We start from the raw sequence: 143,879 nt of genomic DNA, 5'->3' as shown, positions 1-143,879 counted from the left end.
TCCTGCAGTTTGCCAGGCTTCTGGCAACAGGCAGTAATTTCTGTCAGGGTAGTTAGCACCCCAAGACTTGATGCCGTTCACAGGGATCTTTGATATTTGGCCAATTAGTCTAATATGACATAAAATACCATTTATTAGACACAGAAAATAACAAACATACAAACACAGAACACATTGGCATACACACACACACAATGAATGCATAATTGCAAAACTGTAATAGCTAAAATGCAATTGTAGGGTAAGTGCTTGCTTGAACTATAAAATAGTTAAAATGCAAGTTAAGAAAGGTACCTATAAGCTAGCCAGAAGAATACAATTTAGGAAACCAATGGTCTTACCAAAGTCCAATTTTGATGCTGGGATACATCAGAATCCTCCCTCAGTCTTGCAAGAAGTTGCCACAGAGCTGTATCCAGACTCTGGGGAGAAGCTTTTCCTCATGCTCCAGTATCCATATAGAAAAGCTTCTACCTTTTCTGAGATTTCCTGGTGTTTTATGGGATAAGAGTATGCTGAATAGGGTCACTAAAAAATCTCACATTCTCCCTTCATTCCACAATATGAGTTAGGGTAGTGTTTTTAGACTTTCAGGCTCCATCAGGTAACCCTGGTTGGGCTGTCAACCCAACAGAGCCATCCATCTTCTGTGACTGAGCAGGGAGAGAGAGAGAAGGGAGGGGGAATGTCCTGCCACACTTGGGAAGCACACACCACCTCCAGCAAGCTGCATTTGCTCTTGTTTCAATTGTTTTCTCCCTGCAAATTGCTTTTCTGATGTTCTGTTCGATGATAACATCAGTTTTTGTAAGACACAACCTGAGGTAACCTGGCAGAGAGCAGTTGGACAGAACCATATTCAGGATCTGGAGGGTTTGGGGCAGATTTACACCTTGCTCCTCCCTTTGAAATGCAGTTATTAGTTTGGAGTTGCCTGGAATTTGCTGGGGGAAAAGGTCTGAGGTGCAATTCCCTGCAGAATGTGTCTCCAGTAAAATCAGCCCAGTCTGACTCCCACTGAGGAAAATGCATTATTTTGTCTACATGCAATAACTGCACACTCTTCTCAGAGAGAATAATATTTGATGGACTTGCAGCTCATTTAGAACTCTCCTTTCATGCCAGGGCCTTTTCTCTTCCTTGAAAAATCTGCTCAAATATACAAGTTTCAGGGTTAAATTATCCTTAAACTCCACTGGGGCTGAACATGATCCACTGTTAATGTGTCCTCTTCCCTTTGCCTCTCCAGCTGCTGCTGGACACACGGAGCAGGGAACTGGAAGAAAAACAAGGAAAAGTGTTAAAATTTTGATTTGCCACCAGCTATGACACTGTGGAAAAATCTGTGTTTGAAATCAGAGGTGTTGGGAGCACCAGAAGGATAGAAAAAGCTGGTGTAGCATGAAGGGTGATTACACTGCATTGGTGTTTTGGGTTTTATTCAAATTATTGACAGATCCTACACTTAGGAACTTTCTCCCATTAATCCACATCCATCTGCACCTGGAATGCACCTGGTAAAACACCAGGGGTTTATGGGGCTCTCCTTGTTTCTTGGGTGGGTGATCAGCTCCCTTTGTATTCCCATTTCGAGTTCCCTCGGATTCACACTGCAAACAGAAACCTCTGAGGGTGTTCCAAGAGGATACTAAAGATTCCTGTAATTATGGAGTGAGGAAGAGAAGATCACTGCACTTCTAAATAGTTTCTAATGGAGATAAGAGGAATGTTTTCCCTTTGGGTTTGCTCTAATGTGCTGCTTTTTGTGCTTTTCCAGATCAAAGTGCTCGCAGGACTTTATTCTGTTCAGAGGCTGCTCCAGGGCTGTGAAGTGCCATTTCTAAGGTCATTAAAGTGTCATTTTTAGGGTCATTAAAGCGCCATTTTTAAGGTCATTAAAGTGCCATTTTTAAGGTCAGGTTGCCCCAGCCTGCTTGGGTCCTCTCCTTGAGGTACAGGTAGCACAAATACACCTTTTTTCCCCATTCTTGGCCCTGTGTCCAAGCTGTAACTTCAACTGTGAAGCTGTAACTTCATTTTGGATTTGGGAAGCATGAGATGTGGGAAACAGAGCATTAGCAAGTGTATTTGATATATGTTTGATATGGAGAAATAGAAGAAGCAGGATCAGGCAGATTTTGCCATGCTGAACTGCTGCTGATAATTCTGCTTATCAGTTAATATCTATTTATTCTGTGATAATTTTTAGAAGCTTTTCTGCCAGCTGCATGTTTTCCCAGAGGATTTGGGAACATTTGCCTTCCTGGCTTGAGCTTTGCAGCATCCTAACCTGGGGAGAAGGCTCCAGGTCTCATTTTCAGCCAGAAAAGGAAGTTTTGAGTGGTTCTTCACACCCTCAGCAGTGCTGCTTTCCCTGCTCCACAGCAACAGAGCAATTGGAGATCTCTTTGCCAAACTGAGCAACTTTCTTCAGGCTATTCATCATTAAAAACACTAAAAACATGCAAGTGTGCCATGGATTCTGTCAAAACTTCCAATTCCCACCTTGGATCAGTTTCAAAGTCTTGGTGATTAGGGGAAAAGTGATTTCCCTTTGGTTGTGGGGTTTGGTGGCTTTTTTTTGGTTGGTTGGGTGGTTGAGGGTTTTTTTTGCTAAAGGATAGAATTTACTAGTTCTGAACTCTGTTTCCAAAGCGAAAAAAAAATCATGACTTTTTAAAGAAGCCTCCCTAAGAAAAAGCACAATTTGCTTAATTTTGGTCAAGAAAAATAGAACAAACAACTCCCTAAGCAGCAAAGTGAATCCTTAGAATGCCAACGTTTAATTGGGACATTTCTGTAGGTGTTATTACCTGCCATTCCCACAGGACTGACATCACAGCTGCATCCTGAGGATTTACTAAAGCTCAAAACCATCTGAAACCAGTGATGTGTAAATGCCAACCATGGGCTCTGTGACTGTGCTCCTGGAAAAACCTGAAGGGAGCATTCTGAGGGAATCTGAACTTTCCCTGACCTCTACCTGTTGATCAGCAGCCTGGCTGGAGTGAGGATCTGTTCCTGATCTCACTTGGTGCTGCCGGAGCAGAATTTCATTGATTTTCTATGTAAAATAAGAAATCTTTACTATTATTTGGAATCCTGGTGTGAAGGTAAGAATCTATTACAAATATGTTAGAATCTATTACAAATACATCAGAATCTATTACAAATCTATCAGAATCTATTACAAACCCCAAAATACTCAGTGTTAAGTGTGCTGCAAACATAATAAAAGCCTTTTAAAAGTGAAGCTACAGCCATGTAAAAAAGGGTGTCTCATGGAATGTTTTGCCACCTCAAAATAGATTATTTGCCCCTAAAACTGGCTGTAACTTATCCAGTTTTGGTTATTCATTATCAAATATATTTGGCTGTGTTATTCATGCCACACCAAGGTTTTGTTTCTGATAGAGAATTTATCAAATATTACTGACTCTGCTGTTCACACCACCCCAGAGGTTTGTTTCTGATACAGGCATTATCAAATATATTTGGCTTATTTGGCTGTGTTGTTCATTCCACATCAAGGTTTTCTTTCGGATACAGACATTATCAGATATATTTAGCTGTGTTTTTCACTCCATCCAAGGGTTTGTTTCTGATATAGACATTATCAAATATATTTGGCTGTGTTGTTCACACCACACCAAGGGTTTGTTTCTGATATAGATATTATCAAATATTTTTAGCTATGTTGTTCACACCACATCAAGGGTTTGTTTCTGATATAGATATGATCAAATATTTTTGGTTGTGTTGTTCATTTCACATCAAGGTTTTCTTTCTGATACAGACATTATCAAATATTTTTGGCTGTGTTTTTCACTCCACACCAGGGGTTTATTTCTGATATCGATTATCCTTATCTGCTTATTCTACTCATCCCATGGAGATGTGGGAACTCATTTTGGGAAGAGCTCCATGGACCAAACCCCAGGAGCCACCAAGGCCACCGAGGCTACCCCAGAGAATTTCGGGCTAATTTCCCCATCCATCCATCCATCCATCCATCCATCCATCCATCCATCCATCCCTCCTTCCATCCATCCATCCATCCATCTATCCATCCATCCATCCATCCATCCATCCATCCATCCATCCCTGCAGCACATGGGGTGAGTGGCAGCTGCAGGAACAGCTGTCACCCAGGTCCTTTGTCCCTGTGACCATCCCGTGCATTTCTGCAGCTATTAACTGCATGGTGGGGATGGAAATCTGAATATTCTAAATGCCCCTGGCTCATTAGGCAGCGCTTCCCACAATGAGATCTAATTTTTGAGAGTTCCCTTGGCAGAAGACAAGCCATTTGCAGTGGTAGGAGTGTTTTAGAGCTTTACAGCTGCCAGCAGCGCTCTCCCAGCGAGCACAAAGGGGAGGCAAACACTCCACAGATGGAGCTAATTGCTCCTTCTCCTCCCTGCTCTGGAGTTCTTCCCAATGCCAAGGGAAGGCTTGGCCTTTATGGCAAATATTGCCTGGCATGGAGAGCCAGCCCTGGGCAGCTCCAGGGAACCAGGAATTCCACAGCAAGGGGAGGAAGGTGGAGAATTTTCTGTCAGCATGATGTGACCAACGAGATCTCTGTTGTATTTGTTATCCTGAGCTCCTGGAATTTTGGGATTTAAGCTCCACCTTCCCCCTGGATGAATTTTGCTGTTTGCTGATTCCTGAACAGTTTTGTCCCTTATCCATGTTGAGGTTTTCAGAACCAGAGCAGGACTTTCCCAAGGCACATGGAAACCAGGCTAGTGGCTCTGTTGCACATGGGATTTTTATTTATTAAAAGAGGGAAAAACTAGTGTTGGAGACCTGTGAAAATGAACTTCTGAAGGGGAAGAAAGAAGGATTTTAGCTCCTGGGTTGGGAGCTGTTCCAATATAAATTTACTACTCTCAGGAGGATGAGCCCTGGTTTGTCTCCTTGCTCTTGCTTCATTGAACTGAAGATATTTAATAAATTTTAGCATTTTTTTCTTCACATATAAGCATCTGCTAAACTTTCTGTAAGGTTTTTTTCATCCTGCATATCAAACCAAACTCCGTAGGCATCTTCATTTCCCAAAGTTCAGCTCTTCACTGCAGTATTTTGGCTGAGAGCTCCTGGTGGGTTTGATGACTGTGTTTTGCTTGGCAGTTGTGGGAGCCATATGGAGCCCTGCTGAAAGCTGAGACAGGCTCGAGACTCGTGGAGATATTGGAAAAAAGAAATTCAAATCTGACACAGCTGCTATTTCTGCTTGGGAACTGGAGGGAGTTTCTTACATGGCTCTGAACCTCAGATCTGCATGGCAGCAGTAGAGGAGAATTATATTTAATATATGATGGAGTACTGCACTCCCAGCTCCTCTGGTCAAAGGCTGCCCCAGCCTTTCTGGTGCTCTCACAGAATTTATTATAACTTCAGGAAAACCTTCATTATTTAACTTCAAGCAATGACAGGATTAATATTTGCTTTGGATAATTATACAATGTGGAGAGTGTTGGTTAACAGCATTGTTAAATTAAAGCATTGGTGCTTTTTATTAATTTATAGTAAATTTATTTCCTCTTCCTTTTTTTTTTCCCCTAAGTTTTTCTGGCTCAGAAAAAAAAATGGAGAAGCTGCTGAATCTCAAAGGCTCTTTACTAACACAATTCTCCTTTTATGTCTATGTTCCACCCCTCTCTTCTCTGGAAACAAAATGCTCTGTTCCACAACAAGGTTCAGTCTGGGCTGAGAGCAGAACTCTGCTGGTGTTGAAAGCATTAAAAGAGTTTGAAAAGGAAGAGTGTGGATCTGAGGGGGAGAAGAAGAAAGTGGTGTTGCTTTGGGATTTCCTGTCGTTGCTCGTTGGCATCTCCTGCCCCTCATTTCCCTGGAATCTTGCTGAAAACGGAGCAGATGGGAATGGTGGATGTGTCTGATGTAAATCATCCCAATAAAGTGAGAGCATTGTGGCTGTAGAGTGTTTGCAGCTACTGAAAGACACACAAACCCAGTTGTATTTGGGGAAATCACCCAGATTTGTAGGATTTCACACCTCCCACCAGCGGGGTTGCCTCTGTTGCATGTTTGAGCTGTTATTTTGTACATATATCAAAACAGCAATTGCCACGTGTCCTCTGATGCTATGGATACTAAAATGCAGCAGAATATTTTTGGTTTTCTGCAATGATCCAGTCTGTGAAATAATTAGTGAGGATTCAGAGTTACAGGTAGGACTTAATCTTCCCAATTTAACCTTTCATTTTGAGCAGATAAATTAATTTCAAGCTTCCAAAATGAGATCTTGGACTTGTGACAGCAAGGCAGTAACTCCAGCAAAGCCCTAATAACATCTGAAAATAAATCTATATGTGGTTCTGTCTAATGGGAGTGGAGTAGCTGTGATCCAGCTTAGCCAAAGGCAATCCCAAGGATGGCTGATTTTGGCACTTCAGAGGGTTTTTATTCCATGAGGAAGGGGATGTGGGACATTTATATATCAGATTTTGGGGAAAATTGCTGCAGGAACTCACAGAGAGGAGCTGCTTTTACCAGCTGTGTGTGTTTTTCATGTTTGGGCATTTTGGGCCTTGAGCAAGAGGGAGCTGGAAATGTCACCTGTGGAACACTGTGGGAGGGAGGGAGGGAATAAATGGGAATATTCACAGGTGTTTGCCAGGGAATAATCCTGCTGATGATGGAATGGCTGTGATGTTTGCATGAAGGAGTTTTGATTTTCAGTATCAAGGACAGTGCCTGGGCTGTGGGGAGCTGCTCCTGCTTTTCTCTCCGTTGCAATCCTTCTTTTCCCATTTGTAAACCAAAGGAATGATGTTTGGCTCTCTGGTGGACAGCTTGAACATGACATCTGCAGAGCAGAGCAGATAAGAGCTTCCCCTCACTGATTTTGTGCCATTTATGGATTTCTCCTGCTACCTGGAGTTCTCTTTCTCCCTTCCTCTTCCTCATCACTAAAAGGTCTCATTATTTTTTTTTTTCTCTCTTTGCTTCTTTTTTTTTTGTTTTTTTGTTTCTTTTCTTTTCTTTTCTTTTCTTTTCTTTTCTTTTCTTTTCTTTTCGTTTGGGGTTTTTTTCATTTTTTTTTTAAATGGGAAATTAAAAAAATTTGGAGCAAATTCCAAATGCTCTGCAGCATATAGCAGCATTAAATTTTCTCTTCTTATCCTATTTCACTGTAATTTAGTAATTATTTTCCTTCCCACTCCATATTTTAAAGGGGAGCACTTTGAGAGGCACCTGACTGCCCTTGCCAGCCCTCCCTATTGACCAGAAGATTTCCATGATTTATTCTGGCACATTCCAGAGGCTCTCTAGAGCCCTGACCCTGGAATTGGTGTGTTTCCAGAAGCCAGGATGGCTGAGGAAAGAGTCAATATGTCCTCCTTCAGCTCCACAGTAAGGAGCTGTTGTTGCAAACAGGAAAAGTTCACCTTAGCTTGTTCTGCTGAAACCTCTGCTCTGAGTGTGCAGCAGAAAATTATCTTTATTAACTAAACAACAGTGTCAAATGTTGGTTTTTCCCTTAAAACAGACTTTTCCCACCCCAAGGTGCTGAACCACATCCGTGGTGCTTCTGGAAGTGCTGCTCAGTCCAGTGCATTCCCTCATCTGCCTTTCAGTTTGATTTCACCCTCATCTTGAGGATAATAAAGATGATACATATTAATCAGACACATTAAAAAGCAATGTGTCTTGCTTTAATTAGTTAAGTGATCAGAAGCAGAAATATAAAAATACACAGTCTATATTTACCAAGCTGCTTTACTTAGAAAAAAGCCTAAAAAACCCCCACAAGCTGATGCTGAGAGACACCCAACACAAATTAATTTATTTTCATGAAATAATTTTACTTGTAAATCCACCGCTATTGCTTAATTTTCAGATTTATTTCCTGGCTACTTCTTTCCCCTTGATTAAAATATATCCTGATTAACGCGGAGCTGAGAGGCTTTGACTGTTCAAGAACTGACATTGCAGTGAGTTTTCCAACTTGCAGAATGGCCTGGGGGAGATCTGCTCCTTCCCATTTGTGTTTTCCCCCCCATGGCAGCCTGATTATAATATCCAAACTCCCACATCTCTCCTCATGCATGAGCTCTCCTGCTCGCTTAAAAAAGAAATAAATCAAATTAGGATGGTTATTCAGCAAGGTGCACAAAATAGAAATGTTTACATGTCGTGCCAGAGCGTGGAAAATGTGAGTTCTGCTTCTCCCACTGAAGAATCCCGTGGCTCTGGCTCTGCCAAAATCCATGTTTCTCATCTGCCAAGCTCGGCTTTGCCTGTTGAGGCAGCCAGGATCACCTGGAGTGCATCAGCTTGGAGCAAGGAGATTAAAAACTCCAAAGCCTCTGGATTTCAGGGAGGGAATTTATTGGCATATCAAATACTGTTCAGCAGGGGATTTATTTGCAGTGGTGTCAGGGAGACAATATTCTTTACTGGAGAGGTGTGCAAGTAAATAAATAGAAACTCAATCCAGAACATGAACTGGGTATCAGTTATACAATTTATTGGGTGCTACATGGATTTAACTTGATATATTTAGTCCCTGCTGCACTGGAGGTCAGGCAGATCCTAACCAGTGTGTGTCTTTCAGAGAAAAAATTAATAAATGCTGTCTATGGAGCAGAAGATGTTTGGGAATGTTTCTCTTGGCAATCCTGCTGGGTTGTAACCCAAGATGCTCCAATATCTGCAGCTCCTTCCCATTTCAGGCCAAGGTTTTTAATTCCCCTTTGCTCTCTTGAGGAAGAGTCATCATGCCAGATCACAATAACAGCACTGAGACAGAGGAGATGTAGAGCATTTCTAATTATTGAACTTTAGAGCATTTCTAATTATTGAACTTTAGAGCACTCCTAATTATTGAACTCTACTAGGGAATAAAGCAGCAGGAAATAATGCTCTAATAGTTGGCTTTCATCAGTTCTGCATCAAGGCTTGATGAGCTGCTCCTTTACCTGAAAGCACTCTGTTCTCTGCACATCACAATAAGGCTGCATTGAAAATGGATTTCACCAGCAGCTCCCTGATCGTTTTCAGGAGGCATCAATTTGGGGATTATTTGGGATAAAAGGACATAAGTGTATGGAATTAATGGAGCTCTGATAGAAAACATTACCTGAGGATCTTTGCCTTTATGTTCAATTATCACAGTGATGGTTAAAGCAGTTTGTCTGAGCAAAGCTCTTGTTCTTGAGGAAAATGCACTTTGCTCTGCTTTTGCTGTCACTCGAGGTGCAAGCAGTGACATTTCCACTGGGGAGGGAATTTTGGGAAGCTCTGTGGGCAGAGCTGTGTGGCTGAGAATGGCTCTGGTTGTCAAATAATGACCCTTCAATTCCCAGAGTTGTTGTGCAAATTACTGAGTTACATGAGCTTTTTGGGGTTTTGTTTTGTTTTGGGGTTTCTTTGTGTTTGTTTTTTTTTTCTGGTTGTTTTCTGTGAGGTTTTTTTTGGTTTGGTTTGTTTTTTTTTTCATTTTTTGAGGTTTTTTTAATGTTGCTTATTTAATTCTGATTTTTTTTTTTTTTTTTGTTCAAAAGAGGCATCCGAGGTAACAAAACTCCAGATCCCATCATTTATAACAATAAAAATTCCTGCTTCTTCCTCCTTTTCACATCTGCCCCTCACACACTTTGCAGCCAAACAGACTTTCTCCCATTTCTGGAAGGAACGATGACAGATTTGCTTCTCCAGGCTGAGACACCCAGATTTCCCTCCCATCAGCAGAGCAGCCTCAGCCTCAAGGTTAATACACTTACTGCTCCTTTGTGCAGGGAAACACCTCTGACATTCTGAAAAAGCACCTAATTCCCTCTTATTCGTTATTTTATTGAGGAAATCTGGGAAAATTTGCTTTTCTTGGACCTGGACCTGGACCCTAAGAGCATCTCTTCCTCTGCTGGAGGGGCTCAGTGTCTGTTGAATGAAAATGGAATTCCAAATGAACTTTCCCTCAAAGGGAATTCTGAAATGAACACTTCCATTCAAATCCAAGGAGGAACATAGAAGGATGTGAGCAAGGTGGGTTCCAGTATAATTTACAAAACTGAGTAGTAGCTCTCTAATATTTTTTGCTGTTTTTTTATTTTATTGTAGGACTAATCTAACTTGTATTTTCCATAAGGTGGGAGACATTGATTCAGCACCTCCTTCTGTCTCAGAGCATCTCAGGATCTCCTCACCTTCCCAAGGTGTTTAATTCATCCCCCTCAATGAAATTCTGAAATGAACTCTTCCATTTCAATCCAAGCAGGAACACAGAAGGATCTGAGCAAGGTGGATTTCAGTAGAATTTGAAAAACTGAGTAGCAGCTCTCTATCTCTAATAATTTTCCTATTTTTTGTTTTATTTTAGGGCTAATCTAACTCTTGGCTTATCCATAAGGTGGGAGAGATGGATTCAGCTCCTCCTTCTGTCTCAGGGTACCTCAGGATCTCCTCACCTTCCAAAGAGGTGGACAAAGAGTGGGCACTTTCCCACCTGCTATAAACCCCACAGATCCCAATCCCAGAGAACCTCGGGGCCAGGATACTCCTTTGGCAGCCTCTGGCTCCATCAGGGATTGGATTTTTTGTCCTCTTGGTGTTGGGAAGCTCCTGGGCAGGGCTGTGGGTAGGAAGGTGTTGATGTTCCATTTTCCTCTCCCTTCCCCATGCTCAGCTCCATGGATTTGTGGCACTGAAGTGTCCCTGCAGTCCTTTCCTCCGAGGCAGAGGTGACCCAGCAGCAGCCAATAACCAGAGTGAATTTTGCCTGAATTCCAGCAGCTTTTGGGATGAATGCTTCCCAAGGAGCAGCTGATGATCTCTTGACAATCAAGTCCATTGCTGAGCAGAGCTTGGCTGGAGAAGTTGCTGCTGCCTGGCTGGATCAGCACTGCTTTCACAGGCTGGAGGGCACTGCAGCTAAAGGAGCAATTCAATAATAATTATGAAACATTACCTTTTGGGATGATATCTGCCTGGCTTGCTTCCAGAAAAACACATCTCCTGGAGGTGCATTTGCTGTGCACAGAGCCTCCTTGGGGGCTGCTCATGCAGAGAAAACTGGGCCATGCAAACAGGAAACCTGAGAGGCAAAAGGGGAATGGTAGTCCAGTCATAATTTCCAGCACATTCTGAGTCCCTGTAGAACAGAGGGTAAGTATTTAGGAGCTGATTTGTGTGTAGCACCTGTAATTCGTGGATATTCTGTGTTTGCCCTGGAGCAGCTGCCAGATGAATGAGAAATCTGTGCTTCATGGGAGCTGGACCCCAAAAGGACCTTATTTCAAATAAAAAGGACCTTATTTTCCAGAGGCCTCAGCTCCCTGTGGCTGAAGGAGCAGAATTCCTGCAGTGCTCAGTCCCAATGTCTGCCCAGTTTGGTTTGGCACAGCAGGAGCTCTGCTCTGCCCTCTCTCCATCCCCCCCATCCCCACCATCCCCACCATCCCCCCCATCCCCACCATCCCCACCATCCCCACCATCCCCACCTCCATAGTCCTTCACTGCTGCTTCCCTCTGCACTCCCCAAATGCCCAGAATGAGTGCCAGCAGCATCCTCTGGGCTCCAGCAGCTTCCTCAGTGCCCCTGCTGTTCCCCTCCCTGCTCTTGCAGGGTGACTCTCTTCTCCCAAACCTCCAAAACAGCCAAACACCTTTGCAAATCAACACCCAGGATTCAGCACTAACCATCTCAGGGATCTCTGCTGTGCTTTCCCCTTTGCTCTTTTCCTTCAGGAAGAATTGCTGCTAAATTCCCACCCAGATTTCTCCCACAAAAGCTGTTTTTCCTTATCCAAGGGTGGTGTTTTCTCAGCCCATTCATTTCCCTGAGTGCACCCAGTGGGGACATAACTGCTGGCAGGTAAATGCACAGAGGGATGGAGCAGCTCTGCCAGCCTGGCAGGGAAAGGATTCCCCACAGAGCCATTGTGTCCAACAAATCTGAGCTTCTCCCTGGGAACAACTTGTTTCTGGAGACTGATTTTAACAGAGCACATTTTTCAATGGGTTGAAATCATGATTTATTTTCACAAAAGTTCACTACTTGGCCTTTTACAGCCCCTCTGGGCTGAGACAGAGGTTGCTGTTGTGAGCTAAGCCTGAAAACAAACTCCCTGTATCTGAATGTGTCACACTTTGGAGGCTGCATAGCTAGTTTTGATCTTCTTTAAGTCAAATAGAGCTTTTGAAAGTCTTATATCCTCCCAAAAAATCGTGCTTTTGGGGAAGAGCTGCTGTAGAGGAAAGCAAAATACAAGCCAGAAAATGACCAGGAAAAGAGCTTCAGGAAGGATTAGTCTCACGACTAATTTTGTCCTTCAGATAATTCTTCATTTTCATTTCCAATTAACACTTGTGAATAAAGAGTTTTTCTTCTTACATACTATCCTAAACCCTCATCTAGACAATATATTTTTAATCTGCTGCTTTGTCTTTTTTTTTCTGCTGGACATCCATGCTTCTGTTGCTTGGAAGAATCGTGCTCTCCTATATATATTCATTTTATGTTTCATCTCTTCAGTCTGAGGTTCCCTTTGATCATCCCAAACCTGTTTGACCCCATCTGAGCAGAGATCATTGGGTTCAGAGGTGAATCTGCTCCAGCAGACTGCACTGGGGCCACAATGTCACACAGGACTCTTGGTTTATTCTGTGGTAATTACAATTATCAGGCATTACCCAGGCAGACATTCAGCACATCTAGGCCATATATCGTAGTTGTTTAAGTGCCTTGAAGGAGGGAATCACAAACCAGGCAGTGATTTGCCTTTCTCAAGCCTCAAACTTGTCTTCTCAGCCTCTCCCAAACAGTGTTATCACTTTGACACAGTGCTGAGAGGCTCCTGCCCTCTGTAGGGTTAATGGGCATGGAAAACAGGAATAACTAGCAAGGATATTCACACAGATGTAAGCACCACACAAAGGATGGCTTGAATTTTTAAATACTCAAAGGTGGAGTGAGGAAAAAGCCAAGAAAATGACAAATATCACAGTCTTGATGCTCACTGGAGCAATGTGCTCATTAGGGGAAGAAATAAGTTCCTCACTATTCCTGTCTTGCTCACAGGGCAGAGCTAATGAGGATCACATCTCCTCACCAGCACTCCCAGAAGGAGAGTTCCTGAAGATGTAATTTCTAGGAGTTCATGTCAGAGTCTGAAGTTCTTGGAAGCTTGTTTTTCCTGGCAGCAAGGCTTTTGGGAATGATTCATCAGATCAAGGTATCTGTTGGATGCAGGCAGGCAGGTGAGCCGAAGGCAAAGTCATATTTATGTGTATTTACAGCTCTCCTGTCACCAAATTGCTCTGGGCTTGTGCTGATCCAGCCTCACCTCTGCAGCAGAGCCATCCCAGCCTGACAGAGTGCAATTTGCACATGCTGGAGATGCTAATCACTGCCAGGGCTCCAAATCTTGATGGGATCAGCTCTGATGGAGCTCTGACACAGCAGCCCTGTGACAGATGGCTTCAGGAGCTGCTGGAGAGCACCCTGTCCTGTGCTGTTAACATGAGCCATGGCCTCAGTGTTCCTCCCTCCCTGACACAGTGGTGGGGCTGAAACACATCCCTGCTGGCCCTGCAGCACTGTCCTGCTTGGTGCTGCTTGGTGCTTTGCTGTGCCACATCCTGAGCACAGAGCCAGGCTGTGCTGTGGGACACACCCCGTCAGCCTGAGCCCTGCAGGGGCAGAGCAGAGCTGCTGGGAGGGGAATAAACCGGGGAGGTGAGGGACAGCGATGGGAGGGCACTGCAGGGAGATGTCCTGACCTGGGTGTGCTACAGATCTGCTGTGCTGGGCTTCAGAGGAAATGCAGAGCTGATGGCTTTGCTGCTGCCTTGGCAGGAAGGAGTAGAAGTTGTTGCAGAATTGCCCAAGCCTGCAAAAGCATTTATCCTAAAGGGTTGACTTTAAGGTCTGGAGGGGAGGGATGAGTATTTTAGCTGTGATTTGAACCAGCTTTGTTTCAGCTGTGACTTAAACCAGCTTCATTTTAGCTGTGATTTAATCCAGTTTCATTTTAGCTGTGACTTCAACCAGCTTCATTTTAGCTGTGATTTAAACCAACTTCATTTTTGCTGTGACTCGAACCAGCTTCACTTTAGCTGTGAATAAACCAGCTCCTTTCCTGACCCCAGAATAAGGAGGTGATATCTCAGTGCAGCTGCTTTGGAGATCTGCAGAGCCCTGAGGGGAGTCCCCAGCACAGCAGGGATCAGTCCATGGCTGCTCAGGTGCTTGGCAGCCTCTGCAGTCACTCTCTCCTTCATTCTGGCTGTGAAAATCCCACAGAGTGCTCTGTGTCCCACCAGGAAGTGTGAAATGGGATCGTCTGTCCTCAGTGGCAACTTCAGCAAAGTCTGGAAACCAAACTGAGGTCTCTGCTTGACCTCCATGGACACAGGAGCTCTGTTTGGTCACTCTGGCCAGGATGAGACCTGACCTCCCAGGGTGGGTGAGTCCATGGAGCTGCACACAGCAGAGTCACAGTTAAACACCACCTATCCCAGCGTGTGATGTATGGAAGGAATAGTGGAATATTTAAAGTTGGAAGTGATGCCTGATGATTTTTGCCTTTTCTTTTTTATATACCCTGTTATACACATTTAATACCTTTTATTTATCCACTTATATATATATTATATATATTATCCACTTATATATATTTATACCCTTAACCTGCTTGCTTATAATTTTTGCAGTCTGATATTCTAGCTCAGTTTTGAAGTTCTGCAAGGCAGAAAGACCAAACATCCACAGTAGGAGGCCAGAGAGCTCCATACTGTCTCAAAACTCAAAAATACATTCTTCTCTCCAGAACATATGTTGTAAACTGGGCTCTGACCTCATTTGGAGATAAATTCTTTAGAGTAAGAAGACATTACTTCATTTATTAAGCTTCTTATTGGAAAATCCTAGCCAAATAGCAAGGTCCTTCTCTCTTAAAAAGCAAGCCGAAGACAAAATGATTTAGAAATTGTAGAACTTCTGTAGAAGAGGTGAGATTTATTTTTCTCAACAGGATTAGCGGAGGTGGTTTAGTGTCTGAGGGACACAGGCTGTGAATTGATGATATTCCTTTTAATCATGTGCATGTTTAAGGTTTGTTCACTGCTAACCAAGTCCTGTGGTTTGGTAATGCAGATGTGGTTTAGGACTCAGAAAAGTCAACAAAACAAGGCAGGATTTTTGTAGTTTTAAACACCTGAAACTCTCCTTTTATTGGTCCTTTAGCTAAGGGACAGATGGGAGTGTCTTTTCCTTGTGGTATAAAATATCACAAGAGCTACAACAGTGGGCAAAGCAGGAAATCAAACATGCGACCTGGAAACAATTGGGACCCTCCATTATTTCAGCCACAAATTGAAACCGAGCTGCTGCAAGCTGCAGTTGGTTATTAGATTGCTTTGATGGTTTGCTGATTTAAAGTGCCATCACTGCCTCCAGTATTTATCCCAGCAATCTATTTGAAACTTGATCAGAGACTCTACAATCCTTCAGAGTTTGTTCCTCTGTTCCTTAGGAGGTGGCTGGCGAGGCAAGAGGCTGCCCATGTTCCAGTGTTCAGCAGCAGTGTGTGCAATGCCAATGGGAATTTTGGGATCAATCCCTCCCTGATTCCTCACTTGTATCTCCTCCAATATGCAGGGGATGCTTGGGAGAGCAGGAAATCTGTCACACCTCCAGGTTTCCTTTCTGTAATGCTCCCAGGAGGACAGCAGTGAAATATAAACCTTTAGATTCAGGTGAATGGTATATAAAAAATAGCTGAACAGTTTCCACCTCTCGGTGTTAATTACTGGAGAATCAACCCTTGGATTCTTCCTAAAATTATAATTTACTGAGTTAAAGCAGTGGATCTTTGTACAGTCCTTGCTTGGCTCTCCTGAAGGGAAAAGGCACATGGAATTCTCTCTCCTGAGTGGATGAGTTACTGCAGGTCCAGGCAGGCATTCACTGCAGCTCACTGTGAATAAATCCAGAATCACTTGCTTTGTTTGTCTCAAGTTCTCTGTTTCTTAATTCATGCAGTATAATTAATATAAAACCATTGTGCGGAGTGACTGAGTTTTAGGGCTGGCTCTGATTTGATAAACTAAATTTTATAAAAGAGGAAACAGGGAAATCTTGCTGTTGGTGGGAGCTTTGGATTTGACCCTCCAAGGACTCAGGCCAGGCTGCTGTGAATGATGTTTATTATTGCTGAGCAATCCCTGCACAGAACTTGTTTTTACACAAGCCAATGCCAAATAGTTTTTAAATTTAAAATTTCAAATTAATTATTACATTTTTCTTTATGTGTATAAACCCAACAGGGCTGTAATAATTGTAAAGTCCACCAACAGGTTTTCTTTGTTTTGTTTTGTTGTTGGTTTATTTTTGGGGGTTTGGATGATCTTTAAGATCCATTCCAAGCCATTCTGTGATTCCATGAAAATCCCATAAAATCACTATATTCCCACAGTTGTTCCACCAGAAATAACCACCAATTCATGACATTTTTCCTGTTGCAAGACCAGCACAGACATCTCCTTTTTCCCAAAGCTTCCATCCCAAGGGCAGCTTCTCCAGCCTGGCAGAGTCCAGCTAAAACTCTTCCAAAATTGCCATTTTTGTCACTAATACCTGCTGGATCCATTTTCCAGCTAGGGAGCAGCTGCTCCAGTTTTTTTCCTTTATATATTCCATGACCACTAAATAGTTGACTTCTGCCCTGTGCTTGACTGGAGACAGATTTCTGTTTGACTGCTTTGGAAGAGCTGGAAAATGGATGAGGGAAGATTTGCTCTGGGTCAGTGAGAAAATCCAGAAAATAAATATTTAAGGAAGCATTTATCAGATGAGTTTATCACTGGTTTTTACACAGGCTGGAAAACTAGGAAAATATCCAAGACCAGAAGGGATTGTTTAGGTTCCAAGTATAAGTTCAGGTATGCTAATGTCTGTGTGAGCAGTGGGATTTGTTAAAAAAAGGATTGAAGTCTTTTTTTATTTGGCTTTAAGCCTTTTGGCTGCAGATGGCTATGCTGAAGTTTAGGATTAAAGATGGTCAGCAGCTCTGGCTTAATTTTTACTGTTCAGGGAACCAGAAATTGGGCTTTTGTTAATCAGGAGTGGGAGCAGGTTGGTGGGAAGAGGATAGATTTTCAGGTTTTAATACACTGAAGGATATGGAGGAGCAAGCTGGGGGTTTGATTGAGAAAACCCAGAGGTGGAAAACATTTTCTCTTCGTGAATCTTCCGTTGTTTGTTGTGTTCAATCTGCTCAGCAGCACCCTGGAATTTCTGTAGCCTCATGACAAGAACACTCTTCTTGGGTGGGTGCCTTCAGCACAGTTTGTTTCCAACTTCATGAAGCACTTTGCACACTCAAAGGTCTGCAATAAAGGATGAAATGGGGCTTCTGTTTCCTTTTTCACACTACACAAGAGGTTGACATTAAATTGAACAAGTTCTTTCCAGTAAAAGGGAGAAAAAATGACATTTTATGTAATTTATTTTTTAAAATTTAAACACATATATATAGAAAAATTGAGATGAAATATTTAAACCTTTTTGTCTTGTTAAGAAATGTAGTTTGGGCTTTATATGCGAAAGGTTTTTGAGTTTTGCTGTTTAATGAAGGAAACAGACTGTGACATTCTCCTGAAAGAAAAGGAAAAATGTTTGCACTCTGCAGCTTAATAGATTGATAAATAGAAAGGGTGAAAATATAGAATATGAGAGCTGAGTATAGGGAAATAGCAAAGAATGGCAGTGAAGCCAAGGGAAGTGAACAGCTCAGTGCCCACCTTGCCCAAATGCCCTCCCAATATCTGCTATCTGCCATGCACACCTGATTGAGCCATGGCCTCATTTTTTCCCTCCTGACACCCTTTCTGTCTGTGAGGTCAGAATTGAATAATTTCAGCAGATTATTCCTTAATTCCCAGGCCATGCTCAGAGTTTATCAGGAGCCAGGTGTGCTCCTTGCCCAGGGTGCCAGCATGGGCTGTGGGCTTTGCTCTGCTGCCATCTCAGCTGCTCCCTGCAGATCTCTGCTGCCAAGGTCACCATTTGGGTGACACCAGTGGAGTTGCTAAGCAACTGTCAGCATCCTGCATCCCACATTAGCTCCTCTGGTTCCAGATTGGATTTGGCCTGATGTGGCTGTGCTCCAGACCTAACATGGGTCAGCTCTGGTGGAGGTTTCTCACTCTCAAGAATTGTCCAGCCTGTCTGATCCAGCCCTCTGGAATGGGGTGGGTTTGAGCCAAAGGTTCTTGAGATACCAGAACAGAGTGTGGGAAAAAGGAACAGAACATAAACCTCTGTGGAAAGAGAAGATGGAAGAATAAAGTGGTACAAAGGAACAGAGACTCACTGCCTGCTCTCTTGGAGAACATCCCAGCTGGTCCCACAGACAGCTCTTTTAAAAACACATATTTATTCAAAGCTGCATAGTATTTGTCCTCCTCCACACAGAGCAGGCTAAAAATGGACTTCAAATTGTGCCACGCAGAAGCAGAAAATGAGATTCATGACTATATGCCCTACATTTTGCATTCAGCTTTGTTTTGGGTTGAGCATTCTCTCCATTATTAGCTCTTTCTGTTTAATTCCACAAGAACACGAGGCAGCAGCTCAGAAATGTTAATTAAACTTTACTATTCACTGGTGAGGAATTATTCCTGTTTGGTAGAAAGGAGCATGAAGTGGAGATGGATTGTGTAACCTGTGTAGGTGAGGGACCAATAAACAGAACTCACATTTCCTGGTATTTTCTGGGGTTTGAACCAGCACTGCCAGCCCAGGAGCATGGCAGGGATGTGATCCCCACAGAGTCTGAGCTCTGTGTCCCCAGGGTCACACAGTGGTGACTTCTGCAGAGCAACAGAGGCCAACCTGCCTTGCCCAGCTGAAACCCAAATTGCTAATTAATCTCCCCTGCCCTGATGAGCTAATTTCAAGCAGTGCTGGTTGTCTAGCACTGCTAAAGGTGCCAGGCAGCAATTTCTTGTCCCCAGATGTCACTGTGAGCAGGCAGCAGTGAGCCCTTGGCTCTGGAGGTGCCCTGGGAGGAGCAGCCCCAGGGATCAGGTGTTTGTCACACCCCACAGCCCCCAGGGGTGGGGAGCAATCACCCCTAACCCCAATCCCCCCTGCTAGGCCAGCTGAGCCCCTGAGCCCTGCAGAGCCTCCTGTGACAGCCCAGCAGCAATGCCAGCTGGAGTTTCCAGTGCAAACCCTGCAGCTGTGTGGGAGAAGTGTTCATGCTGAGAGGCTGCTGGTTTGGATTTTCTCTCGCCCTGCTGCCCTGCCTTGAGGCTTCCCCTCCATAAAGGTGAATCTTGTTGGCACAGCAGCACTCTGCACACAGTTCTGGGGACAACAAATGCTCCTCTCGGATGGGAATGTGCTTTTTGCTCCCACGTGGAGCCAGCAAAATGTGCTTCACACTCACAGTGGTTTCGTCCTCCTTACCCCTCTGGGGGCACTGAAGCAGTGCTGCTGCATCACTCCAGAGCTCCTTTAGCCACAGAAAATTAAAACTGCCTCTTTTGGTAACTATCCATTGCATTTTTTCCCCCAAGCAACGTGCTGCAGTCACACATCCCCCTTATCAAAGCAAACCAGGGCTCAGCAGTCAGCCAGAATGTCATATTTGCTTCTTAGGTTACAACAAATTCTTCTGGGGTGGTGTGAAAATCTAGCAGGGCAATATAATCCTCATTTTTAGCCCTCTGATTATCCTCTTTCTCAGAAGGTTTCTCATTATTCTCTCCCATCTTTGTTTCAAGCAGATGGTTTGCTCTTTTCTCATATTCTGGTTCTTAGTTAAAGTCTAATTATTGTCTCTCTCCCCAGATGCCTCCATACTTTGTGTGCTGACAGAAACACATTTGTGTTGTACCAGGAGGGAGTTTATTTCTGTGTCTTGATAGCCGCTGTTGAGTTCAGTCTGTGCAATTAATGGCATAAACGAGGTTGTATGCAGAACAAAACTGTGTCTGGGCTTCTTAAAGTTCCTGCTGTTCACAAAAATATCTGGAAAATTACAGAATGTCTGCTGTCCAGTGGTATCAGTATTTTGCTACTAAAATGAGGGAAAAATAAATAATATCTATATATATATAGATGACATAGATATAAATGTAGATTATAGAGATATAGATAGATATATAGATATAGATAGATATAGATAGATATAGACATAGATAGATATAGATATAGATATAGATATAGATATAGATATAGATATAGATATAGATATATGATATAGATAGATATAGATTTAGACATAGATATAAATAAGTATAAATATAAATATAAATATAAATATAAATATAAATATAAATAATATAAATATAAATAAAAATATATATAAATCCTAAGGTGCCAGTGTGAAGCTGATTTTCAGAAGGTCAGTGCTCAAGTGCTGACAGCTTCTGTGCAATTCTGACTCCTCACCTCGTGCACCTAATGAGGAGATTGGGGGCTTTTTGAAAAGGGAAGCCACGAAGTTCAGCCTCCTCCAGAAGCAGCAGAAAGACCCGAATTGGGCTGCTAAGGACAGACCTGTAGGCTTCAGTTAAATCCATCTGAAAAGCTCTGTGTGCCTTGAAGGGCTGCATGGAGGGACCCAGGTCAGGTTGGATCACAGAGGGAGAAAAAAGTCTGCATTCCGCTGGGAGGGATGCAGGAAATGTTCTCCAAACAGGATCTGAAAATGGCACAGCACTGCAAGGAGGTGGCCAGAGAAAAGGAGGGAATCTCAGAGGCTGATTTACAGCCAGCCTGGATGGGAACAGACCAACCCTGATAGCTGGAGTTGCTCACAGTGCTGTCCTGAGATACAGCTGGCTGGATTTCCCAACGGGAAAGGCAGCCAAGGGGCTAACAGGAAAAGCCAGTTTTCAGAGAGTAAATCAAATCGAAATTTTCTTCAGTATTCTCCCCCATTTTCCAAGCAAGAGGTGAAACAGTGAAGAAAGTAAGTTCTTTTCTCAGGCTGGAGTGTTGAATGTACAATCCTCAGTGGAACTGAGCACCAGAGAAAAGGATAACTCGAGGAAACCAATAGCTCTGGGAGCCCAAATCTGTGTGTGGTGGTTATTTGTGCATTTGGACACCATCTCACTGGAGACCTGAGATCACTGCAATGTGTGCATTGATTTCTGGGGTGAGAACACAGAGAAATGTGACTTTACAGTGTTGTCAGCCATCCCCTGCTGCTGCCTGCTGACACCAATCCTCAGACTGGCTCTGTGTCCTTTAGAGGAGCTGAATGCCAACCCCATTGCTGAGATTCCCTGGGAGTGGGGGAACCTCAAGGGTTTGTCTGCACACTCTGCTTTTCATTGTTTATCTGTTTGTTTTCGTTTTATCTGCGGTTTAGAAGCTCTTCTTGAATTAATGTTAATTTACAAATCAAACAGGTGATAAGGCAGCAGGGCTACCTCTGGAATTCATATCCAGGGGAGAATGGAAAGGGATTCATTCCCTTCCAGATGAAGATAAATGGTACATTTTCCTGGTTTGGGGAGGGGGAATTTAATGCACTGAGGCAGCTGTAAAATAAGCATTGCATGGCGATCATTTGGTTTCACAAATCACATTTAATTCTTTGGATATTTTTGGAAAGGAATAGAAAATATCTACGATAACATATCCTATAAAAATTCTACTGCTTTTCTGCTTAATGGGCAATTATGACCAGATGAAATTTCGTGGTCTCGTGCCATTTTCATTTGTGAAAACCCAGGGATTTGTGCCATGAGAAATGGCACAGTCTGGGAGCTGCTGGCAGATGACGTGGAAACCTCTGCTTGGGAAGAAAAGGGTCAGTGAGGTGAAACGAGGGAACCAAACAGCCTGGAGGAGTCCAGAATGTTTGTAGGGCATTTTTTCCCCTTTTTCTCCATTTTGCCTTTTTGAGAAGAGCAGCCAAAGCCCTTTGGAATGGCAGAAGGAGCCTCGCTGTGAACTCTGCAGACACTGAGGAGCTCTGACAGTATCTGCTGCTGTTAATCCTGGTGTGTTTTGGTGAGCCTGGGCCTGACAAGGAGTTGTTTTCCATCGGGGATGGATGGAAATTCTCTCAGGTAACCCAAATTTCAGGCTGGGTTTGTTCCCACAGGCTCTGGGATCAAACACCAGGAGCATTCCCTCACCTTGGGCACTGGTGTTGGCTTCACAGGAGGCAGAAAAGGGAGGCAGAAAAACTCCATATTTGCTGATAAATTCCATATATTCCATATTGAGGATTGATAAGCAGAGTTTAGGACAAGCTGAAACAATATACAATGAGCAGCAACATGATTTAATGCTTGAAAAATTATCATTATAACCATTTTTTTGGGGGAAAAAAATCATTCCAGAGCTCTAAAGACTCACCTGCAGCATACTTTACAAGGTAAAGCAAGACAGGAAGACAACCAATTAACAGAATCAATTAACTCAGGAATAAAGCAGGGAATTAGCAACATTCAGCAGCTAAATGGACACTGGTGGTTGGAAATCTGCAATGGAAAGTCAGACTGAGCTTTGCTGTTCCCTGACAGCAACTCCCATGGATTTCTACCTCAATAAACCCAGGATTCAGCACAGATCCAGGCAGACATGGAAATGCCTTGGAAGGTAATTGCTTCAGGAGAAATTCTGATATTACAGGAAATAAATGTATTGTGTGTGCCAGGAGCTGACAGAGTCCAAAGCTATCCAGAAAAGAGATGGAAATAGCCTCAGACATGTCTGGGATGATGAGGAAGTTGGGAGATCATGTCAGAGGAGCTGATTGAAAGAATCTGTCCATGAAATAGCATTGATAGAAGGAAAACTCATTGGATTTTCAGAGCATGGCTGGGACTGGACAGCAGAACCTTCAGCCCTGGAGGAGTTCCTGAAGGAATTAACTTAAATGAGGGGATTTTTTATCTTTTTTCTGTCTTTATGAGCATTTTTAGAGGCAAAATTATCTTTGCTGGTTCCTGGGGAATTATATGGGGTTTAGGATTTTTTTTCAGACCTGAGAGACCCCAGTGAAGAACCCCAAACCTCCCTGAGCACCATCACCCCTTCCCCTCTGCCTCGTGGCAGGACAATAATGGAGTTGTTTCCTCAGAAGGGAGTGAATCATTTTGGCTGTTATGAGGTCCAGCAAGCACCCTTTAACTTAAAAAAAATCATTTTATTCCAGTCTTAAAGAAAGCTTTACATGTAGAAAAAATCCTTTTTTCTTCATCCTGACTCTGTTGGGCTAAACCTGAACAAAACCATGTTTACTTCTCCCTAAAATCCCTTCTTCCCTTCAATCATCACCGTTGGAACAACTTTATTGTGTCAGCTTTATGAGCTCTCTACAGAAGGGGATCACACATCAACAGGCTGTGATTATGATTTTGAGCTGTGTATAAACCAAACCAAATTGTTATTTATTTTACTGCAGGTGAGCTTTGCACTTTGGGTTTCCAGCAACAAGGAAATCTTATTGACTGAGTATCCTCTGAGAATGTATTTGAGTTCTTTAAATTTACCTGAACTGCCAGCTCTGGCAGCAGCTAATAATTCAAAGCTGCTGTAAATCAGTTATTTTAGACTTTATTGATTTGTACCAGTAAGCAAGCATTCAGTTATTGCTGTTATTTCCCCAAACTGATTTCCTGGCTACTCAATGTCTTTTGCTTGTTTGTTGTGTTGTTCAGTCCCTAAAAACTTTGGAACGTGTCTGTAACTGCCTGGGAGCATACTTTAGTTTTCTGTATGCAGAGAGGAAAAGAGAGATGTACTCATTCAGATATAATTAGGGAATTATCTTTGACTAGGAACCAGAAAAAAAATGGATCCAATTTTTGTCTTATTTTGACTCTTCAACTCACAAGGGTTTTTGACCACCTCATTATAACATTTTTTGGTTGTGATTCAGCAGTGGTTTCCCACTTTCCCTTCCCAGTGCTCACACCACGAGGTGCTAACATGGTGATGAGTGAGAAGTTGTGTGTGTGTGACAGAAAGAGAGGTCACCCTGCCTGATTTCCCATAGTCCTGCTGCCAGGAAAAACCCTGTTCCAAACAGCTGCTTCTGCCAGATCCCAAACATTTATATATCATGGAAGATGAATCCACCAAAGTTATTCAGAGCAGTCTGATCTGTGAGAGCAAAATTCCCTGTGGCACCAGAGGAAAACTGCAGGATCCTGAGAGATCAGTGCTGCTAGTGACCAAATTCTTGTACATACATGGAATGGATTTAATTATTAAATGATGAGAGTGTCTCCCCTGAGATAAGGAGATCCAGTCTGTTCCAGAGCTGATTCCTGCACTCGAGGCTCCCCAGCTGGGAAATACTTCTGGCTGCAAAGGAGCTGCTGGGATCCTGAGAGGAGATTCAAAATCCACCTCTGGTGAGTCCTGCAAAGGGAATTGAGCAGAGTGCCCTGGAGAAATAAACTTTCTGGAGATTCCTGTTTGAAGCTCCTCTTCTAGCACGAGGAAAATTGCTTTTTCAGACTCTGACCTGGAGGATGTTCCTGTATGAAATATCTAAAATTCTGAATTGTCTGAAGGGAGTTTCTTGGTCCATTCTGCATGGCAGTGACAGTTATCCCATCCTCCCTTCCCCAGTTCAGCAAAAGCAGAAAAGCTGGTGCCCAGCTGATTATTTCCATGCCATGAGTGCAGCCTGGGCTCACTCAGCACATGTCTGGGGACTTGCTGGAGTGGAGGAGAAGTTGGCTGATAGAAATCTGTCAGCAGGGCTTTCCCTGCTGCCCACAGCTTTGGGATCAGGGTGGGAAAGAGCTGAATGTCCTCTCTGGGCTCTGCCATGCAGTCCTCTCTCCTGCCAGCCCCACCAGCTCTGGGAAACAACACCTCAAAAAAGAATGAATTCCCAAACATCTGACCTGGCACAATCCTGCAGTGATGGAAATTTATCACCAGCATGGCTTTTATTCACTGGCTCAGAAACAAATCCAGCAGTGAAATCACTTTTTATTTTTTGATTTTTTTTTTTTTTTTTTGACAGGAATTGCCCAGTTAGCAGCAATCACCAGCACTGCTCTCCTCCCAGCTGCAGCAAGACACGCACAGCAGAGCCATGTAGCTCCAGGTTGTTTGCTGGGGTCAGGGAAGAAGGACATGGATCTGTTTGAAGAGAAGAACTTAACACTTTCCCAGCTCCTCGGGAAGAGTGAAAGCAGCCCTTGGAAGAGGCAGGTTGGAGTTCTATTTGGGGATGTGTTAACCATCAGTGGATGTCATGCTCTGACATGCAAACGCTGCTCTCCCGTGGAGGAAGTTTGGGAGAGTGATTTATGAGGAATAACGTTTGCATTAGCAGTTTGATGTTATAACTCAAGCAATCCATCAGATTTTACTTTGGTCCATTTATTTGGTACTTGCCTTGCCCAAGGCCTTGTTTCTCATTGCAATAAAAGGTCAACTCTCAGCACTGAGCTCAGCAAGAGCAGCACAGCAGAGAGTTCAAACACAAGGTAACACACACAGAGCAGAAGGATCCAGACAGGAGCTGATATTTAAAATACATTTGTTCGAAATATAAACACGAATAAAATCAATATTTAGGAGTAAATCCATCCTGGCTTCTAAAATCATCTGCACACAGCTTGCATCTGTCATGTCAGTTTGGGGACAGCAGCTGGTTTGAAAGCCAACATCAGTGTCAGACTGTCACAGATTCTCCTGGAACCTGAGAGGCTGCAAGGATCCTCTGTGAGCCCAAAAATCCTTCCTTAAACCCAGGAATAGCACGAGCAGCTTTTCCCAATGTTCTGCACCCACACACAATTGTCTTCAGGTGGGTTAAAATGAATCCATGAGATTGTGGGGAACACAGAGTTTGTGATGTCCAGGAAGAACAGGCAGCAAAATCCCAGTTGTTGTAGTGAAGATGCTGATCAGGATTATTGCTATTGCCAGGTAAGGCTGAGCCTGAATGGGGGAAAAATTCCAATAAATCTTGAGAGGAAGCAGTGGAGAAGGTGTTTGATTTTTCCCTGGTGCTGCACTGGAGCAGTGTGTGGCACCCCAAACAGCTGTGGCTGGAGTTTCTGGACAAAGCCAACCACAAGGGACACTGGCTGTGGCACATCTGCTTGATCTGCAAGGGATTTTGTGCCAATTAAATCAGGGTTTAATGAAGCAGAGAGCTCATTCTCACCCCTTGGTGCAGCTGCCATCTTCCCAAGAAATGTCTTTGCAGAGCAGCACAGGCACTTCTTGTTGGCTTTTGGGTTTTTTCCCCCTTCCAGTGGCTGGCAAAGTGTGAGTGCCAGAGCAGGGCAGAGCAAACAGGGCAGGAGGAGTGAAGGAAGGGCTGTCAGTGTCCCTGAGCTGCAGCTCCCAGCCCTGTCCCCAATGTCCCTGCACGGTGGCACATGCCACTTTCTTCACGTCTGGCTGAGCTGGTGTGAAACTGCAGAGCTCTTCTCTTGCAGCCTTGAAGGGTTCAAACCAGGCCATAGTTAGACATGGAAAAAAAAAAGAAAATAAAAAGCTGCCTCTGGGTTTTAGCTCCCCTGAGAATGGCTCTCCTCAGCACAGCCTCACTTCCATAGTGCCGTGAGAACCAATCCTCTAGATCTGATTTTTCAGCTCTAAATTCGTCACTGACTTGAACCTGACAATGTATGGTGCACATTTAACAGGAGGGTGTGAATTAAATTGCAAATTAAGGAATGTCTGCATTTGAGTCCTTTATTTTGCTGTAGCCAACTCGTGGTTTCAAAGTTGCTCTCTACATATGAAATATATCTTTATCTAAATATAAACCCCTCAACTTCTTGGTTTTATCATTTAATCCACTAAACACACAAAATCATCATCCAAGAGAATCAGAGTGAGAAACTGAATTAATTGATTGGGGATAAGTTGAGAGAAAAACTATTGAGAGCTCACAGAACATGGAAAATGTCAGAAGAAGTATTCATGATATTTACTGACAAATGAAATAATTAACAGTAAAAAACTTGGTGGATATTTATGTGCATGAAAAGGGTTGGGTTGAATTTCCATTCTACAGTTCTCTGACTTGCATGTTAAAATATAATTCCTGCTCGTGATCAGTGATATTTTGTTAAATTTAGGATGGATACTGGTGCTAAAAAGGACTCATTTCAACCCCTTTTGAGCATTTCAAGTTACTGTTTGAAAAGCAACATGCCACCAAGAGAGCAAGACTTATACACAGAGGGTTTGAATTGCCCAGTGAACAACTCACAGCCAGTGAGGAGATGAAAATACACAATATTTAGGCTGCGAATTAGTTCTCTAAATATTTTTCAGATCAACACCAAACAAAACCAGAGGCATGCAGTACTTAAGATAAGAGGAGACTTTTATAATTAGCTGTTCTAGGGAACAGTTTGGCTCACCTTGGCTCCATAGGCTCTGGGAAGTGGGGATGTGTTGTTGTTGCAAATGTTTATTTACAGAAAAAGCCACTTGAGGAGGAAGAGAATGCTGGAAGGTGAGAGTGAGCTGAGAGCTGAAAAAGGGTTAGAAACCACCAGGGCAGAGGCCAGGGGGTGTTTGGGCTGCTAATTGTCTAGGAAAACATTCCAAGCCTTAATGATTTTTAGCACATTTTCACCTCCCCTGCTGTTTCTGGGCACTCACCTGGAGGCAGGATTTGTTGAGAGATTTTTCCTGTGTCTGCATTCATTGCTTGGCAGTCCTAGGAGATGAATCTTCATCTTATTTTAATATTAAATATATAAAAATGTATCAATTATATAAATATATTAACCACATTAATATAATCAATTATAATAATTATATAAAACATGAACCACATAATAGTAATTAATAATTATAACAATATATTAATTATATTTATATATTAACTCTATTAGTATAATTAATTATATGCAAGTCAAGGTGCCTTTGCAAAATTTTTTTTGGAATGGAATCCAAGATAAAAGACACTTTCTGGCTTGACTTCTTTCCTATTAAATACATGTCTAGAGATGGGGATGGTGTCAGCAGCCCTGGATCATTTATTTATTTGGGATCATTTATTCATTTGGGATCATTTATTTCTGTGTCCCATATTTCTGTGTCCTTTAGGATGATGTATTTCTGCTGTGGTTCTTGGAGAGGAAAAGCCTGGTGGAGCTCAGGAGCTGTGGCTTTGCCTCTGGAATTTAGCAGCTCTTTTGCCATCTGATATTTTTCATTGCTGGTGAGAGGTCTGTGTGAGGAACAGGTCTCTCCAAGAACTGAGAGCATAGTTCAGACAGATATTAATTCCTCATTATGCTGATATAGGTGATAGGTTTAAGAAAATACTTTCACTCCTCAAAATCTGCTTTTTGCGTTTCTCAGTCCTCCCAACCTAAAGCCACTAATCCTCTAATCGCCTTAAATTACCTCGGAAGGTCTTGTTTGTCCATCGAGTTCTTTGGAGCTCTTAAAGAGCCTTCTAACCAGGCTGCACAATGCATTGCATCCCTATTTGGCTGGGAAAACACAGCCTTTTCCCCCTGAAAATATCAATTTTACCCAGGAGACTCTCAGAACTGAGTGCTATTTCCACTCTCCTGGGTGAGATTGATGTTACCCTCTCTCTGAACGAGCAGGAGAGACACTGCAGTGTTGTACTGAAGAGGAAATACTGCAGAATTAAATGTTTCTCTGGGCCTGAAGGCTGAGCCCACTGTCTACAGCTGAGAACAAAATATATTGGTTTTATGACCGTGGGCAAAACACCCGAAATCTTCCCCTGCTTGTTCCTGCATTGTTTGTTGCACAGAGATTTCAGTGATGATCCAGCTCTGTGCACAGCATGGTTTGCTGCTGCTGGGATTTCTGTTTTCAGTGCTGGGAATCCATACGAGGTGACATTTGCTCTCTGATGTGACAATGCCACCTTGTCCAAGGCACACAGCTGTCCAGTCACAGGGATGGGGATGGATGGATGGATGGATGGATGGATGGATGGATGGACGGATGGACCAACAGGAGCAGGGGATGGATGGGGTGGGAATCCAGGGAAGGATTGGAGGGCACACACCTGGATTTGGGGCTGGGTTTGAGGAATTTGGGACTGCAAAGGACTCTGTGAGGCAAACTGGAGCTGGGAGAGGTGAACCCCTGGTATCTTCAGCCCAGGGTGGCTCACACCTGATGGATTTTTGGAGGAGAAAGATGAACTGGGGAGCACAGCAGGGCCATCCCACCCCTGAATAGCTTTGGGAGGGTCTCAGTGTAGGATTGGAGAGATCCCATAATTGTGGGAAGGGTCAGGGACACAGAAATGTGCCATGGAAAGGCTCAGGGTGGGACAAGCCTTTGGTTCTGGAATCCACATCAGGATTGTGTCTGATCCTCGTGGTGTCACACACAGCCAGCCAGCGGAACTTCTGTGACTTTGGCACACCCTCCTCTGATCTCTCTCAGGAAGCAATTCAGAGCCAAAAAACAATGTTTCATTCAGCCACGAGTGCCTCAGCCTTGACATCTCAGAAGATTTGAAAATAATATCTCATTGGAAAATGACAGACTGAATTAGGCAAATTTTTCTTTGGGTTTTTGTTTCAGGAGTATGCTGAGCTGGTTTCATCCTGAAATGAAATCTTTGGGTTTTTTTTAATTTTTTTTGTTTTTGATTTGGCAAAAGCCTGTTACCAAGTCTGACTGTTTTACAGAACAATTTGAATAAGGGAGGGAGGGAGGGAAGCAGAGGACTCTATGTGTTTTACTGATGGTAAACTGAGTCTCCAGAGGCAGATCCATGCCCCAGCCCATTTCCAAACTGGGGTCTGAAAATAAGGAAATATGTTCTGCTGAATGGATCAGCACTGTAAACCCAGGTGTGACACAAAGCACAGAAATACATTGCATTTTATGGGTTAATTTAATGAAAGCTTGGCACTGTGGTGTTTTCCAGGAAATGCTGAGGGTTGGGAGTAAGCTGTGGACCAAAAAATTGGGAATCAGATTTGCTAAAGGAAAACAGAGCAGTGCAGTTGATCTGCTGGAGGTTAAGTTTTCTTTTTCTAAACAAACATGTCTCAGTGTATAAAGTTGTAAACTTAATTTTTTTCCACATGTATTTCTGTGAGATTCCTCTGGAATAATTGGATTACACAGGAATAGAGTAGCACATAAAGAGGTTACCTCAGAATTTGCTGAATAGCTTAAGTAAATTGTATTTTTATTATTTCTTTAAGATGTTCATAGTCTGTGTGGGTGGAGAGCAGGAGAGAAAGAGAGTTCAGGCAGCACTACAACCTTGCATTAGCATTAAATTGCAGCCTGGAGGAGTTCTGCTTTATGGCCAAATTTTAAAGCCTCTGATAACAAGCAAAGCACAGAAAATGGATTTCCCATTGCTGCAGAACTCACAGAGCTCTGTGTCTCTAACCTGTCCTAGTTTAGCATGTGCAGCACTGAAACCTTTGCAGCAGCAGCTGTGTGCTCAGGGGAATTGCAGCACTTCCAGAGGGAAGGAATCTGCTCTGGGAGCTGCTCTGCTGGGCTGGGGCTGTCCCAGCGCCCATCCTGGGGCTGTTCTCCAGCTCCCCGAGCTCTGTGAGCTCTGCAGAGAGCAGGGCTGAGATGTAAGGGGCTGGGAAAGGCACTGAGCACGGCAGGAAGGGGAGGGAGTGCAGCACAAAGTTTACACTCCTGACTTGTCAGCATCATTTACCCTTGCAGGAGCTTTTTTTCCTTTTTCTTGTTTGCTCACAGGCTGGGATGCAGAGCATCAGACAGGAGTGTTGCCTGGCAACTGGAGGTGAGCAGCCTGAGCAGGGGGAGAAGGCAGAGGGAAGGATTTGCTCCTCATTGCATTGCTCCTTTTGCAGCCCAGATGGCAAACCTTGTGCTGAAACTCTTCTGCTTTTCTTCCCCCAAATACGTCTTCTCTCTCTCTAAGCAGGATGAAGGCAGCTGATGCATTACTGTGATAAAGGAGGTTGGTCATCTGGAAATCATAAAAACTTAGGGTCCCCAGAGTGGATAAATTGCAAGAATGCACAGGAGGAAATTCTGGCTGCTGGAATGGAAAAGGTGAAGCTGCTTGGGCTGAACTCTGTGAAGTTTGGGATGAATTGGGGTGAGAAGGGAAGGAGATCCTCCCTCCAAGAAGTGGGATGGATGATGTATTCTGGGATAACTGCTGATGGCTCATGAGAGAGAGGACCTCTCCTGGGGGAGATGGATCTGCTGAACAAATCCCATATTCGGAGTCAGGACTGGGGGTTTGGATATCATGGAATTCTCTTGCTCTGGTTTGTGTTAAGTCCCCAAAAGAGGGATCACCCTGCCAGATTCTGTGGGCAGAGCAGAAATTTGGCTCACCCCTTGGGAATTTTAGGAGAAAAGCCAGGGAGAGTGTCTGTTCCAGGTTTTTTTTTTGTTATCAGATAATTTTAACTGTAGAATCACAGCTGAGACCATCCAAACCACACTCGAAGCCACAAATTTCACCTACTTCAACTTTTATTCTACAAGTGTAAGCAGAAATAGGTGTAAGTTGGCCTCTGATTGCACAGAATGTCCCTGAATGCATGAAACACTCAGCAGAAATTGCTGGAAAAAGGATTTTTATGAACAGACTCTGAGGGCAGTGAGTCCATGAAGCACAGCCTGGTCAGTGCTGTTTGAAATTCACCTTTTTGAGCTGCAGGGGCTGAAATTCAGGAGCTCTGCTGCAAGAGGCAGGAGTGGGAGGTGGCAGAGGAGGCTGCCCAGGATGTTGGCATGCAGGACACTCGGTGCTGACAGAGCTGGGGAGAGAGAACTGAGCAGATTAACAATGAGCTCTGGCTGGCCAGGAGGCAGGATGACCTAATGCTGAGATCAAACCCTTCCCCAGCCCTGTTTCTTCTTTGCCTGCTAGGAAATGTCGGGAGAAATGTTTTCTTTTTTTTCCAGTGAGTCTGGAGAATGGAACAGGCTTGAGCAGTGTGAGGTGCCAGGGGTGCTGCAGCCTTGGCTCCCCAAAATCCTTGCTGAGCCCCAGTGTTCAGGTGGGACTGGGCAGGGAATGGCTCCTAAAACAGATTCTCATGGTGGCTGAATAAACCAAATCTGAAGAGAACTGACACCAAAAAGTTGCATCAAATACAGGGCAAAGTTGTGACATGCCAGTGTCAGGGGTTTTATCCAGGGATTGCTGCCAAGCTAGCAGCCAGGGGACCTTTTCCTCCCACTGGATTTGGATTTAGATCCACAGAAATAGGCAGATTCCTACTTCTTGATAGGGACAACTCCCACTGTCTCAGGTTGCTCCAAGCCCTGTCCAGCCTGGCCTTGGACACTGCCAGGGATCCAGGGGCACCACAGCTTCTGTGGGAATTCAATCCCAGCCCCTCCCCACCCTCCCAGGGAGGAATTCCTTCCCAAATCCCATCTCTCCCTGCTCTCAGTCAGTCTGAATCCATTCCCCTTGTCCTGTCCCTCCAGCCCTTGTAGTCTCTCTCCATCTTTCCTGCAGCTCCTTCAGGCACTGAAGGTCACAATTCAGTCACCCCAAAGCTTCTCCTCTCCAGGCTGAGCAATCCCAGCTCTCCCAGCCTTTCCTCCCAGCAGAGCTGCTCCATCCTCTCTCATCCTGGTGTCTCTCTGGACTCTCTGCAGCAGCTCCAGCTCCTCCCTGTGCTGATCCAGGGCTGGAATTTGTCTTCACCTGTGGAAAGCCTTGTGCTGCCTTTTCTGAGAAGCTTGGAAAGGCTCTTAGCAGAGTGCCTGTGCTTGGGTTGGTCACCCCAAAATGAGGGAAAATCCACCCCAAAATACTTCAAAGGATATCATTTGTACAAAGCTCCACATCCTGAGAAGATAACTGCTGGAGCTTCCTGCATTGGATGTTTTTTGTGTGGAGGAGGGAGGGCAGTGGAATTCCAACCCTGCAGAAAATGCAGGGAAAGGGAGATTAGGGGGATGTTCTGCTGAACTCTAAATTTGGGTTGTTTTGAGGAAGTCTGATCTCTGCTTTGGTGCTGAAAACTGGAGAGGAGAATGGTGGGACATATGGATATTTCCACTCTCAAACCTTCCCTTTCCAGCAGAGCAGCAGAGCAGCAGCTCCCCAGGAGCCAAGGCATTTCCCTCTCTCCCTCCCACAGCTTTCCCCTACAGACTGATTTTTGACACCAGTGGATTCTCCCTGATGGGAAATTCAAATCCCGTTTGATTTGGGAATTGCCAAGGGGAAAACACAGTGGTATTTAGCTCTCTGCTGGAATTTTGGCACAATTTAAGGACTTAGAAGGAGACCAGAGCTGTTTCTGTGCTGCAGGAGGGCAGAGCAGAGGTGCACAGGGACATGGGGTGCCTGGATTTGGGGTTGCACTTTGGGCTCACTGCCTGCCTTTGGGAAGCTGCAAGGAGTGAACTAAGGAAAGGAAAAGTCATTCCTGGAGGGCTTCACCTGAGAGATTTCCTTTGCCATTTGGGATCTTCCTGTCTCAATCCCTCAGCCCAGGCAGCAGCACATGCAGGAGGCACAGAGCCATCAACTCCAGGCCATCAAAGAGCTGTGACATCCAAAGTCATCAACATCTCACAGTGCAAATCCTGCTTGTTAAGGTTTTGTCTTGGCCAGATTTACATACAGACAATTTCAGTTTAAACCCAACCAGTGTATTTTCAGAAAGAACTTCAGTGAATCACCCTAATCCCCAATATGCTCTGTTAAGTATCATTGTTAATAAAGTTGAAGTTGATATCCATAAAAGATTTAGCTGAGTGATGTCATACTCTGCTTTATCCAAACTGCCTTTTGCAGTTATAATAATTAAGCACTGAAAATTTTTCTCAGAGGGCATCCTGCATCCGAGAATATCCAGATATATCTGATTTTTCTCCAGGTTTGGGGATTTTTTTTGTCTGCAGTTAAATACTTTAACAGAGCGAGCCTGCCTGGGACTATTTTATTTCTATTTTATTTGTTTTTTTCCTTTCCTTTGACCTTGGTGTGTCCTCAGTCTTTGCTGGCGACGCTGTTGGATTGCTTGGAGGCTTGTCTGAGAGAAGAACCTCGTGTGTGTGATGTCAGCTCCATGCCAGAAGGCTTGGAAGGTGAAGAACACTTAGATTTTCCTCCGAGAGCCTTTCTGAAAAATATTCAGTTGTGACAACAAAAATTTCTCATGCTGGGTTTTGGATTTTGCCGAGACACGAAGGAGGAAATGGGTGGCAAAATAGGAATGGGGAGAGAAAAATTGTAAGGAAGTATTAGAAATTAATCTTCAATGTATTTATGATTTACTTAGCAGAAGAGGTTATAAAACACAAAAGGCTTGAGATTAAAAATAATTTAAAGGAAAAAGATGAAAGGAGATGCAGTAAGAAGCTGCCAGTGTTGTTGTTTGAGATTAAGCTGACTGATCAAACAATAAGAGATAAAAAGTGTGATCTGCTCTGTCCATAAAGCCATCTTGGATTAAATAAATCTGGCATTTATTTAAGTACACATCACATTGCCTCGTTAAAAGTTCTACCTAAAACAAAAGGCTTGCCAGGAAAAATAGAACAATTTGGTTTAAAATCACAGACATGGACATGAGCCATGAATCAGTAGGTTTTATAAATTGCACGTGTGGCTGCCTGATCCCAGGCGTGCTGGAATTCATCATCCCTCAGGCAGCAGGTAGATGGGCAGTACCTTCTTTCTGCTTAAATTTTCGAGGAATATTTGAAGAAATTTCATTTATTTTAGAGGAAGATTGTTCTAACTAATGTTTGTCTCCATGGTCTCAGTTCTGCTGCGCTTCTATTAAATACCCAAATGATTTTTCTTTCTTCACCCAGACAAATTCTGGTGCAGGTGGGAACTTGAATTTGTGCAGAACTCTGTGGAGTTGCCTCTGTAAGGTTATTTTCCATGGAATTCCTTCCCCAGCCTGGTTTCCACTGGCTGCAATGGAAATGCACTTTGTCATCAGCAAACCTGACCTCAGCCTTATGTTCTGAAACTACTGAGTTGTTATGTTCCAAACACAGGGAAAGATTTGGGAAATAAATGAATGTTAAGGATAAAAACAGTGGAATTTGGACAATCTGAAGAGTCACATGGCTGCAGTGGCTTCCTTCCTGCACCCCTGCATCAGTTCACCAGAAACTGAGATTTTCCATGGAAAATTACTGCAAGTTATGGGGAATGAGTGAACATTTCTGTTTTCTTCCTTCACTGAACTGCACTCCACATTTCACCTGAATTTCCTATATGTGGTGCATTTCACTTATTCTAAATATTTTTTTCTGTTCTCTGTTTCCTTTGAAACCAGTTTTGTCCATCTCTAGGTCTGGATTTCTTGAACTCAATTTTGATGAGCTGTTTATTGCCTTGGAGGTCTCTCCTGCTCTGATTTTACCATCCCAAGTGTGTGTTCCTCACCCTGTGGCTCCAGCTCTCCCTGGTGCACCAGGCTTGTGCTTCTCTCTGCATTTTATCTTCGCATTGCACTCATTAAAAATCTTCTTTCACATGCAGTTACTGTTGTGTCTATAAAACTATGTTTGCAGCACACCAGGATAACAAAAATGAACCAGATTTTCCATAGATAAGTTGTAATTTAGAGAAATTGCTGTCCCAGCTGAAGGGAATCAAACAAAGCTGTTTGCAGGTCAGCAGTTCAGCCTGAGCAGCCCTGAGGTTCTGCAAACCCTGCACAAAATGGATGGCCTGGCACTAGCACAGGAAATGCCAAAAAATTCCAGTTCCTAAGGCCACTTCCTGCTGGTGAAGATGACCAAAATTTACACTGGAAGAGCTGCCAGTGTGTTTTCCCAATTTCCTTTAAAATCAGGTTTTTGGACACACAAGGTCTGCCTGCACACATCACTCACACTCTCATTTGTACACATATTTCAGGGGTGTTCCCACTTGAACAACATCCAGCAGTGGAGGTTTTTATTATGAGGAATTCCAAAGATATCCTAAAGATGACAGAAGTCAGTTAAATCAGTTAAATCATTAACAGTCAGCATTGAATTTTCACTTACAGCAACAAAAAACAACTAAACTCAACAGACAGAAGGAGTGACAGAAGTAGATTTCAAAACTGAAATCATCAGAGGCAAGCCTGAAAAAGCTGCACGAGGGAAGATGGATCAAGAAAAACAACATCCAAGGCAATCCTGAATTATTCCCAAATCAACTCAAAGGAACCCAAAGCACCCTGCTTGCTCTCAGGGTCCAGGATTGTTTAGGAATGAGGAACATTTGCTCAGTGCTGAGCCATTCAGGAGGATCCTGGAGCAGATTTCCCTTTTCTTCTCCTCTTTGCAAGTGGATTTTGCAGAGCTGCTGCTCCTCTGTGTTTGTGTTTGGCTGTCATCACCTCCCCACACAGCATCCTCTGCCTTTGGCAGGGAAAACACTTCCCTGAGAGGGGAATTTCTGCATGGAATCCCACTGGAATTCCTGCTCCCTGCTCGGCACAGGTGAAGTTTTCCAGGCTGCAGGAGAAAAGCTTTTCCAAGCTCCTGAACTCAGCCCTGCCTCCCTCTCTGTATCTGCATTTTTCCTGTGGCTTCTGACCATCACTGGGATGTTTTGTATCCCAGAAGGATGTGGTGCTTGATGAGATAGAGCTGGAAATTAAAAAGATATTTTTAAATTAAGGATTTCATAATGCTCCTCATTGCCGGGCAGAGAGGAAAACCAGAAAATCATTAAGGCTGAAAAAGACTCCCAAGATCACCATGATGAACCTTCAACCCAACACCAGCATAGTGCAAAGTGCCACATATAGTTAATTTTTCACATTTCCAGGGATGATGACTCCGCCACTTCCCTGGGAAGCCAATCTTAATAATAAATATCTGAACAGTTTGGTTTTATTGAAGGAATTTTTAACTTTGAAATGAGTTCATGTGTATCAAAAGCATGTTTATCTGTGATTCTTCAGGAATCACAGTTAAAAGGAAATACAGTTTCTTTTTAGCCATGAATAAATCTTTAAAAAAGTATGTCATCTGCAATAATTTATTCAAAATATTTTTGTGCTAATTAATTTCTCAAGTGCTAGGAAACATTTGCATACGAAAATCTTTGTAGTTTTGACTCCTTTAAAAAATAAACCCCAGCCATTCATGATGTAATAATTAGTGAGAAGTACAAAGTGATCTAATACCCATTCTTCTGCATCAAACTGGCTTTCATTTTTAATCATAAACGCTGCCATTCTTAGCTCTGGCATAATTACAATTTCCATCGAGCTGCCTAGGGGATGTGCTCAGCCCTGGGAGAGGAAAACAGGTCACTTCTTTGTTGTTTTTCTCAAAGGCCAGACCCAAACTTTTACACCCATGGCAGGAGAGATGCTGAGAACTCATCACAAGCACAGCCACACTTCTTTGCATGGTTTTGGCTTTGCTGCTTTGCCTTCTGGGCTAATGTGGGTCTGGAGAGCCTCGGGGGATAGAATCCTAATGATGTCTCATTAGTGTGTCGTCAGGAAATGCTTATTACTCTTACAGACACACGAGATCATTCCATCCCTGAGGTCCAGCAGGTGCCTGCAGGTTAAAAACCAGCCCAGCCCGGCCCAGCAGAAGGAATTTTTGGGATATTTGATAGCTGAATTTCCTCCCCATGAGACCCAAAGCCACCCCAGCCTGTTTGGGTTGTGAGCTCTGAGGGAAACAAGTGTTCAGTGTTCAGGTGAATTCTCCTCAGCTGGGATTAAGCCCAGCAGGTTCTTGCTGCAGGAACTTCTCCTGGGAAGGACAGCTGGCTTTTCATACAGTTTGTTCTTATTTTGACTTTTATCATGGAATGGTTTGGGATGGAGGGACATCAAAGCCCATCCAGTGCCATGGCAGGGACAGCTTCCACTGTCCCAGGTTGCTCCAAGCCCTGTCCAGCCTGGCCTTGGACACTGCCAGGGATCCAGGGGCAGCACAGCTTCTCTGGGCACCCTGTGCCAGGGCATCACCACCCTCACAGGGAGGAATTTCTCCCTAATATCTCATCTAGCCCTGCTCTATTCCCACCTGAAGCCATTCCCTGTGTCCTGTCCCTCCATCCCTTGTCCCCAGCCCCTCTCCAGCCCCCCTGGAGCCCCTCTAGGCCCTGCAGGAGCTCTGAGGTCTCTCCAGAGCTCTCTCTGGGCTGAACAAACCCTTCAACCTTTTACCATCCTAGAGAGCTGCAGTTCTGCCCGTGGGCACTGCCAGGGCTGCTGTGTGAAGGGTGAATAGTCCCTGGAGAAGTTCCATCTTTTCCAGCTTTACTATTTCCACTGAACCAAATTCCATACCTGAAATGAGCTCAGTGTCTCTAATGGGCAGACAAATCAGAAAATTTTCACCTTACAAATTTTAACCTTTTGAGGTTTTGAGCCCTACAGGAAGTTTTTCCATAAAAACCTCCCTTCCATACCCTCTCCAAACTTCAGGGAGCTGCTGTTTAAAAATTATTACATATTATCAATCCCATGTTGTTTTCAAAGGCTGCTAAGTGCTCTGCAAGGGTTGTGTCCTCTTTGGAAATTGTCCATCCAGTTGTGCAGACTCAGTTATGGAGGGATGGAAAAGGGCAGAAGGAGAAGCCTCAGCCAGTAAAATAAAACTATGTCTTTATTCTGTTTAATTACCTTTCTAAATTTAGCCAGATTTTCCATTTGGAAATCTCTCCATGGAGACATTTCACATTTAAACCTCAGACCTGTTGAGGGGGTTCCAAATGTTAGGAAGTACAACTGGTGTTTGGGGATGGATTTTGGTGTATATTCACTGCCAGTTCTTCCAAGAACTTCTTGGACCTCTGTGCCTTAGCTGATACAAACCTGAAGTCCTGTATTTCATGTTTATTCCTGTGGAAGTTTATTCCAGCTGAATTTTGCTCCCCACACTTGTTGATTCAAATTATGGCCAAACAAACCTGCTGCTCTCAGACTGAGCAAAGAAATGGAGGAGTTCCTTAGCAACTTTCATTATCCAAAATATTTTTGTTCTAATTAATTTCTGAAGTGCTAGGAAATATTTGCATAAGAAAATCTTTGTAGTTTTACTCCTTTAAAAATATTCTGAAACAAAGCTGGTAAAGTTATTTCTAATGTACTCTTTCTCTTAAGCAGAGCTCTGCTCCAAATCCAGCTAACCTTGGGCTCTAAAAAACGACCCTAACTTGATGTCTTTCATCTCTAGAAAAGCTTTCTTTATCCTGCTGGGTTACTTTAGGGATATTATATGGGTTTTTTAATGACCATGGAATGTTTCTGTCACCATAATCTCTCTTTGTGTCCCAAGGCAATCGAGCTCAGCCTTCAGCAGCAAAGCAAATTTCACATGTTTGAATCAGGGTTTAATTAAGGTGCTCAAATCAGGGTGTAATTTCCCATGTCCAAACCAGGACCTAACCAGGAATACCTGGCATGGGGCAGAGGGAAGGCAGCTGAAAACATGCCAAATGTCACAGCAATGTTTTTAGCATGTGCTCATGTTGAATTGCTTGGTTTCTGCAAGGACAGCATGCTCCCAATTTATTTATCAGGACTTGGTTGACAGTTTCTGATGGGATTCTTTCCTTCCCTTTCTCAGCTTCCCATGAGCAAAGCATCATCTGTCTTAAAAACTGAGATATCTTCAGGTGCCAGCAAAATCCTTCAGGTTGTATTTTACAGAGAGGGAACGGATAGAGTGATAGCACAAAGCTGAGAGAAGTATTTTACCTTTTATTTAATCAATAAGACAACTTCTTTGCTGGAGGAGGCTGTCATTATTCAAGCAGACACCCTAGCCTGCTGTTTCCTTTCACAGAACACCTCCTGCAGCTCCTAAAGCAGTTTTATTTTGCATGTGGTGTGTGAAATAATCAGGCTGTAGAGTCACCATTAATTACTGAGTTTAGGGTTAGGTGTTGTGGCCTTGTTGATCAAGTCTGCTAGGCAGTGTTAGTGGGGAAATAGCTGCTTTTGCAGAAAAACCTGAGGCTCCTTTTGGAGGGATGGAAGGAAAAAGGAACTGATTTGAGTCACCACAGCCATCAGGGATGTCCCTGGAGAAGACACATTCCCTAGAGTGTGGGAGGTGTGCAGTGACATGGAGTATCTGCCACACACATGTGGCACAAATCCCGTGGATTCAACAGGATTTCTGGGAGGGATGTGTGTGAAGATGACTTGTCTAGAATTGCAAAATTCAAAGATCTGGGGAAGGTCCCTGTGAAGAACAGAGCTGGACGCTGGACCTGGTGGGGTTTGTTTTAGAAAGATGCTGAGCACCTTCTGTGTCAAGGCTGTTCTTTCCCCTCCCATTAGGATGCAACTGATGGAAATGCCACATAAAGCTGTCCTCACACAGCCTGGGATGTCCCCTGCTGAGTGCTGCACTGGCACTGCAGAGCTCTGGGTTTGTCATTCCCAGCAGCCACAAACAGAAAAATAGATATTGCTGAATGAAGGTTTTCCTTCACCTCGAAAGCCAAGGTAAAACACCAAGCCCTGCTCATGGCTCTGTTTGTGCAGTGCTGAAGGAACAAGGGCTAGGCTTAGCCAAGACCCCTGGGCTGCTCCAGGGACAGTGGGAAATCAGGATAAAGTCCTTGAGCAGATAAAAAGAACAACCTTAGGAACCACAAGTGGCGGCAAGCGGCAGCAAAGTTAAAATACAACTGATTGAGCTCTGGTGCAATCACACAACACGCAATTTTTCATCTTTAAAATGAACCAGGATGTTCCCAGGATGTTCCCAGGATGTTCCCAGGGCCCTTGCTGGCAGTGTGTGGCCTGGATGAGGTCAGTTTGGATGGGGAATGCTGTCCGTGGTGTCCAAGCTGAGGCTGCTCAGCGCTGGGATGCAGAGAGGAGCCGCAGGCTGCCGGCCACCCTGCTCCCCAGCATATGGACTCAGCAGGCACTTCAAGGCAGATGAATTTGCTGCTCTGCTGTCTCCCCTCGCTCCCATCAGTCACTAAAGCAATGTCCCCGGCTGCTTTGAAGGCTTAGGCAGTTGTGGCATTTGTTCTTGCCCTGACAAAAAGGCGGGCGGCGCGGAGCGGCGCGGGAACATCGTTCTGACAGCCCGCTGAGTTTCACATCCCAAACTTCCCTGGCTAATGGACCATGGCGCTGCTCCCTGCTCCCCGTGCTGCCTGCAGGGCCTGGAGAGGCTGCACGTGGGCCTGGGATGGATCCTGGCAGCTGGGAGCACCCAGCGGGAACGGGATGGGAATGGGAACGGGAACGGGAACGGGAATGGGAACGGGAATGGGGATGGGGATGGGGATGGGAATGGGAATGGGAATGGGAATGGGATGGGAATGGGGATGGGAATGGGAATGGGGATGGGAATGGGATGGAAATGGGGATGAGGATGGGGATGGAATGGGAATGGGAATGGGAATGGGGATGGGAATGGGATTGGAATGGGGATGGGAATGGGAATGGGGATGGGGATGGGAACTGGAATGGGGATGGGAATTGGAATGGGAATGGGGATGGGAATGGGAATGGGAATGGGGATGGGAATGGGAACTGGAATGGGGATGGGAATAGGGATGGGGATGGGGATGGGGATGGGGATGGGGAATGGGGATGGGAATGGGAACAGGAATGGGAATTGGAATTGGAACAGGACAGTTCTGACCCTGCTTTGCCAGGGGAAATCTGCACAGGGATGGAGAGGGGAAAGCAGCCTTTGCAGGAGTGGTGAAATGCTAAAAAAGAGGCAATGAAAAGGTTTCTGGAGCAGGGAGAGCTCCTGGAGAAAATGGGAATTTGCGAGGGGACAACGTTTTGTCAGCAGTGCTATTCTCTTATTAGCATCTTTGTGCTAATGAAAGCTGCTAATGAGGCTACTCCTACAGCAGTGGCTTGTCCTGGAGAACTGGAAATTAAATGTTTCCTGAAAAGCCAGCAGTGAATAAAAATAACCCCATCTGTTAGTCCTGGTTTCATAATCTTGGAGAATCGAGGTTCATGGGATAAAGAAAAATCAAAGCAGAATGTGGAAGTACAGAACAAGCATGCCAGAAACCCCTGGAGAGGACTGTGACTTACAAAGGAAGAAGATGAGCCAAACTCACAACAGATCATTAAATATTGAATTTTAAGTAACACAGAGCATGTAAAGAAAGAAGAAAAAAACTTTTCTGAGCATATTTGGGGAGGTTTTTTGTGAAAGCGAGAGGCTTAGAAGTGCCATACACAAGGTTTCATGCTGCCACTTGGATGGCTGAGTGATGGAGCTGAGCACAAGTCCCCAGCAAAAGGCAGTGGATTGGTTCATTGATGTTCTCTAGGCTTGTTTTATTGTGCCATTGGCTTATAAGCTGCATTTTATTATTTAATTGCAGACACTTGAATCTGTGGTTTCTTTCCTCCTCCAAACCCCAACAAACAGTCCTGTTGAATAGAGTATGAAGGTAATAAAGAGAGTAAGTAATGAGATCAAGTCCCGTGAGGAATGGCTGAAGGAAGTGGGGAGGTTTAGAGTGGAGCAAAGGGGATCAGGGAGACCTTGTGGCTCTGCACAGCTCCTGACAGGAGGGGACAGCCAGGGGGTCAGGCTGAGCCAGGGAACAGCCTCAGGCTGGGCCAGGGGAGGCTCAGCTTGGACAGCAGCAGGAATTTCTCTATGCCAGGTTAGAACAGTGATGATTGAGTTGGGCAAGAACAAATCTTCCTGCTCTGTCTCAGCTTGCATTTCCTTATTCCAGGCAGGCTGGAGGAGCTGGTGGATCGCTGGGAGCAGCTGCTGGAAGCTCAGTGTCTGCAGTGGGAAGTGGACTGGAACTCATTTCCCCTCAGCACTGCAGGAGGAGTGAGGCAGAGAAGTTTCTAACCCACACACAAGCCCAGCTTTGTAGGTTTGAAGCAGGTCCTGCCAGGCAAGTCCTGTCACGATATTGGGTGCTGGAAACAGGAAGAGCCAGGCTGGGAAAGGTCACCCTCAGCCCCTCGGAGTGAGGCTGGATCTGGGAAAATCAGCAGGAAAGGTCATGTGCAGCTGCTGTGTGACAGCTGGGAAAGAGCAGGTTAAAAAGCGCTGAGCTCTGTCACTTTTAGAGAAAGTTTTTTGCCTGCAGTGTGAGTTGGTGCTTCTCCCCAGTGTTTTGATTAATTATTTTGGTCATTCATTCAGCGAAGTGTTTGCAGTGCAGTGCGGTGAACTGAAATGACCTAGAAATAATTCCCTAACACAACCTGACGCTCTGGCTTATGTACAGAGATAGATTTATTGTTTTACTCACAGGGGATCTTCATCAAAGCATTCCTCAGTCCTTCCAGGGAAGCTGGTGCCATTCCTGCAGGACCAAACAGCTCTAGATCCACGAGGTGATATTCAGGAGATTCCTGCTTCAGCACTGCACTGCTTGGGGACAGAAATTTTGCCCGTGGAGCTCTGGAGGAGCCCTGTGGGACCTGCCCAGGGAACTTTTTTGGGAATCAGCCCTGGGGTTTGGGAATCAGCAGCTTCTCAGGGACAGCCAAGGATGGGGGAGCTGCAGTCTGGGGGCTTGATTTGGGATTTGCCCAATGTCACTGCCCTGCAGGAGCTGGAGCTAATTTTCAGTGGCTTTCCATCCCCTGGGAGCTCTGGGATGCAAAGGCAGCTCTGGGTCGGCATGTGGTGTGGCCAGAAAATGAGAGTGCCAGTGGGGCCTGCAAAACCTTTTCCTAGACTGAAACCAGCCTCCTAGGCTTTTTTTATTTTATGTTAAACATTTCTAGACATTCCCAGGTTGCTTTAGAATAATTATAAAGAACAGGAATTGCATGAACTAAGGGAACAAGGCAGTGACTTGATTTATTATTTTATTCCCTTTCCAGCACCAAGTGGGTATCCAGTTTGGCAAAGTGTGGAGGAAACTCTAGCCTGCTAGTTGAACATGAGCATTTGGGCTGCTTTCTATCCACTGTGCCTTTGTTTGTAGCCACCTCTCAGCTGCTGATCCCCACAGGCACGGCAGGCAGCTCTTCCAGTCTGACTAAAGCACCAGTGCTGGCAAAACACATTAGTTTTTGTCCTTGTGACAATGCCTGATCCGTCCTGTCCTTCTCTTAGGCACTGTTGGACACATTTAGCACCAGCATGTACTTATGACTCACAAATAACTCACAGGATTACTTCAGCCTGCTTGGTATTCCAAAATAATAACTCAGGGTTTGCTGCTGAGTTGAATGTGAGAGCGTTTGCAAACCTGGGGGGAAAAGGGATGAGATGTGAAGTTGCAAAATCATGGAATCATGGAATCACAGGATGGTTTGGGTTGGAAGAGGTCTCAAAGCCCATCCAGTGCCACCTCTGCCATGGCAGGGACACCTTCCACTATCCCAGGTTGCTCCAAGCTCCAATATCCAGCCTGGCCTTGGACACTGCCAGGGATCCAGGGGCACCACAGCTTCTCTGGGCACCCTGTGCCAGGGCTGGAATTCCTTCCCAGTATCTCATCTATCCCTGCCCTGTCAGTGTGAAGCCATTCCCTGTATCCCATCACTCCAGGCTCTTTTAAATAGCCTAAATAAGTTCTCTCCCACCAATCCATCCATTTTAAAAAGAAGGACAAATCCAGAGTGAAAGCACCACTATAGTGTGTGGTCAGAAGGGCAGAACAAACCCCAACAATACAACTCTAAGAATTAACAGGATTTCTGTGAAAACAGAGGAAATTTGCCCAGTCTCCATCAATTGTCAGCAGGAGAGGGTGATGTCATCTCTGACTGGCCTCAGACTGTAAAGGCAGGAATGAGAATTGGCAATGCTTAGATTAGCTTCCTAAGAAGACCAGGCTCTGTGGAGGGACTAATATTTTGTTTCACTTTACCCCATTTGTGCTCTCCTATTTTTTAAAAATATTTTAAATTTTTTTTTAACTTTGGAGGAAGAGGAGAGGAAGTGAGGCAAATTTAGATTGCAGAAAAAATTGTATGTGGGTAAACCCTTTCCTCCCACCTCATTTTTCTTGAGCTTATTTTAAACATCCCAAGCAGTGTGAGAAGCTGGGGGAGAAGAGTGAGGGAGGAGCAAAAACACCCTTTAGGATGTAAAGGTTGGTGCCTCCCTTCCTGAGCAGTGCAAGTGGGCAGTTGTGGTGCTTTGGCAGAGTCACAAACACAGGCTGGCAGCTGCTGCAGCTCTGAGTGGATCCATCTGGGTTCCTGGGCAGGAGGATTTGGAGTTGTCCATCCCTCTGTCCATCGGTGTTTGGCACTGCTGGGCAGCATCTCACAGGCTGCTCTTCGTGGGAATGGGGTGAATCCATCCTGGAGGGAAGGGATCAACCAGTGGATGTCCAAATGCTCCAGTGCAGCCCTTTTGCTGCTCCCTGCTGGGTCCAGATGAGGCTGTGCCCATGGAGAGCTGTTGGAGCAGGAGTGCAGTGATCCCTGTGCCATGGCGTCACCCTGCCTTTGGGTTCCAGACCCCAAAACCAGCCAGCAATTGCAATAGTTAATTGTAATGCTATTGTGGCCTGAGCAGAACAAAACAGAAATAATCAGGCTTAAAACAAACAAAAAACCCCCAAAAGCAACGCAGTGTTATTTTAGAATAAAAGCACATGTAGCTGAACTAATACTCCTGACGAGCAAGGACATGGATTTCTCCCGGGGCATCCTGCAGTCCTGGAGGGGAGAAGTGACCTTATTTGCATTTTTCTTGTTGAATTGCTGTTGGGATCTCTGCAGAACGGCAAGAGCAAATTCCTCCAGGAGAACATGGAAATATCACAGCACTAACGCAATATCCTCCAAGGAGCTTCCTGCTCCTCAGCCCCTGCTGCCCCCCTGCCCTCCCAGCACCCCCAGCTCTCAGCTCCTCCTCAGAGCAGCCACAGCACCTAATGCCCATGAGCACAGCTCTCTGTATTCCCAAAGTTGCTGTTTCCCCCTTTCCAGAGCAATCTGGGCTCTCCCCTCCCCGCCGTGGCCTCGCCAAGCGCAGCCGAGCGCTCCTCGCCAAGGTCAGCACTTTGCAGTTGAAGCCTATGGTTCCAGACGCCTCTCTCAGGAGCGTTTTCAATTCTAATCAGCTCCTCTGAACTGCTCAGCCTCTTCCCCAGCATGAAGCCCTGCTCCAATTTTGCAGGCAGATAATTAAATCCCGAGCCCAGCAGCGGCGTCGCACGGGCACAGCTGTGCCACCACTTCTTCCCCGCGTCTTCTCCGTGTCTTCTCCGCATCTTCCCACCCTGAGACAGCAGCACGGAGCTTTTGGAGCAATGGATCATCTGCCCGTGGAGTATCCAGCCTGGGGTGGCTCCAAAATCAGGGAGGTGCTGCAGGTCACAGCCAAAAGCATCGGCAGAAATGCCCCTGAGGCACGGTCATTCCAAAATCCAGGTTTTTCCTTCTCCCAGAGCTCGCTCTGCCATCTTCCTACAGGAGAATTAGAGCAGCAGGATGCCAGGAAGGGCTATTAACTGTCACCTCTCGAGCTCCCTGTATAATGTATGCACATACTAATTACATCGTAGGAATAGCACGGATTAATTATACACATCACAAGTGGGATACAGCATTTTGATATTTAAAGGGTATTTTTATATAGACGACACCTTCGGAACTTGAAAATAGCACAGATTGGGTTTGTCCAATGAAAGACTGCAAAGTTCTGAATTTAATGTATAATATAACCTTTATTCTTTTTCCTCTAAACTCTTGGAAACTTACATAACAATCGTGCTTTAATTATGACACCGTTTATAGACATTTAAAATGCATCTTAATTTATAAATATTTTACATTTGGTCCATAGAACAGGTTGCAATTTACTAAATAATACTGTACTCTTTTAAACAGGCTCTGTATATATTTTTGAATATGTATATATTACATATATATTTTTATATAGAGATAGATTTGCTTGGTGTTGGATATTTCCTTATTGCAAAAAGCATATATGATCATACAATAATCTTTTTTTCTTCTTTTCAGGGCAAGTACTACAAAAAAGATACAGCTATTCACAGTTTACACACAGTAGTTCTACAACACTAGTTTGTGCTATGTGATAAACGTTTGTACAGCTTTTTGCTAAAGAGCAGGTCTGTCAAACATCTGTCATAATTGTTTACAATCAAACATTAAATACTGCATTTTTCTTAGAACAACATGGGACTTGGTTACATTAAACAATAAAGAGAAAGTTGGAGTTTTTATCCTTAGTCTAATGAAATCCACAAGTATGATGTATATCATGTGTGATGTCTGTGTAGGATGTAGGGGTTCCTCTAAATCCCAAAGACTTACAGGACGTTTGCATCTCAGCTATGGCCGTTTAGGATGGAGCTTAGATCTCGTAGTATTTTACAGTTGACCTAGGTATGAAACAGTTTAGAACCTACCCAACATACTCTGAGAGTTTAGGATGTAGCTTGAAATACATGTGTATTATATATATATATTATTTCTACATAATGTGCTTGACATTCTGAGAATAATACCTTATTGCAAGAACATGTTTGTCACCTTCAGACGAGAACAACGAAAAACCCAACATTCACAGGTAACATGTTTTTTCACGTAGTAGTTCTACATAAATTGTGCTATCTAACATTGTACGGTGCACGAGAAGTTGCTGAAAAGCATGTTTTCATTGCACAGTTCTGTCACAGTCACTTACAATCAAACATCAGCCACTGCACCCTCCCCAAAGCCTGTCGTATAGCTGCCAAACGAGAAATGCCAAACGGGGCTACGGCTGCGCTCCCCGCGCTCCCGGGGAACCTTCCAGGGGCAGGACGAGCCCAGAGGGGATTGCATCGGGGTGGAACAGCTCTCCCTGCGCCCTCAGCACCACCCAGCCCGTGGAAATGGGAATATCACTGCTCCCACAGCGCTGCAGTGCGGGGTTTGGGATTGGGAACTGCTAAAGTCCTCCAACGGGTTCAAAAGGACCGGTGGGGGTTGAGCCCTAAATTGGAACTTACGAGGAGAAGCTTCGATCTTTAAGCCATTGTTTTGGTTTCTATTTTGGTGGCAATGTGATAATAGTCGAGTGATAACAGCAGAATAAAAGCTCAGGTGCTCTGAGCTCGAATGGCAAATGCTTTGTATTTTACTCCTGGGAATCTTTAAGAGCTCTCGGCTATTACTTTGCTAAAAAAGTTAAAAGATATATTTATGCCCCTAACGTTGATTCACAAAGATATCCTCTTTTTATAAGAAACAATAGATGTATTTTTAAAGAAATTTATGACCTTGTTTGAAAGTCACCCTGAAAGGCTGAGCACAGCCAGTGAGTATGGCCTGGGCTGCTCTGCCACAAACAACTCAATTTTTGCGCTAGGAATGTTTATAAAGGCTGTGCCTGCTGTTAATTGAAGGAAGAGTCTCTTCCCCCCTCAAATGGCCTCAGCTGGAACAAATTTTAAGGGCAGACTTTTTCACTGGAAATCACTTGTTTACAAAATACTTCGTTCCTTTGTACAAAACAACTCCAAACTTAATTTTACTCCTGCAAAGTCAGAAATAACAGTCTTGGGATTCAGTGGTAAGAAATAGTGATCAACTACTAAAAATCAGCAGCACAAAACTTCAAATAGTCGTGCTAAAAGGTAGATTAAAAAGGTCTTGGCACATCAATTTACAAATTCCAAGGTATGCAACTATTATTGTGAAAGGATAAAAACATTAACAGTCTGTGGATTGCCGGAGAACACAAAACACTGTCAAACATCTGAGCTCGCGACGGCTGGATCGAACCCATGGCGATTCCCTCGGAGTGGAGATGACCTTGTTGCTTTTTCTCTTTTTTTTTCTCTTTTTTTTTTCTTTTTTTTAATTTTTTTTTTTTTTTTTTTGCCACTAGAGGTAGGTAATTATATTCTCAGACGTGAATTTGTGGTCATATTCAACCGTATTTTTTTGTTTTTCTGGAGCAGGAGCGGTACTTGGACGGCGGGGAAGTTTAGATGTAGGCTTCCTTGTTAGCGGAGTTGCTCTGCTGGGCCTGGTCAGGGCCATTCTCAGGGTGGGTGATGTCTTCACTGGGCTGAATCATCACCTGGATGCGCTGTTCAAAGGATGACAAGACATGTGAGGCAGCCAAAAAATTCTTCCTAACCTGCCTTTTTTGTTGGTTTGTTTTGATGCGTTAGGATTTTAGTCTCTATATTTGCCACGTATCTGTAATCCTGCAGTGTGTAACTCTGGGGTGCTAAGCTGCTGTTCTCTTATTTTTAGACAGAACAATTCCTCTCTAAGCTCCAAACCCAAGGACACCTCACTGTCTCAGAGCCCCAAGATATGTAAACAGCAGTGAATTAATTGGGAAGCCAACTTGGAGTAATTGACTTCATCTCCTGAAGCTGTAATTGGAGGATTAACCCCTGATAAGCAAATGGACAAAACTTATAAAGTATGGAAAACTCATGACCTTATAAAGAGCTTATAAAGTCTAAAAAACTCCTGATCTGCTGTCCATTTTGGGTGTAGCCCTGGCTGGGCTGTGAGTGCTCTGAATGCACCTAAGGCCTTCAATAACTATAATTGCTTTTATTCTCCTAATCTTGCCCAGCCTCTGTTCTAGGTAAGCCCCTCAAGGCACCAGTTTTTATTAAAGACAATCTTATACACCTTCCTGTCTCCCCAGGGCCCAAACCAGCAGTGAGCCAATTCCCCTGAGCAGATTCCAGCTCTGTCCTGAACGGGACAATGGGAGCTGCAAGACTCTGTGCCAGTGCTGGATGCCTAAAAGGAGCTTTCCTGGGGAAAAGGAATGAGGGGAGACTCTGCTGTGAGCCCTCAGTCCAGCACAGGGCTGCAGTGGGCAGCAGGGACTCTGCTGGACACCAGGAGTGCTGGGCACCTCCCCAGGGAACAGCAGGAATCCCTCCAAAGATACAACAGGTGAAGCAGATTTGGATTTTAGTGTTTTATTCCTATCCTGGCTTTCCTTGTCCTTCTCTGCTTTCTGCTTCTGGAGCTTCTCTGCCCAGCTCATGTTTGTATCTCAAAAAGAAACAAAAAGATCCCAGTTTGGCTCCTCAGAGCCTGTCACTGCTACGGGCTCCTCCACTGCCTAATAATCATTTGTCAGAAATAATCATTTGCTCTCAAAAACAAGACCTTGATCCACAGCATGGTGGAGAGGAGAAACTCTCACCATGATCTCACACAACTCTGCCCCAGCAGCAGCTGTGTTTTAGGGCAACAGTTCTCCTTTCGCATGTCAGAACAAGGGAAATAAATTCAAAATGCAGGACTTAGGAACAGGCAGGGGGAAAAAGAAAAAAAATGAAAACACAGAATTTTTTGCAGACTTCTTTGAAGCCTCACTGAGTCCTTCAAAATTTGCTGAAGACAAATATTTGGATCAAGATCTGAGCATTTCATGAGGCATTACTCGTCAATTCTGCTTAAGATCATCCAGCCCTTTGCAAAGATGGCTCTGTCAGCTGATTTTAGAATATTCCAGAAATTCTGACAAATTCCTTTTGACAGTCCTTGGTTCCCACAATGATAGAGACAGAGCATTTCAGTGCTTGGGCTGGAGAGCTGGCTGTGATGTACAGGATGAGCTGGAGAGGGAAAGCTGAGGATCCACACAGATTTTAAAAAATGAGGTTTGGTCACTGCAGGTATTGCTGAACAGTGTGTGGGGCAACAACCTGGTCAATATTTCCCACTCCTTTAGCAGCACAGCTCTGAGGACTGCAGAACTGACTGAAATAAAAACTTACTGAAATAAAAACTTACTGAAATAAAAACTTACTGAAATAAAAACTTACTGAAATAAAAACTCTCTTCCACGAGAAGTGTCATCTCCTTTTAAAAAATAAAATGAGGAATCAGGGAGAGGCTAAGAGCAATGAGAAAAAGGCCCCTAATGTTCCTCCTGAAGTGACTGCTGACAGAAATCCCTTAAATAAAGACTACAGGATGTGTTCCCGAGATTTTCCATGTCCTTCCTGGCAGCTGCAGCAGAGCAGGGCAGGTGTGGCTCTGAGCAGGTGAAATGCAGCAGCTCAAGCCTTGGATTCCAGCAGGGAGATGCAGAGCAGGCTCATGCAAAGCCAGGGTTGTGGGATTAGCCCCAGAGTTGTGGGATTAGTCCCAGAGTTTGATCCCAGCTCCCCAGAGCATCCCCTGCCTCGATGCACAGAGCCTGTCTGGCATTAATCAGGACAAATTTCCATCTTTTGTCAGCTGCTCCTCTGTTTTCTAGGTGTGAGGAGCTGGAATGCCAAGTGCCTGCAGCTGCCAGAGCAGAGATAAGGAGCCCACGGAATTTAGGGAATTGTGTTCTACAACAGATGGCTCAGACACTCTCTTGTCTTTCAGCTGGAGCTTGCTTTATGTTTTTTAGCTCAAAGCAAAAACTTTTATGCTTTTTAGCTCAAAGCGAAAATTTTATGTTTTTTTAGCTCAAAGCAAAATAACCAGGGGGGAATCAGACGACAGGAAAGAAGTGCCCAGCAATGTTTGATTGCCTCAGGGGGGTCAGGAGAGGCAGACTTACCTGTTTTAGGGAGCCTTTCAGGGTTAGGAACATGTAAGCCATGTAGCCTGGGATCAGCACCATAGAGGACAGAGCCATGAACCAGCCAACCCCCTGGCCCCATTTGGGGAACACGTAGCTCCCCATGGTCAGCGGGGTCATCTGCACAGCACTGAAGAGGAACACCCCCTGAAAAAGGGAAGATTTGGGATCAGATTCAGCTCTGGATTCAAGGGTATTTCTGGAGCTTCCCGAGACACCTCTTAGTGAAATGAATGTTTCATGTTAATGATGTATTTGCACATACAAACCTGAGCCTCAGATTATCCAGCTGTGCTACTGAACCAGTAAATTCCTTGGATAACCTGTGCAGAGCCAGAGGGACAGAGGCCCCTGGGAAAGGATCCTGGGAGTCCCTGGGCCACTGAGCAGCAGCAGCCACACATTGCTTTTGGGATGCTCCAAAAGAGGACCTGCACACATGGTGTTCCACAGGCTATTCCCAGGAACAGCTTCTACCCTGGCATGTTTCAAATGTCTGAACCAGCCAGGAAAACCTGCTAAAGTGAAGCAGGGGTGAGGGAAGCTTGTTCTGATGCCAGGCTTGTGCAGAACAGATTCCCAGAGGAGGATGCAGAGGAAGATTTTATCCCAGCTCTGAGCTGGGCTGGACAACACTTTCTGCTGAGGTTTTCACCAACCTGACCAGTTTTACAATATTGGGCATCTTCCTACTGTGCCACTAAAATAAATGTATTTCTCATGCCTTCCTGAATGCTTGTTTTTACAAAAATGAAAGCTGCTTTCATGTGGGAAGGGATGACTTGAGGAACCCTCAGCATGAACACATTTTTGTGCCTCATTAGTGCTCCTTGTTTGCTTTTCTCTGGTTAAATACTGTGTCATGTGGAAGTGGCTGCTTGATTAGTTTTTATATTGCATCTGGGTTTACTATATGTGCATTAAATTTACATTTGTTTTCTCATCATTTCACGTTGTGCTGCAGGGGATTGACTGGATAAAGTTTGGAATCAGGAAATGTGGCTAGCACAGGTCTTTCCCATGAGAATTCCTTTTGTGTTTTATAAATAAAGATAAGGTTTGGATGTTATTAAAAACAGTGTCCCAAGACTTGGACGGTGCAGGCCTGGCCAGTCAGGCCTAGGGGGAGGTTTCTGACTGACCAATCTGGGTGACCTTTGAAAACTCTATATATATGATGAAATCAAAACAATAAAGGCCTTTTCATTCTTGCCACTGAGAACTGGATTCTTCTCTCTGCTAGCGGCTCAACAGTGACAAGGAAAAGGCTGTCTTGTGGTTTCCAGGACACCAATTCCTTGCAGAGTTTGCCAGAAAACCTTTATCAATACAGTATAAAGTGGTTAATATTTGCCACAGAATCCGATGAGAGAAGAACATCAGTTCAGAACCCTGCTCTGATACCAGAAGTGCTCCTGGAGGAATTCAGTTTACAGAATGTGGGTATTTCTGTGGATGTGAAAAATTTAGATTTTAGATTGCTAAATTCTATTTAAAAATACAAGAAATGGTCCAGATTTGTTCCTTACAGTTTTCTAGCTCTGCCAATCGAGCTCCAGAGCATTTCCAGGGGTCTAATAAAAATCTTGCCTTTTTTTGGGGAAGAAGCTTCTCCTAAGGAGACTGTTTTTGGCTTATTGCCTTCAATGGTACTGCTCAAATCCTTAAAAAAGGAACGAGGTCAGACCTAAGATGAACCTGTGGGGGTGGAAATGACCAGGCTGCAGCACCCAGGCCACCTCCTTGATATCCTTTCAAGCACAGAATAAAAGTTTGCTCCTTACTGCCACGATGATAGGAGTGAAAAAGGACCAGCAGAGCTTCCACCAGATGCAGGGTCTGTATCCCACCATCTCTTGGATGTTGTCATAAAATCTATTCACACCTGCAGACAGAAATAAGAAACAGCACAGAAAAATATCAGGAAGTGGAATTGACTGGAAGCTCAGAGAACTAGTAATAAATGATGAATATATTTGGAAGCTCTACAAAGATGCCAACGTAACTGTTCCCCTGCCTGGATGGGAAAAAAAGGTGCAAAATGTGCAGCAGCACCAAAAATCACCTGTTCTCACTCTTCCACTTCATAATTAATGCATCAGAGACAAGCAAACTTATTCCCATGCAGGATGAGGAGGTTGTACATGGGAAGGTCAGGTGCAAGAAAGCCCCTTGATTAATTTCCACTCTGAGTCCTATTAGAATGAGGAATTTCAGGTGCATTTTAGGAGTTCCATTGTAATAAACCCCAACCCCTCCCAGCATTTAGCAGCTTCATTCTGGTGCACACTGTGCACGTGCAGGAGTGGCTCTGAAATCAGAGTGGCTCTCCTGCTGCTGCTCCCCATCCATTCCCAAAGCTCTGGCTGCCACACATGTACAGCTTTGGTTTCCTCAAGTCAGAGCCTGCAGCTGATCATTCCAAGGTGTGGCTCAAGCCCTGCATGGACCATTCACTTCAGATCCTCGTGGGCTCCTTCCAGCTCGGAGTGTTCTGTGATTCCTGTGATCGTCCTGGTGCATTTTTCCATTTGCAGGGTTCAGCAGCAGTGTCCTTCCCCTCCAAAATGCTGTTCCATCCCCTCAGGTCCCTCCAAAGCCAGCAGGAAGGCTCTAGCTCCCCAGCTCTGGGGCAGCTGTGGGACCTTGGAGGAGCTGACAGCTCTGGGGTCACAAATCCTCTGTGACAATATCCCACATTAATCCTCAGAGCCACTCCAGGGTGATTATTCCCTAACTGGCCAAGGAGCCTGGCTGTCACTGAGGGATCCTGGAGTGAGAGGATTTCTGGAAAAATGAAATATTCCAAAGCCCCAGAGCCCTGAGGCGTTATGTACCTAGCACCTCTGAAGATTCAGGCTTTCCCAGGGAGTGGGACAGGAAAAGAGATGAAATTTCACCTTTTTAGTATTCCTGAAACACTTAATGACTTCCATGCAGGGTGTTTGAAAGGCAGCAGCACCTTCCCCAAGCCAACTTTGAATTATATCCACAGAAACCAAGGCCACTCTCAGTTCCACCCTCAGCTCACACACATTCAAACACAGATCAGAGGATGAATTATCCTTAGCATGTGTAAAAATTTTGAAAAAATTAGGAAAAAAATAAAGGGAAATAAAATAAAGGGAAAAAAAGTAAAGGGAAAAAATTAAATGGAAGAAACAAAGGGAAAATAGAAGGGAAACAAGACAAAGCTGCTGTTTACCATAGCACCAGGATATCGAGATGCACTCAAAGAATACAAGGAACAAGAGACTCATTCCGCTGGCAGAATAGTAGTCAAAAAGCTTAAACACATAGATTCCACCCTAAAACAGAGGAGAAGGAAGCATTAAAAATCCAGCAAGGGCTCCAGCTTCAAAATGCAAGATTCAAATCAATAGTGGTGGATAGGTTAGGGGCCTATTAGTATAAATTAATTAAACAAGTTCAAGTCTTGAGGTCAATGCTGACAAAATTAAGATTGCTGCTGTTTAAACCACAAAGTTTAATTTCACTTTTTGCTCTTTGTTTGATAATATAATCATTTCCCTCGAACAGTTTGCAACGCCAACATCCCCAGCTGCCACTGCTTGGACTGTGGGAGTGTGGAGCTGTGGGTTTTGCTGTCCCCTGAGCCCTGCAGGGCACACACTGCACCCAGGGCTGCTGCACTCATGGGGCCAAAATCCTGTCTAGCCTTGAGCCCTGATGATGCCTGAACAGGTTTACCTGAAACAGAGGCCAGACAAAGGCAGGAGAATAAAAGTAGATTAAGTTGTTAAAGGCCTTTAAGGAGCATTCAGGGCAGACAGAGCCTACTGCAGAGGCTACACCCAAAATGGACAGCAAGTCATGAGTTTTTCATATTTTATAAGTTCTGTCCATTAACATATTGGGCCTTCATTCTCCAATTACCCCTTCAGGTGATGACCTCAGTTACTCCAAGCTCGCTCCCCCAGTTCGCTGCTGTTTACATATTTTGGGGCTCTGAGGCAGTGAAGTGTTCTCGGATTTTCCAATTTAGAGGGATTGTTTTGTCTAAGATGCTGAGAACAGCAGCTTTAGCACCCTGCATGGAGCCCAGAGTCACACACTGAAATTCCAGACACACAGAAAAATATGGAAGCTCAAAATCTTCAGGCATCCCTGACACCCCAGTGGCTGGCAGCGATTCCTGGCTGGGCTGGGGGAGGGATTGGAGGTGTTTGAGCCCCAGAGGCAGGGCAGCCCACCTGAGTGATGTTGGACAGCCCTATCACGTAGGACACGATGCACACCACGGCGATGAAGAGCTCCCGGCGGTTGCGCAGCAGCTTGGGGAACTCGTCCACCAGGGCCGTGATGAACCCTTCCACGGTGCAGAACTGCGGGCAAAGGGCATTATTGATCACCATAAATATTATTTATTATTGATTATTCCGGGTTATTGCAGAGCCCTGCCATGGCAGGATGGCGTTTTGGGGAGCAGTTTGCACTCGTGCCTTTCACTGGCCTAAGGCTGTGGCTGTTCAACGAGCAATGAAAATTCACTTGACTGCAGTGGAAGCTCTGCTCCTGAGTATCCTTGTTTCTGTCGAAAAACATCTCTGCAAAGAGATTTCCAGCTCAAGAAGCACTCCAAATTCTAAACTATGAACTGTAGCGTTCGCTCTGTTTTTTTTTTAATAAAGATGATAAACCTTCAGCTGAAGGCTTTGATCCCTCAATCCTCCAAAATACACTTTTTTTTAGTGTGATTTACTCACATACAAGAAAGCCAACACACAGAGGAAAGTCTAAGCAGATCAGTGCTTCATGGAGAAGGTTAAAGATTCTCATATGATTCTCATATGTAAGAAATCAAATTTCCTTTGTGTCCCCAGAAAGCATTTTTGCTGAGGCTGTGTCCTCCAAATGGAAAGCATGGCCACACTCCAGAATCCCTCTGTGTGTGTATATTCAGATAAATGTTATCATTGTGATGGCTGAAATGGTGAGAACCAGAAGGTATGGAAAGTTTTATTAATTTTCAGCAGTGCAATCAGAACTCAACCACTGGTTAGAGCTCCTGGAAATTACAGTGTATGAAATGTTTCAGTGACAGACAGAAAACGCAGAAAGCATGACAGCCTGCAGATATATATTCTTTTTAATAATATTAGACCACCTTCCTCAGCTGTTAGTTGCCTAGAGACAAGTGCTTTCAAGAATATTTTTGACCCAATTAATTTCACAGCAGTTTCCCCCCAGATTGAGCAATGGGTTTTAATGTCAAGCCTGAAGCTCACTGAAAAACAAAGAAATAGCAAGTGTGAATTTTGTGAATTTTCAGCTTTCTTTCATCTCCTGGGATAAAATGCCCTCTTGGTGTTTCTGTGTTCATAGGATGAAGTCAGCTTGGATTTATGGAAAATGATGGATTTTCTCTCCTGCAAGGCTAGTACAGTGCCAAGACAGCAAATCCCATATTCCTTTACATGCTGGGCAAGCTGTGCTAAGAACTGGGAGGTGCTGGTTTGCCAGCTGATAGCAAATAAATGAACACATCTGCCCAGGATTGGTCCCAGAAAAGTGATCCCACAGCCCAGCAGGCAGGAGGGACTTCCCTGACAAAGCCCTCCAAGGATTCCTTGCAAAACAGGGCAGGGATGCTGTCCTTGGTGCACTGTCCTGGCAGTGGGGTTGTTGTCTGTACTAAAATCAGCACTGATTAACAAATGCTTGTGCAGGACGCTGTTATTTCTAAAGGGTTTTATCTTGTGCTCTGTGCTTTTTCGTTCAGCTCACAATGAACGTGTCTAATGATTCCATGTGTTAATTATCGAATTCTTTAATCTAGGCAGGGAGTATCTTACTTGGATTTGCAAAGCCCCAAGGTTGAGTGTTCTCATTCCTCTGGAGTTGTCAGACACCATCCAGAGCTCAGGTAAAGACTGAACCACTCAAGTGGTGACCCTTTCCCTTGGGAAGGGATTTCCCACCACACTAAGAGATGGAATATCCTCAGAAATTATCCCACTCCCACTGAAATTCCTTCAGATATTCACAAGCTCAAAATGAAATGTGGGCTGAAACTTTTCTCTCCAGTGCAGAGCTCTGGAGTTGCATTTCAGAAAAACTCGTGGCATCCAAATCTTGCAAAATACATCTCAGCGTCTCCTACATGGCTGAGCACTGCAAAGGCATTTTTAATATTGTGATTTAACAGTGAATATTTCAGAGGTAAGTCCCTTCTGCCTGCAGAATATTTTGCCCGATTTTCGTGAGCTTCCAACATTTCATCAAAGAGCAAAAGTGTCTTAGCACAAATTTTTTACTTCATCTTTCCTTAGTGCCTCCTGTTCTTGATCTGATTATCCCAGGGACCATCCTGCACCACTTCCATTGTCTCACATAGTGGCAGAAAATATGCATTTTGATTCTTTTTCCCCCAGCTTTACCTGGCTGTCGATGCCAAGCATGAGCAACATGGAGAAGAAGAGGATTGCCCACAAAGGAGAGATGGGCAGCTGGGTCACTGCCTCTGGGTACGCCAGGAACGCCAGCCCGGGGCCTGGGAGGAGAAATGGGAGAGAAAACATCAGTGGGGAGGGTTAGGGCTGGGATTCTCTGCTTCTCTGCTCCTGCTGGGCTTTGAGGTGTGCTGGGATGGCTCTGGAAGCACCATCTGAGCAGGGATTTTGTGTTTGCTGACCATGGAGGCACTGTGAGCACCTGGTTTTTAGAATGAACCAGCCAAAAGCAAAAAACACCCCCAAAACCCCCAAAGCCAACCAAGCAGAGTCCTGTCTGCAGTTCAGGGGCTCCTGAGAGACACCTTGGCATGGCCCAGGCAGGAGGGTCATCCTTGGCTAGGATTCCATCTTCAGGCACTGCTCAGCTCTCTCTCCCCTCCAGCACTTATTGACAGCTGTAATCCTGTGCTTTGCACCATTCACAAGGTCAAGGGAAAATTCTTTAAAGAGGAAGCTCAGAAATGGAGAAGACACTTTCCAGCATTTCCAGCATTCCCATTTGCTGTTCCATTCCATTAATTTTGTCAAAAGGCACATTTTAATAAACTCTGTAGTTGTAGACAGGCAAATTTCATTTATCTTCTTGCTAACTGCTGAGGCAGGGTGGGGGAGTAGTGTGTTGAAAAGAAAACATAAATTCTTATTTAAAAGGAGGTTTTTTGTTCTCATGGCATAGCTGGACATTTGGGTCATAGGGAAAACTGCAGCAAATTAAATAAACATGGAAATAAAGCTCCTGTGCTTCACCCAAGGAGTGTCTCTGATTTTTCAGTTTTCATTTAAAGTCTGTCAGTGACAAATGCTTGGTGTCACACACAGCTCTCAAACCAGTGGAGCATGGGCTGCCACCAACACCTGCCTTGTCAACGCCTAATGAGGATTTGGAAGCAATTAATTGCCAGCAAGAGCAGATATGATTGGAAAGCCTTCCCAACGGCAGTGCTAAAATCAAAATAAGCTTCAGATAAATATGTTAGTTTTACTCTGTTGCATCTTTTAATAATACCATTTGTTTTATAAAGCTGTATAAAAATGGCAAAACAACATCTCAAGGTGGTAAAAGCTGGCAGCAGCCTGTGAGCTCTAGGAGAAGCAGAAGCCTTAATGAAAGGGCCAAATTTTCAAATATCCTTTGCAATTAGTGGTCATGGGCATCTTTCAGAGGTCTGTTAGCTTAGGTACCTTCAAATGGACTTAATGTGATGTAAAAATATGGTTCTGTTTGCAGGTGTCGCCTTTATATAACTCTATCTGTCTCAAACACATAAATCCAAAAAGCTTATTTCACACCCCACTGCCTTTCCAGAGCACTTTTTAATAGCAGTGCCTGCCATCATCATTTTGCACCTAATCTCTTTGAATGTGTAATTCATTGAAGATTATTTTTAGGCTTTAAATTCTCTCCTTTTCCAGCGAAGGCAATATTTCCGTGGGTTATGTTTGCTAATACAGTTGTACATATTTTGTCCACCAGTGAGTTGCAGCCAAGCTTTGAGTTATCAGATCCCTCCCTGTGGCCAGAACTGCTAAGTGAGTATCTGGTGCACCAGCTGGGTTAGGGCAACCATCTGCTCTGCTGCTTTCAGCTTTTTCAGCTGGAAGACAGACAAGAAACAGGCAAGGAATAACCTGATCCTTCCATGGATGTCTCCATGCCCTCAATAAAATGACTTTCATGATAGAGAGTCCCATAAAATAGGTGTAGGTCTGGACAGGTGAAAAATGGATCTGCCTCAGAGGGGCTAACCTCAAAAAATGGGAAAAGGAATTAAAGGAATAAAAAATCCAACTGGATTGGAAAATATTAGTTCAAAAACCACCCCCCAATGGCCAGCATTGCTCCAGCTCTGCCTGGAGAGGGCTGGGACAGTGCTGTCCCTCCTGCCATCAGGACCCTGCAGGGACAGCAGCTGAGCAGCTCTGAGCAGGGCTTTGGAGCAGGAACAGGAGCTGGATGCAACCTTCAAACAAAAATAACTGATGCACAGCTTAGAGGAGAAGAGATTGGATACCTGATGCTGCAACATCTGCAATTGGCCTCTTTGTGACATTGGCCATGAATCCCACAATGGAGAAGATGACAAAGCCAGCAAACATGCTCGTGCATGAGTTTATGCAGCACACTATGATGGAGTCCCTGAAACAAAGGGAAGGGGCTTTAAGCAGCAGGGAAAGCAAATATTCATCCTTTTATTTATTATTTTTCTTCCTGTGAAAAGACATCATGATTTAGGATTCAGGATTTCACAGTTTGGGTTCCTTCTCATGCTGGGCAAGTCTCTCCCCCTGGTGCAAATGCAGTTACACATCTCACCCCCAGCCAGGTACACCAGTTAATATTCAATCCTAAACTTTATTTCAATTATCTGTGCACAGAGACAGAGCTCCAGCTGAGCCAGGCAAGTGCCACTGCAATATGTGCAGTCATCTGCTTACCTGTAAACATTATTGTGGAAAGGGTTGTAACTTCCAAGGGCAATCAGTGAACCAAGACCCAAACCGTAGGAGAAGAAAATCTGTGTGGCAGCATCCAGCCAAACCTGATTGCAGGAAATAATTTTTTTAAAAATCTGTTTCTGCACTTGAGGAGCAGGGCAGATGTCTGAAAGGGGAACAGTTAGGAGTGAAACTTTTGTTTACCAGGATGGAATATTTACCTCAGAGTCTGAAAGCTTACTGAAGTTGGGAGTTATATAGAATAAAATGCCTTCCTTTGCTCCAGGCAGTGTTACACCACGGAAGAACAAGATAAGCAGCATAACATAGGGATAAGTAGCAGAGAAATATACCACCTGATGTGAAGAAACAAGACAGGGTAAGTGTGCAAGGAAGAATGATCAGAAATATTTGCTCCCTGAAAATACTCTAGCAGCAACTGAGGATAACTCTCAAAACTGAGGCATTTATTTTCCTCAAGGAAAAGCTTGGTGTGGAGAGTGCCTGCAGCAGAATTCCCTGAACACCAGCTCTGCAGGCAAATGGCTGTTATCTATTTTCTTGAAAAGGCAATAGAGTGGATGTTTTTCCACTTTTTTTTGCATTTAACACAAAGAAATCCCAGCAGCTCAAGGATGATGGCACCAGGGTGCTGCTCGTAAAACACCTGGCAGTTTATTTTTCCCACTTTCCCCTCATCTGTGTTATGCTACACTCCCCTGCCTTCTCAAAGGTCCTATAAAAAACCCATTCTGAAGCCAAATTCAGCCCTCTTTTCACCTTGTGCTTTGGAGAGAGCAGAAATAAAAAGGTTTGCTCCTAGCTCAGCTGAGCCCTGCCCAACACACAGCTCAGAGTGGGTCACAGTTACAACCTCTTGTCAAAAGGTAAAAATCCATTCCTTCAGTGGGAAAAACCCTAGTCCTCGTCACCAGACCTGAGGGCTTCTAACCCAGCCCTCCAGCTGACCCCAAGCCCTGTTGCTGTGTCCCTGGGATTTCCTCCTGCTGTTTTTGGGAAAGGGAAAGGTACAAGGCGATGTCAGAGGCTGCTGCCCTTTCATTTCTGGAGAAAGGTCTCTCAGTCATTTAATTTCCTCTAATTGAGTAGTAAATTCCATTTTGCACTCACAGCCAGCCAGACCCCAAGAAGCACAGCATGAAATCCTGTGCAGGGACCTCGAATGTTCCTCACTCAGAACATGGGATGAGGGAGCAGCTCTTCCCAACACTTCCTGATGGATTACTCAGGCCCAGCAGGAGCTGTGCAATGAATGCACACCTCTTCCTGAAGCCAAACCATTGCATCCTCACCCTATCACTACCCAAACCAGCTGGAATATCCACCCCAGGCATATTTGTAGCTGATTTTATTTTTTAGCTGATTTTTGGCCAAGCCAAGAAGCCTGTAAGTGAACCATCTAAGACTGTGCTCTGACCAAGCTACAGAGGAGCCAGCTTGTTGGAAACCACGGGGCTTTATCAACCCAAGAAAACAAAAATTCAACATTTTCACAGAGCTACGCCAGCCAAACTGCCCCAAACACCTCTTACCTCAAGAACTTTCAGAACATTTGAGCAAAAACGGTCATTTTTAATTGAAAGCTATCGCCAGTACTTTTTAATCTCACCTTTCCAGTCCAGCCTACCCCCTTCCAGATACAAAAGTACACCAGGATCCAGGCAATGGCCAGGGTGATTGCCAGAGGCCATCGGATTTGCCCTGGCTTTTCCAAGCCGTCCGTCATTTGGTGCATGTTGCGTCTGGAACGAACCAACACAAGGGGCATTGGGCAAGGGATTCAGGAGATAAACTAGGAAGATTAATGAGGTGAGCCTTGAACATGCACGGGGAGGGGAGGGGGAAAGGCTCAGCTTACTCCCAGAACTCCACCACGGCACTTGTCATGTTGGTGGTGTTGGCCAGGGTGTAGTTGGAGAAGCAGCGGTCAGTGTTCCAGGGGTTCTCACAGTGTTTCCAGGGGAGGGTCTGCAACAGGGGAGAACCAAAAACCCCAAATCAAACACTTTCAAGCCATCACTACCTCAGGCATCTCTCTCTTTGGTAGAACTGACAGCTGAGTGCAGAACTAAAGCCCCTCGAGCTCTGCAGGGCACTGATCTCCCTGCCATGGAAATTATTGAGCTTCCTAGTGTGGGAGGCAGATGTGGTAATATTCCTTCTTTAACACAGCAGCCCAAACGCTCTGGATTCCATACATTCACCATGAGAGTATATGGAAACAGCAGAAAGGACCTCCTGGAGCTCCTGGTACCTCTTATTTCACAAGAGGTAATAAAGGTGTGATGATTATTGACCAGAGATTTTAATTTTCTCCTCAGGTCAGGGAATATTTAGAAAAAACCATAAAATTTCTATTTGTTGCATGCATTTTTTGCATGTGTCCATGACATCTTTCAGAAGCTCTGAGGAGCAGAACCTTTTTCTCATGATAGCCATTAGAATGAGCCTCATTTGCATACAACTTGGAGATCCTTCTGATGGCAATTGTTGGAAAATCCTCTTACAGCGCTGTTGTATCAGGGCACTGTGTGCTTTACATATAAGGATAAGAGGCTTCAAGGGAATTAGAAGTCAATATTCATTTAACATGGGCCACAAAAAACCACTTCTAGACTCTGCCTGACCTTTCACATCAAGAACAGTTCTGAGGGGAACAAAGAAGGAATGGTCATGTCACTCCCAGACAGTAATTAATGCAAATTTGGTCAAGGGAAAATTCTTTAAAGCCAAGAACAAGCAAGCATGAACAGAATTTATAGAAGAGACAATTGAACAATGATGCATTAATTATTGAGACTTATGTAAGGATGGCCAAACCCCACAAATCAGACAAGACTTACTCAGCTGATGAATCACCCTTGAGGGGGGGAAAAAAGGCAGCTAAAAATAAAGTAAACAGGAAAGAAAACAAAGCAAAAATAACAACAATGAATGGAAGTTCAGAGCTAATCAAATCACAGACCTTCCATTCCATGGGGGTTTCTTTAATAAACCCCTCCATTACTAAACCACATTGCAATACCATTTCCTAAAGAACTCATGTTTGTTTGGCTGCTACTGAAGAAAAAAATAATTAGTTATGCACTAGAATTTTTCTTGGGGGAGTGACTGGCCTGTAGGCTCACAGTTTTCTCTTCTAAATTTCTTGTGGAGAAAAAAAAAATCAAAAGGGATTTTAACAAAATAGATTTTCTTTAGTAAGGATGGCTTATCCTGCAGATTTCTGTGCATGTAGTGTTAACCTCACATATTTACATTGAGGGAGATTAGTGATGTATCTATATTTTACCAAGCTTTACATGAAACAAACCATTCCCCGCCCCCTCTGATACACACTTACAGTGGTAAAGGAATTATACAGGTAGTATATGGCCCAGGAAATAATCACAATGTAGTAAATATTTAGCCAAAAGGACAGGACTGCAGCAGCCAGCCCCACACCTGTAGGGAAAACAGAAACAAAACAAGGAAACTTTCAATTGAAGAGCTGAAATTCAGGACAAATTCAACATATTGGGCAGACACCACTTAGGAAATGTTGTAGAAGTTGGAATATTGGAAGTGCCATTGCAAAAAGTTCATTATTTGGGTGATGGCTCAGTCAGCCAGTGCTCAGCTTTGTGTGCTGCAGTCCCACCTGCTGCTGCTGCTGCTGCTGCTCAGAGCTCCCTGGCAGGTTTTCCTTCCAGAAAAAGAGCTAAACCAGCCCATTCTGTGGCCCATCAGCCCCACAGGACCTTGTGGCAGATGCACACACACTAAGAATGTGTTCTAAGGCACTCAGACATGGATCAGAGTGCCTGATGCTCAGCACAGGGTAAGGCATGTCAGACTAAAGAATATCAGGGTTCCACCATGAGGATATTTAATTTTCTGCTCCTCGTGGACACTCCAGGGGTGTTTGAAACCTTCCAGGCTGCTGACAGCTGTTCCATGACCTGAGCAGGAGGAGGTGCTCCCAAGAACCAGGAAAATGCAAAGCAAGGTTGTGCCAACCCCTGCCAACAGCAGCAACTCCAGCAAAAACACTGCTCTGTGAGAGACATTTGTTCTGTGAGAAACAATTCCATCTCTCTGGGTTTTCCCCATGCTAAATCTCCCAGAGCAGAATTCAATCTCAACAGACTCCCAGCTCCCCCTGTGCTAATTGTCAGCCCTACAGGGTGAGGTAATTTAGAACACAATGTGCAGCTCTGCTGGGCCAGAACTCAGCTCAGGAAGTGTCAGAGGATTTGGGATTAGAAGGGTGAAAAGCATCGTTTGAGAGTTTTGTAGGTCTGGGAAAAATCTGGATTAAAGCCCTGGGGTTCTGGCAGTCAAACCTCAAACTATAGTCAATCTCAAAAGTATTGAGTGAGCTTAAGGAGTTCAGCATGAAATTGCCCAAAGTGTCTGGCTTTTGACTTTCAGTTAAAAAACCAGGAGATACAAATTTCTGCAACATCAGAAAAATTCACCAAAGTTTACCAAATTGCTGTGGACAGTTCCAAACCTGCTCAGACAACTGCTGCTAGGTGTAATATGTTATTTTTAATAGAGTTGATACATGTCTACAAAAAACCCTAGAAGCTTTTGAAGTTCAAAAACAAGTTTGTTGAGATTTGAATGCCTAAATCTTGCTATTTTTGGTGGAGAATAAAAAATCTATCCCAGCATGTTTCAAAATCGCCAAGTACACCTCAGATAAATCAGTGTTTTCTCTAGAAAGTCATGGTTTAAATAAAAAAGGAAAGGCCCTGGCACTTGGTGTAACTTTTGCAACTTGGAAAGGAGTGAGAAGTAATTCAAATGCAGGCTGTACCTTTGAACATTGGAGCAAGCTTCCACACCCCAAGGCCTCCTATAGATGTGTACTGACCGAGGGAACACTCCAAAAGGAACAGGGGCACCCCAGCAAAAATTAAAGTAAGAAAATAGGGAATCAGGAATGCACCTGAAAAGAAAGGAGAAAAAGCCTGTTAAGATGGGGAAAAGCACAACAGAATTCCCACTGTTTCCATCCCTGTTATCTGTGAAAAGAAACCCACAGGTTTTTTTCTCTGAAGTGTAACTTTTCAAACGTGGTAGTGGAAAGCACACATGAACTTCTGAGCCAGCACCCCAGGAGGTGAAAACAAGGGGAAAAACACATCTCCCCATCGTTCAAATCTCCTCTGTTGAAGTAAAAAGCTGAAATCCTAAAGCCTGAGGGCTTTGTTGCCTCCATGTCTCACAGAGAGCACAAAGGCTTTAACTAGCCCTGGCTGCTCTCCAGCCTTTTATGGGGAGCTCAGAGTCAGTGCTACAAACCCCATGAAATCCTCTCGAAACTCAGCCCAAAAGAGAGGCATTGGCAGGGCTGGGTGGAGGGCAATGTGATTTAGTTCTGCTCTCATGCTTTGTGGGCTTTTAAGTTCTGCTGGCAGCTGGGAGTGAGAATGAACTTCAGGGCAGAGCTCAGAGCAGAGCTGCACACTCTGAAATGGTTCTGAGGATACTGGATAAGTGGAAAGCAAAAAAAAAACCTCAAAAAATCCCCAAAACCAAACCAAATGACCAAACAAAATAAAAGCAAACAACGACAAAAAACAAAACAAAAAACCAGCAAATAAACAAAAAAAAACAAAACCAAAAAACCACCAAAACAAACAAAAAGACAAAAAAAGAGAAGAAAAACACCCAACCAAAAAACCAAAGCAAAACAACAAAAACCCCCAAAAGCCAAGCCAAAACAACCCACCCCCAAAAAAACTCAAAAAACAAATGCCCCCCCAAAACCATCCAACCAACCAACCAACCAAAAAACCTCCAAAAAACAAAACCAAAAAACCCACAACAAACAAACAAAACCAAAAAGCACCCAAAAAACCAAACCAAACCAGGCCAAACCAACCAACCAACCAAAAAAATAGCCAAACCCCAAAAACTCCAAAAAATCACCAACCCCTCCCCCAAAAAAACCCAAAAAAATCCCCAACCAAAGCCACCTATATGTATGAAAAAGCTATTAACCCCAAGCTTGGATGTGTTGGTGACACAGTGACACCTAATACACAAATATAATGACAAGAAAATGACCAACGTACCTCCCCCGTTCTTGCCACAAAGGTATGGAAATCTCCACACATTCCCTAAGCCGATGGCATAACCTACACAGGACATAAGAAAGTCAAATTTCCCTTTCCAAGTGTCTCGGTCGGGCAGCTCCGCCTTCTTCTTCTGCACTTTTACTACCAAGGTTTTGGGCTTGTCGTTGGTGATGGAGGCATCGACCTCGGTGGAGATCTGTCCGTCGGCCACCTTGGTGCCGTTGGTGGCCATGTCTCGGGGCTTGGCTGGCGAGGCTCTGGCGGCGGCCGGGCGGGAGATTTCAGCACCAGTCCACGTGGACAGCAGCTTTGCGGCTCGTGGCGATCCACGCGGGAGCGACGGCGTGCGCGGGGAAGGGCCGGAGCGTCACCGGGGCCTGGAGCCACCTGCGGGACACGGGGACACCTCAGGCACCCGAAACTGAGCCCACGGCTTGTGGAGGGCTGGGCTCTGCCCCAGGGATTGTGCTGGACTCAACTCAACAATTCCACTCAACAGGGTGGAACAATATAACACACTTTAATAGTGTGTTAGTAGGAAATTTGGAAAGTTCACTATTAGTCCAAAACTCACCGTTAATCCAAAACAATCTCTGAGACCCACTTGTTATATTTTGTCCCTAGAGATCGCTTATGGGTTTGTAGAAGGACCCCCCAAAAAAACCCAACAAAAACCAGCACTTGCCACCTTTAATGGTATGTTATTAGTAAATTTAGAAAGTTCACTGTTAATCCAAAATTCACTATTAATCCAAAACAATCCCCAAGACCTACTTGTTATAGTTTGTCCCTATAGATCGCTTATGGGTCTACAGAAGGAATTAAAAAAAAAAACAAACAAGAAATAGCAAGAAAAAAATAATCAAGAAATGGCAAGGAAAAAAGCCAAGAAATAGCGGTTGCTGCCTTTAATAACATGTTAAGAGTAAATTTTAAAAGTTCTCTGTTAATCCAAAATTTGCTATTAATCCGAAACAATCCCCAAGACCCACTTGTTATAGTTTGTCCCTGTAGAAAGCTTACGGGTCTATAGAAGGAATTCAAACAAAAAAACCAAACAAAAACCAGCATCTGCCACCTTTAATAGTGGGTTAACAGTAAATTTAGAAAGTTCACTATTAACCAAAATTGACTGTTAATCCAAAACAATCTTTGCGACCCACTTGTTATATTTTGTCCCTATAGATCGTTTATGGGTTTGTAGAAGGGCCCCCAAAAAAACCCCAACAAAAACCAGCACTTGTCACCTTTAATAGTGTGTTAATAGTAAATTTAGAAAGTTCACTGTTAATCCAAAATTCACTATTAATCCAAAACAATCCCCAAGACCTACTTGTTATAGTTTGTCCCTATAGAAAGCTTATGGGTCTGAAGGAATTCAAAGGAAAAAAACAAAAAACAAAAAAAACCCCCCAAGAAATAGCAAGAAAAAAATCAAGAAATAGCAGTTCCAACCTTTAATAGTGGGTTAACAGTAAATTTAGGAAGTTTACTATTAATCCAAAATTCACTGTTAATCCAAAACAATCTCTGCGACACTCTTGTTATATTCTCTTGTTATATTTTGTCCTTATAAATCTCTTATGGGTCTACATGAAGAATTAAAAAAAATTAAAAAATCAAAAACAAACCCCAAGAAATAGAAAGGAAAAAAAATCTAAGAATAGTAGTTGCTGCCTTTAATAGCATGTTAATGGTAAATTTAGAAAGTTCGCTGTTAATCCAAAGTTCACTATTAATCCAAAATTCACTATTAATCCAAAACAATCCCCAAGACTCATTTATTATATTTTCCCCTATAGATCTGGGTGTCTCAAAAGAATTAAAAACAAAAATCAAGGAATAGCAGTTGCCACCTTTAATAGTGGGTTAATACTGAATTTAGAATGTTCACAATTAATCCAAAACAATCTCCATGACCCACTTGTTATATTTTTCCCTATAAATATCTTTTGAGTCCACACGAAAAAGAATTCAAGAAATACCAACCAAGAAATAGCAGTTGCCACCTTTAATAGTGGATTGATACTGAATTTAGAGAGTTCACTATTAATCCAAGACAATCTCCAAGACCCACTTATTATAATTTTTCCTCTAGATCTCCTATGAGTCTACTATAATTCCTTCTCCTATGAGAAAGAATTAAGAAAAAAATCAGGAATAGCAGTTGCCATCTTTAATAGTGGATTAATACTGAATTTAGAAAGTACACTTATCTAAAACACCTTTCCCTAAAATGCTCCCGAAGGAATTAAACAATAAACCATATCAAGCAACGGGACTTAATCCTGGGTAATGATGTCAAGTTTTACATGTGGTTATAATTAGCTGTTAAAGTAAGACAAATGTTTCACTGAACTGAAATTATAAGCACAGGAGATGACAACCTGCAATGAGAACTCCTCAGTTTTTGTTTCCAGCCTTTCATGCACCTTTTAAAAGACCATTGCTGTTGCTATGGACAGGTTTAAAATCTAAATAAAAGAATAATGAAGGAAGCAAATGTGCATTGTGAGAAATGACCTGGGGTATTTCAGTCAGCTCTGAAGTGCTTGTGGCTCCCACAAACTTCCAGAGCTCTGCTTCAGCTGGAAAAAACACCCTGAACTCATGCTTTTCATGCCTACTGTGACCCAACCACAATCATTTCATCGTCTATTTACTCTTAATAAAAATATTAAGACTCCTTTTACCACATCAGCCCAGTGCTCAAAGCAGAGCCTGCAGCACGAGAGACACTTGGCAGGGTGAAGAAACTGCACCTTGTGTTGGGAACATTGGGCACAAGGTCAGGCAGAGATCAGCAACAATTTTATTTACAGATTAGTGTACAGGAAGATTGAGGTTATTAACCATTCACCGCTAATTGAAAATTATGGTGAAAGAAACATTAAAAAAATACACAAAGGCTGTGTTTTTTTCAGTTTCTCATTTTGGATCACTACATGATTAAAATGCTTATTATAAAGCCACATCCAACTATTAAAAACCAGTTTTGGTCGGAAGTTGAAGAAGAATCAGCTGTAGGTGTGTTGGGAAGAGGAGAGAACAGGGTGGTGCTTGTCACCCTCCTTCCTCTCTGCCCAACTTCCAGCTGGGATTAGGGAAAATCCATCTGTGCCTACATCCTCACAAGCCCTACTGAGTGCAATATCTCCCCTTCCCACACCACTGGACCCAGATTTCCACATCCCTGCCCAATTTCCTGTATCCAACCCCACCATTCCATCATTCAGCATTCCCGGCAGGGCATTTCCCAGTGCAGGAGGAAACAGGGATCAGCGTGGTGGCAAACAGGGCTCTGTTTGAGGCTGGACCGAGAGCACCTCGACGGTTGGAGCTGTCCAGCTGCTGGAGCCAGCTCCAGATGTGCAGTTTGCCAGCACCATCTGCTGCTCAGCAGCCAGAACTGAGCGTGGCTCTCTGCAGCCAACACAGCCTGCATGCAGCAAAAACCAGCAGGGTGGCCTGGAACTTTACAGTCCTGCACTGGATTGGATTTGCTGCTGTTGCAGTTTGTGTTTGGGTTGGGCTTTGGCATCAGCAGAGCTTCCAAGTGTTGGAAGAGGCTGAGTGTGTGGAGGATGAGTGGAAAAAGAAACCCAAACCAACATGAAATCCCTCTGCAATAACCCAACAGTGCCTGGGGAAATCTGCATGTACATCTCTTGTTTGGTTCATAATGAGGGAGAAATTCCTGCTCCTGGACGGCACCAAGCAGGGATATGGGCTGAGGCAGAGCTGAGCAACCAAGCCAAGAGGAACATGGATTTATAGGAACATGGATTTATAGGAACATGGATTTGGAGGAACATGGATTTGGAGGAACATAGATTTGGAGGAACATGAATTCGAAGGAACATGTGTTTAGAGGAACATGGATTCAGAGAAACAGGGATTTATAGGAACAGGGATTCAGAGGAACATGGGTTCAGAGGAACATGGATTTGAAGGAGCATGGATTTAGAGAAACATGGATTCAGAGGAACACATTTAGAGAAACATGGGTTCAGAGAAACATAGGTTCAGAGAAACATGGATTTGTAGGAACATGGATTCGGAGGAACATAGATTCAGAGGACCAGAGATTCAGAGGAACACGGGTTCAGAGGAATGTGGGTTCAGATAACATGGGTTCAGAGGAGCACAGATTCAGCCCCCATATCCACAAACAGGCTCTGCAGGCCCTGCTGGGCACATAGCCTGTGCTGGCTGCCCCAGCTCTGCAGGGCTCTGGGTGGGCACAAAGCCTCAGCTGAACGCAGAGAGCAACTCAGGCAGTGCAAGGCTCCGTGACAAAGGCGAACCAGAGAGTTGGCCAGGAAATCTTCAACAATAAAGCAAAGAACCTCCTGGGGGAAGAGCCCAGAGCTGCTTCAGTACCTCTGTAAGGCTGAAACTCCCCTGCACACCCCAGCATATGTGTGCCAAGGGCCAGGGGGCTGCCAGGCAGCCTGGGGCTCTTTCTATTAAAAGCCATTGAAAAGAGCAGTTCAAGCAATCACCTGTGGAGAAGTGCTTTGCTTTATCACACAGCACAAGCACTGCACACAAGTATCCAAAAGCTCGCCAGTGGCAAGCCCAGAGACTGAGCAGAGGCTGCTTTTGAGGGGAAGGATGGGGACTGAGCAGTTGCCCTACATCTGTTGGTGCTGTTATTCCATCTGGAAACCACACTGGAGGTTTTACTGGCACTGCCATCAGTGCTTGGACATTTGTGCATTTATGGTCATAAATGGTCATATGGTCAAATCAGTGGCAGACAATGAAAAAACACTTCAATTCCACACTTTTGAAAGTAGAGGGTTTTCCAAGCTTGGACAAGCAATTTTCCCCAAACCTAAGGAATAATGCTACCAAATAGCAAGAACAGCAGTGGAGTCTAACCTCCAACCCACCCTGTCCACACACTGCAGTTCTCTGTGACTTACATACACCAACCTACAAGAGCCGGCAGTGCAGCAGCAAAGATCCTGGGTACACTCTCTAATCAGATTAGGCAATATCCCACAGCCCTGGGATTTCAATTTCAAATTGCTCTGACATGGAATGGGACAGAAAGACACTTATGTAAGCGCCGTGGGTTGGCCTGGGCAGGAGGAAATACAAATTGCAGCTGTCAGGCAGCAGAGCAGGTACGATGCTCGCTCCCCAGCGCTGGCTTTGTGGGGAGAAGATGGAGAGATCCATTAAATAACTCGGTCCTTGCTCCCCCAGCGCCTTCATGCCAACCCCAAGAGTGCTAGGAAGGGCACAGCAGCTTCCCACCACATTCCTCAGGGCACAAAAGAGCTTCCTTGACTTCAGTTACTAGGGCTGCTGAGCCAGGAGCTGAAAGGCCTCTGGATCCCAGCTGGTTGTCCCGCAGCACCTCCTCGCTGGGGAAGAATGGCCAGGCAGAGCCAAGCACACATAGCAGCCAAGGGAGCAGGCACTACCAGGGAAACTGCAACAAAGGCAGGGCCACTGCAGAAAAGCAGTTTTCTCTCCCCTGGCCTGCACAGAATGGATTGGAGGAGTTAGGGGCTGGCTGTGGAAAATGAAAGTGAACAGCGATATTGCTGTCATCTTTCCCGAGTTTTCGTGCTTGTGGCAGCACAGAGCAGGGAAATCTCTGTGCACAGGCAGCTGTGCAGACATTTCTGCCTAGGATCAAGTCAGTAACCAGGAGAGGAGAAGGAAATGCATCAGCTGAACTGTCCAAACTGTGGTGCCTAAAGTAGGACGTGGAAACAGATTTTTAACATGGCCTCTCTACAACTAAATGTTAGTGTTGAGAAAAGCAGAATTCTCCGATCTGAATGCCTGAAACTTCTCAAAAGCAGGGATCCAGTTCCAACTTCTGGAAACCCCAGCTCAGTGGTTTCAAAGTCACCTGTAAAACATCCCCTCACCTATCTCCAACCAGCACAAATTTAGGAAATAATCAGAACTGCAGAGTTAAACCTGGGATAACCTTCTCTCTTCCACCTCTTTTTAACCCAGCTGTGCTGACAGAAAAGGCATCAGAACATCTAAACCAGATCCCTGTGCACATCTGGCCCCAGTTCCTGTGGAAAGGTGCCTAACAGGGCAGGTCAGGGCTGCTCGAAGGAGGGTTCAGTGTCACAGGCAAAATGCTGGTGATTGGTGGCCAAATATTCATCAGGAGATGGAACCACCATGGTTTGAGCAGCAGAAAGCTCATCTCAATTCATTCTCCACTGGTCAAAACCCCAACAATTCCAAGGCATCTCTGCCCTTCTGCCCACAGCACACACTCAGAGTAGGAAAGGCTCCAATCTGAGGCAAATGTCACAGGACAGAAAGGAGATTTTGGGCCAACTTGGACAAGTTTTGCCATTCTAATATGAATTATACCTTGTTCTACTGCCTGCTGCTTCTGCACGCTTAGGTTCCAGAGTAATTCATTGTTTCATTTAGCTGACAAGATCATGCAAGTCCATGTGCAGTTCAAGCAGGATGGCAGAACCAAACTCCATCCAGCAAATATTTTCATTAAACACAAATTTTGCATTGATGTGCAGAATGTGCTCCCATCTGAGTCCAGCTCTTCAGCATATTCTGGTGCTACAAAAAGCAGCCCAAGAGGAACAGAGGGGGAGGATTGGCTTGGTTTGAGGCCTGGCAGAGAGGATCCCGTGCTCACATTTCCCACATTGCCAACTTCTCTGCTCTTTGGAGCTGCTCTCCCCTTTGAGAAGGGGTGAAATCAGATCCCATCCTTCCCAGGCATTTTCCTTCCAGCTGGGTCTCCAAGTGCTCCAGAAACATTTTCCCCAGGCAGCCAGAGAAGCCAAAATGAGCCCCAGACTGGGAGCAAGGGGCCAGGTTTAGGGTCAGGATGGAAACTGAGGTGAGAGCAGTGCAGAGACCCTGAGCAGCTGCTGGGGCTGATCCAGTTACTGCTGGGGCTGATCCAGCTGCTGATCCAGCTGCTGATCCAGCCTTTCCTGAGGGGCCAATTCCTGGGGCAATTCCTGCTCTGGCAAAACAGATACAAAGCAGTTGGGCAGGAGAGCAGTTGGGGTTTGCAGCACTGACTTTTCCAAGGAAGAGCCCCAGGAGTGGGGAGACAGAGCTGAGGTCAAACAAGGGTGAGATCAAGGCTGGGAAGGTACAGCAGAATGGAAAAATGGATTTCTTTCTCTCCCTCCCTCCTTCCCCACATGGTTCTTGGCAGAATAGGGGGAAAATATAGGAACATGCTGGGAGATGGCAAAACCATTACAGAATCACTGAGGTTGGAAAAGCCCTGTAGGATCATCGTGACCATCCCTGATTAACCCAGCACTGCCAAGCCCCCCATGAACCCCCAGCCTCAAGTGCCACATCTGCACATCTTTTAAATCCCTCCAGACATGGTGATTCAGCCACTCTCTTGGGCAGCCTCTTCCAGTGCTGAACAGCCCATTTGGTGGAGAAAATTTTCCAAATCCCCAAACTAAACCTCCCCTGGCCCAGCCTGAGGCTGTTCCTCCCCTGTCCCTGTTCCCTGGAGCACAGCCTGACCCCTCACTGTCCCCTCCTGGCAGCAGCTCTGCAGAGCCACAAGGTCCCCCTGATCCCCTTTGCTCCAGGCTGAGCTCCTTTCCAGCTCCCTCAGCCTCTCCTGGTGCTCCAAACCTTCCCAGCTCTGCTCCTGCCCTGCACACCTCCAGCCCTCCATGGCCTTGCAGTGAGGGGCTGGAGCTGCCCAGGGCTTGGGGTGGTGACCCAGCAGGGCCACCCAGGGGACAATGCCTGACACAGCCAGGGGAAAATCCCTGACACAGCCAGGGGACAATCCCTGCTCCTCACTGTCCCTAACACAGCCAGGGGACAATCCCTGCCACAGCCAGGGGACAATCCCTGCCCCTCACTGTCCGTGACACAGCCAGGGGACAATCCCTGCTCCTCACTGTCCCTGACACAGCCCAGGCCCCCCTTGGCCTCTCACCCACCTGGGCACCCCTGGGCAGTGTCCAGCCGCTGTCCCCAGCACTCCCAAGTCCCTTCCTGCCAGACATCTCTCCCTCAGGCTCTGAGACAGGACATGAAAGCTCATCTGCTTGCTCCCAGTTCCAGCTGCCCCTAAGGAAACAAATTTCCTCTCCAGCCACGCAGCAGAGCCTGCACGGGAAGGAAAGAAAGAAAATAGTTTCCTAAAAATAATCTATCTTGCCTCTCCTCAAAGTGTAGCAGCATTTCTATAGCACTTGTGTGTCTCTCACGGGATGCACAGATTGCCACAAGAATCCAAAGAAAGGAGAAGGATGTAATTTATAACCCTGCCTTGGAACAGACCCACCACCACCAGGGAGGGAAAACAGCTGCTTTGTAGTTTTCCAGTCTCCATGTGCAAGGATAACTCAGCACCTCGGAAATAAAGGTGAAATCCAAAAGCCACCAAACATGAGCAAATGTTCACATTTCTGTGGCACACAGAGAGTCCTGAGGAGGTATCTGTGTAATTTAGAGCCCAAAGCACAGTATTTACTCCCCCAGCGCAGCTTCAGTTCAGTGATGAGATTCACAGCCACTCTCTGTAGCTCTCCTGGTTTGAAATCCCCTCTTGATGTGAAGATCAAAAGCTCTAACCTGCAGAAAGACCTTGTCTCTTACACAGTGCTGCTATCAAGGACACATTATGGTCAGATCCTTAAATAAATATTTATCACTTAATCCTCAAAATAAAAAAAATGCTTCCTATTTCTAAAAAATTTACTAGCAAATGTATACCTGTGCAATTACAAAGGATTATGTAATTAGTCAGAAAAAAACACAATAAAATTAAAGAAAAGAGAACCAAAAGAGAAATGCAAGATGCAAAATCATGCAGAGTCCTGGCTGCATAGCCCATAGCAAGGTTATTTCTGAAAGACAATGGATTTTGTTCTTCTTGCTAACATCAGGGTCAGGACACAGCAAAACACACTTGTACCACGAGTGCAAAATTATCCTGACACTCTTGGGAGTCTGCTTGAGGCCCATTGCAAAAACTGTAATATTTTCTTATAAACTTGGAATGATTCTCCCTTCTGGACCCTGTGAGATTTTGTGTCTAAAACAGGCAATAAATGTCAGAGGTAGATGTAAGGAGAGAGAAGCTCTTCCCACTCCTCATGGAATTATACTAAAACCAACTGATAATCAGTCTTTTACAAAGCTTTCATACTGATTAACACCACTTCCCAATTAATCCTAGTAGCTCCAGCAAGGCTTGGGGTGGCCATACACTATTTTGGGGGTATTTTTGCTCAGCTCACATCAGCACAACCTGCTGCCACTACTTTATATTTACACACCACAACATTTTGGGCCAAACTTGCAATAGATTTCCAGCAGTTGACAACAGAACCAAATGGCTCTGGTTTACTCACAGTAAATTTACTCACACAGTAAATTTACTCACACAGTAAATAAGATGTGCTTTGGAAAAGCCAGGACAGCATTCCCATATTTATTTGGACTCTTGGTTGTGCTTTCATCATCTGAAGTTTAATGGAGCAGGGTGAAAAAACAAGTTACTGCTGCATAAAAACGGCTTTGCCCATTGTTCCTTAGATTAGTTGGGGGTCATTCTTTAGCCCTAATTGATGTTAACTGTTGTTGTTCAGACCCCAAGGCTTTCCCTGAGAGCCCACACTGGTTTGCAGGGTAGGAAATGCAGCTGGGGAACACAGAGAAGCTCAAAAAAGGTCACATCTGGTGCCAGTCAGCATCGGGGTTGGTGCCACAGCGGGCTCCATCATCCCTCTGCTGACACCCAGGAAATAACCCAATATTCCCAGCTGGAATTTCCCATCAGAAATAAGCCAAATACACGTTTAGTGGAGCGATGGATTCATTGCCCTGTGCTGAACCTCAGGAATTAAATTCTGACTCGCAGGTACCACCATCACAAGATTCACTTCCCTTCTCCCACTCAACCTTCTCCCCATGCCTGGCACGAGGTGAGGCTGATAACCATCCTGCCCACCCCGTTTCCCCCCGTTTTACCCCTTTATCTGGACTTTATGGATCAGTCACCCCACGGTCGATGCCCTGGGCAGAGCAGCCCCCGGAGCTGCTGCAGGCAGGAGTTGGGCAGTTCTGACTTCCTGCCTTAGGGGCATTGAGCCCTGCAGACCCAGGGAGCTGCACAAAGCCAGTCCTTGGAGACACACCAATGCAGGAAGCCAGGGCAGAAAAAGGGAGCAGCAAGTACTCAGAAAGGCAAAGTAATTTGCCCGAGCAGGAGGCTGGAGCAGAATTTAGAGCAGAGTTCCTTTGCGTGCCAGAGCAATCCCTTAACCTTCAATAATAATGCTGCTGCGCTCTCCCAACAGCCTCTTTTCATCTCCAGCATGTACAAATGACTAAGTATGAAAGACTTTTTGCCTCGTGGAAGCAAATAAAGGCAAATAAAAGCACATAAAAGGCTGCACCTACAGCAAGGATGGCAGTCTCCCTCTACGCCAGGGAAAAAAAGTAAATCTCAGTGTAAGTAATTGGGGGTGGTGTTTGTTATTTAATTTTTACCAATCTCTAAGCTGTGTGCCATTTCTCTTCCCAAAGAAGACAAGGTCCTGGGGTGCTGTAGCCACATTTGCTGGCAGGGAGTGTTTCACGAGGGAAAGGAGATTGACAAGGTGGTCCTGCTGCCCTAAAAGTGGCAGAGCAGTGCCCAAATATGCCCCAGCCAGGCCTGGCCACTCAGCACATCAGAGTCACTCTGCAGTGTTGGAAGCCTGTGAAAACCAACATAGCTTGAATTATTTGCAGCTGCCACGTCCCTGAAGTAAAATATTTCCTCTGGTGAAGACATGATGTGCAAACACGATATCAAACACTCTGCCTGCCTTCTGGACGTGCTGCTGGAGCCCCTGGGATTTGGGTTTGTGTGAGGGCTGCAGGCAGCTCCCATCTGCCACTGAGGCGTTTTTAAAAAATGTTATTGGTGTGGGTAAGAGTGGGTACAGCCACATGCCAGAACACATCAGAAAGAGCACCATGCCAGCCCAAATTTCCCAAATTTAAAGCAGATTCTGACTGTTGATCAGCAGCCTGGGAATGGCTCCTGGTTGGTGTCACTCCCCACACTGCATCACCAATAATTAATACTTAATTAAGAGCCCAATGCTGAAGAGGAGCAACAGCCAATGCTCTATGCCTTGACCAAGATTTCAGGGCCAAAATTCACAGAAGCTGACCCAAACACCCAGAGTTTCACCTGCTGCTCAGTGTTCCTCAACCTCTAATTTCCCCTGCAATTCCCAGTACCCAACCAGGCCAAATGTAGACCAGATACAGCCTTAAAATGGATCTCTAACCTGAAAAACCTGTGAAACCTTAATGGTTGAAAAGGTTCATCTTCATTATTGTGGGGGTGAGGTGAAGAGAGAGAAATAAAGTTTTAATAGTGTTTGCAATTCTCTTTATTAGCTCCAAAAAATTACCCAATTTCAATTTCATGCTTATGGATGAAGCCACTAGAAAAACAATCTCTACAAAGCGATGCTGAAGAAAAATTAGAGCCACAAAGTTTCAAAAGCATTCATAAACCCAACAGAATCTGGGCCACAAAAATATAGCATTTTTGTGCTGGATGTCTCCCTTGTACTCCTTCTGCCACCTGCAGCGAGTGCTTCTGATTTTGGGGATGTTTGAGTTTCCCTTCAACCTCCAAACACTGCCTGCAAGTGCCAGGGCTGAGTTCTTGTTGACAGGGTGACACCCTGGCACATCTGAGATGGGATTGTGTCCGTGTGACTGGGCAAGTCACTTTGGATGACATCCCCAGGGGTCTGTACCGCTCAGACCCACCCACCAGGCAGGACCCACGCAGCTCCAACATCACAGCCAGGGCAAGAAATGCCTTTTGACAAACAGAGCTCAATTCTGCACTTTTTCAGAGGCTGGCTCTGCCACCTTCGTGCAAGTTGAGCTTCTTGCAGCTCGCATCGTTTTATTGTCATTCTTATTCTTTTTCTTTTTCCCACATCCTCCACCAAACTCCTTCCCCAATTTTAGCCCAACACAAGGCCTGCACTTCCCCAAGCCTGGTGGAGAGGAGGCAGCTCTGGCAGATGCTGTTTCCTGGTTTACAAAGGCTCTGTGCTGACAACAGCAGCTGCCAACACTGCTAATCCAAAGGATTCTAATTTTGGGGCTGCCTCTACATTTTAGCTCGTGGCTTCTTCTAAATAGCCCTCCTTTCTGAATCAGAAAAGACTTTACATTTGTGATTCTTACATGCAGTTATCATACAGAGCAAAGCAAACAAAAAAAGGCTGCAGGCACACGCACATGTTAATGCAGTTAAGACTCTTGGCAGGAGGAACTGGAAAAATCAGACCATTTTGGAGGGGGTGCAGGAGAGAGAAGAAAAGCCCTGAATCCGAGGTTACCCTTTTCAGATATAGCTCCAAGCTAAAGCCACATTTTCTATCTGTCCTGTTTTCTTTGATCCTCAAACTTCAATCCAAACCTTCGAGTTTAAATGGGATTTCAGTCTGCACTAAAAGCAGTTTAAATGGAAACAAGAAATTCTCCCCCCCTGCCACCACCCTGCCAAATCACGAATTTGAAGCTGCAATATCGAGGTGCTTTGCAAATCTATAAAACTTTCTGGCTTGAAGTGATAAGGACAAACAATCAGGGCACTTACTCTGAAGGTAGGAGATAAACAGAACAATTCACTTTCTTTTCAGCTGGAAAAAAGGAGGAAATATAAAAATAATAATAAAAATTAAAAGCTCAAGAGAAACTGGAGCATTTTGCGAGTGGTCAGTGCATGAAAAGCAGTCCTTGCTGGTTTTGGCTGACGGCTCAATTGCATGACAATACCAGCAGGGCAAGGCTTCACGCCTGTCCCAAAGCATTTCCAGCCTCCCTCCAAGACAAGCATTGGGCTCAGAGTCTGTTCTGAAGCGCTGGCATCGCTCTGAAGGGAGCACAAATGCGTTTGGGGGGATTTTGGAGCCGTGAACCCAAGCCCTAATTCCCGGAACAGCAACTCAGCAGCACCTCGGATCAACTTCCTGTAACTAATTGGCCTTTTAGAGATACAAACCTTCTCCTAATTCTCACACACTCGTGGCAGGAAGTCTCTGCTTGGCTTTGGGGCTCAGGGTTGGACTGGACACACCTGAGCCAGCTCTGCATCCCTCTGGACTGTGAGGTTCTGGGTGAGAGACCTTGGGATCCTTCCCGGAGGGATCTTCACAGTCATATCTGTGCTGTGACATTTTATTTATGAGGCCAAAAGTGCACCTGGGTGGTTTTTACCTTGTGACTACAGCGATGGTTTAAAGAGGTTTATTTTGAATATATGGAAGTATCACACAAAGGTTTCCAGTGTGAAGGATGTGCATTGGAAACCATCACTAGGGTTTTGGATTTACCTGCCTGCAGCTTTCCAGCTGCAAAGAAGCTTCAAATCTGTGCTGCTTTGGTCAAAATAAATACATTGCACAGTCTCCTCAGGCATCCCTTGTGCACCCACCCACAATTCTTCTCGCTCAGGACCATCACAAATACCTGGCTCTCACACCAAGTCACTCAGCTCAAATACAAGACAAAATATCCACTTTCCTCGCCGCAGCATAAACAGACAAACAGTTTTCTGCCTCGTGAAGACATTGATCTGTGGGGTTATTTTTATTTTCAGCCAACTTACCAGAAGATATCCATGACATTGCAGATGCCTGCAGAGCAGCTGGAAGGGTCATGGAGCCACACAGCACCAAATGCTGCTCTGTCATGACTCAGAGCCTGCTGCTTTCAGCAGCCACACAGACAAGGCACCATCTGGGCAACGTCAAGGCTTCGAGGAGAACTCGAGACTGTTTGGAAGCCAAGGTTGATTCTGCAACCTGAGAGCCCCTGTCAACATCTGGGACAGTTTTCCCCTCGGTCTGCCCCAGGAGCAGAGCTTGGAGTGCTGGAGCTCCTCAGTCTGTGGTGCTGAGGCACTCTGGCCAGGAGGAACTGGGGTAATTCATCAGCAGCCCAGAGCAGCAGGCAGGAGAAGGAGGAATCCTGCAAGTCCCAGATCAAACAGGTCACTTGGGTGAGTTCAGTGCCAGCTGGGCTCCTGACAGGACCAGGCAGATGTTGTGGGAGACAGCAGAGGTTCTTGAGGAGCCTGGCTGGTGACAGGGCAGGTCTGGGCCAAAGGGAAGGGTTAAATCCTCAGTCTGAGCCCACTGACCAGCTCTGTTCTCAGGGGACAGCTGCTCATTCACAGGCAGAAATTGAATTAATTACTCTCACTCACTGCAAAACACATTTCCCCTTCATCTCTAGGGCATGTTATTCCGTATAAAGTCCAAGCTGAAGCCTTAGGAAGCAAACACCTTCCTCAAGGAGGCAAAGGAGAGAGTTACCTTCCCCCCACACCATTTGTTTGAATAATAAACCACTTGAGCAAAAACATGACACATGGGAGGTAGGATTTTTTTTTCCCTGGAGGAGATTAGGTTAAGCTTGCCTTTTTTCTAAAGGGACACAGTTCATCAGCAAGAAGTTTAAGGAGGAAAAATGTGTTTTCATATCAGGTAAGAGTGCACACACTGCTCGCCTTGTTCTCAAAATGGATGAGTCTGCAACAGTCTGAAGGACTGACAGCTTTATTTTCATCTGCCTGCCCTGATAGAGGAAACATTTTTCCAGATCCACACTTGAGGATTTGAACATTCATACTGATACCACTTTAATCTCATTTGACTGTATAGAAAAAAAAAAAGCTCAACCCAGTTATATGCATTTAGCTACATCAGATAAAATCTTATTTGCTGCAGCAAATAATTTGATATGGCTTTTTTTTTTCCCCCTTTTGGGAGCTGCTTTTTCTCCTGCTCAGACTTTCACAGCCTTCCAACTGCAAGGTTTGTGGCACTTGCCAAGGGTGAAGGAATCTAATTTGCTAATTCAATCATCATTTGCACACTAATGACTGTAAGCATGTATAAAACCAACATCCAAATATCTGAAACAGCAGCACTGGTGGGGAATACATTCTCAGAGTAAACAAAACCACCTTTCAATTGAAGCATTTAAAGCCTGTGCTTATTTCTGGTTCAGGAATTCATTCTCTTCCTGGACAGCAGCTCTGTTATTAATGAAATTAGCAGTAATAGAACCACAGATCAAACCTTCCCCCACAGCTGGGCTTCTCCAAGAACTCCAGCTGGGCCAACTTTTGGGTTAAGGCAGCACAGCAGGAAGAGTAATAAACCCTCTGCTTCTCACCCAGTGCTAGATTCACCCAAGAAGCCACATTTCTTAGTGTTTCTCCTTAAAATTCCTCAAACTCCGTCAATTCCAACCCAAAGGACATATGTACGACAATAAACAAAAAACCCAACGTGACCCCACAGCAACAGTCTGTGGCTTTCAGTTCTCTCTATTGGCATTGCTTTGGGCCAGACCTGGAGTTGATAATTAAGTCTACCAGCAAAAATTCAGTTTCCTGAAGCACATCTGGAGATCCTCCCCTTCACCACCTGTAAAACCTGCCCATGACCCAGCTGTGCCCTGGCTGGCAGAGAGGATCCTCCCTGGAGAAAAGGAATACATAAACACACCACAGAGCACATTCCTGCTGTTCAAATCCTGCAAATGACCCTCATTTCAGTGTGTCCAAATGACATTATTGTGCCAGAATCCCTCCAGTGGAGACGTGAGGAGAGAGAGTGTCCTCAGGCAGTCACAGATGCAATAATACCCTGCATTAATTTATTTGAGAAAGCAGCCTGAAAATTGGGACCGCCCTATTTCTTTGGGCAAGCAGGAAAATGTGTCTTCCCGGCTGCTTTTGGATAATGGATGAGGAAAGTTATCCATCAGCAGCATCCAGTGTTGTTTGGGATGGATTAACATCCATTCCTCTGCTGCCACACCACAGAACATGTTCAGCACCATGCTTTTCCCTTCATGGATTTCCCTTCATGGATTTCCCTTCATCCCACCTCTTGGGATCAATGCATTCCACTTCCATCAGGTCTGCCCAGACACCCTTTCCAAGCAGGAGCAGATTTCCAGGTAAATACATGGAACAGATCTCAGAAAAACATGTATTTTCAGGCTGGAACAAATTGGGGAGGTATTGATCTTGCACGGTGCCTGTGAGTTCTCTCAGCAGCAGCACTTCCTCCCTGCCAGAATGTGACACAGAACAGCTTTCAGAGGGCAAAAATCAATAGAGGAACATTTGTCTGTGTTGCAGCAGAGGCAAAGGTGAGGAAAGGAGGGTGAAATGGCCATAATGATGTAACAGGAGCTGATAAACCTGGAATAGAACTCTACTCCTCTGCAGGAAAACCATGTGGCACAAAATTTTTCCACATCACCAACAGGCACTGGGGGATCAGGTGGCAGAAAACACCTCCAAGTGCAGCCTGTGCCACACAGAGCTCCTGTGATGGGGAATGTTTGAGTTCTCCAAGGACACTATGAACTTAGGAAGAGCAGGTGCCATAGTGCCTGTCCTCTTCCCCTCCCAAAATCAGAGTGCAACTTGCAGTGTCCAAAGGACTTGTCTCACCAATTCCCACATTTTAGATGAGCATTTCAACACCAATTGGTATCCACATCCAGCTCCTCCAGAGCTTTTCCCATCTGAAGTCTGACTGTGTTGGGAACAACTTCCCTCTTCGCCTGTGCAGTTGGATCAGAAGAGGGGCAGGCTGGAAATGAGCTAAAAACCAAACCAGTGTGTGGGAAATGCTTTGCAGAGGATAAACCTGGAAGGACATAACTAATCCCAGCTCCAGAACAGCTTCCAAATGCGAAGCAGAAAGAGCCCTCATTTATTATCAGCTGTGACAATCACCATTTCTGCCCTTTTACCATTTAATTTAATGAATTTAATGGAAAATACCCTACTCCAGGGTAGACTGAAGGCAGCATGGCACCACTTCCAGCTACTTCCCAGACAAAGAAACCCCTGAATGCTGATGGAAAGATCCCACATATCACAGAATCAGCACCAGCCAGCGTTTCTGTGAGCCCAGCAGAGCATTTCAGCAGCCAGGCAGTGAAAAAGGCTCGGAAATGCCAGCTCAGCTGCCACACACAGCCCTGTTGAATAAGCTGCTCAGCTCAGCCACTGCAGCATTCCCAGTGCCCCAGCTGACTTGGGATTTGCTCAGCTACCCTGGCTCTGGGAATTTCAGCCATGGTCTGTGGGGTCTGCTGCCCTCCATCAATATCTGAATATTAAAATCATTTAGAGGTGCAGTGGGGACTCCTGGCTGGATAATGGCAGAGCACTTCAGGAATGCACTGGAAGGAAAGGGAATCTGCCCAGCCTGAGCTCCTGAAGCAGGCAGAGACCAACCTCTGCCCAGGGAGATGTGGCATTGTTGGTGAGGACACCGTTGTGCCCCTGATGCACTCCTGATTCCTCACTTTTCCATTTCCAGCTGCCACAGCAGCATGAAAAAAGGGGGAAAGAGAGCTGGCTCTGCCCAAGGCAAAGTAAAACACCCCTCTCATCTCAGGAGCTGTGATTATGGGCACTTTTTATCTAAAAAGTCCATCTTGTGCTCCTTTTCTCTGGCCTCAAGTATCTGAACAGCTTCTGAATTAGTCTTCTCCTAAAAGTAACCTTCTCCTTCTTCTTCAGACTGCCTTTCCAAGAAGTATCCAGGTCAAGAAAGAGAAATATGAGTATTTTTCTTCATTTTTCTTCTCCTGTCTGCCCCTTTTGCCGTGAAGAAATGACAAATTATTGGATGTCAGGCTCTGACCTGATTACTGAACCATCTCCTGGAGGATGAAAGATTGAGGTGACCACCACAACTTATCACTGATATCAACCACCCAGCTATAATGTTTGGGGGATTAAAAACCCCAAACCCTAAAAATGCCAGCCTGGTCTTAACCACAAATAAACCTGCTTGCTCAGATCCATAACTGGGAACTCTTTTCTGCCATCTGACAAGGGAACAGATAGCCCCAGCTCAGAACCTTTTTCAACTGCAGTATAAAACTAAAGAAGCAGTGCTGGAAAAACACAAGTGAAATTTCTTGTTCGGAATGGGCTTTATATTTAACCTTCAATTATATTAACTGTGCCATAAAAGTGGATGCACTGCTGTAATTATGCACTCAGGAAAAGCTACTTAATATCTGAAATTATTGCATTGTTTCGTTGCCTCACTGCTTTATTTTAAAGTATTTCCTTTTCGAAACATCTCCTATCCTCAGACCGAGGGGAATGTTAAAGGTGACAGGATCCTGAATATCCCTCAGAAAATTGCACTTTCAGGCCCTACAAAGCCAAGAGCAGCTTAATTTCCTGCAACTGCAATTCCAGCCACTGCAAATCATATACAGTTCTCCCATGAAAGCATTAAAGAGCTAAGACTTAATTAGCATCCCTGATTAAATAGCAATTCATACAGCCATTATAGCTTCCAGTTAGGCAGCGCAGCGTTCTGAAAAAACAGAGAAGGGGAAAAAATACCACACATACTCCTCTTCCCAATCAAAAAATTCACCTCCAGCCACTTTATCCTGGGAAATGTTCATTATTTACGATGCAAAGGCTGCTGCCAGACACACTTTGAACGCTCCCAGGCAGGGTTTCCTCCAGCAAACTCGACCTATCTGAGAGATCAGAGACCCCAGCAGAAATCCTGGCAAAGACAAGCAAAAAAAGCAGCTCAGGGAGAGCAGCACGAGGGCTCAGCATGAAAAGACTCCCACAGACAGTCACGTTCAGCAGCCTGGGGGAGGCAAGGGGGGGTTTCTCATCAGAGAAAACCCCACACTGCTGATGAAAGCTTCGAGAACAGGCAGTGCTCAAACCCTGCTCCTGCTCTTCCCTGCTTCCCTTCACACTTCTGAGACACACCACGGCAGCAGGAGGAGGAGAATTGCCATCCCAGCCCCTTCTTGGGACAGCTGGCATGGCAACTCCTCACCCTGCTTGCTGTTGGGAATGAAGTGATGGGAAAAGGGGAGCAAGAGCAGTGCTGGGAGGCAGAGACACATCCACAGACACCTCTCCATGCTGGGAGAACACAGCCAGGGGTGGAGCAGTCCATGCTGGAGCAGGAGCTCGTGTTTGGTGGGGTGGGAAATCCCTTGGATGGTGGATTTCCAACCCCACACTCAGTTATTCGCCTGCTGGTTCTGCCCCAGAGGCACTACCTTGCCCCTGTTCCTTGCTGGGCTTGGGAAGATGTGCAGGCAGACAGATGTGCAATGCAGCATCTCTTGCATTGTCTATCCAGTGGATAATGCAGCAGGAACCTCTCCTTCTCCCCAGCCAGCTCACACCCTGGCCATGCTATCCCAGCCTGGAAGAAGCATTCCAGCCCTTGGGAATCTCACTTTAGGATGTCAAGGAGGAAAAATGTGCAAGGAACAGCACCAGCAACAAAGAGAAAAGGAAAGGGAGCAGAAGGAAATTAGGAGCCCATGAGAAATGACCATCAAAGGACAACATTTTAGCAGGACAGGTGAAGGATTAACAACACTGATCCTCCACCACAGCACAGACTCCCAGCTTTCAAATGTGAAGATTTTGTGGCTTTTAGGGATAAGGCACAGGGTCAAGCACTGATCTGGGGTACTGCCACACTGCTCCAGGGAGAGGCCAGTCACACATTGAGATGTTGGGAGCTTATCTCTGAGAGAGTGGAGAATTGCACTGCAGCAATATTCCTCCTCTCACTCCAACTGGAAATCTTGGGCAAGTGAAATAAGTCTGTGATGAGGAGAAATAAACTGTCATACGACAAGACTCCAGTAAATTAGCTAGACAGACAGAACAATGACAGATGGGGTATAAGAGGAGAGGGAGCTGCTGTATTTAGTGTTTGAAATGTCATTTGGGTACTGCTCACTGCTAATGTGCCTCCTGGGGCTTGCAAAGTCCTGCTCCATTGGCCTTCAGAAAGCCAGAGGTCAAATTTACATAGAAAAATCAGAATACTCACTCATATTTGAACAATCCCTGCTTCCTGCTAAAAAGCATAGCATTCTTAAGTAACTTTCTGGAAAAATGTGTTCTCTGAACACAAAACAGTCCCTCATGTGCACCAAACACACCTCTGTGCCACCTTGAGCATTCCTCATTTCTGCCTCTTGCCCCATTCCATGATATTCCCCTCACAGAGATCTTGGGGCAGCACTCCTTCCTCTACAACTGAAGGAAACTCCCTTTCCCCATCACTTCTAAACCACATCCAGCTATGTGATATCAATATTCAGGGCATTGTTTGCTCCCTGATGCTCCAGAGCCTTCCCAGCCCTCTTCATCTCTGGCTCTCATTTCTCCAGCTTTGCCAGCACTGCTCCTTCCTGCTCAGAAAGGGAACAACTGAGATCTTTGGATTTCCACAGCCCCAGAGCACTCCAGGCCATCCCTGAACATGCAGAATGCCTCAGAGATGAGTGTGGAGCAGTTTCAGCTGTTTGCACTGCAATACATGGCTGCTCAGTTGAGGAAAAGATTGGAACAGCATATGGTCCCAATTACCTCTGTCCTCCTGCAACCAATATTTGCCTTTTCAGATACAATTTCTCCGTGCTGCTTGGCAGCTCAGCTGGCTCCCCCCCTTTTCCTGAGGAACACAGCCACATGCAGATGCTATTTATACACTGGGCAAGATATTGCTGCAACCACATTTTCCCAATAAAGCCGGCCTTGTGTTCCACCCGAAAGGTAAGAGTCATGAGCTGCGACTGTGAAAGATGCCTTGGCACTTTCTGAAATGTAAATCCAGAGTCCTGGTGAAGGGTCAGCTTTGGGAACTTTGTTCTCTGGACCTGTGGCAGCTCTTTTCTAACCACCAGCTGACCAGTTCCACCCCAGATGGGACTGGGAGCCTTTCCCAGATTCCAGGAAGCTGTTCAATCAAAGAGCAAACTTCATCACGAGCAACATAATGATCAGGCTTATTTCTCATGGATCTGTCCTCCAGGTATTTCTGTGCTCTTTTTCAGCTCCCAGAATCCTTTCACAATAGCTGGGCTCAACAGGAACCACAGGAGTAAATCTCTTTCTCCCTTTCTCTTTGAAATGCTGGTCAGAAAGCCTGAGGGGATACAAGTGGCACATGAAACCTCATTTCCCTCAGCCCACAGCAGCAGCTTGGAGTGCTCAGTCACTTCCCATTTAAAAGTTTCCAAGCCTTGGCTGCAAGGAGAGTCCCACAGCCACAGGGGTGACAGTGCCAGCCACGGACAAAAAGATCTGAAGGGAGGGGGGAAAAATGTGGTTTTGGAGCAATGAATTTGGATTAATTTCCCTTGGCGCTGGTTTTATAAGGTGTGTTGTCATATTGAAGGGCAAAAGTAAAACAAAAAATACAATTTGCAGAAAGCCAAGTGCAAAACAGCTTCTTCTAGGTAAAAAAACTCCAAATCACCACACTTGAAAACTGCTCCAGAAAGCCTCAAAAATGCCAAATATCTTTCTATCCTATGTCTTGGGGTCCATTTAATTAATATAATTGGAAAATGAGTACAACATGCTATCAAAGGCACTTTCAAAACAAAAACCCCAACCCAGCACTATTGTGAGGCACCATATTAATGGTACATGAATGGAATATCCTTGCTCGGCTTATCAATGTCCACAAAAAGCCCCAAACACTGGAATTTTGTTGCTCAGCTCTGCCAGCTCAGCCAGAATGAGAAAGAAAAGAGGTGTTTGGAGCATCTCCTGCCCTGTCAGCACTCCCAGAGTGACACTTGTCCCAGTGCCATGGCCTGCCAGGTACCAGCAAAGTGCTGCACAGCAGAGAGCTGGGTGCTCACTAACCCTTCTGGACTAATTTTTCTTACTCTCAGAAAACAATTTTCTGGGCCATCTATCTGGGAATGTCACCTTCCTAATGGGAAGCAAATAACTGCTGCCTCCTCCAGCTCCAGGAGAGCACAGCTGAGCTTTTCTTTTCTTTTTATTAGCTATCTACAGCAGCGATGGCACTGGAAAAATAGATATTTTTCATAACTTTAATCAACCCTTGATGAGAATGACATGCTTTCCCTTTTTAAATGTAGTTTGGTGCTTTTTTTTCTTTACACTAAAATGGATAATTTTTGCTTTGAACTGGTGAGATTTCAACACGTGTTTGAAATGAAGGTAACACCCAAGAAGGTGAACACAGCTGAATAGCAGGAGGAAAACCCTGAGCCATGGTTCCATGAGAGACCCATCAGGGAGGAGATGGGTCCATTATTGGAAATGTCCTTTTTTATTTGCCTCACTACAAACATTTCTATTCAAAACAGAAAAACATAAAAAAAGCCGAGATGTTCCTAACTGATTCAAGGCTTCCCAGAGATTGGGAACCCCAGTGAACACTGAACTTTTCTGCATTCTGTGAGTCAGAACACTGAGAGAAATATTCCAAATGTGATCTTACACAAATGACTTTTTAAAATAAAACCAAAGAGTTCATATTTAGCCCTAACATTTGGGAAAATAATGCTGAGCCTAAGGCAAGACCCCTGAGCCACAACGCCCTGCTCATGCAGAGCTCCCAGAGAGGAGCCACAGGAGCAGGGAACAGAGCAGAAAAGTGCCTTCCACTCCCTCCACTGTCCCTTGGTTGGGGAGAGAAGGAACGGGAGAAGTAGGGAGCAGGCAGAATACTCTATTCTATATATTCTATATATTCTATATATTCTATATATTCTATATATTCTATATAGTTTATATAGTCCATATCGTCTATATATTTGATATATTCGATATATTCAATATATTCTATATAGTTTATATAGTCTATTATTTGGTATATTCGATATATTCTATATATTCTATATATCCCTTACCTGCCACAGAGAATCCCAGGCAGCTCCTCCTTCACCAGAGGCTGTCACAACCTTGTGCCCAAAGCCCCTCTGTGCCCCATGAACCAGCAGTTTGCAGAGCTGGTTTCTGTTGAAAATCCCTTTTCTATTCACCACTCCAAGGCGGCTGCACAGACAATTTTCCAGTGGCTGGAGCAGCAGCGGAGCTGTCCACGTTTCCCCACAGCAGCTTGGGAAGGTTCCCTGCCCCTTTTGTCCCTGGGTTTCAAGCTGGGAACACTGTGGTCTCACAGGGCTTTCTAAAGGAGCTGAAAGTGTTGCTCAGGCTGCGCTCCCAGGAGTGCATTCACCCATCCATCTGGGAGCCCTTCCCTCTGCTCTCGGGAGGCAAGTTCCGAGGTGTTGGGAGCCAAAGACTGTTCCCATTGTGTGGGGCCTCAATGGCCCAGCTGAGGGCTCCTCCAGCCCCAGAAACTCCAGGCTGCAGCAACAGAAGCTCTTTTTGGGAACGCAGCGTTAACCTTGGAAGGGGAAGCGTTGCAAAGCTGAGGACTGTCCCCAAACAAATCCTGACCCATATAATCGAATGGGGTTTGTTTACCGAGGCATGAGCAGATACTCCTGCTCTGCTTTAAGTGAATAGGCCCAGCGCCAAAGCTATCAATGGAATTATATCTGCTCATGCTGCTGGGAAGTTCTGCTCTTTGCACAGCATTCACTGAGGTGTAAAATGAGGACTTAATGTTACTGCCTTGGACTCGTTTCAAAAGCAATTGCTGCACCTGTTCATACCAAGGCATGAAGTTCTTTATTTTTACCAGAACCCAAGATTGCAAAACCTGGATTGAAATGATAAAACTAGCCTTTATATTACTCCACATTTCTTTACCCTTCACTAATCACCTCCTTTCTAAAATGTGTTTTTCCTCAAGAAATAAAAATAAAAATCTCTTTCTGCCTATTAGACAATAAGCAATTCCTTGGCTATGCACACGAACAGAAATCTTTCTGTATTGCACAATATTGAGTGTGAGCAACACATCCCAGCTCCTCTGAAGCTGCATCTTCCAGGTATTACCCAGGAAATGGGGATTTCTCAAGAATAATGCACATCCCAGTTAATCCCAACCCCTCTGAGTGCAATAACACAACAAGTGGCAAAACAAGTCTGATTTCTCCACAGAAAAATTCTCAGTTCTTATCTGCACAGGGCAGATTGAGCGAAGAGCTCTCCCCTGTGATTTAGCTGTAAGCCAATCCAAAGCAGCAATGGACTTGCTCCAAACACCCTGCCAGCCTGCAGGGATTGTGCAAACGGGGCTTTGGCTCTGGGAAGCAGTGCATCTCCTCAGCCTCCACTGGGAGCCCGTGGGACTTTGAAGGAAAAGGGGATTTGGCCAAAGGGAGAGAATGTGAAGCAGCAGAAACAAACAAACAGCACACCGTGGTGTAAAGTTGTGCAGTAAGGAGAGGAATCTTCATCCCCCTGGAGTGATAAACATTGAAGTTCAAGGATCAGCTTGGAAGAAGCAGAGGAAGGGAGTGATGTGCATAATTTGCTGATTTATTGTTGTTTTTCTATAAGCAAGTCAAATGTAGACAAATAGCCAAACCCAGCTCACGCAGTGCTCATGCCTGATGACCTCCAGAGGCTCTTCCCAACCCAATCTTCTGTGGAGGTGCACCATGAATTCTGATGATTTAGAGGTTCATCACCTCTAAAGGTGGCTCAGAGATCCTTCAGCTTCCCCTTGTTCATTGTTTACACCGAGGCACCTCCGCTGGGTGAAGCTTTCTATCCAAGAAGGCAGAATAAATCCTCCTGTCCTTATTTATTTATTTATTTATTTAAAATAGAGCAAACAGACTCTAGATATTGTTTCTTGCTGCTGTAAACATTGGCTGAAGTGCCTCCCACCAGCAGAGGCCACTTTCAGACATCTCCAGTTTTGCACTTCCATCATTCCCCTCTCCAAACCACAGGACAAAACCTTGATGTTTTGTTGAAAGGACACCCCAGCACAAATATTGATCTCTCCCAGTAGTCCTGAAGGGATAAGAACACCCAGGGCAAGGCTGGCACATTGCTTAAGAAGGCAAAACCTTGGCACACTTCAGAAGGGCCAATGCTGTTTGCACGTTTTTATATCTGCTCTGTTTTTTAAAGTTTGTTGAGGAAAAGAAAACTTGTGCGATTCATTGCAATTCACTGCCTACCTCAGTGAAAGACAAGGAGGAAACTGGGGGAAGTTGGTTTCTCTTATGTTGTGGAAACATTTTTTGGGTATTGAGTGGTAAAATAAAATTGGCAGAAAAAACAACTATGGGAGCATTATTGTTTTACAGTGTTATGTGATATATCCAACTCATTCACAATATTTGCAATGAGAATATCAAATATTTACATGTCATTAAGAATGTGTTGCTAAATGATCAACACTGGATTATATTAAGTAGTGTGGCTGAACGCTTCAAAGGAGCCAAAAATACCCACGTGTGCATTTCAGTGGGATTGAGGTGTCTGTCTCCCTTGGACTTCTAAGAAAAAGAAATAAAACCTGTGCTGAATGATTCATGTCTAGCTGGGGTCTGAAATACCAGGTTTAATGATGTTTTGGTCTAATGGCTGGCACAGACCAGGGGAGGGAAGATGCAGATGGGGCAGAGAGGGGTTCCACCTGCCAATCACATCCACAAATAGCACCACTGCTTTCGAGATCCATTGGAGCAGATCTTGAAGGCTTTTATTAGCAGAGAAATCCCCATTAGCTGCCAGTGCTCCCCACAAGGCAGCCCTCCACACCTTGCATGGTGCAGCTCCTGCATGCAAACCCCTGTGCCTGACTCTCCCAATATTCCATTTTTATTCTGCACAGCACTCTCCCGTGCATTCAGCAGCTCTTTGGAGGGCTTATCACGGCGAGATGACAAAGTGTCAGCTCCCAGCTCCCTGTGAAGATGCCAATCTGAGCTCCCACGAGTGAAGGCATGTTCGTGTTCTATCACATGTCAGCAGGCAGAAACAACAGCCTGCAGGGTGCCTTTCCCCCCACCCTGTAAACAAAGGAAGCCTTTATTCCTGGAGTAGGAGAGCTCGCAGCAAAGCTGTGAATCCTGACTGCTACATGGCACAGAGAGCTCTGCTCCTGCTCAGCAAAGCTCCCATGAATAAACCCTGCTGGGGGAGATGTTTGTTTGCAAGGCAGTGTAGACACCTCACGCTCCACTCAGGGGTGTGCTGTGGATTCCAGAGGGATTCCTGGGATGGGATTTCACTCTGATTTTAAGGAAGCTCTCACCATTACCCAAGCAAAACGCAGAGCCTTGTTTTAAATTGGATGGAAGTTATTTGAATTTGCTGCTCCAGAACTGGAAACGTTTTGTGGGAGCAGCAGTGACATGAAGTAGCTGGAACTGAATTAAAACTGTAAGGAGAATAAATGGAAGCAGCATTCTTCTGTGGTGCCCATCCTCCAGAGAGAACAATACCCAATTCAGCTTTCCTGGCCAAAATAAGGACCCTCCCACTCAAAAAGCCACAGCAGCCCAGCTGCCACCCAGTCAACATTTTCTGCTCCCCAGAACCATCTAAAGGCACAGAACTGCATTGTCCACTGCTGTAAGAGTATCAAGGCCAGTGGAGCTGTGGCTTTCTGCAAAAATCCCATTTATCTCTCTTCCAGCTTCCCAAATTCCACTCCAAGAGCTTCCTGCTGGAAAAGCAGCACTCATTTCTAGCAGCTGTGTGCAAACCCTCCATCCTGGAGGTGGGAATACCATGTAGAAAAAACTGCTGTTCAACAAACATTCCAGCTCAGGGTAAGGCTTGTTACAACCCCCTGACATGAATTCCTACACAAACACAGCAAATGGCTGTAAAAAAAAATAAAAATAGACAAAGCAGTGCAATCCTAACCAGCCCAACCCTGTAGAAAAGACAAGGGGATGTGGCAAATTCACAGATTGGCTCCCAAAGTGCTTCCCATGAAACCATCCCAGCATAATCAGTGATAGTACAAGCCCAGCAGAATGTGTGGCACCCATGTAAATCTCCTTACAGCAGCAGCCATGCTCTGTGGGAAAGCATGAATACAGCCCTGATGAATCAAACGAGCAGGAGACACACATTTCTTTTGCTTTCACACACGAGATAGGCTGCCACACGTGCCAGATGCTAAGCAGAGTAATCTCTCGTGTCCCAGTGCTGCTCCTTAAACAACAATTCTTAGGGATTTTGCTGTTTGCCTGCTTTGTTTGGGTTTTTTCGATGGCTACAGCACCCTGCAGGATTTTTTTTTCTCATTGATACCCCCAATCCCAAAGCAAGCAGTGAGCAGACTGATGTGCTGCAAGCTAAGTTGTTCCCTGCTGCTGTTCCAACTCTTCAGCTGCAAATTCCTGCCTTGGACTCAACTCCCAAACCCTGCACCTGCTGGGGAGAGCTGGATTATATGGAGCAGAACTTCTTGCTACTAATAATTAGCAGACCAAAGTGGAATAAGTGGTGCATAAGGACAGTAAAGTACCCAGGCTTTTGATCCTTGGCCATTCTTTAATCCCAAAGGACCCAAGAGAGACCAAGCAGTGACTGTTTCTGCACTGCTGCTCCTGCTGCTGCCAAAAGCCTCCTGTGAGCAGCAAAGCAAGCAGGCAGGGTGGCCTTGATGGTTCCCATCTGCCTCCCAAGGACAGGAACCAGAGGAAAACGCTGAACTCTGCTCACTGTGGCTGTTCCTTTGCAGTGTTAATGATTTCCATGTGTTCCTGCCCCCCAGGGAAGCACCACTGGCACATCTCTGGGCAGTCACAGCTATTTTCCCTCAGCTCAGCTGCCCTCAGGTCCCTCCCAGGAAGCAACCTGCCCAGAAATCTGCCCACTTCTATTCTGCTGGCTTTACTAGGAGTTTATTGGTGTTATCCATCACCAGTGTGACTTTTAAGTTGTCTGCATGGATGGAGGAACCAGCTAATTGTGACATGAATTCAATTAATCCTCACAATATGTTGTGGCCAAAAATAAGCTGCACGAGATTTGGAGTGAGCCTGAATACAAAGGATTTCAAACAGCATCTGTGCCACCTCTAAAGAAAGCAGATTATTCCCCTGCCCCTCCAGCAGCACATCTCTAAATGAAAATAATTCACCTGTAGCCACAGCACACCTGGATTTTAACCACCAGGTACAGTGACATTCCCATATTTCCCTGCCATGCCTCAGGCACCTCTCAGCAATCCTTTTTTTAACCTCTTGAAGCAAATCCCAACAGGAGCAGCTCTGTCCTTGCAATGCAATTCCCTTGAGGTCTTCTACAACTTCAAAAATAGTGGCCAAAGGAAAACACAGTGGTCTCATGACAGGAGAACAATCTCTTGCAGCATGTGTTCCTGGGAAATAAAACAGCTTTTGTGCTGCTCAGAAGACAAGGCAGCAAGTTCTTACATAAAGAACAAAAGAAACTAAATGGGGTTGCCTTGCTAACACTGTCAGTGCTGGCACAGATGTGAGCTGCAAATAATAGTGCATGTGGGTTTTTTTAAGTAGAATTAAAAAAAAAATTATCCAGGAGATTTTGGAACGTATTTAATGGTCCTTGTAAGCATTTTCCAGGTGTGTATTTGTCCATTATTAAGCCACTTTGGCTAAGATACACAGACTCCTGTAAAATAAAAAACCCTCTTTGAAGATTTCAATTTCAACCTTCCCCATCCCCAAGATATTACCTCCATCAACTACCCATTTATTTTTATGTAATCTGCATAAAGACGGGAGTAGGATATCATGCAGAAGCTCAATTTTCAATCTGAAAGGTATAAAGCTGTAATAAATCCCACCAGTCACAGCTCAGCTCCCTTCTGTGGGAGGAATCCCACTGAGACAAACCCAAATGTTCCACAGCCTCTCCAAATTGCTTTCGAGTGATGTCCTTGAGCACCTCCAATTCTTTATGATTTCCATCAAACCCAATTTCCACTGGGACTAGCCCAGTAGTTTATCATCACTCCATAAACCTGTCAAGTCCCTTGGAGACCCTTGGCAACAGCTTTTGTCAATTCAGTGCCTCCCTGGAAACTCTTGTTGTGTAAAAGCAAAATCGTCCTCATGCTTGGTGCAAATTGATATCCTTGGAGTGGCTGAATGCAAATGTGGAGAACAATCTTCTCCCCAGCGCTGCCAGTGTGGCTGGGAAGAGCTGCCATCAATCTGCTCCTCCAGCCAGCCGTGAAGATGAAATTCTGCCACGTGGCCATGCACTGCCCCCTCTGGAAGGCTTAAAGGCTGCTGTGAGCACTTCAAAAGGGAATTCTGAGTGATAAACCCCAGACAGCCCTGTTTGCTGGGGTTTGAGATCCAACCAAACCCTCCCTCTGCTCCTCAGGGGAGGGCCAAGGTGCCAGGGAACACAACCAGGAGAACTCCTGTTGATCTGTTCATCCACTGCCCTTTCCAAGGTACACATCTGGCTCCATTCCCTGCTGTTTGCCTAGAAATATTCCTTCTTCTTCCCCTCTCAACACCACAGGCTGACCACTGGGACATTATTGCATTCAAGCCAGCAAGCAGAGATGTGTGGGTTGGGGGAGGGGGCAGCAGCCAGGTTTCTTCCAACCCCTGCACTCCTACAACCTGGCCAGCCACAGGGAGTTAATTTGCTTTATAACCCCAGCTTCAGTGCAGGGAACGAGGTGGAATTGCAGTGTTGCTCACCACACCTCAGCAGGCAGGGTCACAGGAGTTCAGCCTGAGGGGTCACATGGAAGGTGATCCTGGGGGAGCTGGATGGTTTTCTGTGGATCAGCAGCACCAAGTTCCCTGTCTTTCCCATGTCTTTGCTCTCTGGCCCCTCAAAGTCTCTTTTTTTGCAGAAAAAATGCCTGTTGGAAAGATGTATTCTCAACATAGCCCCTGGCTTTATCAAATTGAGCACCATTCTGGTACAGAAAATTCCTGGGTGCAGGGCAATAGACTGGCAGACAGCAACACCATAAAACACCATAAAACACCACAAAACACCACAAAAAACCACGACAAAGCACCACAGGCACGCAGCCAGGCTGCTGTGTGTGGTTACAGACATTTCTGCACGTCCCCATACAAAAGCTGAGCTTTCTTTAAAATGGTGCTAGCCCAGGAGTAGCCCAGCTAGCCCAAGGACAATCAAGTGACTGTCAGTGAGTGCCACAGAGCCACAGCTGCCATTCAGTCTGTTCACTTTTCCCTGAGCTGAAGCACTTCACAAGCCCAGAAATCACCTCAAACCCTGCCAGGTGAGAGAAGCAGCCTCCTGTGGTGTGGATTTCTGCATCTGTATGCACATCTGGCCAGCTGCTCCCTGACACCTGGAGAAATCCCAATCCTCCTGGGCACAGCAGCTGCACAGGGAGGGAAGGAGGGAGGGAAGGAGGGAGGGATCCCAGGGCAAGGGAGGCACTGCTCCAACCAGAGTAATATCTACAGCCAGGCCTGATGTCCCAGTTCTCTCATTAGTTCACTTGCTACATTCAAAATGGATTTGGTTTTTAAAAAAGGCTAAGGATTTCACCCACAAATTATTACATAAACTCAGAAAATGTTAAAGCGTTACAAAAAAGAACAACAGAAAACCACCAAACCAAAAATCCCAACCAAACAAAAATATCCCAACCAAACAGAAAACCCCCAATGGCTTTAATCAAACATACCATGGTCCAGCAACTCCTTACTATGTTCGAGTGCTCTAAAATATAACTTTCTGTACATTCCAGAGCAGCTGTCCTTGTTACAAACAGGGATCTTAGATGATACCTCAGGTTGTCCTGCCTCTACAAAACCCCCAGGAGTCCAGAGGAGCTGGTCCTGTACAATTAGGGTTTGGAATTGGCAGTAAAACCAGGTCCTCTGCTGGGATGTAGTTTCAGGATTTCAACCCAAAATCAGCAGTCAAGAGCAAACTCAGTGGCTCTCTGAGCACCACATTTGACCTGCACTGAAGAACAAAGTCACACACTCACCTGCAAATAATGCCCAGAGGGTACAACAGCCCAGAATTTCTAAATCTGTCCTCTCAGACACATTCTGACAAATAACACCTCAGATACATTTTAAGTTCCCCATCATTGCCTCAAGATAAGCATCTTATTACAGCTGCCACAGAAAAGCTCTCTAATTCACATTTCCCAAAGTTCCAACACTTTTAAGGCCAATCCAGACAAAACCCAGCCTTTCAAAAGCTTGAGGCAGGAATGAACTAACACAGATAATGTCCCCAAACCTTGTAAGGTCAATAATGACACAGGATTTTCTCTAACAGGTGGCCAATTGCCAGCAATCCTGCTGAAGGCAAACAGGAGTTTGTGGCATCACCCTTCCCTGTGGGGGGAACATGAGAAGGACAGGAATTTAATTAGCATTACCTCATCTGCACAATCCTCACGAGCAGCACTGGCCCCAATTGCCTTTTTGCCAAGTGGATGAAGCACTGAGAAAGCTTTGCTGGTTTCTGTTCTGGACTAGAGGAGCAATAATTAGAGTTTCTGTGTTATTCCAGGACCCAGAACTTTAGGCTGCAAAATTACAGCAGAACCAGCCCTGCTTTGTTCATTTTTATGCAAGAACCCCAACCTCACCTAAAAACCAGGGCCAAGTGTGATCCTGCACACACAGAATTTCTCCAAACTAAAACCTTCATGTTTTACCTTCCCCCAGCTTGGGGAAATGGCCAATACTGCCATAATAATAATGTTTGTCCTCCTGGCTGCCAGTGAATTGGCATTTCTTAATCCCATTATTTTGCACAGCTCTGTCACTAATTAGACTTGTCCTTGACAAGATGGGAGAAAAAAGGAACTTTTCAGTGCTACCTAGAGGAGCCATGAAGGGGTTCAGAGGGGAGCTGTGACACTGTGCATGTGTCCAGGTGACAGCCACCACCAGAAACATCCCACAGGTGAAAGTTCAGCTTCCTCAGACATTTTATCATCCCTTCCAAGCTAGGGCACTCACCTGGAGTGCCTCAGTCCCAATTCTTTGTTAACTCCAGTTCAACATCCAGGACAGTGGGAGCTCCACAAGGAAAGGCTGGGAAGCAGATAATTCTCCCCAGCAGTGCTGACCCTTCCTCTCCATCCCGGGCCAAAGTCAGCTCTTCTCAGAGGAGGAAATTCTCCCTGGCCTGAGCCCAGCTGATGAGCTGCTCCCCCTTGCCAGGTGAGCAAAGCCCAGCCTTCCCAAGGAATGTGGGAAATCTGGCAATCAATATTCTGCACAGATCCCCACACTACAGCAGTCACATTATCTTGTGTGGCACATGCACCGTTGCCATGGCGACCAGCATCCTTCATCCAGCTCCATTATTCTGGCTCATGGAGGCTTTCAGAATCTCTGGTGTCCAAGGCACGGCTCAGAGCTACTTTGTGCTAATCAGCCTCGAGATCAGACACGAGAGGAAAAGGAGAAAACACAGCAAAGTCTGTTTTTCTAATCTATCAGCAGCATGGAAAGCAAGAAGTGGCATGGGAAATACAGTCCCAGCAGCGGAGGGGAAGGGACTCTTATATAACCACCTTCAGCAGGCGAGACTGACGGGGTGCAGATCCACTACAGCCTTTTAATTCCACCAATTGAACAGCCTGCTCAGCCAGTTTACTCCTCAGGAGCGGCTTTGGGAGAGGTGTGAAGAAATCAAACCTCCCTGCACATCTATTGCAACGTTAATGCCTCTAGAACTGATATCATACAGATCTTTGTCAGCTTGTAACCGCCAGCAGCACAGTCCAGGAAAATAATTTGATTTTGACCTTTTTATGATGTCTGCTATTAAAGTTTTAAAGGGCTATTATCAAAATCTATAATCTTTATAGTATAATCTATACTTGTTTGATATAAATTGTCCCTAGATACCTTAAGCAAGCTTCATCAATAACACCACTTTTTTCTTTTTTTTTTTGCATTTAAGCATTTCCACATCAAAGCATTACAGCAACCTCATTATGCCCTGCACAGCTTAATACAAAGTTTCTCTTAGTCACCAACCAGGGAATTTCAGGCAGAAAATAAATAACCTCATTTATTACAGCGACCCTTGACAAATCATCCCTAAGTTGCCAGCCAGGGGTTTATCCCCGGGAAATACACATGGGTCAGTAGGAACACAAATGCTTTGAAGTTGGAGGGTTTGAAGGCTCTTAAAAAGAGATGTTCAAATAAATAAATAAGGCACTTCAGCAGAAAATGTCTTTACAAGTGACAAAGGAGACTGACAGGCTGCTGAACCCAGCTGAGCCTGAGCTTAGTTGTGCTCAGCACCTGTTGGGAAAGAGCAGGAATTCTGAAGTGTCCAGGTCAGGGCAGCTCTGGCCGTGGCTGCTGGAGGTGAGCAAGGTCAACAGCAAGGTCAGCCATTCCCACTGGGGGCAGGGAGATGGAGGGAAGCAGCTGTGCCCCTCTCATCCATCCCCAGAGCATCCAGGCAGCACTGAACCAAATTTCCTGTGGTTTCAAACAGGGTGAGAGCAGGTCTGGCTGAGCTGGGAGCCATCCTCCCCTCACTCCAGCCCCAAAGCCAGCATCCCACCCCAAACAGAGCCCAGGAGGGTCCTGGCAGCTCCTGCTCCTTCAGGCTGGAGAGCTGACATCACACTTCCAGCACAATTTCCAAGCGTAAGCCATAAACGTGGAAAACTCAGCTTCCACAGAAAATACGATCCCAAGAAAAGGAATTTCCTGCTGCCTCATGAACGTGTCAAGCACTGAGGGAAAGTCAGTGAAACAGGCCTGGTCTGCAGCTGCTGCCAGGGGTCATGTCTGGGTGCAGTTCAGAGCCCCAGAGCCTCGTGCCCTGCTGGTGCCCCAGGAGCCTGGCAGCCACACTGACCACTGCCTGCTGGGCCCCACAGTGACCCACAGCTCCTCAGCCCCACACGGACCCACTGCTGCTCAGCCCACACTGACCCACAGCTCCTCAGCCCCACACTGACCACTGCCTGCTGGGCCCCACAGTGACCCACTGCTGCTCAGCCCCACAGTGACCCACTGCTGCTCAGCCCCACAGTGACCCACAGCTCCTCAGCCCCACACTGACCACTGCTGCTCAGCCCCACAGTGACCCACTGCTGCTCAGCCCCACACTGACCCACTGCTGCTCAGCCCCACACTGACCCACTGCTGCTCAGCCCCACACTGACCACTGCTGCTCAGCCCCACACTGACCCACTGCTGCTCAGCCCCACACTGACCCACTGCTGCTCAGCCCCACACTGACCCACAGCTCCTCAGCCTCCAGACTGACCACTGCTGCTCACCCCACACTGACCACTGCTGCTCAGACCCACAGCTCCTCAGCCCCACACTGACCACTGCTGCTCAGCCCCACTGCCTGCTCAGCCCCACACTGACCACTGCTGCTCAGCCCCACACTGACCCACTGCCAAGGCTGCTGTGCCCATCCAGCTGGCTTGGCTCAGCCCAGGACAGCAAGGAAAGGCAGCATTCCCAGCCCAGGCTGCAGCTCCATGAGATTTCAGAGGTTTTAAATCAGAGTTTAAGGCATGCTGTTCGTCAGCCCTGGGACAGATTTGGAATTCTGCTCATGTTCAGCAGCCAGTGAAATCAATGGAATGAAATTCAGGCCATTTGTACCATTTAAGCCCACAAAGAGGCTTAACATATTTAATCATATAGGTTCCTGCTATTAAATAATTTGCAAGAGGAAAAGGCATGGAATTTTCCATCGACACTTTCCCTTTGGAACGTGCATCACAAGTGTGCAGGGCTCTGTTTTTCCTGCTCACAAGATTGACATACTCTGCTGATGACCCAGGATAGCTTAACCTGCTCTTCCTTTTCATGTGCTTCAACCCAGGGCTGGCTGCTCCCATCCAGTCCAAGTGCAGCCTCTGTCACCCTCCTGTATGTGGCCAGCAAGGGGTGCTAAAATGGGACTAAAATGGGATTGGGAGGTGAAGTGAGCAGTACATGCAGCTGAGGAAGATGACATTGTGTTACCCTGAAGCCCATCTGCCAAGCTAGAGAGGATCTATTGCACAAGAGCAGCAGGATCCTTGAGGAATGAGATCTTTTTTCAGAGATGTTCAAATGCCGTTCAAATAATCCCAGTTAATTTTAATTTCGGAAGGTTAGATAGTCCTCAGAATTTTCTCTAATTGCATATTCCTCAGAATAGACTCCTCTGGCTGCTCTGTAATCAAATCATAATTAAAGCATCTGTGTCGTTTCATCCATCCCTTCCTGCTATTTGCAGCATTTACAGAAGGCAACAAAGATGCAGAATGCAAAATTCCAGCGCCGAGGCTGAGCAGCAGCAGTGCAACAGCAGGGATTTGTGTGGTGGGACTGTCTGAGTGCCTCCTGAGGCTTTTAACCACAGCAGAGGAGGAGAAGAGCACCAGCAGTGCCCCCCTTGTTGTGGCCAGGCTGGAGGCTGAGCTCCATCCCCGGGATCCTTGTCTTTAAGCAGCTGCCTCCTTCCATCCTCTGGGAAAGCAGCCCTTCAGGGAGCTGTTCCACAGCAATAGAACCTCGATGGAGGGGAGGGTTTTCTCTCTGGACACGTTGGCAGTTGTCAGGTGAGTTTCCAGCCAGGAAAAAACCCAAATGAAGCAACCAACAAGCAAAGTGATTCCCTGAGCTGTGCCCCAGAGTAACTAATCCCACACTGGATTGGTGGAGGTGCCCTTTGTCTTCCAGAGCATCTCAAAAGTCATATTTTGGAAGAAAAGTGTTTCCATAAACTTTTCCCCTCCAACACCCACTGCTGTGAAGTGATGAAAACACTGAGCAAACCTCCCTGGGGAAAGAGTTTGCACCTTGAGCTCAGTTTTATCTACTTTGCTTCAGAAAAACAGGGGAAAAAAATCATAATTCCTTGCACAAGCAGAGTTCAGGATCAGGCTGGGATAATTTCCTTAGGAATTTTTAGTTTCTGTTGAAAGGAGTACATGGATCGGTAAATGGAAGCATCACTTTTTCAAAAGAAAATTTTGTGATGGATTTATGCACCACTGACAGGACTTTTCCTTCCTTTCTTCTACCCTAGATTTTAGTCTTGTTACATGGTTTGTAACATCACAGAATGAAACTGAGCTGTGGAGGCATTGCTTGAGAAACTCCTGAATACAATTGGTATAAAAAGTACTGATTTTTCACCATATACTTTTCATTGTGACACCATTCTAATGAAACATTAAAATAATTGTTATTTTGCACAGAAAATATTCCATTTACACAAAGCTTACCCCAAGACAGTACTTCTGACTAAAACCAGCACTGGGTTTGCTCTCAACATCACCCATCTTCTGAAATATGACTTACAACATCTTTTAAAATATAAAGACCAAACCTGGAATCCAATCAAAACTTTCCAGCTTGACAATTCACTGGTAGGAATTATTTTAAAATAACTTCTATTTTTGGACAATGAATCCTTTCAGGAATTATTTTGAGTGGAAAAGCCATTTTGTAACAATTGATACCCAAGGATGCTTAAATTTAGGTCTTAAATAGAAAGCGCTTTCATATCTAATGGATAATGCTAAGTACAATATCTGGGTTGATCTTATTAATTTCAGGGGTTTGTTGCTGGGGTTCTTGGTGGGTTGTTTTTGCTCTGTGTTGCTAGTTTGTTTTATTCCCCTAAGCAGGCAAGGGTGGCACATTGGGATAGCTGCAGATCATTGGGATTGCTGCAGATCATTGGGATTGCTGCAGATCATTGGGATTTCTGCAGATCATTGGGATTTGTGCAGATCACTGGGATCCCTGCAGATCACTGAGATCACTGCAGATCACTGAGATCACTGCAGATCACTGGGATTTGTGCAGATCACTGGGATCGCTGCAGATCACTGGGATCGCTGCAGATCACTGGGATTTGTGCAGATCAATGGGATTGCTGCAGATCACTGGGATCACTGCAGATCATTGGGATTCGTGAAGATCAATGGGATTTGTGCAGATCACTGGGATCACTGCAGATCACTGGGATCACTGCAGATCAGTCACACCAGGACCTGTGAGACACCAAGCTGCCTGGATCCCAGCCGGAGGCAGAGGATTGCTATCTGTTCCACCTCGAGGGTTCCTGCACCCACAGGGCTCTGCTGTGCCCCCGCTGGCATTCACTGGGCACAGAGCAGAGCTGCTGGGCAAAGAGGGGCATTTCCTGCTGCTGCAGCCCGGTCACAGCAGCCCCATGGGATTATCAGGATGGCAATGTGATGGCTCACGTTCTTTTCCCTGGGGAAAAGCCAAGGCTGATGTTGTTCCAGCTCGGGCAGCCTTCAGCCCTGGGTGTGCACAGCACAGCAGCTCTGCTGGGCAGCACCTTCTGTCCTCACTTCTGCAGCTCTTGGGCAATTAAAATGACTGCAAGTTGCATTGGTGTAAAAATAAAAAATGAAAAGAGCCAAAAAACAAGAGGGTTTCTCAGAGAGGAACAATTTGCTGTTCATGTTACACGATGCAACTTTGCTCCTTCAAATTCCTTCACAAGAGAAAGGAAGGCAGAGTAAATAATGTAAAAAAAGACTTTCATTATTTTACTTCCTAGTTTATGAGAGAAAAATCCTGTCTGTGTTCTGGCAGGTTTTTTCTTTCCATCAGTAAAGAAGATCCAAATGTAGATGAATTTACTTATCACACGACCTTTCCACCTGACTGAGCAAAACACATTTCAAATATCCAACCACCAGTCTTGCCCTTATAAAGGCTCCCACAAGTGGCCTGTGAAGACTTTATAGATATTCTTTTCCCCTTAAAGAGCTACGTTTATAAAGAAAAGAAGTCAATCCAATAATCCAGTTGATGTCTCATTCTATGCTCACCCAGAGCTTAGGATGGGAGCAGGAGGGTTGAAACCCTGGAGCTTCCAAGGGTTGAAATGCTGTCTCTCCTCACCCTGACAGGCACAGCACTGCGAGCAGGGGGACAAGACATCTCAGTCGAGTCCTGAAGCAGGCTGATTGTGGTTTGTTTAACCAGATCCCAGACAATTCACCTATGATCTGAACATGGTCTTATGGCAGAGAACAAACCCCTAAAGACTGGATTTGGCACAGTGAGAGCCTTGGCTGCACAAGCTGCCCGGTGCGTGTGTGAGCTCTGTCACGACGTGAGCACAGCCCTGTCCCTCTCTGCTCGGCCACAGCTGCTCACAGGGGTCAGGGCTGCAGCACCAACCTTGCCCTGCCAGCGCTGGGCAGGCTCTGAGGTGCTCCCTGAGCTTTATGTAACCAAATGTGTCACCACATTAAAAGCACAACCATGCAAATGTCACAGCTGACCATCTAACGTGCGCTTGAAAGGCACAGATATATCCCCAAGTCCAAATTCATTTCTCGTCTCCGACGTTCAAGGCAGGCATGAGTTAGAAGAAATCATGGCAAGGAGAAAATCCTAAGATAACTTGAAAAGAAATTGTCACCAAGGATTCTCTTCAGAGATAATATTTCTTTTCCAAATCACTTGTTCGTAGTTGAGTCATCCCAGAAAGAATCTAAAGCTTGTGGAAATTTGTCACTGCATATAGTACAGAGAGTGCAGAACTCTTACAGATTATTTAGAAATCTCCCTTTCGCATCTGGAGCTTGGATTGCACTTACAGGGTGAATAGATTTCAAACACACAGCCAAAAACATCCTCCCCCAGCACCTTCCCACTTGTTCCCACTCCTCGTGTTCAATTACTACTCTGTTAGACTGAACAGTGCCATCCACACTGCAGCTCCTCAGCAGCAATAGGAGCACCACAAGAGCAATCAGCTCCCTCAGTAAATACATTACCACCAACTCATCCACGCCAACAAATCATTGTTTACTTCTGAAATATGTTTTAGCAGCCCACGGTGTTCACCAAATGAGTGAGACTGGGCTGTGCAGCCTCTGAGGGTTCTGAGACAGGCTCAGCTTTTAACTTTGCCGAACAAAACCACACATTCAACAAAACAAGTGGAAACGGCTTCGTTTCTCCCTTTTCCACATGTGAAGCGGGAAGGTTTGCATACCTAAAATACATGCTGCCCTGTCTGGAATATTTCAAACTCGCTGTCTGGGAAGAAATTCATGATCACAAAGCTATTTCTGAGGAGAGCAACCACCTAAAATTCATGCAGACCATGTTCATATGGACATACACGATAAAAACCATCTGTAAAAACCAGCAGTCCATGCTGATCATCACCAAATGACATCATTTTCTGCCTTTAGCCACAAAAGAAATCAAACCATCAATTCTGTACACATTCCGTACACTCCAAAGATTTAAAACTCTCTCCCAAGGAGTTCTCTACGATGGCAGTGTTGCTATTAAAACCCTTAAAACTTATCAATTATGTTGCCTCATTAGAAAGATAAATATATTCTGAGCTGTCTTCAGTACCATTCAATACCATTCTTAACATGGCAATTTCTGACAGGTTTCATCCATTTACCATTAGAACAGAAATTTCTTTTGGCAGCTGAAACAGCTCCTGTTCGCTCTGTGCCCCCTGCAGCACCTTCAGCGTTCAGATTCACACACATTAAGTGACTTGATCCTCTTTGAAACCCGAGCCCCTTTCACACCTGCACATCAATTTAATCGCTCCAAATTTTAAATCACTGCCCTCCGTATCCAGAGCTCCACATTTCAAACGTAAGCTGCCAAGTTCCTCAGCTTTTGAAAAGACCAGGAGCAGCCACTGTCCCTTTAATGTTCCACCTCGTCTCCGAAAGAAACGTCTTTTTACTCGAGCTCAGTGTGATTCATTGGAATTTGCCAGGCAGGTCAGGAAATCCCCTGAAGCAGAGGAAGAATATTAAGGAGATGGGACATGTATATCAAATCTCATTACTGTTCTCTTCTGAGAATCAATCAGGTGAAAGGATGTGATGATGTCATTATGACATCATTGACTTTGGGATTAGGAATTCAGAGCTACTTAGCAACCAAAGCTGTCCAATACAGAAGTAAGAGATCCAGTGAAAGATGTTATCGCCTGACCCACTTACTGCAACATAAATATTTGTCAATTCTGGTTCCAAGACTTTATAAGAGATGCAATAACTTAAGAGCATCCTTGTTTCAAGCACAGAATATTAGAAATAAAAGATCCCCCCCAAACCTTTTCTATTAATGTCAAAGCACATTCCTTACCCCATAACAGCTAATATGCATATTCCCTCTCAGTCATCTTCTTTCTCACTTTCCCATAGATCTCAACCCTAAAAATGCACAAAGAAAAACCTTCTGCTAAACAGACTTTATTATTTTAAGAACTACAGAAACTCAAACATCTTATAGTCAAGGGAGACTAATATAATTGCATAAAAATGCAAGCTTAGAAAGCGTGCTTATTTCATTAAAGGAAGCTGAAAATATCCAGTTGATGAGCTCCGGTATCTGTCAGAAATTCCAACCAAAATAAAAAAGAAAAAGCTTTGTGCATGAAAAAAGAATTGGTCACGCTACTTCTGTGGCTATTTCTGGGACCTGAAAGGGTTTGATGCCCGGAATCTATGCCTGACCTGATTTTCTTTAAAGTTCACTCGTCTCCGCTGAAAATACAGTTTAAACGAGTTCTAAAGCAACCGAGCAAAGCTCTCCGATGAACCGAAATTATAACGCAAGCTTTAAATCCATTACCAACAAGCCAGAAACAGAGCACTGGGCTGACACTTGGCGTTTCCGCAGCCGCGCTCCGCCACGGGCGAGCCGCGCATCAGGACGCGTTTTAGCAGCAAACGAAAGAAAATAAACCACTTCGCCTTCTGCAAATAACTTTTATTATTGGGGCGAGGCCGGTCCAGGTTTGCACGGCGCCGAGAGCCCCGCGCTGCCGGGAGCGCCCGCGGAGCGCGCAGAGCCGCGGAGCCCGCAGCGCTCGCTCTGCCGCCCGCACGGAGCGCACAGGGACCGCCGGAGCCCCGCCAGGGCTGCCCGAGCTCTGAACAGCGGCTCGGTGCCGGCCCCGAGCTCCCACGGCCGGCAACAGGCGGCAGCTCCCGGCCAGCGCCTCCGCCGCTCCGCGCTCCGTTCCGCGCTCCGCTCCGCCGCCCTCCGAGGAGACGCCGGCTCAGCCTCCAGCCCCCGGGACGGCCGTGTCCCCCTCTGCGCCCCGGCAGCACCCCAGGCATCCCCGCACCCCGCGGCATCCCCACATCCCGGAGCGGTGTCCCCGCGGGCACGGCAGCAGCGCGGGGTGCGGAACAGGCTGCACTCCGCGCTCCGAGGCGCACTGCCTACCTGCCACCGCGGCCGACGAGGAGGACGAGGAGGAGGAAGAGGAGCTGGAGGTGCCGCTGCCGCCGCCGCCCGTCCCGAGCCACCGGCGCTGCCCTCCCCGAGCGATATTAATGTTCATTTAAAGCTCGGCGCCCGCCGCTCCGCCGCGCCCTCCCCGCACGGCAGCGCCCGAGCGGGCTGGGGGCCGGGCCCGCACCGCCCCCGCCCGCCCCCGGACCGCCCCTCGGGACCGCCGGCTCCCCTCGGGGGTGGCGGGTGCCCCTCGGGGCTGATGGATCCCCTCGGGACCGGCGGGTCCCCTCGGGGGTGGCAGGTTCCCCTCGGGGCTGATGGATCCCGCTCGGGGCTGGCAGGCTCCCCTCGGGACAGACACGTCCCCTCGGGGCTGGTGGCAGGCTGAGCCCCCGTGTCACAGCGTCAGGTGGCACCTGTGACCAGCTCACCCCTTGCCCCTCATCCTCCTCCGGGCAGGCTCGAGGATCGTGCCGGGCAGAGCCGATCCAGGGATCAGATCCCCTCAGCTGGTTCTCCCTCAGCCCCAGTGAACCAAATTGACCAGAGAAGTTGAGACTGGCATGTCCGGAGAGCTGCTGGAGGCTGAGAGCTCTCTGACCAGGTCTGGGTCATGACTGTGACCAAGCTGGAAGTCATTTCAAACAAGAGTACTTTGAACTGTGGTTTGAACACGGGGAAAGGCAGATGTGCTCCCAAAGCTCCTCACAAATGGCTTAAGTGGAGGGAGCTGTGGTCAGAATGGCCCCATTGCTGGGGTCCCACTCAGTTTGGTGCTCCCTCAGTGTAGGACAGCCCTGGCCAAGAGCAGGGGGGTCACCTGAGGCACTGTGTTCCCCAAGGACAGCCCCAGCCCAGATCCCCAGGGAAGGGGAACAGCAGCGAGAGGAACATGGGCTCCTTTGGCTGCCCAGGTGACTTTGGGAGCTGAGCAGCAATGTCACAGGCAGGGACAGCTGCCCAGGGGACTGAGCCCAGAGAACACCTGCTGGACAGTGCTGGCTGAGGGTTTCTCTTGCAGCAGGGTTAAAGCAGCCATCAGAGTGATAGAATCAATCTTGGCTTGTCCTGGATCTCACTGTGTGAAAACACAGCTTAGAAGGTGAAGTAACATTCACAATCTTGTCTGAAAATACACCAAATTCATAACAAAACCACACACTGAACTACACTGTCAAACACGTGTCAAGTCAGGAAGGCCCAGCCTCCTCCTTTCCATCCCAAGCAGGCCTGGAGGAGTTTTTGACTTTTACCCCATCAATGGATCATGAACTCACCCCAAATATTTATTTTCTTAATGGCTAGTGAATTGCTCTAAGTGAATTTAAGGATGATGTGTGAACTAATGTTTAACACATGATAATCATGCATAGGAATATAAACACTGCTGTTTATTACGAGAGGCTACATCCCATAAAATGGGCTAATTACCATTCCCCAAGCCAGCTAATTGTGCAGAAGTTGCCAGATTGCTCCAAATCTTCATTGACTTGCTTGCAAGTTTTAATGGAGAAAACGTGTCAGCAGAGTTTAGCACTGTCACCCATTAATTACAAGGAGTATTTATGCTGAGAATAATAATTGGATTGCCCTGTAATCCACCATAATAATCAGGAATTTTCTTTGCCCATGTGGCTTGAAAAAGTAATAGCTAATGATATTTGAGCTGATTTATACAGCAGCAATGAGGAGCTACTGCTCTGGCAGCTCTCTCATTACTTCAGGGTTATAGATTTTGCTACTGATTAGCACCTGATTAGCCCTTGTCTTCATCACTGTCCCATTGTCCTTGCATTTTGGTTGAGCTTTGGTTCTGATTGACTGGGCTGCTTTAAAATACAGGATATATTCGGTAGTTTAGCTCTCTCAGAACAATTTGACTCTTCAGTTCACTCGAGGCTGGCTCTGGAGCAGGAGGTGCCTTTCTCTGGGCTTGGATGTGCCAGTGCACCTCTCTGGTGTCAGTGCAGTGGGGTTGGCTGTCTTTTGCCTCTGTCACAATTTGCTGTGGAAAGGTCAAAACTACTGAAAAAGGTCAAAACCACCTGACCCAGGCACTGGCGGCCATGGCTAGAACCACTTGTCACGTTTTTTATGCAATAGATACTTTATTCTAGATGTGTCTATACTGGAAAGCTCTAGTTTTGCAGAATAACTTGACATGAAGGGAATCAGTTCTGTGAGGGAATTAAGGGAATAAATTACACTAAGAGCCACCAAGGTGCAGACCAAAACCCTAACACAGTCCAAATTGCTGCCTGTGACCTCCTGGCCAGTGTTGTGATCTGCATTTCAGCAGTGCATCTGTACTGAGACAGCAGATTCCAACATCACCTGAATTCAGTTTGGTCTGGTCCATGAGAGGTTTGAAAACGTAAAATAATCCTGTTGTTCTGATATTAGAGACAAAGTCTTAGGAGAAGCAGCTGAGGGAGCTGGGGTGGTTTAACCTGGAGGAAAGGAGGGTCAGGGGAGATTTTCCTCTCTCTACAACTCCCTGAGTGTAGGGAGCTGGGAGTCAGCCTCTCTTCCCAGGGGTAGGACAAGAGAACACAGCCTCAAGTTGTGCCAGGGGATGCTTGGAAAGGAAGGAATCTGTGCTGTGTTTGGAGTGCCATAATCCATCTTTAAGCCTCATCTGCAAGGAGGGCTGGGCCATGGTCCAGGGGAAAGATCTGCTGGAAATTGGGTGTCATGCTGCAGTTCAGGGCCTTGAGAAAGACCTGCAGCTCTCCCATCCTCACTCAGACATGTGGGGGCTGCAACTGGTCAGGTTTAGAAGGCTCAGAGATGTGTCCAAGCTGACTTTAAACTAAAAGCCATGAGATCAAGGCATGGATTTCAGCACAGACTTGTGCTGCTCTCGGTGCCTACAGGTGGTACCTGCCTGTCCCCTGAGCACCCTGATCCCAATGCCTTTGTGTGCTGCAAAGCTCCTTAAAAATACCCAAGGAAACGAGCTCCTGTTGAAAGCAGCTCTTGCGAGGGAGGAAAACTCCGGTTTCCCCCGAGTTTCCCCCAGATTATTTATAAATGTGCCAGGCTTCTCCTGCAGTGCTGGCAAGCTGGTGACTCAGAAGCACAGATCTCGGGGAATCTGCTGGGTGCAGGGTGCCTGGGTGCCAGGCTCCCCGGGCTGGGGCTGGCTGCTGGCTCCCCTTGGGGACATTGTGGGTGCCACAGGCTTGACTGCAGGTGATAGTGAGAGAGGGAAGGGTGTGAATCTGGAGCAGCCCACTGCAGCTCTGGGAAAATCCCCAATATTCCATGTGGGACAGGGCTGTGTATAGGGCTGAGCTGTCACTGGCAGGAATTCAGGGTCACCTGGAGAGACTTGACAAGAAATGCTGCCCAGGCACTGTCTCAGCAATCAAAGAGCAATATTGGGGGTTGGAGAGCTGAAACCCTACATGTTTTTTCAGCTGGAAAATGAGTGTACACTGGAAGCTGCTACCTGTAGGCCTGAGGGAAGGCAGCAGTGGCACTGATGAGCACAAAGCACCTCAGCACTTGTTCTGGCAGGTGTCAGACCTGTTGCTGTCTCTGTCTGCAGCAGTTTTAATGCTGCTAACCCCCCAGCTCCAGTGCTGTATTTGTAATGCTGTTCCAGATAAAACAGACTGCTGCTTTGATCATTCCATTTGTCAACTGCTTCAACAATTCTAGAGTGTCATCTTTTTCCAAAAGGCAGTTGCTTTTTCTGCCAAAAGGAAAACATTTTCTTGTGGTCAGTGTTGGTTTCTTCTTGGTTTTGCTTTTTGTGCTTTTGATATCAGGTAGGGATTTACTCCAAGCAGATAAAGATCATGCACTGAGCAATGGACCAGATTCAAGCAGTAACAATTTTTCTGGTGATAATTTTCCTAAATAGTCAAGGCTTTTGGTCATTGTTGGTTGCAAACCCTCAGATCTCAGAAGCTCAGGGAGGTCATGGCCAGCCAGGATTTGGGTAAGGGATGTCACCCCCCAGGTGTGACATTGCTGGCTGAGCAGAAAGGTGCTTGTAGGGAGAATGGAAAGTAGGGAGAATGGAAAGTAGGGAGAATGGAAAGGGATCCAGGGAATCCCAAGGTTCTGCTCAGCATTTTCCATGCAAGGCCCTGTAATATCCTCTCTGTACTACATCAGAGACCATTCCCCTCACCCAGTGTCCATCTGAGGAATAACTGCCAAATATTCCTGGGTGACTGTTGAGTATTTAGAGATTCTTTATTCCATGACCTCATTGCACAGAGAGGTGTGTTCAGGAGAGCAGATCCAATGTTCCTTCAGGTCCAATATTTGTTCTTTCAGGTCCAATGTTCCTTCAGGTGCAAAGTTCCTTCAGGTGCAAAGTTCCTTCAGGCCCAATGTTCCTTCAGGCCTAATGTTCCTTCAGCTGCAGCATTTGCTCTTTCAGGCCCAATGTTTGTTCCTTCAGGCCCAATATTCCTTCAGGCCCAATGTTTGTTCCTTCAGGCCCAATATTCCTTCAGGCCCAATGTTTATTCCTTCAGGCCCAATATTTGTTCCTTCAGGCCCAATATTTGTTCCTTCAGGCCCAATGTTCCTTCAGGCCCAATCTTTGTTCCTTCAGGCCCCATGTTTGCTCCTTCAGGCCCAATGTTCCTTCAGGCCCAATATTCCTTCAGGCCCAATGTTTGTTCTTTCAGGCCCAATATTCCTTCAGGCCCAATGTTTGTTCCTTCAGGCCTAATATTTGTTCCTTCAGTCCCAATGTTTGTTACTTCGGGCCCAATGCTCCTTCAGGCCCAATGTTTGCTCCTTCAGGCCCAATGTTTGCTCCTTCAGGCCCAATGTGCCCCCACAGACGTGACTGCATTGCAGAGGTTACAGAACTTATAATTAAGCACAGCATTTGGCCAAGTTTTTATCAAGAGCTCTTGGAGCCTTTGGGATGAAATGTGCCATTATGATTATAATTTGCTCTTAATTATCTGTTGATTAAAGCCAGCAGGAATGTGTGTCACTACTCAAAGCTATCCACAGCTCTCTTTTCACAGGGTCAGGCAGCAATGAAAACTTCCTGTTGCTTTGGGACAGTTGGGTTTGATGTGGAAATAGTCAAGCTGCTACAATTGAATTGGTGCCCCTCACACCTTAAATGAAGATTTATTTGCCTCACCTCACCTGTTCAGGGTGGGATACAGCAAGAACTGGCTCGTTTAAGGTTGGGATGCAGTGAAGGACACAACCAGAGGAGCTAACAAGGAAAATTAAGGAAAAGACTGAGCTATTTCCTAGAAATGCTCTCTCAAACTTCCCCAGGCAGTGCTGTGGAGATCTCTGTCTTGAATAGCTCCAGCAGCAGCACCCTCTGTGCTGCACTGGCTTAGGGAGGACCAAGGGCAGCTCCTGCAAACTTCGGCAGTTTGAGGCCTGATCAAAGTACCCCAAACTCTGTGAGGAAAAGTTTCTTGTTGACTTTGACAATGGTCTTTGGAGCAGCTCCCTGGAGATGATTGTGCTGGAGCCCAGCCACGGTGGCTCTATTGGAGCTATGATTTTGCCTTGACAGAGGATGAGAAATAATCTAATGATTATTACAGCACTTATTTCTGCATTTCTATAGCATTAAAAGGCATTCACAATGTTTTGTTATATTTTTACATTTCAAAGAAAAGAAAGTTGGCTGGAATTGTATTTTAAAAAATAGCCTACATCTGTCTTGGCTCTAAAGAGCAGTTATTGGACTTTGAGAACATCTGGAAGGGAACTAAAACTTGCATACAAGGAGAGGGACTAAGTATAGCAGGGACAAAAGACTTGAACCTCTCATCACAGCACCCAGCCAAGGGAGAAAAGGGACTGGAGAGGCCTTGGATGGCAGAGGAAGTGGCAAAAGCCAGCTCCAGCAGGGACAATAGCTGGGAAAGGGCTGCCAGGGCCAGCATTTCCTGTTGGCCAAAAAAGTTTTTAAAACTTCCTCCTCCAATACACTCTGCTTGAAAGCAGCCCCTTGCATTCAGACTGATTCCACAGTTTATTGATGCAGCCGAGGAGAATATTTGTCACATGCAGTTAAGGTGATTTCCATCCTGCAAACCGTGTCAGGTTAATTGGGGACAAGCCGTGTTTGTTTGCATTTCCCTCCTGCCAGAACAGTGTTGGGCACTTTTTGGGAGCCAGAGGGCCTTGCTGTCTAGGAAGATGTCACACAGAGGTGGCTGCCGTCACACGTTCCACTGCCCCTGTGCCACACATATTTTGGGGAGAAAATCTTCATGGATGCAGCACAGGGAGAGCTCACTCCTCAAAGTCATGGGAAGAGGAGAAGAGTTCCTCATAGGGTTTTTTTTTAACCTTTAAATTCCTTCTTAGGTTATCAGTGAACAGCACAAAGGGATCAGTGAAACCTCAGACCTTTCTCCACACAAAGTACATTTGAAATATATAATTTCCTGATTGCAGGGCTCTTGTGCCAGGATTTGAGCTTGTGCAGACCCTTCTTTAGGGTTATTTGTCCAAAACTTTTCAGAACCAACTCTTTCAGACCCAGAAAACTGGAGAAACCCACAGAGCTTTGTACTCAATTCATTGCTCATTGCCCTCGTGGGGGTTACTGGATCTCATCTGTGGGAAACGGGCTTAGGGATGCACCAAGTCAATTGAGTGAGTCCTTTTGTACCATTTAATTGAATCTCATCAGCATTTCCTCCTGGTTGTGCAACTGATAGCATGCTGTGTTCAGGCAGTGGGATTTGCTGAGCAGAAACTTTGTGTATATACATATATAGAGATATTTAGATATATATTTCTTGGTGTGAATGGGGTTTGCTTTCTTGGTGTGAATGGGTTTTGCTCTTCTGCCACCCCAGAGGGGAAATAAAGCATTAAAATCCTTGAAGGATGACTGCAGAAGCACAAGACCCATCCTTCCCCTGCTCCTGAACAGGTTTAAAGGGTGCAAGAAGCAACATCTGATTCCCTTTTTCAAGGAGCTTGTTCTTCCCTGGGAGATGAAAGCAAACCTCCCCTCACTCCTGGAACATTTCCCTGCACCCAAGGCCTCAGTTTATGGTGCACCTTGGAGATGAGGGTGGTGTTTGCTCAAGGCATGACTGACAAATCTGCCTCCACATTTCACACCTCAGGGAGTTGGATATCACCACAAAAACAAGAAATCAGGTTCTTCTCTCAAAGCACCAAATGCATTTAAATTGTTTTTTTAAGGATGCACTAAGGCAGGTGATACAAAGGTTTATAAACTTTGGGTCTAAATATAAGACTTTCTGTTTCAAACCAGGAGTATCCCCAAATACATATCTGTGCACAGGGCCTGATTTTCTGAGGAAAAGGGAATTTTCTAAGGACTAAATTCACTACACTATTTGGGGGAGCTGTGTGAATAAGAGAAGTGAGAAGGAACATTTCTGTTATCAGTTTGGGGGAGATATCCTAGAAAGTGCCAGAGAACTGGAACCAGAACAAGAAATGGACTCAGTGAGTTCTGTGTTATTCAGCCAAACAAAACTGGGATCCTTCTCTACAAAGAGCTGAGGTAATGTCATCCCCCACTCATCTCCTAATGAGCTCCCAACTTAAAGTAATCACTCACATCAGAAATCTTCAACAGAGCTTTGAAAAGGGAGTCCTCACATCTGTGCCAATCTCTTTTCCCCCAAAACCCACTGAGCTGTGGAGTGTGAACTTGCTGACGTGCAGAAGTGAGTAACACTCAAAGTGATGCTAGACACTCACAGGAATGCTAAAAATACCCACAGTGACAAACCAAACACACCAATATGTCTGTTTGGAAAGAGATTTAAAACCAGCAGAGATTAATTTAAGCTTTACATTGGAATTATGGGACAAACCCTTCCCCAGTGGAAGTTCTGCCATCATATTCTGATAATTGGATACCCTCATTGGTGTGTCAGGCCTTAATGTCAGTTCAAACATACAAATATTAAAATATTAACAATGATTCTGTCTGTGGAGCCATTTAATGGACTCAGTGCCATTTTAGGAGCCTGCCAGCATTTTGTATTTTCTGCTGTCTCTGTGACTGCATTCAGTGGTGTGTCTGCAATGTCTGTTCAGGATAGTTAGGCAAATTAATTAGTTCTAGCTCAGTAGTGCAATATTTTCAATATTTTGATGATTCTTCTTATTACTCCTTCTCTAGCATGCTTTTTCCTCCAGGAGGATGTGCAAACAACTCTTAAAGTCACCTGCAGTTTCTGGATTGCCAGCAGCCCCTGTTCCAGTGGTGCTGTGCTCTAAACTTTGGCAGCAAGTCCCTGAAAATCACCTCTGTGCTGTGGGGTTTGGCTCTGGATTAATTTGGCTTTTTCCTCCAGTTTTCAAACCTAAGGCAATGAACACCAGGAGGCAATGAGGACCACTTCCCCAGGAGCCTGTGGCTGCTAAAATGCTGGGAACAGTGCCATGGGAGGTGCTGTGCCTCAGAAGAAGCCAAACCAGGGCCTGGTGCTGCAGTAAAAGTGGTTTTTGTTCTTCCTTGCACAAGAAGAAGAGCATTAAGCCCCAGTGCTCTGGTCATATTCCACCCTGTGCTGCCTGCCCTGTGCTTTCCCTGCAGCTGGAATTGCTCCCCATGTCCTGCGCTTGGCTGAGGTGGAGTTGATTTTCTTCCCAGTCCCTGGTGTGAGGCTCATTTTGGGTTTGTGGCCAAGTTTGGACAGCACAGGGATGTTCAAATTCCTGGTGAGCAGCACTTCTGCACTCAGACATCCAGGCCTTTTCTATTTGTGAGCCCAGCAGGGGTGCAGGAGGAACTGGGAGGGTAGAGAGCCAGGCCAGCTGATCCCAGATATCCAGAGGGATATTCCATGCCCTGTGGCATCATGCTCAGCAATAAAACCTGGAGAGAAGCAGGTGGGAAACATTCAGAGCTGTGGTATTTTCTTCCCAATAAAAACTGTGCAAGATGGAGCTCCGTTTTCCTGGGAATGGCTGAACATCTGGGATGCAGGGAATGAATTCCTTGTCCAGCATTTTTGTGCACACAGCTGCTGCTTCACCTCTGGAGTCATCTTTCTCTCAGCCCATGGATTTTCTCTCTTCACTCTGCAATGATTCCATGCCTCAGCAAAGCCACAATTCCCAGTAAGGACTGGATCCCACTGCTCTTGGGAAGCTGCTGCTTGATTTGTGGTAAATATCAGCTACGAGGGGGTTGTGCTGGGGATTTTTTCCTCTCCCATGAGTGGGATTTCTGTGTGGGGAAGTCCCATCCAGCAGGAGCACAGAAATCAGGGATGAGAGCAGGCACTGCCGCTTGGTGCGGCTCCTGGGAATGGTTCCTCAGCCAACACTGCTTCGAGTTGGAGGTTGGATTTCTGTGAGCGAGATCTACAAGGGAGGAAGTGAACTCCAGCAGCTGGAAATATGTTTTGATTGCACTCTGATTAATTTCCTGGGGAGAGGGTGAGACGCTCTCATTTTGCAAAAATGTGCCGCAGTATTTTTTGTCCTCTTCTGAAGTTTTCCGAGCTGTATCCTTGCAAAGACATTGAAGTCCTCCACAATGGACTTTCAGTTTATTTTGGGACCTGACTCTAACCCCAAAATGGGATATTTGTAGCCCACCAAAACCACATTTTATGAGCAGTCTGACCGTTCTAATGATCTCTTTTCTACTAGTTGTGGGTGCCTGATAAAGGGGAGCCCCCTTGCAAAAGCAGTTCTAAAATCAATTTTAGCTGGAAGAACAGGAGGGAGAAGGGAAAAGCAATTAAGCTTTTTAACAAGAGAATTGATTTTCACCAGGAGAATAAACAAGTATTCCGTATTTCTCTGTTGAGTTGTGTACTGCTGGTGATGGTGATTGTATGGTCCTATTAGCACAGTGCCTCACATTTTACTGGGTTATTGTTGTCTGTATAAAGTTATTAAAAATGGATTTCATGTGTTGGAAAAACCCCAAACAAACACCATATGTGCACACACTCAGAGGTGCATATCCCAGCAGGAGTTAATGTTAAAAGCACACTATAAGCCAGCACTGCATTTCTATGGATGGTAAAAAAAAAATCAATTTTTAAAAGTCTCTTCAATCCTTACCCTGTAATTTCCTGCTCGCCACACACTCCAGCCCTGTAGCAGAGGCAGGAAAAGCAGCAGCAGCAGTTTGGAAAAGGAAATTTCCCTTCCCAGTGCCATCTCATCACTGCCCCAACCTACCACAGGAAGATGGAGGGATAAAAAGAGCAAGTGTGGCCAGACGTGTGAGGAATTCTTCCAAAGGGACACCTTCTCTGCTGTTATGAACAGCTTTACAGGCACTTCAAAATCACCAAACAATGCTCCTACAACACCAAATAGTCATTAATTCCACCCTGCAGGCTGTTCCTAGCCCTGTGAGCTGTGCAGCATGGATTGTATGGATTGTTTGGAATATACAACAGGTATCTACAGAGCCATGTGGAAGAGACTCCAGGGATTTTTCCAGTGGTGAGGGGTGGAATTTCATCAGTCTCAGCCATCCATTGCCACTCTGACTGGGTCTCAAGCAATCCAGTTAATTCTTTGTTAGCTGATTTCCCCACAGCCAGGTCAGCTGCTGCTCGTGGGAATTCCATGGTGTGGGACATGCTGGGAGTGCTCAATTTACTCTGCAGCTTCTCCACTTCATTCCACTCCACTTGATGGAATTCTCCCTAAAAGCTCTTCCCTAACTCCATCCTATAAACCAATTTCAAACAGTAATGGACATTTATTCCAATCCTTGCCAGAGAAGCATCAGTGGGGCAGTGGTTGTTACACAAATTGGCTTTATTAGTGAGATAAAAGAGTGAAGATTGTTGAAATTTGTGATTTCAAGTGCCTGGCCTCAGCAAATGGGAACAGGATTGCTCTCTGGGAAATGATGAGCAGCAGTGCCCTGAAAATCTGGTTAGTCTCTCAAACTGAGCACCCAGAATTACTAAGCTCTTTTGAAAAGGTTACCCATGGTTTTTTAGAAAGAGAAAAAAAAGGCCTGGAGTCTGCATTTTATGGCTTTCTTGAATAAGAGAATGACTTTCAAAAATTTCAGATGCAAAGTAGTTGTTAGGAATTATTTGAGGAAGCCAGAGCACACCTTATTAAATGTTGTTTATAGCAGGAAAATAAAAGTGTTTTCACTGCACTAAAGAGATTGCCAGTGTAAAGATAATTTCTGCCTTGCTCTGATAAGAACATTTAAAATAAATGTCCTGTAGGTATGAGATAAGTTAAAAAGACCCAAGCTGATAACATTAATTAGCTATTCATGTAAAGAAAAAGGACAAATCATTTGAACACAAAAATATGTTTGAGATTCCTAACTGTTTCTAGCTTTTTATGAGCTGGCATCCAATCCTCACGAGGCTGGGTGGTTTGAAGACTGATAACTGAGACAAAAACGAGCAATGGAGTTCTGGGTTTGGATTTAAAGAGTTTGGGATGGATGCTGTCCCTCTGAGAGATGAATGTGGTGTGTGTCACACTAATTGTTTGTACCCTCACCAGTGGGCAGGAGCACACCAAAGTCTTGGAAATCCAAATCTGTGACTTCAAAAGGTTTATCATTTCCTTGGGAGGATGACAGAAGGGAAGGGAATGGAGGCACAACAGCTATTTCTGCAAATGCCTTCTTGCTGCATGTGGGAGCATAAAAAAAGATCCATGGTGAATATAAATTACATTAAACTGGGAAACTCCTGTTATCCAGTGATATTTGGAGTTCAGAATCATTTTGGTTCTTTTGAAACCTTCTTGTTTAAAGGGTATTTTAATTTTCTGCTGACTTCCCTCCACTCTCCTGCTTGTTTCTGCCTCCATCAGTCCTGAAAGAATGGACTGGTGAACACATGTGCTTTCTGAGCAGGTTCAAGGTTGTGAAGCACCTCTTCTCTTGGTCAGTGTCTGCAGGAGTTTATTCTCACCTCCTAAAAACACTGCTCAGTGTGTCCTGATGGATGAATTCTAACACCAGCTGGTGAGGAGTTTCACCCCATAATGGAATAATGACAAATATTATTAAACCTTGGCAAGTATCAGCAGATTTTGGTAGCCAGTCAATATTCCTGCTGGTGGTTTAGACTTTTTTGTGTGCTAGGCTACTCCAAGTAGCCCATGAGAGCAAAATCAAAGCACTGTTTTCATTCCTTTCAATCCATAATTATTTTGTAGGAAATATCCTGAGCTCACCCCAGCTTAAGGAGCCATTTCAGATAACCGAAACTCTGAGTTTCATTAAAGAAACTTTTTGATCAGAGAAATAACCCAATTTTAGCCCAATCTGCGGAATGCTCCTTCCTTGAAGGAGAATTGTCCTGGGGCTTGGTCCATCCAAGAGCTCTGTGTGTGGGAAGGAATGTCCTCACTAAACCAATCACCTGCAGTGTAGATGCTCTGCTTCATCTCCCTTTGTTTTGCCATCATATGGATTGGTTTCCTTCAGCCAAGGAATGTGGAACTGGAGATATTCAGCTGTTAAAAATATTTCAGTTTCCCCTTTCTCGACCTCAGCAGCTGCACACACAAATGCACTCATACATGCATGTGTGATGGAAAAAGAAATGTGAGAACATGGTAGTTTTAAAAAAAAAAAAATGTTGTCAAGGTTGATAGTTTTTTGTTTGTGGTTTTGGGGGTTTTTTTATTATTTTTACTGGATGTCAGGAGTTTGTGAATTCCTCTCCAGGTGTCTCAGCATTTGGAGGCATGACATAAATAAGGGAAGGAATGTTTTAGGTGGAGTAAAAGACTGGAAGAGCAGACTGCAAGAACAGTACCAGTGAAAAAAAAACCCAAGTAAGAAATGCTAATCTGAGGGCTGTAAGGAAAAGCACAGGAATATTTAAATACTCAGCATCGCTGTAGTAAGAAATGCACGTGGAGGAGGAGATGCAGAATCACAAGGCTTTAATAAAGAGCAATTTCAGGCCCTGGCAGGCTCTGCCCCTGCAGACAATGGCAATCAGCAGCTCCACAGCTGGAGAGGCTCTCATGGTGCAGAGCTCTGGCAGTGCTCATGGTGCTCTCACTTCACATCTGCCCTGCCCTGGCACCCTGACAGCATTCCTGGAGCTCAGAAGTGCTCCAGGATATATACTTGGATATTGGGGAAGGTGATTGCCCTGAGCCCTGGGAATGGTGCTGCTTGCTCAGAAGCTCCAGCTTCCCCAGACAGATCATTCCCAGCCAGCATCCCCTGGGAAAACAGGGCAGTGGAATTAGAGATCAAACACAGGCTGGAAAAATATAATTTTTAATGGGGACTTCTTGCAGAACTGGTGAAGACACCAGTTTAGGGTTGGAGAGACACATGGAATTATTTTCCACTGTAACGAATTTGAAATGCTGAACTCAAAAATGGAACTTTTCAGAGCTGTCTTAAAAGGCCAGATAGGCATCTACTATTCAAATGAATGGAATTATTGAGAGCAGATTTCTGTCTTGGAAGTTTCTCACTAGATCTCACAGATAAGAAAGTTAGCAGTGCTTTTCCCATCTCTTTGAGAGTGCAATCAAGCATTTAATGGTGTGTCATTTCAAATCCACTGCAAAATCCCATTTTTAATCTAACTAGTAAACTACTCCTCAATAATGTGGGCTGGATGTCTTTGTAAAAGGGGAATACCAGGGCTTTACTTCAAGCAAGGCAAGTTTGGGGATGTCTTGCTTCCAAAAGGACACATTCCCTAAGCACTTTTGGAGCCATCAGTTGAATGGTTTTGTTTCTCTCCAGCCTCGAGGGATCCATGGGAGCAGAATGTGGATTTTGTACATACAGCAAGGTGTTGAAGCTCCTCAAAGGCACTGAGGGTTCTAAGGGGGAATCTGTTTGAGGTTTGGGGCCAAACTGGGAGATTCAGGATGAACAACTGCAGGTGGGAAAACACAGGACAAGTCAAAACCCACCTGCTCCAGTTGGTTGGATGTTCCTCCTCATTGGTCCTGATACTTAAAATAAAGAAAATTGGAGTGAATAACTTCCCTTACTGTTGTTCCTGAGGAAATAGGCACAGCCTGGAGCCCTGCAAGAGAAGCCTTGGGATAAGAGGATTGGTTGTCTGTACATTACTGGGGCTGGAAATGCAATTCTAAGCTCTAAGTAATGAGATGTTAGAAATCCTATTAGATACCCTATGGTTAAACATTGGACTGGAATCCCATTGAACAGACAGCTGGTACAAAGCCACTGAGGAAATTGTGGTGGCAAAGCCATCTCCAGGCTCAGTGGCAACTGAAACAATCAGGAACAAATTTGGGAGCTAAAACAATAGAAGAGTTTCCTGAGACTTTCACAGAGAAGGAGTAACTTGCTGCCTGCCTGAGGTTAATGTTAAACTTATTTGATGCTGGATGGAGTGAGCAGGAGGAGATGACAGAGTGGGTTTTGTCTCTGATGATTTTTTGGAATTTGGTTCTAGGCAATGCTAAAATGTAACAGAGCACTGGCCTGGATCTCCAGTGCAGTGGAGAGAGGAGAGCAGAGGAGTGTGCAAGGCTTTGGTGTGAGGGTGTGAGAGGGGCCAAGGCAGGAGCACAAAACAGCCTCAGCAGGGCAAACACACCTTGGCAGGGATCCTGCCCTGTCTGTGCACAAGCCAGCAAAAATAAATGGAGATCTCCTCAAAGCATGGAGGGCAATGCAACAGAAACAGGGAAGTGCCCTAAGTTTGGGGGATTTTAGTGTTTAGTCACAAATTCTCTGATCCCAGCTGGTGACTGGATTGTGTTCAAAGATGTGTGACTCCAAATTCGGCCATAAATGGTTCCACTGTTGGCAAAAATTGCCAATTGACTCTTCAAATACCCTTTGCCTCAGCCCTGTCCTGTGGCTGGGACTGCCAGAGGACCTTTAGCTCTCTGTGATGCCTCTGCTGTACATGTTTTTATTCTTCATTCTGACCCTATTCCAACCAGTTTAGGTTTTTGCCAAATAAAAGCTGTTATCACCAGGTTTTACCAAGGCTTATGGGTTATCTTGGAGCCCTGAGAATGTCTCCTAAATTGAATTGTTATTTAGAACAGGAGAGTCTGTGCCTGCTGAAGGAGAATTGGACAAAACCAGACATCTTTTCTTGAGTGGTGTTTGGATGAAAGAGGTGTTAGCACAGTTGAAATGTCATTTTCTTACAGAAATACCCTGTTCTTATTATTTATTGTAACAGAAGAGGCCTGAACACCTGAATAAGGTAAGGCATGCTGGGAGACATAATATCTTTTATTAGGCCAGATGATCCCTCTGGAAAGGAGTCAAAGGCTGTTTCTGTTTCAGACCTGAAGCAGGAGCTGCATGCCCCAAACCCTGTTGTTTACCAATAATAGCAGCTGGTATCATAAAAATCTGCCATTTCCTCCTTCCTTACCTGCCTTGATTTTTATTTCACAGTTTCCAACATGCTCCTTCGAAACTTTTTTGGGTTGGAATTAGAAGAGGACAGGCATTTTTATGGAGCCAGATTCAGAATGCGATTTTAAAAACTGGAGGATTTAGAAGCAGAGCTGTTGTGAAATCTCACCATCCTTCAGAGCAAACGATCCAAGCCCTGCTCCTTTCACCTCAATACCAGATTTCTCAGTGGGACAATCCCTGAGACTGACTGTCTTTGATGCATTTGCTCAATAATCAGGTCCATGCTGACTGTCCAGGCTCTAGGGAGCAATGTTTGTGAGCAGAGCTGAGTCCAGCAGCAGGGAGATGGGATGAGCCTCATTCTCCTGGGAGGAACACCCAGGAGGATCAGAGGATCTCCAGGACAGCAAGGTGGACACTGGGGCTGTGCAGGTTGTTATCTCCCAAGGTTTTCTCTTCCAGGCACCACTTGTGCTCCAAGTGACCCATCGGTGACATCCCCCACAAAAGCCAGCCTGGCCCTTGGCTGGAGAGCACGAAGCTGGAGGGAAGCTGGAGCAAGTGGAGCACCAGCAGAGCTCTCGGGCTGTTTGCTCAGCTCAGCACTGCTGTGCTAAGCTCTCCCTTCCCGGGAGCTCAGCTCGTTGTGTAACGGGGCTGGGATGGAGCAGGCTGCGGGGCCATCAGAGGATGCTTTGGCCTGGCAGGGGCTGTTTTTGCAGGCCAGGCATGACAGAAACCCTATTTTGCTGCTGGCAGGGTGCTGCTTGTACAGGGTGACAGGGTCTGGCCGTGGGGAGAGCAGGGCTGGAGCAGCCCCAGCTGCCAGGGGACTTTGTTGTTGTTCCCACTGCCGGCGCTCAGGCGTGGGGAGAAGCAGCCTAACCTTTTGTTCCAGCTGCATTTTTCACATTTCACATCGTTCTGTGCTCTGTTGAACCAGCTCCTGACATCTGCAGTCCCAGCAGGGCCTGGCTTGCAGCACAGTTTCCATTACAAGGCAGACCCCCCTGTTTGCCTTTTTATCTGCACGATAGCACAACACCCTGGTCAGCATCCCTCTGTGAGGGGCTGAGTCCCTGCAAACCACCTGGCTCTCTGCTCCTTTCCCTAATCCTGCTCTTTGCAGCACAGATTGATTTATCAACTGTTTTCTCTTCTCAAAAGATTCTTTTAAAAATTACTATCATGGATATGGCTGGACAGAGAGCCCCAAGGAAGGGATTTCCATTTCAGCAAACCACAGACACCTCATGTTCCACCTGGCTCTCTGCTCCTTTCCTTTATCCTGCCATTTACAGCATGGATTGATTTATCAACTATTTTCCCTTTTCAAGAACTCCATTTAGAAATTACTGTCATGTGTATGGCTGGACAGAAAGCCTCAAGGAAGGGATTTCTGTTTTGCCTCCTTTGGTTTGGCTCTATCCCATTCCTTAAATTTTGTCACCCTGTGCAGCCCAGATGGGAAAACTGAGGCACTGAGGAATGAAGGAGATGTGGCAAAGTCTACACCAGAGTTCCTGTCTCTAAGTTGGAGTTCACATCCTTATCCTTATCACAGCTATTTCTCCTTTCCCAGGGACCTCAGCTGACATTAGAGTTCTGCTTCAATAGGAATGGCACAATCAGCATATGCTTACAGGAGTTCTCCAGCAAATCTAATAGCAACTCGTTCTTGTTATGTTTCTCTTAATATTGAAAAAATATATCAATATTTATTGTTTCTAAATATTTGCTTTTAAAATACTTAAAAATAATATAAAATGTGAAGAACCTTTACTTAATATTTTAAAATACCTCTTCATTTTAGATCTACATCAGGACTTTTAAGTCGCCCAGAAAATTCAGCTGAAGGAGTCATCAACTCCAGAAATTTGCACAGGCTGAACTCATTAAGTCATTGAAAACCTAAAGACCAGAGTCCTGGAAAGAGATTTTCTTCGGAGGAGTTGGACTTGTAGAACTTTAAGCCTCTTCATGGGAGGAGAAGCATCCCCTGGACGTTCCTGGGCTCTGCTCTAGCTCAGCCCAGATGAATCTGCCAGGGTCCAAAGGCCCAGGGAAAGACTGATTTCCATACACGAACCAGAAGCATCCCTCCTTTCCTGTTGAACCATCAGAGTGTCAAAATAAATGTACCAAAGAAAAGAAAGGCAAGCAAAGCAGCTTTGTTAAGTGAGGAGATGTGGAGTTTGGATCAGTGGGGTTGTGTTGTCTTCTTTGCTGACACAGTGTGATGCAGAGGATTGGCCATGTAGGCATTGACTTCCTCCTGCCCACAAATTCCCCTGGGCAGGAATTTGGAATCACCAAATTTCTGTTCCCTCGGCACTGGCACAGAGTGGAGCCTGATGTGTTCAGAGAGCACAAAATTCAGATTATGATGCTAACCCCACCATTGCCTGCCCTCAGTGTGAACAGCAGGAGCTGCTTGTGGGACTGGGGGATCCCACAGGGTTTCCAATTTGGGGGAAATGACCCCATTCCAATCACAGGGCAGAAATTTGGGGGTTGGGCAGTGGAATTGTCCCTGAAGGGGATGGGAGAGAGGAGGCAGAGCAGGCAGGGCAGACAGAGCAGAGCTGCTCTGAGCACACAGCCCTGGAGCTCTGCAGATCCACATCCCTTCAGAGCACAAACCACTCCACATGTTCCCCACAAATGCAGCTGATGAAATCTCTTGGTTCTTTCTTTTCCTCCCTTTTTCTCCCCCCCTACAGCTGCATCTCGTGAATAGTTCTGAATTCCATTTTGTCACTCGGCGCTGTGCTCTCCCAATTAGAATCACGGAGTCATTTAGGGTGGGAACGACTCTTTAGGATCATCGTGCCCAAATGTTAACCCAGCAGTGCCAAGTCCACGAACCCCTGTCCCCAAGTGCCACATCTTTAAATCCCTCCAGGGATGGTGACTCAACCACTGCCCTGGGCAGCCTCTTCCAGTGCTTGACAACCCTTTCAGTGAAGAAATTCTTCCAAATACCCAATTTCAGTCTCCCCTGGGGCCCCTTGAGGCACTTTTTTCTTATTCCATCCCTGTTCCCTGGAGCACAGCCTGACCCCCCAGCTGTCCCCTCCTGTCAGCAGCTGTGCAGAGCCACAAGGTCCCCCTGATCCCCTTTGCTCCAGGCTGAGCTCCTTTCCCAGCTCCCTCAGCCTCTCCTGGTGCTCCAAACCTTCCCAGCTCTGTTCCCTTTCCTGGACACCTCCAGCCCCTCCATGTCCGTGTTGTCTTGACAAACCCAAAACTGCCCCCAGGATTTGGGGTGGAGCCTCCCCCTTGCCCAGCACCGGGCATTGCTATCAAATATTGCTCCTGGGAACTCAGATTTACTCTCTCTAAACACACTCGAGTGGCTGGAAAAAAACCCAAACATTTTCCTGTGTGTCAGGAAGCGCCGGAGTTACCTTGTGACTTCCACAGTTTGATCATGGACCAGTTGGGAATTTATTTTCTTTTTAAAGCCAGCAGACCAAGAAATAGCAAGGATCAACTCCATGAAATCTAAAAGTCCCCAGGAGATTCTCATAATAGTCCCTCTGGTCCTATAAATTTAATAGAATTTTCTGGCCAGAGCATAATTCAATCCAACAGGATTCCCACATTTGATGGACGGAATGAAAAATGTGAAAAGATGTTCTGACCTTAATGTCTGACAAACTACACTCTTCCATCCTTTTTCCATAGCAAAACAGGGATACTGAAAGAATGCTTATGTTATTTAACTAAATTTTCAAAATAGCAAATAACTTTCAAGGTTTTCTATATTTCATTTTGTTGCTAGAAGATAGCTAAACCCAGAAATTGTATTATATTTCACCTCATTTCTTTCATACTGTATTTTGGGATTTTGCCATTCTTCTTCTAGTCAGAAAAGTCACCGTATTTTCCCTCCCTAATGAAATTCAGGTGAGGAAAGAGCAGCTCTTTATTCTTTGGCAGATAAATAGCTGCCCTTTTCCCCCACATGCCAAGGTTTTATGTGCAGAATTTCACTGCTAAATTTGCAGGGAAATGAAACCACAAATGTAGTTGAGAAGACTCTTTGCCAAGAGAGTGAATACATTATATTCTCAGTCCATTTTTGTGCCTGTTGGTTATGATCTGCTCAGATCACAGATTTACCAGACAGATGCACCCACTCAGTTGTGTGTGCAGAAACAAACAGAAAAACCCCAACAAAACAGAACAAATGAAGGCTGGAGTGTTAGCCCTGACTTTACTAACCGAAACAACAACAGGGAAAACTCAAATTTCCCCTAACTGCATCATTATAATTTATCATCACTCTGAAATTCCATCTCCCAGTGATCTGAGGTGGAATCTTTTCCGGGTTTGTAGGTGACGAGTCACACACACATTTTTCCCTCAATCATGACAGATGGCAAACAAATGAGGGATAAAGGAACCTGCTCCACACCACGAGGGGAAATGTAGCATTTAAATTCCCATCTGGAAAGCCTTTGCAGTCAGATGCTCTGCCAGGGTTTGGCTTTGTGTCACTCGGGGTCCCTTGGGGGGCACGGAAGCACCAATTCCAGCCCCTCCCGTGGGGCTCACAGCCTGAGGTTTGGGCACAGCATTGTTTTTATGGCAAAAAGCTCTAAAACAGCAATTTTCCTGCAAGCAGCCCTGATTTTGTTGCCATGTTTGGATTTTGGCACTCCTATGGTTTGGTATTCCCTCTTCCTTCACTGTCAGGAATTCAAATGCAGGTTAAAATCGCTGAAATGCTGCTCAGGTGTCTCCCAAATCCTTCATTCTCTCTGCTGATCCAGCCTTCATCCATGCTGGCATTGCACTCTGCTCCAAACAGCCTCCTGGGAATCATGGATGGGCACACATCACCTGCTGGGGGATTCTGAAATGTGCCAATGGTGTTAAATAAAATAAATAACCCCACATAAAACCTTTTTAAAGGAAATGCCAAGTGTTTCTAGACACAGCTTTCCAAAGTATTATCCTCTGGCAACTCCTCATTATGCCTACTAATATTCAGGGCTTTGTTTCCATAGATCTCCCACTTAAAAATGCTATTTTATATATAAAAAATGGGATTTTTTTAACATGCAGCACATTCCTTTTTGGTCATGCAGGGTGTTCAGGCTTCTTCCTCCTGTTTGTTCATAACCCTGGTGTCATTCCCTAAGATTCCTGCTGGCTTCAGGACTGACTATTTGGGAACAACTCCCAGCACCCTGTGTTTAACATGTGGTTATTTCTGTGCACATCCCAGCCTAGCCTGGCACAGCCAGATGTTGCTGCATTGAAATAACAAACAAGGAACACAGAGCACTAAAATCCACTTAGCATTACCCAAATGCAAAATCCCAAAATCCACTGGCACTTAGCTTGGAAAAAAAGTGATTTAATACCTGGTTGGCTTTAATTAGGTTGGGCTCAGCCTTGTGTTTATATTTGGGATGTACTGTGTGTTTTGCACAGTGTCCATATTGTCATATTTTGTGCAGAATAGTAAAGGTTACTAAATACTGCCCCAAACAGGTCTGTTGAGAACTTTATATCTACATTAAATTATAAACACACAAAGTTCCTCAAGGCTAATTATTTTCTCTTTTGAAGTGGAATTTAGTAATTTAAATCTCAGATTTTACCATTAGTATTACATGGTCAATCAGCATTATATCTATAAATATAACAATTGTACTCCTAATGTGTATTTTTGGCACAGCTCTACCTTTATTTAGGTATTTTACATGTTTTCAGGAAGGTTTTTGGTGTTCCTGGTTCTCCATGGTGTTCCTGGGACTGTTATCCCTGGAGTGAGCTGGCAAGGACAAGTGAGAACACACCTCTGAGAGCTTTGGGATTGTCCCCAAAAAGAGATAATTCCCACTCATCTCTCCCTTAATTCCAGGACTGGTGAAGAGTATGAATTCCTCCTGGTTCTGCTGGCTGTTTTTCCCCAGTTTAAGGCTGTCTAAAATTATCCTGTTTATATTTCTGTCTTATTTTACCTCCCCTTTCCCCCCAGCTGCCGTTTCCCACAGCCCTGGTGAGGGACACAGCTGTATTGTCTTTGTGAGGACACAACTCCCCAGGGCCACATCTTTCCCACATTGCCTATCTTTAGCCCTCCCATCTCTCATTTGCAGGCAAATAAATGAAAACACACCACAAACAGGGATCGCTTTCTGGAGGCAGCTGGTAGGAAACAACCTGCTAAATAATTCCTTTGGAGACAAAATTGCCATTTTTCTGCAGAGCTCCTCTGAGGGAGCTCAGCACCAGTTCAGTGCTGGGTTCCACACTGGGCTGAAGCTCTCCAGCACTGGAGAATTCCTTCCCTTGTTTGCTCCCCTGATTTTTATAATATCCAGCTTGGATTGTTATAATATCCATTTCAAGGGCAGCATTTGTGAATATCAAAGCACTGCTAACAACTGGGTTAGGTTCTCCCCCAGTTAAATTCACCTTCAAGGAAACTCTGTCAAGTTACAGCAGAGGGGCTCTGTGCTCCCTCTAGCCTTTCTGAGAAATTGTTGCTTAAAGGCAAAAATGTCTCTCTGTGTGCAGAGAAACAGTTAAAAAAATAGTCACAACTTTATTTAGGCATTGGCCATCCAGGGCTTGAATTCTTCTCTTGTCCCAGGACCTGCTTTGCCAGTCCAGCTCTCACTCCCTGTCCAGAGGGGAAGATTTTCCACCTAAAAATGAGCTCAGTGGTGGCACTGACACTGACTTGTCTCTGGGCTGCTCAGTCCCCTCATCCACCTGTTCCGTTTCTTTTCCATTCTCATCACAGGTGTGAAATTCCTTTAGTGACTCCCCAGAGACTGGCTAAAGATTTGGAAGAGCCTTCTAAACAGCCTCAAAACATATTCTAGTTTGAAATCTAATTTTATTCCTGTGCCATACTTTTGTCTTTTTTCCAAGATTTTCCAAGCCTAGTCTATGACTTATTCTTGCATGGGAGCCAAGCCATGTTTTTTACCATTGTCACACATTTTTAGTTGATGATTCCATTAATACACGAGTTTCATCCTGGGCAAATGAATTTCAATTTTCAGTCACTTCTTACCTCAAGCTACAGATGTGCACAGGGTGAGAATCAGACACAAAACCTAAGCAGACCTTAAGCAGTGAGGGGAAGAGTGTGAGAACCCAAAGAGCTGCCTGTTCACAGTATTTCACATTTTCATTACACAACAACCAGGATTAATCCAGCCTGAGGATTTCATTCCTGTGTGGACCATTTTTTAAGAGTTGGACTTGATGATCAGAATATTCTGTGATTCTCTGTTATGGCGAAAAAAATTACAAACGCCACATTAAAGACCTTCCACATCCTCTTATTTTTTCCTAGCATGTAGAAGCAATGACTTTAAAATCAGCCATATCGGTGTCTTGGCTCATTATTTGTTACAGAATGGAGATGATCTCACCTTGAGAATTAAAAACCTCAAGACAAGGAGGTCATGAATTAACAAGGAAAGGGGGCTTGGGTCACCAGACCTTTCAGGCTTCTCCTAACAAAGTTAGATCAGACTTTGGGATTGATTTCTGCTCTAGGAGATGTCAGAGCTCCCAGCAATGCACTGCTGCATGCCTGCACTGGGCTTTTGCAGCCTCCTGGAGCAACTGCAGTGCAATTTTCTGCTTTTCTTCCAGCTGCAGCAGAATAAACTCTCCCTGCCTGTCCTGCACAGGCTGGCAATGATAATCCAGGCAGGAAGGTTTCACTCCAGCTGCATTGAACACGTGAAAAGGATAATGTGGCCATTTCTGTAAAGGAGTGTGAGGCAGGGAGAGAATGTGAAATGTTGAGGAGTCAATGATCATCACCCAAGGATGGGTTTTGGCATCAGGGAGAGTCAGGGTGTCAGGGAATGCAGGAATCGTGGGTTATCCAAGTGCCTGTGGGATCCAACAGCACTAAATGCTTTTCCTTGATATGTTCCTGACTGAAGGCTTGAGACCTATGGATCCATTTCCCTTTGTTTCGTTCTCCTCATGGACACAACTGAGCCTCAGAGCAGCACACTTTAGAAAAAACCAAGGGTTGGGAAGATTTTAAAAAGCAGCCAAGTGTGTGAAAATCTGTAATTTCCAGTGCCACCAGGGCTCAGGAGTGGAAAAGCTGAAGAAGCAGGTGAGTGTTATCTCCTGGAGCCCCTCAGAGCTGAGGCAGAGCAGCAGGAGCACCCATGGGTGCTGATGATCCGTGCTGGGATCTGCCACCCCCAGGGAACACAATTCCCCCTCATCCCCTGGAATTTCATTCAATTTTGTGCAGGGCATTCTCTCCTTTCAGGGACTTCAGCAAGAAAAACTTCTCTAATTTTTTTTTATTTTGCATTCTTCATCAGGGTTAAATAATTTTCTCCCTTTTTTTTTTTTTTTGGTTACCCTCCCCTTCCCTGCCCCCAAATTGACTCATCCATCACTAGAATCAATACGAATGCAAAGATTTTTGGTGGATTTGTTGTCATGGAAACCACTTCTCCTCTCTGATATTCCCTTACAGGCTTTCCAGACCTTTTCTCGCCTTTAAATTACCATTCTGCCCTACATTCCGAACACACTGGGTTTTAATTCCACGCCGTGAGCTCCATTTGGAAACACACTGTGCACGAGCACAGCAAAACCAGGAGCCAAGAGAGAGAAACCATTCCCTGCTGGAAAACTGGAGAGCAAACCAAGGATGGTCCCAAAATGGCTGCAGAGGGACGGGAAAGGGAAAGGGAAAGGGAAAGGGAAAGGGAAAGGATCCTGAGATCCCTGTCCCCTGGAGGATTTCTGGGACACAGCCTTTCTGCTTCTCCCATCTCTCCAAAAAACTCATTTTGGGATTAAGGCAGCAAGGCATGAAATGAGGCTCCAGACCAGTTGGAATTCCTCATCACACCTGATAAATAAAGTTTGCAGGGCTCAGTCTTTCCAGTCCCTGTTTCCACTGGGCACAGATTGCCAGCCAAGGCACTGACTGCATGGACTGAAGGTGATCCACAAATCCTGCCAGGTTTGCTGGGAGCCTGGGATGCTGCAGGAGGCACCAGGATCAGATGGGAAGATCTGTACAAATATCAGCCTGTCATTCCTCCTGCATTCCTCCTGGCATGCTTATCTTCCAAGCCAACTGCACATCCCATTAGGAGAAAATGCAAAACCTTTCCATTTTTATGCCAATTTAGAAGTTCTGTTGCAAGAAGTTTTCCTAGAAAGCCCAAGAAGTTAGTGGCTCCTATTTAGAGCGAATGCAATCTGTGCTCTTAGCATCATAGATAATTAAAAAAAAAACCTGCTCGATAAAAAGCCACCATCTAAGCAATGTAATTCGAGAGGGAATGAAGAAATAGAACTCACAAAAATGTAGGGTTTATTATGGAGAGTTCAGGGGCTGGCAGGAAGCCTCAGTGTGACAGGAGCTGGGGAGGGAATTTGATTTTCAGTTTCCCTTTGCTCTGCCTCCCCCTCCTCTAAATAGTTGCTTTCACTCAGCATAATTTGCTATTGGTTGCCATCCATTTACATCACCAATATTTAGGTTAAATTGGGTTATGTAGTTTTGGACAGGTAATTTTGTTTGGTTTTTTGGTTTATTTTTGGGATTTTGTGGGCTTTTTTTGGGGTTTTTTTGGTTTGGTTTGGGTTGGTTTCTTCTTTGTTTGTGGGGTTTTTTTGTTAGCAGTTTGGTTTGAGGTTTTTTTTGACCACCCTTTACAAATCTAACTCAAGCTTCTAGTTAAACCTTTTGAAAAGAAAACGTCCAAATGAAACTCTTCAGCTTTGACAGAATCCACTGATGGTGATAAATGAAATTATGATATTTGATTGGCAGCTGGGTGAGCCCTGATGGGTTCTGCCTACATTTGTGGCTGAAAGACCCTGCTGGTTTCGGTAATATATCCCTAAAATAGCCATAATTCCCCTGCAAATCAGCTCCAACCTGGGACCTGCAGGAGATTTCCTGGCAATGTGCCTTTGGAGGATGCTTTAAGAGCAAATCACAATGTTTGAAATAGTTGAAATCAGAAGTCTACCAGGCCTGTTCACCCTCTGAATTAATCCTTGGGGAGAAAGAAATAAGCTGCATTTAGCACGTCAGGAAATTACAGATATTTCTACATATAAAAATATAAGATTTAAACACCTAAAGTCAAAAATTCCTCTTTTTCTCCTTTTAAAGCCATGAGACCTTAGGTTCAAATTCTGCTTTTCTGTTGGAAGCATTACCCTTTCCACATTCACCTGTTGGGGGTTTGTTCAGTGCTTCTGAACTCATTTTTTGGCTCAGATCAGGTGCTGAGAGAAAGGAAGCTTGGTTCTTGCCCTCTGTAGTGAATATGAAGAGTGGGAAAAGTCACCACAGTTGCACTTTTGCCTGCATTCTTCTATTAATTGACCTGTGAAAGCATGGATCATCCTGAAATCCTGGGAAGAAAATAAATTTGAAAAAAAAATCTCCTAAAAAGGAGGGAAAAGAAAAAAAAAAAGCTAGCAGCAAATGCAAAAAGATAATTCTCCAAATAGAAGACAAAGTCTGTTCCAGTTATTTTTGTAAGGGGTTGATTGCAATTTGCATCCTGCTCAACCAGCATCTGCCATCAGCAGTGCTCAGTAGTCTTTTCTCTTTTTTTTATTTCTTTTTTTTTTTTGTGTGTGTGTGTATTTTGCCTGTGAATGTGGCTTGATGACATTTCCTTCCCAAATCCTTGCAGGGTGCTCATCGCCCCTTCTCCTCAGCCCTGAGCACATCTCACCCTGAGCCACAGGTGATTTGCAGCTTCCATTCTTCCCACATCACATTTATGACCAGGGGGGTCACGTTGGGCCCTCGGGGTGTGCAGGTGTGCAATATTCTTGGGAATTGGGTTTTCCAGGGAATGCAGTTGGGATGTGGGAGTTGGGTGGTGCAGAGAGTGTCTTGCACGATCTTCTGTGCTGGGAGTGCTGTGGAGCAGAAAGGCCTAGCAAAGTGAGGGCCTTGCTGCCCTTGTGAAATCCCTGCTCACTTCTGCTCCTTTGGCTAACTAGAAAAGCATTCTGGGAATGACTCAGCTAAACCAGAAGTGAAAAACAAGTTCCAGAATTGTAAAACAATTATTAGAAGCACTAAGTGCTCACACTGTGGGGCTGTGGTTGGTTACATCTGATGCTGTTCCTATCCTGGTCTGTGTTGTTGGTTAAGCACATTTGTTGTGCCTCACAAGGATGGAAACTCAGTACAAACTAACAGCTTAAGAACCTGGATTGTTGCAATAAAGCATCTTCGCCATACCATTGTAGAAATCGTGTGTGCCCTTAAAAAACACCTCACTGAAGGGAACACAGCAGATGGGGAGTGAGAGGGGAAATAAATCCCTGAGAGTTACACCCTTCCATTCCAGAGGCATCCCTGGAGCAGGCAGGGAGCAAAGCCCTGCTGGAGGACAGCCTGAAAAGGTCCTAAAATCACCTGTGACCCCTCCTTGCTGAGGGGACCCTGCTCCTGGAGGCTGTGTCCCCACACTGAGGCACAGAGCGACTGAAAGCCACGTTTGCACTTCCCATTCTCTGCTGAGGAGCAGCACCAACCCCACAGTGCCCCGAACTGCCTTGTGCAGGGCAAACAGGGACAGACAGCTCCTCCTGCAGCAGCTCTGCTGTTCCTGTGCTCTTGGGCTCTTTAACTCTTCTGCTTGCAGGGAATAATTAGGTACAGATGTTGCTTTTGTTCCTCCCTTCGCCTTTGCGTCGCGCTCAATGTGTTTTGATGACTGACACAGGGGGAGTTCATCTCTCAGCAGCCATTAACCAAGGGAACCTGCAATTTCTTTCCCCCACAGCCTGCGGGTTCAACCTGCACCTTCACTGGCCCACAGGCCAAGGAATTCTGGTTAAAGAGCGTTGAGAACCTCCACGGATTGACCTCGAGGATAATATTCCTGGGAATGTGCCTGGAAACTGCAGTGAGCACAGTCCTGCTAACCAGGACAGGGTGCAGAATGAATCACAGCCTTTTCCAGGCAGCTAAAACCCTACCTGTTTGTATTTATTGCAGCTGGAAATGTGAACAAACCCCAGATCCTCCCCATTCAAATGCGCTCTGCTGGTGGGCAAGAGCTGCTTTATTCAGCAGAGAGAGTAGGAGATGAAAAGGGGGGCAACAATCAGTATTAGACAGAATGAGTGATGCTGTGACAGCAGGGATTTTGCTCATGTAAGCAGCATAATATGTCAGAAAAGGATAGCAGAATTCTGCCTGCAGCTCAGCTAACTACAAGCACGTGTGGCTGTAAATTTGATTTAAGCATGGCAAGCAAACTGCTCAGCTCCAGGTAGCTGGGAATGCTAAACAAGAAAGCAAAGAGGCTCTGAGCAGGAGGAACAGAAAGAACAGAGCAAATTGCTGCTTGGTGGGAAAGGAAGGAATTTCAGGTGTGAATTTTCTGTCAGCACTGATTGGACTCCCACACCTCGTTCTGTGCAAACTGAACCAGTGCAGCTGAAGAAGGAATTGTGTTTGTGATTGGGTTTTCCCCATAAAATTTAAAAAAACTCAAACCAACCAAACAAAAAAACCACGCAAAAAACCAACCAACCAACCAAAAAATACCCAAACCCCCCACAAAAAAAACCCATTAAAAAAACCCACAAAAAACAAGAAAACAAACCAAAAACCCCCACAAAAAACAAAAAACCCCAACCAAACAAAAAAACCCCACCAAAAGCTGAGGTAAAAGAGAAGCAAAAAGAGGGCAAATAAAATGATTTTCTATTTCCCTCATGACACAGAAACAATATTTATCCAAAGGCACAGAAGAGAAATATTCTTGATATAAATAAAGAAAATCCATTGTCCCAAAGAGCCAGGGCTGTGGAGAAACAGCCCACAAAACAACTCCAGAAGCTGCTCCAAGAGGCGTTCTAGGAGAATTTATTTTCAACTGCATTTCAGCTCAATTATGTACCGAAAGTATCTCCCACTTGTCAACTCTTGTTTCAGCTCAGCTGCAAACGGGATTGGTAAAGAAATAATTGCAGCCAAGGCGGCGCTGTGCCCTGAGCAATGCTTTGTATCTGCCAGCCCAGACAGAGAGCAACTGCAATAATCACTGCTTAATGCAGCTAAACAGCCATTCTGGCTGCTCTGGCCACAGCCAGCCACACAAATGCCCTGAGAGAGTCTCACAGGTTCCTAATTCCAGCCCTGGGTGAGGGCTGGATTAGACCCTGTCTAGACCAGGCCCAAAGACATCAATCTTGTGACTGATCCCCCTAAAAAACGGGAGATAAAATTTCAAGTGGGGCAAAAAAAAGGAGAAAAAATTGAATATTTGTTGTACAGCGGTTCTGCCTTGAAACGGGAAAAGCCCTATGGGAACCCCTAAACTCTGTGCTTCTAAGGCATGAGACTTTCTAGTATTCCTAAATGCACTACAGAACAAAAATTCCTGTTCTATCACAATATTTCCAAATAGATTTGATATTTCAAAATATTGAAAGAGTCATGTGTAGGGGTGGAGATGCTCCTGTGTGGCACAGGGGGTTGATCTCTGGGAATTACAGGATACCATTCTAGTTTCATCCCATCTGGGATTGCTAAGAACCACCCATGAGCCAACCAACCCTGGGACAAACCTCATGTCTGCCACAGGAGCTCAGGTTTCACTCCATCCAAAGGCATTTCTTCTTCAAGGATGCAGCAAAGAGAATGCAAGGTGCAACTGCTGAGAGAAATGAGGGATTGATGTGAATAAATGTCAGAATCTCCATGGGAAGGATCACCCAGGATTCCTTCAGAATCAATGGAAACTGAATTTCAGCAGACTAACAGAGTCTAGGAGCCAATTCATGTCCTCCTGACTCATTTCTAACCAACCCAGTGCAAACCTGCCTGGAAATGCCCATTTATTCCTTAAAAAGTAAGCCTCCTGGTTCACTATCTGATACAGAAATATTAATCCCATGGCCCCACTTTGCAGAGGTGAAGGGGAATTGATTTTCCCCCCTTTCCCAAGGGGCTCTCCCAGGCAGCCCCTGCTCACTGCTGAGGAGTGAGTGTGGGGTGGGTGTGGCAGTCGGTGTCCCTTTAGTGCCACTCACTCCCAGATGTGACTTTAACCAGTGCTAGCAGCTTAATGCAGTTGGGGTTAATGAGCCATTCAGGGAGCTGCAGCTTTCCGCTCGGCTGGTTCTGTGAGTTAATCAGCACTCCTGGTTCTCCTCACTGCTGGCTCCCCAGAGAGAGCTGCAGGGTGTCTGCACGGAGAGTCCCTGGGGAGCCCAGCTGCCCCCAGCCATGGGTGGGGCGTGGGGATGGCTGTGACACACCAGCCAGCAAGCACCAGCCAAGGATGCTGCTCTCCCAGCCAGCTCTGCTCACAGGAAACTTTGGGAGCTGCTCCCTGAGCCTTTCCAATTTGGTGTTTTCAAACTTGGTGTAACACTCTTTTATTTGCTCTAGAAGCGTCAGCAGCAGTTTCAAATTCGGTATTTTCAAATGCGTTATTTTCAAATTCCGTATTTTCAAATTTGGTATAACATTCTTTAATTAGCTCTAGAAGCCTCAACAGCAGTTTTGAATTTGGTATTTTCAAATTTGGTGTAACACTCTTTTATTTGCTCTAGAAGCATTAGCAGCAGTTTCAAATTGGGTATTTTCAAATGCGGTATTTTCAAATTCTGTATCTTCAAATTCGGTATAACATTCTTTAATTAGCTTTAGAAGGCTCAACAGCAGTTTTGAATTTGGTATTTTCAAATTTGGTGTAACACTCTTTTATTTGCTCAATAGGCCTCAGCAGCGGTTTCAAATTTGCTATTTTCAAATTCGGTGTAACACTCTTTTATTTGCTCTAGAAGCTTCAGCAGCAGTTTCAAATTGGGTATTTTCATATTTGGTATAACACTTTTTTATTTACTCTTATAAGCCTCAGCAGCAGTTTTGAATTTGGTATTTTCAAATTCAGTGTTTTCAAATTTGGTATGTTCAAATTCAGTATAACACTCTTTCAGATGGCTCTTTTCCTTTATTAACTCCATCCCTTTTTCCTGTTTCATTTTTTTTTCCTGTGGAAACAAACAAACTATTCCCCTTCCCTCAAAAACTTCAAATATTTATTTGTTCTGAGGAATCAAATCCTGGAAAAACTGCTGGGTGTGGAAGAGCCCAGGAATCCCAGCCAGGTTAATGAGATCCTTGTACAGTTGGAGGGAGAGAAAGCAGAAAAGCATCCCAGGGGTCAGAGTTTTGGAGGTTCTGCTGAACCAGTTGAGATGCTGAACAAACCATGGCAGCACAGAGCTGCAAAAGGCAGGATTTTGGGATAAATGGCTCCTGTTCCACGAGAGGAGGAGCCTTGGAAATCACACAGGCAGGTAAAATACCAGGGTGGTTCGTTATTGTTGCCATGCCTCTGTTTTAGTGGTCTTTGTGTTTAGTTTTTGGGGTTTTTTTGGTTTTGTTTGTTTGGCTTATTGGTTTGTTTTTGTTTGGTTTTTGTTTGGTTGGTTTTGTTGTTATTGATGTTTGTAGGTGTTGGTTGGTTGATTGGTTGGTTGGTTGGATTTTTTTGTTTGTTTGCTTTGTAGTTTTTATTGTTTTGGGGTTTTGTTTTTGATTGATTTGTTGGGGTGTTTTTTTTTTTTTTTGGTTGTTGTTTTGTTGAGATTTTTTTTCATTATTATTAGTATTAGTTTCATCCCATCTGGGATTCCTAAGAACCATCCATGAGCCAACCAAGCCTGGGACAAACCTCATGTCTGCCACAGGAGCTCAGTTTGCTCTCCATCCAAAGGCATTTCTTCTTCAAGGATGCAGCAAAGAGAATGCAAGGTGCAACTGCTGAGAGAAATGAGGGATTGATGTGAATAAATGTCAGAATCTCCATGGGAAGGATCACCCAGGATTCCTTCAGAATCAATGGAAACTGGATTTCAGCAGACTAACAGAGTCTAGGAGCCAATTCATGGCCTCCTGACTCATTTCTAATCAACCCAATGCAAACCTGCCTGGAAATGCCCATTTATTGCTCCCAAAGAAATCCTCCTTGAAATGGGAAAAGCCCTATGGGAACCCCTAAACTCTGTGTTTCTAAGGGATGAGACTTTCTAGTTTTCCTAAACACTCTATGAGACAAAAATTCTTGTGCTGTGACAATATTTAAAAATCTAGTTGATGTTTTAATATATTTAAAGAGCACGAGACAGCACCATCCCTCAGAAATAAAAATGGGGTTTGGCTTTTGCTTTGCATAGTAACAAGTGGGGGAGAATATTTTAAAAATTCATCAGGACTAATGCTGATCTACCTGGGCATTAAAAATCCTTAAAAGTTTTGGAGTAAAAGAGGAAATATAAATATCCATGCTACTTTTTGAATGAAATTCATGCACAGAAACACTTGCTAGAAGCATGCAGACATTCTCATCTGCAATATTTCAATTTTATTGTTGTTTATCAGAGGTTTTATTCTCAAATTCTTCCCCAGGTCATTCACATAAAACTTCTGTAAGCAAAATAATTGTAAGTAAAACTGATGATTAGGAGATAATATCTACTTCAGTGAACGTATTTGATTCTAGAAAAATCCATCTTAGTTGGGGAAGAAGATGTCCTCGGAGTGACCAAATTCCCACAGCAGGGAAAAAAAAACTTAATAAGCCACACACAGAAGTGAAGAAAGGGACATGAATTTGAGGGAAAATCCATTTTGTCCAACATTTTATCCCACACATTTAGTGATATTTTGAATTTGGCTTGCTAGGGCTGCTGAGAAGTCAACGAGCAAAACTGATCTGCTCCCCCAGATCTCCAGCTGCCCAGAGAAACCATTCCTGAGAAAAGGCTCCAAGCAGCATTCCAAGGATGCTGCTGTGATGGATCCAGGACCAGAAAATGGAGAATTATCCTAAAAAGGGGGAGGAATTTGCAGCCAAACACAGCCAAATTCCCTGCTGGGGAGAGCAACCCCAACCCTCCCAAGCTCCTGAGAGATGCTCATGTTGCTCTTCCCACCCCATCCCACAAAATGGGGGATTTTGGAGTTTCTCCATGCATTTCTGTGTTTCACATCCACAAAACCTGTGTTCTACTTGTATAAAACCTGTGTTTTACACACACAAAATCTGTGTTTTACATGCACAATATCTGTTTTACACACACAAAATCTGTTCTACACCCACACCCAGTGTAGCCAGGGGCTGTTCCTGCACTGTCACTGTCCCAGAGCTGGGAGCTCCGGCTGAGCACTGTGACACAATGAGATTGTTCTGCTCCTGGCACAAGGATGAGACAGATCTGGAGGGCTCAGGGCACAACCACCACCCCTGTGTGAGACTCCCTGTGTCACTGTGTGCAAAAAATCACTCTATTTGGGGCAAAAAATAAAAAGATTCCTCTTGCCTTTTATTTTCTCACTATTCCTCATGTTGGACACACAGGAAAGATGTGTTCCTTGCTTGGTTTTCTCTCTTTTCTGGATCTTGACTGAGCCCAAAGCTCAAAACATCACCCTGAGGGCACTTTCTCCATAAAGGAATGTCCTACACGTGCCCTAGTCACTGTCATCTGAATTTCTGCCTGTCTCTGGAGCCTTTGGATTGTATTTATTGCATTAATTCCTGGCAGAGCCGCTGTTTTCTATGGCACTCTGCATTACTAGGGTCTGTAAATACTGCTGGGAGCAGATAGGGATTCAGAGGAAAAACTGCTCTCCTTTTCCTGCACTTTAAATAGTTGATGAAATCACCAAGCTTTGAAGTGGACATGAACCCCAAATGCTCCCTCTGTCTTGGATCTAATTCTTTGAAGAATTCTCTGGGAATAAATCCCTATTTCTGTGTGCAGAGGTGGGTGCAACCCCATTATAGCTGTAAGGATGAGTTGAACTCAGCTCAGGAAGGGATATTAGGGCCATTCCTGCCCTTTAACCTCTGGCTTCTGCTTCCCATCACCAAACCACCAAAAATCCCACAGCTTCTCTATCAAAACCAGCCATTCTAGTCACATCATGCATCGAATCAGAGGCTATTTTAGCTATTTAGAAAATAAACTAAACAAAATATGAGTGGAATGCAGTTTTGGTAAGTTTTGTTTGATGCACTGAGGGCTCTTAATATTTTTTTTTCCCATGGCTGAGAGACAAATTTATTTATCAGGCAGAATTTTCCAGACAGAAAACATGTGCATCTCTACATGCAGATGCACACAGGCCTGCCCACACTGACATGGATTTATACACAGACCTTCATGCAAACTGTAGCCAGAAGCAGCAAAAATGGATTTGGGAATGCAAAATTCCCAGCATCTGCTACAACTGCTGAGTGTCTGCGACTCCCTTCGCCTTCCAGAGGGAAATAAAGACATCCAGCAGCTGCATGGAGGATGCAGCCCTCTGCCACGGCTGCACAGAGCTCTGAGAGATGCTCACATGTACACATCTCACAGTTGCTGCTCCGAGGGGTGAGAAAATCAATTCCAGACCGAAAGGGCTGCAGGCAAAGGGAGAAGATGAAATGTGACTGACAGAGAGACAGCAGCCGGCAATGCTCAGTCAAGGGGAAAGGCAAAGGAACACAGGAATAGTAAAACCTCTCCAGTTTTTGTTTTAATTGGGAGGGGACTTAGCAGGCAGTTTTGGTGCTCTAGGCAGCCCCTGGCAGGCAGAGCCTGTGAATGTTAACTCTGCTCTGCTCTGAAGCAAAACATGCAAAACACACGCAGGGCTCTTTCTCTCCCACACTGTGCCACGGGAAAGGGAGACTGTGATTCCCTGTGACATGAGGATGAGATGAGCCCGTCAAATCCAGTCAGAGTGAAAAGGCACGGAAATATTCCTCTGCTCTCTGGTGCTGAGGTGGTTTTTGGAGTCTGTGTCCTGTGTCTTTGCTCCTCGCTGCAGTTTGCACTGCACTGCCCTGCTTTTTGTGGTCTTTAATGCTGCAAACACAAACAACCTATAAAGGTGGGGAAGGCAAGGCTTTGTTCCTTAATCCGTGGTCTGGAAAGGAATTAATGTCCCAGAGAGGAGCAGGACCCCAAGATATTGGCATTTTAATCCCAACTGTTCAGCTTGTCTTCCTTCCCCACAGCTTCAGTCCCCCTTGCCATGGAGCACCTCATCTGCAGCATCCCCTGAGGGCTGGAAGGGATTGCAGGATTTAATGCACACTAATGCATCTGGCTGAAATAACCCCAATTTATAAACTATTGTACTGCAAGAGTCAAAGTTGAAACGTTTGAAAATTGTGTGGCATGGAATGGGAAATCCCTTTTTTGGGACCTTTCCCTTCGCCTTCGCCTTCCCCTTCCCCTTCACCTTCACCTTCACCTTCACCTTTCCCTTTCCCTTTCCCTTTCCCTTTCCCTTTCCCTTTCCCTTTCCCTTTCCCTTTCCCTTTCCCTTTCCCTTTCCACGTTTTTCCTTCCAGCAGTTCAAAGAGACTGAGGGGAAGGAGCAAGTGATAGAGACCTAATGAGTATTAGAAAATACCAATCTGAGGAAGAAAACAGGTATTGAGCCACCCTCCGAGGCAGAAAATCTTGTCTCCTGACCACAGTATTGTCAATTTTTTGGGGCTTTTTGATCATGTTTGTTGGTGGTGATTCCAGAGAGGAAAGGCAACTTCTCCTTCCTGCCCCATAGCAAAGGAGTTGTCTCCTGGGCAGCACCTGCCCTTTTTGAGGGCTTGCCTGCTCTGTGTGATCCCTCAGGGATCCTCATTCCTGCCACAGCAACACAGGGGAGGACCAGGAGAGCTCAGGCATTCCAAAAGCAAGCTGGGAAGAGCTGGCAGCAGAGCCAGAGCAGCTCTGAGGGCAGCAGCAGGACAGAGAGCTCGGAATGCTGATCCTGTGCACTTTTCCAGTGTGAGCAGTGCCCCTTTCACAGGAGCTAGCAGAGGAAATGATTCCTGGGCGTGATTTCTACAGCAATCTGCAGGTGTGAAGATTCCATGTTCTAGGATCCTGTGGTGAGGCCATCCCACCCCTCATGTCCTACAAACCAGCAGCCACTCGGGAGATTTCTGTTCCTGTCTGTCCCCAGCGAGGCAGGGCTGCAGGGCTCATTTGTCCCCACAGGGCTCTGGTGGCTCCTGCTTTGCCCCACACTGGTCCTGCTGTGCCTCCTCAGCAGCACTTTGCCCTGGGCTGGTGTGCATGGCAGTCCTGGAATGATGGGACAAGCTGGAAAGGCCAGGGCAAGCTCTTGGTTAATAGCCTGAAACAGCAGGGCATTTAAAGGAAATGCAGTCAATATTCTTTAGATCAATAAGCAAAGATAGCAGCAGTCAAAATGTGGATGGAAAGGAGTTAATTTAGATGCTTTTAAAATCCTTGAAGTGGTTTTTTTCCCAGTAATGATCAGTGTGAGTCTCTGACCATCCCTGAATTGCACCTGCCTGGTTTTCAGCTGGGCTGGGGAGCTGTCCCTGTGTGCTCTGAGCTGCTCTTCTCTCCGCTGACTGCATGAGTGGAGCTAAGCAAATGCCAGTCCTTCTCCAAAGGTTTGTCCTCCCAGCAGCGAGGAGAGAGCCATTGTTGGGGTGCAGATGAATGGGATGGTAATGGAGCAGTGGGTGAATTCTGGTGTCAGTGCAGCAGGGGCTGTGCTGAGCAGTTCACTTGACAAAAGAGCTGGAAAAACGTTGAGTGCTCTGAACTGAAGCAAAAGTCAAAATGAAAGTTTTTGTTCAGTGCTGGGAGGATCATTAAATAACCATATTTTCTAATCCAGGCTGGCTGGGGAGAATAGAGCCCTGCTCTGTGCTCTGCACTGACAGGACTTCACAGGCACAAAGACAAAGGATGAGGTGAACAAAGTGCAAATGTGGCTCCAAAAGACAGAGTGGGGCAGCAGAATGCATTAGGATATGATAGCACTTTCTAAAGCAGCCAGCACTTCATTAAAGGTGGAGTGAACTGAAAAGCACAGCACTGGAGAGACTGAGACAGTTACCCTGGAAAAAAGCTGCAGGACTTGACTGACAACTTCTTACAGCTGCTGCTCTGCCTGGACAGCAAACCACAATCCATCAGTCCATGGGAAATTGGGCAACTCCATGGGCACTGTCCCACTCAGCCACAGTTGAAAGGAGGAAGGCTCTGGGTACAAAAAGCAGGAAAAGGTTTATCTCTGAGAGCTCTTAGGCACATGCTGGGGACTTTGGGGATGTGGACAAGTTGCTCCTCACATCTGGGACCTGATGGCAACCTGGGACTGCTGCTGCTTTATCTGCTTCAGTCTGTGTTGAACTGATATTCTCAAAGCTTCTGAAGTGGGCAGAGCAATCTGG

The 143,879-nt window shown here is 45.2% G+C and overlaps 1 protein-coding gene and 1 long non-coding RNA gene across 3 annotated transcripts; both read right to left on the bottom strand.

Annotated features, from left to right (window-relative positions):
* Positions 1-17,108: 17,108 nt before the first annotated feature.
* On the bottom strand, positions 17,109-18,039 carry LOC146431880 (uncharacterized). The gene is made up of 2 exons (XR_014854644.1): positions 17,820-18,039; positions 17,109-17,361 (listed from the first exon to the last, which is right to left on the bottom strand). It is a non-coding gene; the product is annotated as an uncharacterized LOC146431880 (long non-coding RNA).
* A 28,461-nt stretch (positions 18,040-46,500) lies between these two features.
* SLC6A1 (solute carrier family 6 member 1) lies at positions 46,501-107,492 on the bottom strand. Of its 2 annotated transcripts, none has more exons than XM_085073059.1 (15): positions 107,328-107,492; positions 66,369-66,758; positions 65,105-65,236; positions 63,644-63,744; positions 62,159-62,268; positions 61,910-62,042; positions 60,501-60,635; positions 60,280-60,383; positions 59,856-59,980; positions 57,769-57,881; positions 55,582-55,713; positions 54,573-54,675; positions 53,152-53,252; positions 51,347-51,514; positions 46,501-48,898 (listed from the first exon to the last, which is right to left on the bottom strand). In XM_085073059.1, exons 2-15 carry the CDS (start codon positions 66,601-66,603, stop codon positions 48,794-48,796), a joined length of 1,797 nt encoding a protein of 598 aa, XP_084929185.1. In that variant the 5' UTR covers positions 66,604-66,758; positions 107,328-107,492; the 3' UTR covers positions 46,501-48,793. The 2 variants fall into 2 exon arrangements, with proteins under 2 accessions (XP_084929185.1, XP_084929186.1); XM_085073060.1 differs by lacking the exon at positions 107,328-107,492 and adding an exon at positions 89,136-89,435.
* Between the last annotated feature and the right edge of the window lie 36,387 nt (positions 107,493-143,879).

The sequence above is a fragment of the Lichenostomus cassidix genome, chromosome 12, assembly GCF_008360975.1.
Source record: "Lichenostomus cassidix isolate B80296 chromosome 12, HeHo_3.0, whole genome shotgun sequence".
In the NCBI taxonomy this organism is placed as follows: Eukaryota; Metazoa; Chordata; class Aves; order Passeriformes; family Meliphagidae; genus Lichenostomus; species Lichenostomus cassidix.
The sequence above is the reverse complement of the archived record's forward strand: the minus strand, read 5'-3'. Positions and strand labels throughout refer to the sequence as shown.

What these genes read in the sequence shown, in the direction of transcription:
- SLC6A1 (XM_085073059.1), bottom strand. Translation starts at nt 66,603, where the DNA reads ATGGCCACCAACGGCACCAAGGTGGCCGACGGACAGATCTCCACCGAG. An exon ending in TTGTGGCAAGAACGGGGGAG is followed by an intron (nt 65,237 to 66,368) that starts GTACGTTGGTCA and finishes CTTTCTTTTCAG; the next exon opens with GTGCATTCCTGATTCCCTAT. An exon ending in TGCAGATGTTGCAGCATCAG is followed by an intron (nt 57,882 to 59,855) that starts GTATCCAATCTC and finishes TTCTCCTCCCAG; the next exon opens with GCCCCGGGCTGGCGTTCCTG.